Source organism: Globicephala melas, chromosome X (genome assembly GCF_963455315.2).
Source record: "Globicephala melas chromosome X, mGloMel1.2, whole genome shotgun sequence".
NCBI lineage: Eukaryota > Metazoa > Chordata > Mammalia > Artiodactyla > Delphinidae > Globicephala > Globicephala melas.
Window position 1 is genome coordinate 26,719,156 of NC_083335.1, and position 114,488 is coordinate 26,833,643.

General features: G+C 43.8%; 2 protein-coding genes across 3 annotated transcripts; one reads left to right on the forward strand and one right to left on the reverse strand.

Moving 5' to 3' along the window:
* Positions 1–5,448: 5,448 nt before the first annotated feature.
* TMEM255A (transmembrane protein 255A) lies at positions 5,449–52,886 on the forward strand. 2 transcript variants are annotated; one of them, XM_030844902.2, is made up of 10 exons: positions 5,449–5,671; positions 12,186–12,328; positions 20,923–20,985; positions 23,146–23,235; positions 28,388–28,456; positions 29,832–29,903; positions 30,312–30,400; positions 37,392–37,554; positions 43,911–44,054; positions 50,518–52,886. In XM_030844902.2, the coding sequence occupies exons 1-10, from the start codon at positions 5,614–5,616 to the stop codon at positions 50,674–50,676; spliced, it is 1,050 nt and encodes a 349-aa protein (XP_030700762.1). In that variant the 5' UTR covers positions 5,449–5,613; the 3' UTR covers positions 50,677–52,886. The 2 variants fall into 2 exon arrangements, with proteins under 2 accessions (XP_030700762.1, XP_030700763.1); XM_030844903.2 differs by lacking the exon at positions 29,832–29,903.
* An 887-nt stretch (positions 52,887–53,773) lies between these two features.
* ZBTB33 (zinc finger and BTB domain containing 33) lies at positions 53,774–68,998 on the reverse strand. Its single transcript, XM_030844896.3, has 4 exons — positions 68,687–68,998; positions 68,307–68,469; positions 61,487–61,852; positions 53,774–58,387 (listed from the first exon to the last, which is right to left on the reverse strand). The coding sequence occupies exon 4, from the start codon at positions 58,383–58,385 to the stop codon at positions 56,367–56,369; it is 2,019 nt and encodes a 672-aa protein (XP_030700756.1). The 5' UTR covers positions 58,386–58,387; positions 61,487–61,852; positions 68,307–68,469; positions 68,687–68,998; the 3' UTR covers positions 53,774–56,366.
* Between the last annotated feature and the right edge of the window lie 45,490 nt (positions 68,999–114,488).

Sequence of the window (114,488 nt, forward strand, 5' to 3'; positions counted from 1 at the left end):
GTTTACAGTATAAAATATGTTAATTTTATCACTGATCTCGCTCTAACCTTAACATTTTGTGATTATTAACCTGTCACATTTATTCTAAAATTCAAAAAAGCATGATCTAGCCTTTTTGAATATCCAGATTTCCCTAGTGTATTATTTCTGCATGCATTATTGTTCTCTGTTTTATGCCTTCAAATTAGGAAAATGTGAAATTCTGTGGGGAAAAAAACACTGATTTTAAAAAGAAACTACCTTCTTTCTGTAGGAAGAAACAGGTTGTTTGTTCTTCAGAACTTTCCTATCAAGAACTTACTAGAAGTATGTATACCTGTATCATTTTTTATGCTTTTGGTAATGTTTCCAAACCACGTACTTTGAAATCACAATCATTTCTTTATATTCATTTTCATATAATTCTCTTGATATTCTTCATCACACATTAGTGATCAGAAGCGAGATGTAATTTCCATTTCCTGCCCATAAGAGCTAAGTAGGTATTGTAATACAAGTTGAAGGGGGTTTTATTGTGCAAGGATGAACTACTGTTGGGTTTGACTGATTGAAGATGAACTTTGATGTGGCATATTGGAACGCTACTAAATGCAACTTACAATGCCTAACAAAAAATATATTATTTTATTATTGAGAAAATTTACTTTTTAAAAGGAGTATTTAACTCTCAAAACAAACAAAAGGAAAAGTATACATGGAGAACAAAACCAGGAAAGATGCACTCCAATCCGTAAATTGTTGTTATCTCTGGGGAGTAGAATTGTGGGGAGAGGGTAATTTGCTGCATCATGCATCTCTGCAGTTTGGAGAATATTTACAGTGTCATGTTTTATTTCAGTAAGCAGAAAAAAGCAATGGATAAAAATTGCCATATATTTAACAAGTATTTAAGTCCCTACTGTGTACCAGGCATAATTAAGTGATCACTATAGAAAGTTTGAAAGCTGCATAAAAAAGAAGACTTTGGGTATGTGCAACAGAGAGAAAGCAACTGAGCAGTTGACAGTTTCTAAGGTACTTGTGGACTGCCCTCCACCTCTGGCTCCTAGATCTGTGGTTCCCACTGGATGCCTAGCGCCCAGCTGAACTCCAAGCTGGCTTCTTGACTGGCCCTTCCGGTCGCTGATTGTAACCAGGTGTGTCGTAAGTGCTAAAACATCTCTTTTGCAAGGTAAAGCCTAGAGGGTGCGAGGCCCCAGGTACTTTCACATGCTGATGGTGGGAATGTACTTTGCTACAAATATTTTGGAGGACAATTTGGCAATATCTATTAAAAACCTTAAATATGTTCGGATGATAAAAATCAGAATACTGGTTACATCTAGGAGGGTTATTGGCTGGGAAGGGGCTCAAGGGAGCCATCTGGGATGTTGGGAAGGTTCAACATCTTGATCTGGGTGATGGTTACAGGAATATAGTTATGTAGAAGCTCATCGATATGTACACGTAAGGCCTGTGCACTTTACTTATGTTGATTAAAATGTTTTAATTGGGAAATATATTTGAAACGTTTGAACCAACAAGTCCACGGTAACGTCGTATCCTATGGAAATAAGGATGCAAATATTTAGTTCATTGTGTTATTTATAATGGTGAAAAATTAGAAACCTCTAAAATATCCCATACCAGGGAATGATAAATAAATGATGTTCCATCCGTTTAAAATCATGTTATTAAAAATTTTGTATCGGTATTGGAAAACACTTATTTATGATATAGTGTTTGGTAACTGAAGCAGGTCACAGAATAGGAAGAAAACAATAACAAGTAAAGACAAGTACCAGCTTTATTCCCTGATGCTGTGGCGATTTTCCTGGTACTCAAAAAAAATGCCCAGCTGACGATGGGAACTAGTCAAGCTTCGTGGGCAAAATAACACCACCAACCATGATTCTCCTCTGATTCAGCTGTTTGTGGTGCAGGCACTGGGTACTAGGCATTGACCTAAGGTAACCTGGTGGGCACAACTCCAGTCTCAATTAGGGATGTTTGGACTCTTTCAGGTTCTCCATTATTCTGAAGCTCCTTTCTATACTTGATCAACTCAAGTCTGCAGCTGAGAGGTAGGTGGTGGTAACCACCGTGGAGAGGGAATGGTTAGGATGTAAATAGGTATGTGTGTGTACACGTGTCTGTGCATTTGTGAATACTTGTGCAGCCACTATTTCAAATATGCATGAATGCTTGTATGTTTGTGTACACATGTAGATATGATCCCTCTAGTTTGCATCCCCATATTTGGAATCAGGAAGGTACTATGGTATTTTAAGCAGTCAAACTGATCATCAAAATAAGGGCGTGATGAAGTGCTATGACTATTCCCAGGGCGAACGTATTAGAGGCAGAGCGCCATCTGGCATTTTTCTAGTGGTCTGAAGGCTTCTGGGGAGCGCGCTCATCATTGGTTTGAAGAAGACGGAGAGAAGCAGGCTGCAGCCCCATTGGCAAACGTTTCCTCATGCTATAAAACAGTTTGCAACCTAGGGCAACACTGTATGCTTGATTAAGCTTGCAATGAAAAGGATTTATTTTAAGCCATTTTAATAATTTCTTTTTTATCAGAAGCTAACCAAGCAGTTTTATAGTAGCCTTCATTAGCATGAAAGACCCGTTTCTTCATCTAGGTGGCTTGACTATTGGTAAATTTTACTATGAGCTAATTTATGTATAAAACCCACAAGTGTTCTGACATGAAGGAAATCAGAATAGAGCCCATGAAAATTCGCCTCTTGCGTTTTAATTGTCCATCTCATTCAGAGTTAAAATAAACTTTCTTTTGGAGGAAGGGGGGTCTCTGTGCCAGGCTCAGTTGAAATGTGCTGTGGTTTTTTATCCCCAAGTTCCCCTTCTAGTTCCTCCCCTTATCCCAGATCCTCTGACCAAACAAGCACAGCATCTCTGGGGAGAAGACTGCTACTACTCTCTGAGCTGCCGCAGCTGCTGCTATTGCCACTGCTACTGGTCTCAAAGTCATTTTTAACTTGACTGAGAGCCTGCTGTGTTCCAAGTCCCATACGGTACCCCGAGAGACAGTAAGAAGGAAATATACAGTATGCAGTTCTTTGAAATAGCTAGCTCCTCTAGTATTTTTTAAAATAGTGTTTCATTTTCACGCCAGATTCAGGAATATGGATGTTGCAAAAAGCAAGGCTCACCTCCATTAAGGGCACCTCCCCAGTTTACGGCTTTGATTATAAAGGTCAGATTACATACGCTTTCTGTGTCAATTATCCCGTAACGTGCTTCTCTCTAAAGTGAAAAGTCCTCATTCTACGCATCGAAACCAGCATAGTAACAAGTTTCTATTTGGCTTCTTTAGGGATCTCTAGCTGTCTCGTTGCTATTGGGGGGCCCAAATCCCCGAAGAAGGTGTGAAGGTGTCTTTTGCAGCCTGTATAAAAACCTCTTCAAGGCTACTTTCACAGAAACAAAATCAGTTAATTATGAAGTACTCCTGAGAAATCAGTGCTGGTTGCAGGAGTTCTTCGCATTAAATATATGAGATATTTAGACTGGGGGAAGGAAGAGACTAGTAAACAGAACTGGAGACACACATGGCAAGAGTGTACATATGGGGTTTCTCTCTGCCTTTGTGGAGTTTATGGAGACTCTGATACATAAGCCAAACATGCTTAAGACACACACCCCTACAATAGTGGGCATCTTGTCTCTATCTAGGGCATGTATCACAGATTTCTAAACTGCATCTATAGTGTACAGCTGCTAATAATACCTGACATGGCCTTCAGCGTGGCCCCTGGGGTGCCCTGAGTTCTTTACAAAGGGCTTCCTTTTCAACCTTCAGGAAGCTTCTTTTCTTCCTTTGGAAGATGGGAAAGGGCAAGGGCCCTTGGTTCCATTTCCTGGATAAGGAAATGAAGCTTCGCAGTAGATTAGCAAGCCAGAGCTGGAAAGAACCAAGTACTCTCCTTCATCCCATCGACTCTCAGGAGTGTTTTATACTTGATTTGGGGATGTTTTGAGGGTGCACATGGAGAGAGGGTTGCAGCAGTCATCAGGGGGAGATGGTTGGAAGGAGACCTGGCAAGCAGAACTTGGGACCTCTCACTGGGGCAGAATGAGTGCCTTCAAACAGGTGAATTCCCTGCGATGCCAGGCCCACAGGGTTGAGTTTCCACAAGGAGCTGGAGCCCACTGCTCTCCCCTTCCTCACCTTCCTCCTCCCTTGGCCACCAGCCAGATATCTTGGGGCACTCCAAGGAGGCCTCATCCTGTTCAGCCCTTTTGGGGACATCAGAACCACCCTCTAGGCCAACAACGTAGTGATTCCAGCCCAATAGCCTAATGGGGTCTGGGAGGATGGGTTGGGGAAGGACTTGGTTGTTCTCCAAGATCAGGAACATTCCTACCACATCCCCAGTTTCCCTTAGCAATGCACAGTGGGTCTGTCAGCCATGACTTTCTCACTCTTTCCAAGGCTACTTGTGTTTTCATCCTATTTCACCTCTTGGGGCTAATGACTTCCTCAGGTTTTCAATATACTAGATAGAGTAGCGTTTCTCTACTAGCTGCCGTAGCAGGAAGAGCACTGAGCTGGGAGTCCAACAGATCTAGGTTCAAATCCCACCCCTGTCACGTACTAGCTGAGTGAGTACAGGAAATTTTCATCCCTTCTCTGAGACTCAGTTTCTTCAACTGTAAAATGGGGTTATCGATACCTCTTCTTCCTGCCTTGCATGGCTGCTGTGAGGAGAAAATGAGATCCTTAACATAAAAGCACCTTGAACAAAAGCACAAACTCGGGTGCTGATGCAGAGTCATATTTGCTTTAGCTGAATCTCCTTCTAGCTCTTAGGGGGCTATTGGTTCTAGAATTCTCAGATCTGGTGAATAAGGCTGTGTTCCCTTGCTCCATCTCTGCATAATTTTATACACTCTAGTCACATCCCTTCCTAGCCTTCATCTTTCTAGACTAAAGAGTCTGCATTTGTTTAATCTATCTTCATATGGCAGCCCCCTCCACCCTCCCCCATCCTCTTGATTATAGAGTGGCCCTTCTCTGGATCATCTCCAGCTCCATTATGTCATTCTGGAAGCACTAAGACCAAACCTGCACAAATGTGTGTGTGTCTGTGTCTGTGTCTGTGTGTGTGTTCTCAGCTCTGAACCTCTTACTCTGCCCCCTCCCCAATTATAAATCCTAGAACAGGGTGCTTGCCCAAGACCCTCTCTCCAAACTACAGAGAAGACCGGTCGGCCCCAGGTTGTAGCCTCCCCCTCTTTCTCTACGCAGTCCTGGCCCCAAGGGGCTAAAACGGCTCCCTGTCTGGCTTGGGAGGCTGGGAGGTGGATAACTAGGATGGGGGGGCCGAGGGGGAGGGAGGAGGGGGGTCTTGCGCAAGCGCACGTCGCTGCTCGGACCGCCAATGCTGCTGCCTCCCGGAGCAGAGGGAGGCAGGAGAGGAGGGAGGGAGAAGAGGGGAAGGGAGGAGGAGGCGGCACTTGGGCTGCAGCTCGCAACCAGAGGCAGTCTCTCTCAGCTCTCGGGAGGGACGGGGAGCGCAGCCGCGGAGTAGGATGCTCTGCGGGGCGCCCTGAGCCTGGGGCGCGTGAAGCAGCTTCGGGGGCCGGGGCCACAGGGCAGCTTTCACCATGCATCAGTCCCTGACTCAGCAGCGGTCCAGCGACATGTCCCTGCCGGATTCCATGGGTAAGTCTAGCCGCCCTGCCTAGGGGCGGCGGCGGCAAGGGGTGAGTGCGCTGCCCCCTGGACTGCGAGCGCCCCGGCTGCCCCGAGAGCCAGGGAGCGGGAAGCGGGGCGAGGGAGGGGGGTCCGCGCGCCCCAGCGTCAGGGTCCCGGACCCGAGCCCCAGGGGAGCGGCCCGGCGGAGGCGGGGACGACGCGCGGAGATGCGAGCGCCCAGCTTGCGTCGGAGTATCCCTGCCCCGGAGTGCGGGTGTGTGCGTGTTTGTGTGCGTGTGCCGACAGTCTTGCAGCCGGTGGTAAATCCCAGCTGTCTGGGGATCAAAACACTTCCCTGCAACCTGCGCCTTCGCTTTCCATTAGACGCTCCCTCTTTGCAAAGTCCCCGTCACTTCTAAGAGCTCACGACTAACGAGAATTAGAAGAAGCAGGGTCCTCGCCCCCTCCCAACTCTGTCGAAGCTGCCCTGAAATTCAGAGCTGCGGTGGGGGAGGCCTGACTTGCACCTCGCTGATGGGGGGGTTTGCGCAACCCTGGGGGATGGGCGGCGGGGGGTGGGGAGAAGAAAAGGGGGGCTGGCAGGAGGGGAATTCCTGAGGAATCACTCAAGACCGCCCAGCCCTGCCGTCTGCAGCGGCAGGATCAACATTCCTTGAATTCGATTCCTATTTTGCTCCAAATGCCCGGAATTGTGCGTGAGTGTGAAAAAAGAGGGGGGACGACGAGTGAGAGCGCGAGAAAGAAAGCGAGCGCGAACCCGCGCGTCTTCTGAAGTCGCGCTTTTCCTCTCAGGGTGGAAGGGAGAGGGAGGGGGGGGAACCCACTAGCCTGATTTGGTTCAACACCTTTCCTCATGAAAAGTGGGGGACAGCTGCCTCCAGGCACCAACCTGGCTGCCCCTAGAAGCTGCTTTTTGGTAGTTACAAACAAACAAAAACCCCAGTCCCACTCAGCGGTTAGGCACCTTCCCAAGTACTATGATTTCACTGGGCGGAGAAATTAATTTGGAGCCCAGGAGAGCGGGAGGGGATTGTCAAACCATGATCCCACCTAACCTTAAAATTCGCCTCGGATACACTTTAACCAAATCGAACTCTCTCTTTCCAACATACTTTACATTCTGCAAAATCCCTCCGTCCCGAATTCTTGCCATACAGTCGGCTCAGGTCTTCTCCGAAGAATTTGCGGGAACATCGAGGGGAGGGGGCGGGGAGGGGGCTGAAACCCCTACGTGAGCTCCCTACTGCCTGCAAAAGACCTCGTCTCAACAGAAGTCGTTCACCGGAGGGGCCCCAGAAAGTGTTATCTCCTGGATGGTGGAAAGATCCGTATTTCCAGTGGTTTTGCATATTCAGTATAAGAATTTGCTCTTTTTTTATTTTTAAGGGCGTAGTTATTTGCAACGTGGTACAAATGAGGCCAAGGACTCGGGTCCGAATCCAGAACCCAGCAGTACCAGCCCCCCCAGCTCTCTCTCCCCAACACACGCGCACACACACACACACACACACGCACACACGCGCACAAGCACACGCACACAGAATGCACTCCTCACCTTGGCCAGCTGTGGCGCCAACGCAGCCCTGGCTCCCCGACGCCAGGCCAGTGCGCGAGGGAGGGCTGGGTGGAAGAATGCGAGGTTTCGGCCGCGCGCATCCCCGCAGTGGGCCACAACCGCCTGCAAACCCGGCCGCCCGCGCCCGCCCGTCTACCCGTGCGGGAGTGGGCAGGTTAGGGACCCCGGGCGTAGAGCGTTGCTCCTTGGCACCCTGCTCTGTGGGTTGGGGAACGAGATGAAGAGAGCTCTTTCTTGGGCTCCCAGGGGCCCTCAGCCAATCATGCGTTTCCCGAAAGATCTGCGCAACAAGAAGATGAGTGGGTTTCGCCCAGCCCAGACTCGACACTGAGGGGAAAGAATCAGAGATCCCGTATGGACGCGCGAGCCCTCTCCACGCAGCCCGCTTCGTAAAGTGCGCAGACCGAGGGCACTAGCAAATTCCCCAGTCGAGTGGTAACCCTGGGTTTCCAGAGTTTGGACAGGGGAGTCTCCCCGGAGTTCCCTGGCGCTGGTCCCGCACAGCCCGGGCCTGAAACAGCGTCTAGGCTACTTAGGAGCTACGCCCACTTAACTCAGCCCTGGCAATGCCTCCTTCCCTTGCATGGGGGGGAAGGGAAGTGGAGGTGGGTGGGTTTAGTATTTCAGCCTCCAAGGGCAGCATTTCTGAGGGGATTCCCTCTACTGGCAGGACACAACCGCAGCCAAAACAATAAAATATAAAACACACGGACACACACTGCACCAAGGTGCCTGCACTCTACTCTTGCTGGCTGGCTGGGGCGGAGCAGGCGCGTGGCTGGTAATTTGACTCCGGCGCCCCTTCATCCCCTCCCAGCTACCCCCATCTCCCTTTTGGCAACACCGCCCCCAGGCGCTAAGGCACCTCTACTACAGCGGGGCTCTCCTTCCCTTGCAAATAACATATTTGTGATTCACCGGTGGCCTTGGATGTCTCCGGTCAAAGAATTGCCCAAAGGGGGGATTTCAGCACCTTTAAGGAAATGTTTGGGAGACTGGCAGAGCCTTGAGGCTCTTGTGTGGGCAGCCACCTGTTTCCACCGATGCTCAAGGCTGGGACTTCTGGGAGCCTCCCTGTATGGCAAAGCTGACTCAGGTAAGCAAATCCGAATCGGTTCAAAGATCAGCCCGAAGAATTAGCCAGTCAGCAACAACATAGTGCACAGGACAGGATACTGGGCCTCCATCCTTGCTGCACTCTGACGGAGATTACACGCCCTATAATCAAGGGGTGGAATCAAGAACAGGTACTAGGTGAAAAAACAAGTGAGCAGAGACAATCATCCTACCTTCTGGCAACCCACACCTTGGTTCCCGTCAGATACGTAATCCTGGAACTGGTGGACATCATATGGGTGGTGGACCAGACCCACAATTACAACTGTACTTGTAGCAGTTATAATTAATATACTTACTGAGTGACGTATCTAGGAACTCAGGGACATGAAATAATGAGTGATTAGAGTGAGCTTGATCAAGAAAAACTTCTCGGAGGAGGTTAATTTTGAGAAGGTTTCAGAAGAAGGGAGGGACACAGATTCAAAGACCGCAGTGCAGGTGGGGCTCTGACCAGGGAGGGGACTCGGAGGAGGGAGAAGCTGGCTGTACTGGGAAGGGTGGAGACAGCAAATAATTGGGCCCTTCTAGAGCAGAGCATCCTGGTCGTCACGAATCTGGGGTGGAGGAGGGGCACTGCAGAGAGGGAGGGCTGCAGTAGTTCTGCAGGGAGGCTGCTGGGGGCGGAGGGGGGCAGGCAGTGCCAGTAATGGGATTCAGACTCTCCCACTGCTGTTGGTTGCAGGGCTGGTTGTTTTTGTCTAAACAGAGAGATACTGGGCGCCAAGTAGACAGGCTAGTGAGAGCCACTGGGGTTGCGACACTAGTTGGCCAGAAAGCTTTTAGATCTGGGGAGCCCTTGGGTGTACCCTATTTTAAAAAACCAATTCTATGAGCGTAGCCCATATTTATTCTCACAGTTCCCCCCTACAGCCTTTTTGATTAGAAAGGAAGCTATTCTGAGATGTTGACTTTTGTTTATTCAACAAGTATTGACTGCTCACTAGGTATCAGACACTGTGATGGGCACTGTTTTCACATACCTGCTGCTTTATTGAAGTACCTTATGGTGTCTGAGGGTTTTTTTATATGTTGATTTACTAAACAAAATCGGAATAAGATGTTCCTGTGTTTACGGGAACATCTAAGGCAAGCCCCAAATTGTACCCTAATAAGAACAGAACTCTACTTCTCCCTTCTTAAATAGAACAACAGCCAGGAAAATGTCCTAAGTAGACACAAAGAGCTGCTTTTTTCCTTTAGAGGACAGGTGCGTCTTGCTCTAAGTAGATGTGACTTTTCAGTCAAATTGACACTAAAGATAAATGGAAGGGATGATTCTTCACTTTTCAAAGGGTTTCACCCTGGGGTTCCTTAAAATGGTCAACTCCCCAAGTGCAGCTAGAAGTAATTTCATTTTACACAATTTTAGTCCTTATAAGTGTAAAATAAGGGGTGACTTGGGGGAGGATGTGAGGGGACAGAGAATAGATATTCAACCTAGTGATGGGAGAGTTTTCTTAGGAATTTTATCCCAAACTAATCCTGTCTGGAGGCAAGGCCCCTGTGGAGCTGTAGGATCTCTGCCTGGGTTTCTCAACTGACTGGATTTTCAATTCAGGTTCCAAAGCAGGAAAAAAAAATAGATTTTTCAAATGACACCATGTGGTTTGCTGAGTCACTTTTCTGACCTGGCTCCTGTTCTTTTAAGAGTTAGAGTGATATTTGCAAAGGAGACCCAAGAGCTGTGAATAAGATCAAAAGCCAGTTGGCCGGGAAGGAGCAGGCGAGTGATACTCCGAATTTAGAAAGACTGTATACACACACACCCCCACATCTAGTCTCTAAGGTGACATGTTTCCCCTGTGAGGTGTTGAGACACTTTGGTGTGCCACAAAGATACCCTTGTTTCCAGATGTTCCCTCACTCTCTTTGGCCAGTTTGGGGTGGGGGGGGGAGGGCTAAGATGGTGTAGAAATGCAGACAGGGGTGGGGGGCGATGTTGGTAAGTTTATGTTATTTAGAGCCCCTCTGTGGAGCCAACTGGCAGATTCACTGAGAACTGGCTATCATCAAATGGACTTAGGGATCCTGGTTTGGAGGCTCATTTAAGGTCCCTCGAAATCTAGAGGAGGGGTAACTAACCTTCAGATAAACAGAAGAAATAAATCCCTGCTCTTCTCCCCCCGCACCCTTCGCAGTCTGTGTCTCCCCGCTCTGCTCCTCTGTTTACCAGCAGTCAGCTCTCCATCTGCATCCCAAATAGCCCTCTCACACAAAGGGCCCTGATGTCACAGGTGTCTCCAGCGGTCCCGTTGTTTTTCCCCCTGGAGGCTGGACTCAGGCCCCCCAGGAGAGGAGCCTCGTTTCCCAACTCACTTTACCTCTCCTCCCAGGGTGCGATATGGCGCTTTAGTCTGTGGGTGCCTCCAAACGCTCAAGCCACTTCTACATTTCGATGTAAAATGGTCTTGGAATAGTACCGTATTAGAAATGACCCTGATGAGTCACGGCCCTCACTTTCGAGGCTGACGTCAGGGGAGAGACCGCCAGCCCCTCCCACCTCCCTTGGAGCCTTGGGCAGGGACCGCACTGGGGGAGACGAGACGGATGGTGGGGCTCACCCAGGGTGGCACTTCTGACGCTCTTCTTCCCTCGAGGAGGGGGCATCTGCTGGGGGCTGCAGAGCCAGCCACAATGCCTCCCTCTCAGCACCATCAGGCCTCCTGGGTCTCCCTGGTTTTCTCGCCTCCCTCCCCCTTCCTTCATCCCCTCTCCCCTCCCTCCCAGTGGTGCAGTCTGGGCGGCTTCAAAGGCAGCTGCTTCCTGAGGCTGCAGCGAGGCCTCCCAGAATGGCGGGGTCCTGCGATCAGTCCCAAGTGGCCTCTTTAGGCCCATAAATGACAGCCAAGCCACCTGAGTGGGCAACCCTGTCATAAGGCTCCCCACTAGAGAACTGGACTCTCACAGCAAGTCCCCCAGTTGCTTATTTTTATGAGAACTCCTAGGTGTAACTCATCCCTGGTATTTCCTGTTGAGAACCCCCTCCAGAAAAAACGCACGCAGAGTGTTGAGCAGTGCTTCATTCCTTAGAAAAAAAAATTAAATTCAAAAGCGAGTCTAGATACCATTTTTCTATCTGACTTAATAAGCCTGTTTTCGAAAAAAAATATTGGTTTGCACTATCATGTCCGATAAGCACTGAGTAGAAGAACGGGTTTCTCATCATTTGTATTTATGTCACCCTCACATAAGCCTAAACGGTGTAAGTTATAATCCTCCCCATCTACCTCCCCCGATACATATCTTTGTGGACTAATGGCCTCCAAACACTTACTTTATTACACACATTTGTTATGTGGCAAATCTTGCCAACACACCATTTTTAAAGTTTATACATGAGGTGGCAAATGTCAGAAATAAATGAAAAAAAAATCCCAGTACCTGGCTTGGTTCTGATATTTACACTGAAAATGAAATTTCATATCTCCATCTTATGAAAAAACCCTCCTTAGTTGCATATTGGCCTTAAAATATTTTCATTTAATATCTCCACAGTACACTTTCCATCTATCATGTACCTTATAATTTGGCTTAAAAAAGAAACACTTCACTAAGTGGGTATGATACATCTTTTATCGAATGCGTTTACTTTTTATGTAACTGGTACAATTTCTTCCGTTGTTTATTTTCAAACTGGAAACATATATATATTATTGTAAACGTAACACCTGATGACTGCAAAAAACTAAAGCTCCATCTCTTCCCCATAATCCCACTCCCCAGAGATAACCCCGGTTACCAGTTGAAGTAGGAAAGGAAAACCTTCCTAGTGATTTGTTTCTGGAAGCCGAAATGAGCAATTTCAGTTTCTCTGTGTGCTTTCAGGAGCCTTTAATCGGAGGAAACGAAACTCCATCTATGTCACCGTGACTTTGCTTATCGTGTCCGTATTAATTCTCACGGTGGGCCTCGCCGCAACCACCAGGACCCAGAATGTGACTGTTGGAGGTTACTACCCGGGAGTTATTGTGAGTATCAAAGGCATAGGTAGGTCTCAGTAGCTTGCTGGCTACAGACATTTGGTTCTACTCTGATGGTTTTCAATTCTGTTTGAGTTTCTGTGTTTGCTCAGATTTCCTCTGGGCTGGTTTAGGAGAGCACTGAACTAAGACTCAGAAGAATCCCAGCGCCATCCCTAACTAGCAGTGTGATCCTGAGCAGGTCGTCTCACTCTTTAGGACTTTGGTTTTCTGGTCTAGGACATGTTACTAATGAGCAATGTTAACCTTAGGCTGAGGTCCTTTCCTCTCTGGGCATCTGCTTTCCTAGATATATAATAGGGGTCACCTGACCTTACCTGAAATCTGAGGACCCTTGCAGCTTGACGGTCTGTGACGCACAGCACTGATCTCCAAAGTCATCCTGCCCTCCTCTCAGGAAAAATATGTGGGATGCTTACTCCTCAAATATGTGTAATTATTCATTTACAAATTATATGCATATTCATAACACATACAAAAATGGAAGTTCAAAAATTAGATGAAAATGAAATACACTTTAATTTTTAATATCTTCATACTAACACTAGCTAAAATTTCAAGGAATGGTATGCACTTCGCATGAAATCTCATTAAAGATAGTGGCTGTAAGTCGTTATTTCAAATAGCTTACTAGATAATTTTGAATATTTTGTGCTTTCTTCTCAGATATGAACAGATTGTCATGAGCATCATTGTTTTTTTCATGTGATCTCACAGTGTGGCTGACAAAGAGCTCACCCTGAGAGTTCCAAGGGTCAGCTCTGTCATTTTCTCGCTGTGTTATATTATTAGGGTCATCTTCAACTCATGGTTTATCAACAGGAGTCTTTCCAAACTCCTTGTCCATTTTCTTGGGACTAGTTTAGTGAAGACTAGATAAGACTATCCGGGCACACGTGGTGGCTGCCCCACCACCAACCCTTTGCTGCTTGGAACCTGCCCTCCTCCAGAACGATAGCTCTCGCCTTGTCACCTGACATTCACACCGAGGGAGGGCGCCAGTGACAGTCTGTTCACTGAATATTTGTAACGCGTAATTTCTTTCTTATTCTTTTAGATAAACAAAAAATAGGAAACAAGAGTTCAAATCGTTTCTTTCCATACTTCAGTGGATTGTTTTACGGATCCCCGGGCTGCATGCAATCCACTCTGGAAAGCGCTGAACTCTTTGCATACAAAACCTCATTTTATATCAAATCATCATGTTGTATATGAAATGAAATGAAATATATACCATTTTGTCTGCCAATTATACCTCAATATAATTGAGGAAAAAAGAAAAGAAAAAGAAAACCAAACCAAAACCTCATTTGGATCTACACACACTGCTATCGAACCCTAAAACCTAACTCTAGAGGTTGGATCGTATTTTGAATATCAACGAAATGACTTCCCAATTGTAACTGCTAGAGAGCGGGAAGGAAGGTTAGGGTGGGTTTTTGTTGTTGTTGTTTACATTTTAGGTTATCAGGGAGGGCAGACGGCTTTGTTGCTGTTGTTTTGTTTCTTTTCTTTTTTACTCTTTTTTTGGAGTGGGGGGTGTTGGAAAGAGAAGCAAAGAAAGGGGAAGGGATTAAAGATGGATGCCTTTGACAAACCAGCGCCGGGAGTGACCAAGCCTGACGCCTGTTGCCTAGGTCACCGATTCCGCAGTCAGCCGTCTCAATAGCCCTAGCGGAGCCGGGGCCTGACACTGGGGCCCAGCTGCTGAAGGCCGCCCGCCCTTCCCGGGAAGTTCCTTCGCAGCTCTTGAGCCGAGCCGAGGGCAGGTGTCCCACAGACACCGTCTGGTGCCCTCTGCTAAGCATGTGATGTGAGAACTCACCCGGTCCACTTCCTGTGGTGAGGCAAGAAAACCAGTCATCAGCAGAATTGGGTTTTATTTTTAAACACAAGAGGGGCGGGGGACAGAGGAAGGGGGGGCTAAGATTGCATTTTGGTGGCTTGGGAAAGCAATTTATAGGGTCTACGTGACTTCGTGGGCTTCAGGTAGCTGCATTTAGTAAAAGGTTTCCGACTGATGAGCAAATGCTCAAGCCAAGATTCAGACTCTCCCTGGGTGAGAGGAAGGTATTTTCCATGTCATTTAAGAGTAGCAACTACTATTCATGAACGGTGCTTCTGAACCTTCTCTGTAGAATATCTGCCTGTGGGTGGCTGGGCTGGAATACATTAACAAAGGAAGGAGGGCGCGTGATTGTTGTTATTGGAGTACCTGACGTTCAGCTAGCACTGGAAGTTGAAGCAGTGGGGGCGTGTGTCTGTGCGTGTGCGTCTGGCTAAGAGCTAATATGGAAATCTTAATAGGAGAGCCAGCCCTAGCAGTGTGCCCTATGGTTTAATCTTAATTTTTTTTGCTTTTATAGTTCCTGTAGATTGTTTCTTTAAAATGGGTTTTAGTTATAGGAAGTGAAGGGGGGAAGACTGCAGATCGAAGAGCAGAAAAATCCATTTGAGTTGATAGGTCAGATCATGTTATAACAAATACAATAAACAACTCATACCTCTGAAACAATAAATGCCTGAGAATCCAGATTTATCCGGGACTGGGGTGCTTTCACTAATTGAATAGTTTGGTTATTAGAGAGGTATTATATAAACTCTAAGCCAGTGGTTTCCCCACCTTGGTGTGTATTTTAATAAACACCCCGGGGAGTCTAATTCAGGTGGATTGGCAACCACCTGGAGAACTGAAACACAATAAATAGAATGGATAAAGAAGATGTGGCACATATATACAATGGAATATTACTCAGCCATAAAAAGAAACGAAATTGAGTTATTTGTAATGAGGTGGATAGACCTAGAGTCTGTCATACAGAGTGAAGTAAGTCAGAAAGAGAAAGACAAATACCGTATGCAAACACATCTGTATGGAATCTTAAAAAAAAAATGTTTCTGAAGAACCTAGGGGCAGGAGAGGAATAAAGACACAGACGTTGAGAATGGACTTGAGGACATGGGGAAGGGGAAGGGTAAGCTGGGACGAAGTGAGAGAGTGACATGGACATATATACACTACCAAACGTAAAATAGATAGCTAGCGGGAAGCAGCAGCATAGCACAGGGAGATCAGCTCGGTGCTTTGTGACCACCTAGAGGGGTGGGATAGGGAGGGTGGGAGGGAGGGAGATGCGAGAGGGAAGAGAGATGGGAACATATGTATATGTATAACTGATTCACTTTGTTATAAAGCAGAAACTAGCACACCATTGTAAAGCAATTATACTCCAATAAAGATGTAAAAGAAAATACCCACAATAAACAAAGTATGCTTGCAATAAAACCAGAATGAGCAAAATGTGTCATTTTCAGATTCCACACTATCAAATTGGTCAGTTTGAATATAAAGATCATGGTATAGATTTGTGGGAAAATGTCAGGTTATTTGGAACTCTGCTGTTTTAGGACTCTGGTTAAATGTGCACATGAGAATTTAAAATTTTAAAACAAACAAATTAGGGAGCAGTTACTAGATTTAAAGACGACTTAAAGACTACTTACCATACAATTCATTTAAATATTGAGATCTCAGGCATTGAAAAATATAATCGCGTTTGCATAACTCTAAGTCATGCAAAACTTTTCTGAGCCATCTTTATTTTGCCAAACGAGATGCCCTTGTACAGTGAGGTGCATTATGATAGGGTGTTAGCTACTCTACCTGAGCTAGAATGTGGTATCATCATCCTAAGACATGTATGCAACAGGCATCTTTACAGATGTGCTCATCTGTACAGGCTAAAATGTAAAATTAAAAAAAAATTAAAACCAACACAGAAAGACAAACTGGCTTAGGATTTTTACTGTCCTCGAATGTTCAAGACATAGTCCGTTCCAGAAGCGTTCCAGTGAGCTTTCTACTCTGGAGGCCTAAAGAAAACCAAGAGCCTCGGTTGTATGAAGATGGAAAATGCAGGGGAGAGAGCCAGGTCCTTCTCTATAGCTCTCTAACCTTACATCCAGGAGAACAAGGCCTCTACATGTGTTTCCCATGCAACCCGCAAGATGGAGTTGGCCACCTGATCAGTGCTGAAAGCCTTTCACTCTAGAACCTTCTCCACCAGCTGTTATACTGCTAGGGCCCACACCAGCCTGGGTTTTCTTTTAGGAAAGAAACCAGGAGCTTCTGTCCCCTCTCCCAGGCGGGGGAAGGGGGGGGTGTCCAGTTAATTGAAAATTATATCAGAGTTGCCATGGGGTAGTAGGATACAGAGACAACAGGGATCATTCAAAACAGTCAGTAGGTCAGAAACCTCTAGGCCAGCGTGGCTTCAGCTTCACATGTGAAGACTCTTGATAAATCCAAGAAAGTTTTGACTAACTTGAATGTTCAGGAAGTAGAAGGAGGTCTGGATAGTGGGATTTTGTGGTTTATTGTGAATTAGGCAGAAATTTTTTCTACCTCCTGTTGAAAATGTTTCTAAGATACAAGATCATTCTAAGATAAAGTTCCTAGCTTAGTAAGTACATTTCAGAGATGACACTTGAGCCTTGATTTACTAGATAAGACTAACCTTCATTGGCTTCCTGTTGCCTCCTTAGCATTGTCATTCAAAGCTCTCTGAAGATGCCCTTGGCCTGGTCTCCCATACCTTTCTTTTACCAAAATTGTCAATTCACAGTCCCCTGAACATGACTTGGGCTGGAACGTCCTCCCTGTGCTCTCTCTCTCTCTGTTTATCCAAATGCTCTGTCCTATTCCAACTTAAAGACACAGCTGGGACATTTCTCAGCTACTGGGATCCACAGTGGTGTCTACCATCTTTGAACTCCCTACCGTAGATTCCTTCCACTCATAGTTCTTGGGAAATAGTCACATTCTGCTTTGTGGGATGTTGGGCTATATTCTCATTTAGCTTTGTTTATACAGGTCCACAATCCCTTATCTGAACCCTTGGGTGAGATGTGTTTGCAACTTTAGACTGTTTTGTTTTGTTTTTAATTTCAGAAAGATAATAGACTGCATATATCATATATTATCTAACATCCCAGTGGGGTCTTGAGATATACCCCATAATCAAGCACCTTCATCTTTCTACAATAAACTGTGAATTTTTACACTAAGTAGATAAACATTATAAAATAACCTCACGTCAGTTCAAGGTCAGGTTTTGCCACCAAGTTAGTTACCAAAAACCCTTTTGGTTTTAAGAGCTTTGTTGATTTCAGTATTACAGAAAGGGATTGTGGACCCATTATCTAATTACAGCTCCTCCAGGCCGAGTCTTGTTGGTCTTGGTATCATACCCCACCCCGCTTCCTGGCCTCCATATCACAGGTGTAGCACAGTGCCTGCCACAGAGTAGATGTCCAATTAATACTTGTTGAATGATTAATCCATTTGCACCTCAGTCCCAGTGGATGGGAATAGGCATAGATTATAGGGTGCAGCCTAGAAAGAGCTCTTGAAACTGAGTTCTCATGATTTGCCTTTTTTTCTTCTACAAGTGGAGGGCAGCCAAAACAAAGCAAACTGGTTATTTGTTCAGGTAATGGGGAGTCAAGATGGAGTTCCAAAGGTCTGAACATTCCATGATTCCGGGCAGTTCTCGAGCAAGGACCACAGAGCTTACCTTTCGGAGGCCTCAGGAGAGCAAACAGTTGATTAGAAGCAGCTGCCCATTTTTAGGAAATTCTGTTGATTTTTCCTTCTTTACTTTCACCCCCTCAGCTCTTCCTCAAATAGGACTTCTCACTCCATCCTTACAGGGAACTTCTTCCCTGGGGGGCAGAGGTGAAGGTCACTATTCTGCTAACACTGGCCACAAATACAGCAAAGTGTGGCTGGAAGAACACCAGCTGTTAGGGTGTTCTTGAGGGCTCGTCCTGGCCCTGCCGTGAACTTGCTGTAAGAGGGGATGAGCCCATACAATTCTCTAGGCCTCCGTTTTGCTATCTATCAAATGGGAATGATATGAGCTCCACCGAACTCCCTAACATGACTGTGACCAAGGCAAGCGCTTCTTTAAATTCAAATGCTCTTCAAATGTAAGGTAGTTTTAGTGATACTGGTGAGTTAGTTCATAAACCTGTCATCCAGATGAATGAATTCTTCCAGCCAGGACTCAATTGATATTAGTTCCCCACCTGGTGAACTCTACCTGTCTTTGACCCCATTTATCCCCTCTGTGAGATCTGAGAACGACCATGTATATGTATTTAGCAGCCTACCTTATGCAGGTCACGCTACGTACATACCTTATCTCATTTAATCCTCACAGCAGTCCTGTGTGGTCATGACCATTATGATTCCCATTTAATAGATGAGGAAAACGAAGCACAGAGTGGCTAAAGAACTAGCCCCAGGTCACACAGTTTATAAGTAGCAGAGCCAAGGATATAATACAAAATGAATTATTCTCTGCTCCTTCAGCACTTTGTTTCTACCTCGCCTGTGGTCCTTAAGCCACAGTCTGCCTCTCCCTCACTAGACTATGCACTCCTGCAGGGTAGGGGCCATGTCATCTTATTTATCTCCCAAAAGTACTCAGTGAGTGTTAGAAAATGGAATGAGTTGGAGTGGAATAGAAATAGAATGGAAGGAAAGGGGAGGGAACTGGATGAATTAACTGGTTGGCCTGGGATTTCCAGTCCCAGAGCACCTTGTCTTTCCGGCCAATTCCATGAGGCTTCAGGCCACCTCTTCCGGTCACTGCCATCAGAGAGTTATTTGAGAGTGTCAGGAAGAGCGAGTGTCTTTGCTTCCCGTCTTAAGGCAAAGACTGCTGTTGAGGCTCAGAACATTCAGTGAATATCTGTGGAAACTGATGAACCGCTCAGTGAAAGGACTTATTTTCCATGTAAGAAACTGCCCTCTGACTTTCTTTCAGTCTCCACAAATGGCCCAGAGTGTCATAAGCACAGGCTATTCATGGAATTCTTCCTGAAAAATAAAAGCTGTGCAACATATTGGGAGGGGAGATAAGACAGAATACAAAACTCTTATGAAATAGAGCAGATAATGATAGGATTTGCCAGCTCAAATCAGGTTAGAGCTGCCCCAAAGTTAGGTGTCTTTAAAAATAGTAATAATAATCACTAGAACAATAACTCGTATTTACTGAGAACTTACTGTGTGCCAGGCCCTGTGCAAAGTTCTTTGACTGTATTGTCCCGGATAATCCTTATAAAAATCCTATAAGACAGCTACTACTATGGTCCCCATTTTCCAGATAAGGAAACTGAGGTTTAGAGAGGTCAGTCAGTTTGTTCAAGTCGCACAGCCACAAGTGGAAGAGCTGGGGTTAGAAGCCAGGCTAGTCTGATGACCAGGTTTTAATCACTATACCTCATCACAACACATTTTAATTACATTTCAAATAAGACCAGGCGGGAGACAGGTATAGTTTAACCGTTGAGTGAGGATGTTCTCAGTAGAGTCTTGGACGGCATGGGTTACACCTTTATTCTCTTCAGCTTCTATTTCTCAAGAGGGGTTGCTGGCTGAGTGGCCCTGCAGAATGAGTCCTTGGAAATTTGTATTCATTCCTTCCATTCATTCTCTTCTTTCATGCTTAGGTTTCTGAGGCAAGCACCCAGTCCCCCTACACTGCCCCACCAGGCTCCTGCCCAGCCCTTGGGTCCATTAGATTTCCAAGACTTGGTGTAAGGCTTGGGGGCCTCAGACTGAAAGAGATGTCCCTGTGAGCCAAGGTAAGGCGGCAGATGGAAGGCCAGATCCTTAGTGAGGCTCAAGAGAAGTGTAACTACATTGCTGGACTTGTGTTAAGATTTATTGGTCCATTCCCACCACTTTTTACTTCTTCCACTTTCACCCCTGACAGCAGCCATCGGTTAGTGATCATTTTCAGCTGAGAATGGCAGACTCAATCCACTAATGGCAGAACTGAGAGCAAAGTGGAATCTGCTACCCCGAGCCATCATCCCAGGCGCTTAGGCAGGGAAATTGTTTTTCAGGGTTTTACACCGCCATTTCTATTCACCCTTTAATGAATGCTTTCTGTCCATAAATGAAGCAGAGATGGAAGAAGAGGTGAATAAGTGCTAACATAAATGGCAGTGGGTCAACCACAAATACAGGCTTTCAAAAAATAGTTCTTTTTTTTTTTTTAAGTCTAGGTTAAGGTGCTTGCTGATTTCTAAAGTACTTCCTGCGTTTGATTAGCGTGTCTGATGCATCAGAAATCGCTATTTCAAACCTTTATTTTGTAATTCGTGCATCAGGATAGAAGGTCTCTTTTCAAAGAAAAGATAAAGATCAGAATATAATGCGTGCTTTTCACCATTATCCATCTCTTACTGACTCACCAGTCACATGCTAGGTAATGGATATTGAAATTGAAATAAGCAGCCTCTGAAAAGCTATGGTTGACTTTTACTTTTAGCTCCTGGGCACACGAGTTTCTTTTTAGGTGTGATTCATATCTACGAGGAAAAATTGGCAAATGGTGGGAGAAATACTTTTCTTACTCATACTGTATTTGTGTAACAGCTGCACGGGTTTAGCATCTGTACCCCGGGTATTTTCTGTTATCCTGAATTGTATCCCAGGGGTGGAACGACCGTGCGGTCAGGCTAACCATCTTCCCACGTGCTATCTGTGCCATGTTGCTTTGCAGCTCGGCTTTGGATCATTCCTTGGAATCATCGGATCAAACCTCGTGGAGAACAAACGGCAAATGGTAAGTTTTCATCGTTATAGAATCAAATTCTTCACCTGAAAAAGGTCAACATTTCTGTGGATAAATGACACATTTCTTAAGGTTGCCCAAATTGGGCCACAAAAGAAACAGCTACTTTACTTTTCTCCTAAGCCTCCGGGGAACTTGTTTTAAAGTGACCCTGTGGTATGGGACTTGTTCTCACCCTGCCTGATGTTCCCTCAGTGGCCCAGCTAGTCTCCTTAAGTCACAGGGATGGAATAATCTGGATCTTGCCTTTTGCTTTTCTCCTCCTTCGCAAAGGAGTGTGCCAGCCTATCCAGTCAGGCCAGTTGTCCTCGCATCGGATGCCTTTGCGTCTTCGATTCCTGCTGCTGCAGTCCTGGCTCACTGGCGACCCTCACACCTTCCTCTCTGATGCATAATCTTGGAGAGGAGTTTTCGCAGAGGGTTCCTGCCTTTTAGGAGATTCCAATCTAGGGGACTTTAATTAACAGAACAAATATATTTAGGGCGCAAGAAGACGAAATGAAATTACGAAGCCAACCTCAAGTATTCCCATTACCCATACATAGTTCAAAGCTAAGTATGTGTAACGTTGAGAGGAAGGGTACGCATATAACAGGAGGTAAAACTCACAAAGTTCTATGTCCGAATGGGGGCCCGCAAGGGCAGACTGTTGTATTTTCTTGCTTCAGCCTGAGAAGGCTTCCTAGAGGGCAAGAGAAGACGGTACAGACCGAATTGCAAGCATATTGCAGTTTTATGGGCTTGTAAATCAAGATGCCTGGTGAGTTGTCAGATGGTGGACTGATTAGGCTTCCCCGTACAAGTCACTGTGGCATCTAGACTGATGCTAGGGTCTATTCAACAGCAAGTTTAATCAGATAACGTAATAGCTCCAGGGACAGGGAACTCTAACCGTGTGTTCTCCCCCCAGCAATGTAGGGAATCACCCTCAGAGGGGTTCTAATAGTTCTCTTCTTCCATTTCACCTGGGCTCTCCGCTGCCAGTTGTGTTTGCACTTTGGGTTTAAATTATTCAAAATGACAGGGGAGTTCTAATTGTAGAGCTGATCATAGCATAGCTGATAATGCCAATTTCATGACATCTTTCATCCATTATTTACCAACTCTCGGTAGTGCTGTGAAGCGAGATTTATGGGGCGACGTTTCTGAACAACTCCCAAATGAGATCAGTATTACCTTCTAGCCTGTGAGATGGGAGGACCTTAGGGTGGCCTTGACTGTGATTTCCTCCTTCTCCCTGGGGAGCAGCTTAATGCCATGCTATTTCTCTACTTTAGCCCCCAAACACCTCAAAGAGGGTGTTTTGAGGGTCAACACGGGCAGATGGTGGGCTTAGGCAGTACCTATCCCTGCCCCTGGTTACGCCTTGAAACACCTACCCCCACGTTGGGTTGTGGTATCGCCCTTGTAATGGAAGACAAATTACTAGGAAAATTTCTGTTATCTAACACGATCAGAGAATAGGGCAGTCTGCTTCCAGCAAACATTTCTCTTACTTGAACTTTTTTGTATGTACCACACAGAGTTGATCAATTTCAGAGACTTCAACCCTTGTAAAATGTCTTTGACACCTAAGCCATAATAAGTTGAGTGTTCTCTTTCTTCAGTGATGCAGGGCCATGTAGGGTTGCGCAGGGCCTCAGAATCATCCCTTCTTCATCATTGCCCACCATGAGGGGTTGGGAAGAACACTAGACTAGGAGTTGGTGGGCACAGGCTCTTCCATAGACTGGATAGTGACCTTGGACACACCACTTCCCCTCTCTGAGCCTCCAATTCCACAATAAATAAAATAGGGGGTGGGACTTCATGATGTCAAAGGTCCAACATTTTTCTGAGTCTGAGAATGGAAGAGCCATGCAGTCTAGTTCCTCAGCCTTCTCTTCCTTGGGCACTCATAGACTCCTGGAGTGAATTTCTTAGCTTGCCCTGAAAGTGTAAGAAGTGCTTCAATGGCCCCTTCTCCGCGTCGCCCTCCCCCGCTCCCACTCGTGCTGCGTGACTGAAAAGGGCATTCACTCTTCACACGGGCTGGCAGGCCAGAGTTCTGCTTTGGCTGGCGGTGTCTTGGGGATCGCCTTGTCTCCAGAAGCAGCAATAGTGGAGGGCTAACAGACACTTTTGCTTTGTCCCCCACCCCTACTCCCACAGCTGGTGGCTTCCATCGTCTTTATCAGCTTTGGTGTGATTGCAGCCTTTTGTTGTGCCATAGTCGACGGGGTCTTCGCTGCCAGACACATTGTGAGTATTTTTAGTCCTGGGTTAAAGTAAATGGGCAATACAACAAGGCTTCATCGAGTGTGTGTGTGCTGGGTGTGTGCTAAGGGCTGTGAGGGGTACAGGAGAGGGAGGTGACATCACCGGCCTCAAGGAGGTGACGTCAAAATGAGGACATCCCTGGACACACACGGGCATCTAGAGAAATTGGTCTAAGCTGGGCATATAAACTCTAAGTGCCCAAGTGGTTTACCTTGGATCAGAGCAGGCTTCCCCATGGTGGAGGGGTTGGAGCTAAGCCTTTGTTGACACGTGGGTGACATTTGGAAAAGTCAGAGACAAGGGCCAGGGGACTGGCTTGGAATTGGTGTTGGGAGTGAGCAGGTAGGGAGAGAGCCGCAGGAAGCCACATGACTTCCTGAGAGCCTTGGAGGTGGCAATAGCTGACCTCCCCCACCTCCAACAGTGACAAGAGCAGCCCATGAGGACAGACACCTTTTCTAGGATACCTGAACTTCGCTGTCTTCATGGTTGGAGAGGAGTGATGTGATTGGGATCCGGAGGAAGCCCCAGAGCTGGGAGTCTCCAAAACGAGCCCAGTTCTGGAGTAGAGGCGCCAAATGCTTCCTGTTCTGGAGAAGCTGTGCCTCGAGTAAGGCTACTTTACTCCTGAAACCCAAACCTGTGCTCCTTCTTGGAGAAGCCTGGGATTCGGGTCCTTCCCACAGGGCTCCCTGCAGGAGCCCTCACCCCTCGGTCGGCGCTTTCCATCTCTTACGATTCCAGATATCTGGCCTAGGGCCGCCTTCTCTGTTGGGCTCAGCAGACAACAGTGCCTGTGACCCACGGACTTTCAGGGTCCCAGAAAAATATGATCATTTCTTTTCAAATCAGAAGAAAAATGATGAACTTTTAGGCCAAAAAAAATGTTTTCACACATAATAGAAATTTGTCTTTATACCAATGCAGTCATAAGATATAATCAAAATAAATGAAATATCATTTTCAACAATTTTTAATGGAGGAAGCTGTCCACAAAAGGCAGAAGTCCCAGGGAGGTCATAGTATAGCCCTGATCTGGCCCACAAACCCAAATCGAGAGCAAACCAAGCAGCTTCCTGAGCTCCCACAAAAACCTCAGATACTCATTTTTTCCCCCAAGTGAACCAACATTGAAAATGAAAACATCCTATGAACTAGTTGGAATTATATGTTTTCTAAAACAATTGAATTAGAGAAAAATTGTATTATCAGAATATTGTGTGGATCCATCATATTTTATTCCGTTTCAATCGTTGGCTAATAGTGCAGGTCATCCTGAGGGAGTGTCCTGGGTATGGATGGATCTGGGAAAGGATGATTTGCATTATTAACATAATATTAACATTTGCATATGATTAACATTATTATTTCAATCCCAACTTGCTCTTGGACTCTCCTCCTAGACATAAGAGTCAGTCCCTCATTTGCCAAGATTAGTGGAATTCCTATGGTCAGTGCTGGCATGTCAGGAGATAATTACTGGGCAGGGGGAAAAGTATGGGATGGAAGAGAGAAGCTTTTAGCCCAGTTTTCTTTTGGGGTCAGGAATATGTCAGCCCCTACATCAGACTCATCCCTTTTGAGTTTAGCTGAGAGAGCCATCTTTTTCTTCATCTTTTTCTTTTTGAAAAGGCAAGTGACACAACAGGAACTTGTAACATCCACTATCCTACCACCCTAACATAGCAATTCTATTGCATATGCAATTTTTGCATATTACCCTCTGAGTATATACCTATTTTTGTAGCATGCTTGTAGACAATCATAGTACGTGTGCTATTTTGTTTCAACAGGCGCCATCTTAATAACAATAATTCCTTGTTTTTGTATAGTGAATTTAGTGTTTCAATGTGCCTTAACATCTATTATCTCATTTGAGACCCACAGCAATTCTGTGAGATATGTAGGGCAGGTGTTATTATCCCCATTTGACAAGTGCTCTTCACTCCGAGGCAGTCTCCATGGCAACATAGGCCTAGTGGCCAAGAAGCCTGCAGTAGATTTTCATGGCATCATGAGCTAAAATGGCTTCCTCCTTTTCCCTCCTCCTCCCACTCCTAATGTTTCTTTTTTTAAACATCTTTATTGAGATATAGTTCACGTCCCATATAATTTACCCATCTGAAGTATATAATTCAGTGGCTTTTAGTACATTCACGTGTATGTGCAAACTATCACGTCAATTCTAGAAGATTTTTATCATCCCCCAAGCAACCCCATACCCTTTAGCTATCACTTCCCTATTCCCCCTGCTCCCCCAAGTCCTAGGCAACCACTACTCTACTTTCTCTATAGATTTCCCTATATTAATTAACATTTCCTGTTAATGGCATCATATAATATGTAGTCTTTTGTAACCTGACTTTTTTTACTTAGTATAATGTTTTCCAGATTTATCCATATTGTAGCATGTATCATTGCTTCCTTTCTTTTTATGGTCTAATAATATTCCATTGTATTGATATACCACATTTTGGTTATCCATTCACAAGTTGATGGACATTTGGGTTGTTTCCACCTCTTGGCTGTTATCAATAATGCTGCTATAAACATTTGTGTTCAAATTTCTACGTGGACATATGTTTTCATTTCCTTTGAGTATATACCTATGATTGGAAGTACCGGGTCATATGGTAACTACGTTTAACCTTTCGATGAACTGCCAATTTTCCAAAGTGGCTGCACCGTTTTACATTCGCACTGGAAGTATCTGAGTGTGCCAGTCTCTGCACATCCTTGCCAACTCCCGTAATTATCCGACTTTTAAATTCTAGCTATCCTAGTAGGTATGAAGTGGTTTCTCATTGCGGTTTTGATTTGCATTTTCCCGACTCCTAAACTCCTAAAGGTTTTGATCACTGGCCTCAGCCAAAGGCAATGCGAGAAAAATCCAAATTATATTTATTGGAAGTTTCTTCCAGCTTCTGAGTCTAGGCCCTCTGTACCTCCTGCCGTTAGTGGCTTGCAGTAGAGCATTTGATTCGGGAGGTTGGAGTAAGGCTGGAGGAGTCTTTGAGAACAACTTTTTGCCTACATTGTACCTGTCCTAAGACATCTGCCAGTCCTCACTGGTACCCAGACAGTTTTGAGGGAGAAGGCTTTATTAATCTATGGTGATGTCTGTTGGCCAGTTTAAATGAAAGGCACGTTTGGACCCCAGCACCGCTCGGGTGGGTTAGAGCCAGCCTTTCCTGTTGTTGGAGCCCTTTAACCTCCTGGTGCCCTGTCCTTTGGCTTGGGGACATGTGCACTTCCCCTTAAGACCTACTTCCTGACCCCCCTCTAAATGTGTCTCATTCCTTCTCTCTCGTCTCCAGTTTCCTTCCTTTCCCCTCCCCGAATATAGCAATTAACTAGCTGGGAAAATCCCTTTCCCTCCTCATGCCCAGTCTCTCCTCTTCCACGTGGATGTGATAGTAACCTGGTTGCCTCTCAGGGTTAACATGAGGACGGTATGAAATAATGGGTGTGAACGCGCCCTGAGAGGGCCTCGCCCAGAGCACACTGACACTCAGCAAGAAGCAGTCTCGTGGCCAGCCCTCCACTCCGGAGTCGCTAGCCCTTCGGATGGAAAAGGCTGCGCGGCTAAGTGGCCTTTTCTTACTGGCCAGTCACATGGGCTTGTTCCTCCCCTGGGGCCTCAGTGCACAAGAGCACCCAGAGGCAGCATATGGGCGACCATCACACACACACGTCTGTCTTCATTTAGGCAGTTGGTGGCTGAATGCTCTTTGGAGAACCAGGAGGTCAGGAGGGCTCCGACCAGCACATCAAGCCTCCCCTTCGGCAGGATGATGATGACTTCTGCCATTGCCCAAAGTCGGAAAATAAACCCTGCTGGCAGTGACCATGAGAACCCTCATTCCTTTCCAGCCTGACTCCAGGCTGAGCCCACAGGGCAGTGTACTTTCAGAACACGGAGCGGTCAGGACATTCATGTGGAAGCAGCTGATGGAAGGTCCTAGGTCCTTGACGGGGCAGCAGGCAGGGAGGCAAGGAGGCACTTGGGTGTCTGGTGCAGGAGATGCTCAATCACATGTGTGGGGAAAAGCAGCCACCAGGATTATTGAAAACGGTGAGAGAAGTGGGTTTAGGGGGAAGGAGGGGCAATAGATAAACTCCCTCTGCCAAGGTGCTTTTGGCCGAGTTCCAAAGGTCAGTTTGCATAAACTGCTTGTCCTGTGCTAACCTGCTTTTGGTCGAAGCCCCCTACCAGTCAGGGGATGTTTACTGTCCCCCGGAAAGTGGGCAGCATCCCCTGACTGACAGTTTCCAGGTAGCACTGGATTGCATCTATCTGTTCCACCCCAGTCCCTGTGTCTGAGAGCTCCCTCACCAGGAAGCTGCCCAAGCCAGCAGGGTTAGTCAACTGTCCTTGAGCCCCATGTTAGTTTTCTGGGCTTCAGTGGTATTTTTGGAGTTCACTGTCTTTAATCTGTGTAATTGAGTGAAAATGGCTCATCATTCAGTTGAGTTAAAATCTACAGCAGGCTCCATGGCTACCCATCCCCCTGGGGCTTGCTTCCTGAGCTCTTCCTTCTGAAAAAGCTGTGGCAATGACAGCAGAGGGTGCGTGTCAGCCAGCCCTGGTCCTGTCCCCAGGTGATAATGAATCCTCATTGTTGGAGCTGTCCTCCCTCCGATTGGGAGTGTGATGTTACAATAACTTGGAGTTTTGACTTTTGTTCCCTGGGAACTCTTTGCAAAGAGACAAAGACTAGAAATAAAAGAAAACCAGAGTGGAAATTTCAAGAAACCCACTTCTCAGTCAATTTCCTAATTTCTCATTAACCAAGTGGCCCAATAGAAAGCAGTTATTAGAACATTTTTATCTGATCCTCACATTCTCAGGCTCCCTAGATGGGCAGCTTTCAGAAATCAACCCAACCCACTACCTGCTCTGGGGTGTGTGTGTGTGTGTGTGTGTGTGTGTGTGTGTGTGTGTGTGTGTGTGTGTGTGTGTGTGTGTGTGTGTGTGTGTGTGTGTGTGTGTGTGTGTGTGTGTGTGTGTGTGTGTGTGTGTGTGTGTGTGTGTGTGTGTGTGTGTGTGTATTCAAATCTTTTATTACCAATCAGAGCACTTGCTCTATTTTCCAAAGCCAAAACCTATTTGGTTTGGTGTTTCCGTTTCCAGGATCTGAAACCACTCTATGCTAACCGGTGCCACTATGTGCCCAAGACATCCCAGAAGGAAGCTGAGGAGGTAAGAGCCAGAAGGAGGCTGCACGTCTTACCTTTGGGGAAAGTCTCCTGTTCTGCCTGGAACCCCTTTTCTTTTACTCTTTTTCCCAGGCCTACAGCTTGCTACAAGGTATGTTTAGTTGATTTGTTCAGTGGGTCAGAGCACAGTGCTAATGGGGCCATGGTCATAGGTTAGAGCCTCATGAGGCCTAATCAGATTTACTTTGTTCTGTGGCCACAGGCTGCCCCTCTGACCCCAGCAGGCAGCCTCTCAGTGTGTGGCTTTGATCCCGAGAGGGACAGACGAAGAGTACAGAGGCCACAGGGTAGGTCCCTCCCCCATGTCCGTGGATGATGGTTCAGCTGCCTGGACTTGATGTCCAGCTGGAAGAAAAGTGGGAGCCCCACCAAGGCAGCAGGCCTGGACCGGGGAGGCAGAGTCTGAGTCCCACATATGGGAGGGGTCAGGAAGCCAAATGAGGGTCACTGAGAAGCCTTGTCCACTTTGAGGCTCTGGGGAGGCCTGTCACGACACGCCCGGAGGCCAGTCTGTTGCTGCTTGAGTGGACACGTGAGGGTGTGTCTCTCCTGCCCTGCATGGCTCTCCTTGGGTTCCTTGTTGCCTCACACAGAAGCAGAGGCAGTGGGCGGTGAGGTGAAGCTCGGCTCCAGGTCATTTTTGGAGAGCTTTCATTTCAGCTCACATTCACCTCTCTCCAATCCAGAGAGCCCTTTAATATAAAACTCTACCATGTGCTTCTAGCAACCTCGACCATTTGGTTCTCTATTAACTTCAAATTGAAAGTCAATGCCCCCCCCGCCCCTGAGAATAGTTAGAAAAATGGTAAACTTGTGACTGTTAGAAAAAGGTGGCAAGTGGATATAAAATGGTGACTGCATTGCATAACTTCAGGGGAAGCTGTTTTCCTTGACATACAGTGTGAACAGTGCCATCCACTTGCCCTATTTTCCTTCCCCAATCACCAGTTTACCATTTTTCTAACTATTCTCGGGTTAGAAAGGAGTAGAAAGATGTATGTGCCAACAGCTTATCAGAAAGGCATGAGCTTTTGGATGAAGGACCCAATATAGAAAAAAGTGCGCGTTTACCACCAACATTCTCTATAACACAGTGAAACAAATTTACAAGCACTTCATTGCATCCATATGGGGCGGGGGAGAGCCTGGAAGATTTCTCACAAATAAGAGATGATAAATGGAAGTTAATTTTTACATTTTTTTTGCAAACACGAGATGTGTAAAATATCATTGCTATTCTCTGGATTTCATCGTGTTCTCATTCTTGTGTTAACTTGGTGACTGTAAAAATGTTAATAATGACTTCCATAGGTTCACTTGTAACCCTGGTCCCCCTAACCCTATTTTTCCTATATAAGGTCATAAGTTCCTCAACCAAAAATTCTCCTTCTGCGAGGGTTATGAGGAACCTTACCCAGGCAGCTCGAGAGGTACTACTGTACTTCAAAGTGCATGTGATGGCCCCTCTGTCTTCCTTCCCATCTGGTCCCCTTTCCCCCATACCCTGATTTCCCGCCCCTTGTATCCTCATTTCCTACCATCCATTTGTTCTTCTGTCCGTCCTTCCATCCGTCCTTCCTCCTCTCCATCTCCACCCTTCAGGGATGGGGCCCTGAGGGCTGTGGACGAGGCTGCACGTGAGCCCAGCTCCACAGTGACTTGCCTCACACACGAGTTCAGCCTGCCACCTGCCCAGCCCCATCCTGCCCGTGCATTGGTGTATTCATTTCACAGCCATCCTTACCGTCTCCGTCAGTCACTAACTCACAGTGCCAATCCCAGAGGGTCCCGCCTCCCATCCAGTGCCAGCTCACCTACTCACTGTGGTGTGTCCCCAGGTGAACTGCCCTCACCTCAGCCGTGGATTCTGCACACCTCGCATCCGGGGCAACACCTGCTTCTGCTGTGACCTCTACAACTGCGGCAAGTGAGTGCCGAGCCCCTGATGGTTTGACCACAGTGGGCACGAGCAGGGCTAGGGTGGGGGAAGGGCGCACGGTAGGGATCAGAGAAGTAGAAGACATTGGTCCTCAAAGGATTTCAGCTGACATGCATTACCTGCCTTCTCTGTGCCAGGCATTATGCTAGGTGCTGTCAAGTATCTGATCTCATTTAATTCTTACCTATGATGTATGTAGAATTATTATCCCCATTTTACAGATGATAAGACTGAGGCTCAGAGGAAACAGACAGCTAGTTCAAGGTGACACAGAGTTCGAAAATGGTAGAGGTCGGGTTCACACTCAGTTCTGTCTAAGTCCAAGTTCAACAACATTCAACAAATAGCCTGACTGTGTTCCAGACGCTAGAGATTCAGCAGCAAACAAAACAAAATTCCTTGCCCTCACAGAACTTAGATTTTGGTGCTAGTTCTGTTACAACCACTCTGGCGCTCTGCCCTTCAATTGTTAAAACATCATTTATTCTCTTTCAAGACATATTTAGGTGCCAGGAATACAGAGAGTCCTGCGGAGAAACTCGCAGACTAGCAGGGATGACCGACCTGTGAGCCATTGATTGCAGTCTAGTGTGAGAAGTGCAGTGCGGATCTGGGGGCTGTACTGGAGACCCTCTCTATGCAAATGACTGGAAGTCAGAGTCACTGGGGGCAAAGGGGGGCGTGTCAAGGAGGAGGGTATGTGGGAGCTGAGATTTAAAGGATAAGGAGGGAGTTAGGAAACAAACCCAAGTGGGGTGGAGGTGAGGAGGGTCTTCCCAGAAGTTGTGGGGGAGGTGAGGGCAGAGCGCTGGTCACAGATCAGATCATGGAGGGCTCACTGGCCATAGGAATGCCTCTGGACTTGACCCTGTGAGCAACTGGGAGCCATTGAAGGGTATAGCGTGCAAGATGGATTTGAGTGGTTAGAGACTGGAGGCTACTAGGGGGCCACTGCAAGAGTCCAGGCCAAAGGGAACGGAGTCTAGATTAAGTTGGTTTGGGGATGGTGGAAAGCAAGGAGTACTTTTAAGAGCAATTTAGAAGGTGGAATAGACAGGAATGCGTGAGCAGGTGATGCAGAACATAAGTAAACGGCCCTGTACGTGGGGTGTGTCAGCCAGTGCCTGCCATGCACGTATTTTTTTTCAGCTATCAGTGCAGGGGTGCTGAGGAGGGGGAGGGTGGAAGGGAGGGAGGAGTTGGCAGAAGGGGCCCGGATGGAGCTAGGTCCAAAGAGGTCAGCAGGATGCACCCCTCCTCACTCACACTCCCTACTCATGGTTTTGGGGGGCTAGTGTCTCCGGTTTGAGGATTAAAGACCTGACAGACCAGAGGCAGTGGAGCGATGGGAGGAGAAGGGGGACTCTCGCCAGCCCTTTTACTTTCTTTGCTAGCACCGGTCTCATTTCGGTCTCATTTCATTAAAAGGTTTGGCGGTGGAGGAAGAGAAACTTAAAGACTCAAATGAGGTTTGGGGATTATCTGGGAGATTCAATTATTCATGTTGTAATAATAACTAACACTTGTAAAGGACTTCCCTCCCTAGCGGTGATGGAGAGCTGGCTATAATTGTACTTCCTGAGCCCATCCTTCCAAAAATGATCAAAGGAATGTAAAATAGGTCCTAGGGGAATTGGGGTTAGTTCGCTATCTTTCCTCTTGCCTCCCCTTGTCCATCCCCCTCCCCCTGCTCAGTCCTCCCCTCTGTTTTTACCCCCTCCCTCCTTTTGACACCCCTTCCTCTGGCCAGCTCTCCTCTCCTTTCCCTTTCCGTTCTGAGATCCCAGGAGGAGAGAGGAGGCCCGCTGAGAGGGCTGAGAAGTGATTCCTTATGGACACACCTTTCTCTCCACAATTAGGTGTGTTTCTGAAAAAGGTCTGAATAAACTAAATCCTACCTTAAATTCCATTTAGCTGAGCCCTTAGGTGAATTTTTTTAAGTGGAGACTCAAGCCCAATTTATCTTCCTGTCAATCTGAACTTCATAATAACTGACTTTCTTATAGCAAGTCGTGCCAGGATCGTCTTCAAGGCCCTAAAGGAATTTTATGAGGAGCTCTGCTAAACTCTGGGCTCCCTAAAGGCAGCGAACACAACTTCATCTTATCTTTATCCTCAGGCCCCGGCACAGGACCAGGCTTGAATGAAAGACCTGATGATAAGGGAGTGACATGTGTTAAAAAGGATCAAAAAGGAACACCCTTTTCCCCAGGAAAATAAACTATTGGACCAGACAACTAAGAGGGTTCATGGGGACACTGCCCCTAACGACCTTTGAGCTGGAAACGCTGTTCACCTACCTGATGCCTGGGGATCAGCCTCAGGCGGCGATCGAGGCCTTGCCCAGGTCTGTAGCGTTGAGATTCCAAGGGCAAAGCCACTAGAAAAGCACTTACTGAGCTTTTCATCAGGACACAGTCCCATGCGGTCAGAAAGCAAGGCGCGAGACTTAAGAGGTGATGATCCTACAATAGAAGGAAAAGATTTTCTTTGACCCGAGACTTTTTCCAGCCAGCTCGAAGGAGACCTAATCTCCAGGCCTAAATATAGCTAGCTGCAAGGATTCTGAGGCTCGGAGACTTTAATTTTGCCGAATGCGTATTTTTTTTTCCTCACACGAAGCCTATTTTTAATCAATTACCAGCTCCTCTAGTCCATTTCCTGGAAAGGAGGCCAAGAAAAAAACAAGTGGGAACAAAAACATCAGGCAGTCATTTGTCCAGCGCTACGGAAACAGAGTTTCTGCTGTCCCCTCGAAGCCACAGACCTTCTTTGACGTCAGGGGCAGCGAGGTTTTAATACCAAACATAGACGATTCCATTTCACCCTGTGCAGGAAGGTGGTTTCTCTAGGACGCAGCTCTGCAGCAGCTGCCTTTCAGCCTTCACTCAGCTTTGGAGAGGTCAAGTCAATATCACTGGTTTTCGGTGTGTAACCTAAAGGACGCGAAAGGAAATGGGCGTGGTTTGTGAACTGCCGCAGCTGACGATGAATAAAATGAAAGATGATAGCTCACTTTCATCCATTCCTCCCTTTGCCAAACTTTTACTGAGCTCCTACTGTGTGCCAGGGACTGTTCTAGAAGGATAGATATCCTTAAAATAACATTTTGCCCTTAAGGAACTCAATTTACCAGGGGGATTATGGGGAGGGGGGTTTAGACTGATACACAGAATACACGCAGTGAGAGAAAGGTGCACAGAGGCTGCCCATAGCCGCTGCCTGTCCACCAACAGTTGGTGAATAGTTCCAGGCCCTTGTGGAAGAGCAGAAGGATGCCCTTTGGCTTTCTCCAAGATCTGTTGCCTCCTACTCTGTTGAATGGGGACTGAAACACAGAGAGGTTATCTGTTTCTCCAGTCACACCCGGCAAGTTGGGAGCAAGGGGGTAAAAGCCCGCACTGGGTAATCAATCTTATGATCAATGCAATGATCCGTCTTTGAACTCAGTTACTCATTCACCAAGTATCTGTTGATGACCCATAACATTTCTACCACCCAGCTAGGAGGCAGTGAGGGAGACACAAAAGAAGTGTAAGAGATGACCTTGCCCTCCAGAGGTTAGAATTTAGACGGAGCCGTTGTGTCCACCTTGGCCTTGGTTGTGGTTTTAGCACCCAGCACGGTACTCAGCACTGGGTAGGCTCTCGGTAAATATCAGATGAAATGAATAGCTGAATTATTGACATATGCAACGTGCCAAACTGAGAAGGACAGACTGAGGCTGTGGGAGTCCAGGTACAAAGCTAATGAATAGGTGCTGGAGTCCTTGAAGAATGAGAAGTGTGTGTTGAAGCTTTGTGCAGCGGGAGAGATCAGGACAGGCAGAGAACAGAGCGCAGTACCTCCCACGCAGGGGGAGAAATCTGAGCAAAGGTCTGGAATAAGTACCCAGCATGGCCAGTTTGGTGCTTCTGAGGATTCCAGCCTGGCTGGAATGTGGATTCCATTTTGGAGTTGGATTATGGCAGACTGAGGAATTGGGATACTTTTTCCTGAAGGTAATGGGGAGCCAGGGAAGGCTTTTGATTAAATGAATGACTTAGTTTTACAAATGTGTTAGGAAGCTGAACCAGGCAGTGATGGGGTCCGGCAGGAGGGCGCTGCAGTCACGGAGGCTTGAGGGTGGGAGCAGTGAGAATCCAAACGATGGAATATCAGGCAAAGCTCTGCCCAGAGACTGAACCAAATGGAATCGTGAATCTCAAACAGAAACAAACCACATTAATTAGCTAAACCCTGAACCAGATCTAGTATTAATGTTCTTTTGCTTCACGGTTCAGTTAAAAAATCATTTTAGTAGCTGCTGAACCCACTCAAACTGAAACCAAATATATATTCTCTACAATTAGTGAATACTTTTAAATGAACTACTAACCTAGCCCCATGTTGTGATCTGTGCTTTTAAAGCGTCACTGCCTTTAAGAACATGATTCAAAGGTTTGAATCATTTTGCCAGAGGTTGGCTCTTAAAAGGGAAAAAACACAGCTACATGTTTTGGGGGGGGCCCTTACAATGTGCTAGAGTACTGCTTCCGTGCATTCGCTCATGAAATCCCCTGGGCTCAGAGAAGTTAAGAAAGTTGCTCAAGGTCAGACAGCAAATAAGTGACAGAGCCAGGGTTCAAATGCAGTCTGACTCCAGAGTCTGCTCTGCTGTACCACCCATCTGTATGTGCTACCAGCCCACCCTCGGTGTTTTAGGACATAAGCAAAGATACCTGGGGAGAGGTCAGAAGCTGATTCTCAAGCCTCCCCTGCACCCCTACAACCCCACACTCGCCCTTATACACAGGCCTGCCTTTTTCAGGGGAGAGTCCTTGTACAGCGGTGCCTTTTTGAGCGGTAAGTAATCTGTGTATCCTCCCTGCCCCATCCCCAGGCTCGAGTACCATGCCAGCTAATAGGAGACACTCAGTGTATGCTTCCAGGTGGTGTCCAGCTATGTTCCCGAAAAACCTGAAATCTAGCTCAAATTCTGATGAATTGAAACACCATTAAAATTTCACTATGGAAGCTTACTATTTAAGACAGCGGGTCTCAAATATCAATGAGCTCATTAACACAGATTCCAGAGCCTCACCCCAAGAGATTCTGCCAGATTTAGTAGGACTGTGGCTGGGCCTCAGAATCTGCATGTTTAACCATCTCTTTCTCAAAGATGCATGCACACACACACACACAGACACACAGAGACCCCCACAGGCACACACAAATAACACAGTGACATAGGCAGGCACATAGACACACAAACACAGATTTTGACGCAGGCTGTCCTGTAACCACACTGATTTCAATTCTTTAAAGAAGCACTGGTTTTAAAGAATTCTAAGATAATTCATCTGTAAAGTTTAAAAGTCTTCTGTGAATAATCTCTCCCTGATTCATTTTGGAGGTTAACGTTTAATTTTTTTTTCTTTTTCATTTTCTATATTCTTATAGCAGGGGAGTCACACATAACTATCCTGATGCCAGGGGGTTTGGTTCTAAGTTTAATTGTAAGAATCACAGTGTTTAAGATTCATTATTGATTCCAGTGGCCAAGTTGTAAACTAGTTTGCAACATCCAGGAAGACAGGAGCTTCCATTTAATTAATTTAACCAGTATTTATGTAGCACCAACCATGTGTCCAACACAGCAATGAACAAAACAAACCAAGTCCCTACCCTCATGGAGCTCACATTCAAGTTAGGGAGACAGACAGTAATGAAGCACACACATTAGTAAGGAGTAAGTGCTGCAGAGGATTTAGGGAAGGGAAATTAGCTTGGGCTGCCATAACAAAATACCATGGACTGGTTGGCTTAAACAACAAATCTTTATTTTCTCATAATTCTGGAGGCTGGAAGTCCGAGATCAGGCACCAGCATTGTCAGGTTCTGGTGAGGGCTCTCTTCCTGGCTTGCTGATGGCCACCTTCTTGTTGTGTCCTCTCGTGGTCTTTCCTCAGTGTGTGCATGCGTGTGGAGAGTTCTCTCTTCCTCTTTTTGTAAAGCCACCAATCCTATCAGATTAGGGCCCCACCCTTATGATCTCATCTAACCTTAATTACCTCCTAAGAGCCCTTCTCCAAATACAGTCACCTTGGGAGTTAGGGCTTCAATATATGAATTTTGGAAGGGAACACAATTCAGTTCATGGCAAGTAGTGGGCTAGAGAGTGACCAGGCTGGGTGGGGGTGGGGATGTCTTTGGACAGAGTGGTCAGGGAAGGCCTCTCTGAGGAGGTGATATTCAGATTTTGTGCAGGAACTCAGCTTTAGTACTTTATTGGGATGTTGTTTTTTTTTGTTGGTGTTTTGTTTTGGGAGAGGAAACACTGAAATCTTTGAAGCCTGAATTCAGATCCCAGCTCTACCGCTTACGACTTGAGGAAATTCCTAACCTCTCTGTGCTTCAGTTTCTTCATCTGTGAAACGGGAATGGTGGTAGTACTTACCTCACACAATATTGTAAGGATTTGCAGCGCAGCCTAATAGAACTTTCTGTGATGATGGAAATGCTGTAATCTGCTGTGTCCAGTACAGTAACCAGCCACTAGTGTGGCCCTTAAAATAGTGGCTGCTGAGCACTTAACATGTGCCTGGTGAGACTGAAGAACTGAATTTTTTACTTAATTTTAATAGTCACCTGTTGACTAGAAGCTGCCATATTAGCACAGATGTAATGAATTCATGTCTGTAAAATGCTTAGCCCCTTGCCGGGCACATAGCAGGTGTCGATAATTGCCACCTAGGATTAGCCTTAGCTGATGGTAACAAGTGTTTCTCTGGCAGGTAGGAGGGTTTCGGGGATAAACGGTAGTCACACTTTGATTGATTATCGTATCTTGCTCCCCGAGTGCATTGTTGGCTACGATGTCCCTTACGATAGCTCCCCACCTGCCCATCTGTCTTTTCACTGAGCCGCATGGTAGCCAAAGCCCTAGAGGGACAGCCTGCTCCCTGGAGACTGACTGGATGTGCTTCTCCCCGTCCAGCCGGGTGGAGATCACCGGTGGCTACTATGAGTACATTGACGTCAGCAGCTGCCAGGATATCATCCACCTCTACCACCTGCTCTGGTCCGCCACCATCCTCAACATCGTCGGCCTCTTCCTGGGCATCATCACTGCCGCTGTCCTGGGGGGCTTTAAGGACATGGTAAGGAAGGAAGTGACTTCCCATCCCACAGAGGCCCCTCCTCCTGTCAGGGCTGGAGCGAGGCAAGACGGTTGGGGGCAATGGGGACCCACGCTTTGAAGGGAGGAACAGAAACCGTTGGTTCAAGAATGTAGCTGCCTTTGGGACTTCCCTGGCGGTCCAGTGGTTAGGACTCCGTGTTTCCACTGCAGGGCGCCCGGGTTCGATCCCTGGTCGGGGAGCTAAGGTCCTACATGCCATGCAGTGGGGCCAAAAAAAAAAATGTAGCTGGTTTCAAACAGCTCAAGTCGAAGGAGCCAGGTGATGCCATCAGCCTGCAGGCATTTCTTGTTAACATGAGTTGCCTGTGTGTTTTTTTTTTTTTTTTTTTTTTTTTTGCGGTACGCGGGCCTCTCACTGTTGTGGCCTCTCCCTGTTGTGGCCTCTCCGATTGCGGAGCACAGGCTCCGGACGCGCAGGCTCAGCGGCCATGGCTCACGGGCCCAGCCGCTCCGCGGCATGTGGGATCTTTCCGGACCGCGGCACGAACCCGTGTCCCCTGCATCGGCAGGCGGACTCTCAACCACTGCGCCACCAGGGAAGCCCGCCTGTGTTTTTTGTGTTTTGTTTTTGTTTTTGTTTTTGCGGTACGTGGGCCTCTCACTGTTGTGGCCTCTCCCGTTGTGGAGCACAGGCTCCGGACGCGCAGGCTCAGCGGCCATGGCTCACGGGCCCAGCCGCTTCGCGGCATGTGGGATCCTCCCGGACCGGGGCACGAACCTGTGTTGCCTGCATGGGCAGGCGGACTCTCAACCACTGCACCACCAGGGAAGCCCTGCCTGTGTTTTTGAGGCACATTCTGGGGGCGGGTGGGGCTCATGCTAGTTATGTAAACATAGCCTTTAATTACCGCCCCCCACTCCCTCCACACACACACACACTTTTAGTAGAAACCTTTTTGGGTGGTATTTCCATTAACAGACTTTGGGAGAGCTGGAAGCAAAGACGTTTTTAGCTACAGGTAAGAGTACTGCTCGTCTCCCCCTCCCCAGGAATTTCCTCCTGGAGTTTCTCCAGAGAGAGCCTCCGGACTCTTTCTGCATGTGAAGGCCCAGCCCTAGGCTAAACTGCTGGTCAGGTCTTGTCCTCAACCTTAACCTCACTCTCAGTCTCCCTGCGTCCCCCGTGCTCCCTTTCAACTCTATTCCATGTTTGTGTGTATGTCTGAAAAGGCACCCCAGGACTCAGCGCCCAGTAGGTGCTCCATAATAGTGGGGTCCTTCCTTCTTTTGCTTTTAAAGCATTTCAAAGCATTTATTTGCTTATTTAATAAACCTTGATCTCTAATAATGGAGATAATAGCTTTAGAGCTATGGTTCTCAACCTGGCTTCAGATTAGAATGGAATCACCTGAGGTGCTCTAAAAATTCAGACTGCCCGGACTGCTCCTCCAGAGATGCCAATTTGATTGGTCTAAATTGAAGCCCAGGCATCAATACTTTTTAAAAGCCCCCCAGGTGACTCCAACTGTGGCCATGGTTGAGTATGGCTGCTTTAAAGAAATGTCCCACCCACGTCTAGGGAATCATTTTGTGCCTAAAAAGCGTTTTCCTTTGACCCCAGAAATGAGGCAGATAACCCCTAGGCCTTTGGCTGTTTCTGTCCCATTTGGGGGGTCACTGAGGAACAGGAAGCTGAAAGACAGTTTGTAGTTTGGCCCTGGACTGTCAAAAGGATGAGTAATGGAAAGTGAAAGGTGCGGTAGGACCAGGGAAGAGAAAAAACTGCAGTTTTGGGCACCAAGTCCCCAGGAGAACCGGGCTAACTGGAAGTATTGAGTGTTCCCGCTGGTGACCCTGCTCCTGCCCAGCCCGACCGTCCTTCTCTTTTTTCCCCTCCCTCTCTCATACGCGCATTTCTCATTCCCGGGCCCCTCCTCCCAGTCGGGAAAGCCCAAGCTCGGGGGAAGCCTCAAGGTAGGGGGGCCCCTTGGAGGGAGAAGGCTGTCCTGTAAGTTCGGGCCTGATGGAGCATTGGGGTGAGAAAGCTTCAGAAAAGCTGTTTCTGGGTTGGAGCTTCTTTGGAGAAAAGAATGCCCTTTGTTCTTGGAGACTTTCCCCAGGGGGCAGGTGAAAGCAGAGGCCTTGTGTAGAATCTGAGCCGCTCTGGCTGGAAACGAAGCTTCTGGTTGGGGCTGGCGAGTTGAGATGGGACATCAGGGTGAGTGTTAAGGCTTCTCTGAATTATCCCTCGAGCTCTCGGACATGGACAGCCAAGTGCCCTGATGTACAAATGGAGTGGCTGGCGGCCACTTGGTAGGCTCTGTGGGGCTCCTGCAAGGACTCTTGTCAAAACTCAGGTGACCATTGATGTTTAGGTTTATTTCTGAACTCTTTTTAATTGTTGAAGTATAGTTGACTTACAATAGCGTATTAGTTTCAGGTGTACAGTCTGCACTGTTAATTTCACTGTGACCTTGATCTCTAGGGGAATAGGGGTTTGTTGACAGGCTGTCCTGAGAGGTGCCAGTAATGGCCCCTTTACTCTCCTCTTTCTCTGCTTCTCACCACCACTAGTACCTCCTGAAGTAAATATTACTCCCCCCATTAACAGATGAGGAAACAGGCCAACAGAGGTCAAGTTACCTGCCCAGGGCTAAATAGCAGAGCTGGGAGTGGAACCCTTTCTGGTTTTACAAGTGTTTTAACAGATATTACCTCCTTTGTTTAGTTGCTTTCATTAAAAAAAATTAAAAGCAAGTTGTTTCCACCTGTTGGGAGCTTCTCTGAGAGGAAAGGAGGAGAGCGAGGGAAGACCTGAGCGTCATCAAATGCCAGGCCTGGGAACCCAATCAAGGGCCAGTGGGGAAAACGAAAGATAAGGCAAAGAGCAGGGGCAGGAGATTTGATTCATGACGGGAGAGAACAAGCGGGAGTTATAAGATGGGAGCACCAAGGAGGAACCATTGTTTCGATCACTTTATTAAAATGAGGCATGGTGTGGAAAATCCTGGAACATCAAGCAGGTAGGCCTACATAAAATCCTCGGCCTGGGTCCAAATGTGCTTGGTGACTCTTGGCTTGCCTCCGCCTTGAGTAGAATGCCTTGGGGGCTGCAGGGAGGCCCAAGGGTGCTGGCTGATGAAGGGCATTCCTGAGGAGGGAGGCCGGCAGCCCGAAGCTGTGAGCTGGCAGCCTTCAAAGAGATCAGCTCAGAGCATCGTTTCCAGAGTTGTGGGAACCTGAAAGGAAAAAAGACGTCTTCTTTCCCTGACCAGAGGGGCTTGGTGAAAAGGGTCTTGAACAAATGTTTGATGACCAAAGTGCTTGCTGCCCGCAGATATAAGAATTTGAGGTGAATCTTTAAAAGGTGATGATATCTTGCCACTTTCTCCTACTTGATGTCTCTGGTTTAGAGTAAAGTGAGGAGAAGTCAAAGCGGCCTTCTCTCCAAAAGTCCGCAATTGTTGTCTCAGAAGAGACTCAGTGTTGTCCAGGAGAGACGGCTTTGACCATTTCCTGTGCTACCTAGTAACTGTTTGTTTCACTGGAGCTCAGAATGCTACTGGTCAAAAAAGGGGCTCTCATAACTTAAGCCCCAGAATTATTGGTACAGAAATACACACACTCCTATATGCACACACAAGTAGAGATGGAGCCCAGCTTTATTGGAAAATCAGAATTACTGATTTAAAACATAACCAGACCATGGGACTTCCCTGGTGGTCTAGTGGGTAAGACTCCATGCTCCCAATACAGGGGGCCCGGGTTCGATCCCTGGTCAGGGAACTAGATCCCACATGCATGCTGCAACTAAGAAGCCCACTTGCCGCAAGTAAAGATCCCGCATGCCGCGACAAAGGATCCTGCATGCCGCAACTAAGACCAGGAGCAGCCAAAATAAGTAAATATTAAAAAGAACAACAACCATAACCAGACCATTATTTGGGGCCATCCCTTTTGCTTCTCCCCTGCCTGACTCCTGACTTCACCCCCCTTCACTCCCTCAACCTCTCTTGGTGCCCGTCCATTTTCTCTACGTCCTCTACACTTCTCTTCTGTGGCTTTCTTGTGCTTATTTAATCTTCCGCCTGTGTTTCTTTCTCTATAATAGTCAACTTCCTTTCAAAGATTATCCTGGACCCCCAGCCTCGCTGCACGCACAAAACCTTTTCTAGATAGAGTTTACATTGCATGATTGCTTCTCTATGGTTAGGCTTAGTTTATTTGCATAGAAGAACTGGTTTCGTTTTGCAAGAGCTGGAGGGTGTGTTTTTAACTGACACAAGGCCAACGGAACATGGTTTCTCGGACTTCCTCAGGGATGACATTTCTTTTTGGAATCCTTGTGGAGAGGTAAGGGCATTTCTGAGCACTCTTCTGTAACGCGAGCCAGCCCTTGGAATGGTCAAGATCTAAGTTCTCTCCCACACAAGAGAGAGGCTGAGAAACATTTCTCTGGTTGTCTGTGAGCAGCATCATAATGACTGAGGCTTGTAACTCTTCAAACCTCCTAGAGATGTAAACAGTAACCCACTCCAAGGAAGAGAGCAACAGACTGTGTTGAAACTTGCTATAAGGGAGTTTCCTCTGCCAACATCCCACCATGGTTGCCTGTGACATTGCCAAAGCCTGCCCACACATTTTCATCACTTGAGAGGAAGCTTCTGCTCTCCGTTAGTGCAAAGTCGATACATACCAGAAACAAGACATGTTGATTTTACAGACAGCTGTCGATTATCCACATGAATGGAGGGGGTGTCAATGGCATGGATGATGGAAAGAACATTTACCCACACCTTGACCCATGTGGCACTCATAAGGTACAGCGCACAGTCCTGCTTGGGAACTAATGAGCGGTGGTGGCTTCCTTGAGCAGTGTTTTGGCCTTGTTGAAGTCTGCAGCCCCATCCTGGATAAGATTAGCTTTAACCCTTGAAGGGCTACACATGTCACCGTGTTATGAGAATGGTATTAAATTCTTTCTGCATTGCTTTGTTTTCCCAAAAAGTGGGGGTGGAATCTGCAAGAATCCTTACAACTTTTATAAACCCTTTGTGATCGATCACATTTCTGTCACAGGAATAGCAATAGCCTTGTCCGTTTGGCATTTTGTATTTGGGGTCTCAATTTCTTCTTTTTCTTTTTTGTTTTTGAAAATCATACAAATGATTTCAACTTTTCTATAGGTTTGAATTTTTCAAAATAATAAGTTGTGGGGGAATGACACAAGTAATACATATTAATTGTGAAAACCTTGGCTATATAATTGAAAGTGAAGAGTCCCCATTTACTTCCTAGTACTGCTGCCCTCCCCAGAGACAACCATAGTTAACAGTCTGTTGTGACTCTTTCCAGATTAATTTCATTGACAAACACACATATGTGTATAATTGAGTCTTTATTTTTTACATAAACTGGGATTATGCTACATTAATGTAACATGGTGCCTTTTTTAAAAGATTTTATTTTTTAGAGCAGTTTTAGGTTCACAGCAAAATTGAGAGGAAGATAGAGAGATTTCCCATGTACCCCTTCCCCACACATGCATGGCCTCCCCCATTACCCACAGCCCCCACCAGAGGGGTGCATTTGTTACCAAGGATGAAGCTATATCGCCACATCAGAATCACCCAAAGTTCATAGTTTACCTTAGGGTTCACTCTTTTTTTAAAAAAATAAATTTATTTATTTATTTATTTTTGGCTGCCTTGGGTCTTCGTTGCTGCGCACAGGCTTTCTCTAGTTGCGGCGAGTGGGGGCTACTCTTCGTTGTGGTGCACGGGCTTCTCATTGCGGTGGCTTCTCTTGTTGTGGAGCACGGGCTCTAGGCGCGTGGGCTTCAGTAGTTGTGGCTCGCGGGCTCTAGAGCGCAGGCTCAGTAGTTGTGGCGCACAGGCTTAGTTGCTCCGTGGCATGTGGCATCTTCCCGGACCAGGGCTCGAACCCGTGTCCCCTGCATTGACAGGCGAATTCTTAACCACTGCGCCACCAGGGAAGCCCCAGGGTTCACTCTTGCTGTTGTAATTCTATGGGTTTGGACAAATGTATAATGACATGTATCCATCATTATGGTGGCAAACAGTATTTTCACTGTCCTAAAAATACTCTGGGCTCTGCCTATTCATTCCTCTCCCCAACCCCAACCCCTGGCAACCACTAATCTTTTTATTGTCTCCATAGTTTTGCCAATGGCTTGTTTTTGTTGTTTTAATTTAACAATATATCCTGGACAACTTCCCTGTCACTAAATATAGGTGCACATCATTGTTTATCAGTAGCTCCATAGTATTCTGTAGTACGAATGTACCATGGTTTATTTAACCATTCTCCTAGTGATGAACGTTTATGTTGTTTCTAATTTATGTTTTTCTGCAGAACCCAGCTCTCCCAGCACTGAACTGTTCTGTTGAAAATGCCCATCCGACTGTTTCTTACTACGCTCGTCCTCAAGTGGCATCCTATAATACCTACTACCATAGCCCTCCTCATCTGCCACCTTATTCTGCTTATGACTTTCAGGTATGTTTTGAGAGAAAAAGAACTCTCCATTACCCTTGCTCTCACTCATGCTGTCTCGTTCTCTCCTTAATTATGGACCCTTCCTAATATATATGACGTAGCCAGGCTCTCTATCCCTGAGGGCCTTTAGCAGCCTGTGGGTACCAGTGACTAGCTTAAGGACTGCATAGGCAGGCAATGATGGGAGAGATGGGGAGTGTGGGAAAGACACAAGAGGAGAAGAAACAGAATGAGGGAAGAAAAGGGGAGAGGAGATAGGATCCAGGTGTCCCAAGTTGCCTTGACCTACACTGAGGTACTCATGAGTATGTCACCACGGACCCCTGTCCAACAATGACCTTTTCCATTTCTCTGCCACTGGGAGAGGCCTGCCTCCTTAGCACAAGGGCATTCTGAGCCACACACGGGTTTGAATCAAATCTGTAATGAGGAAGAAGTCCCTTCTTTTTCTCCAGACTTCCTAACTGGGACTCTACAGAGAAAATATTTTTTATAACACCCTCCTCCCCTTCTTTTGCCTTGTTATCACGTGGGTCAGAAATAAGTGTTACCAAATTTGCCCTTTACCGTTTTCCTTTTGAGCTAAGACTAAGCACAGAAGAACAGAACCCAAAAGGCACTTAATTAAAAGGAATTCATTGTATGCAGAGCACTGAACTAGACACTTCAGGAAAACAAACAAAACAGTCTTTTAGGCATTTACAGTGACCCTAAACCCTGGACCACAGAAGGATGGGATTACACTCAAATCTGGTTAATTCAAAATTTGGGGACCAAGGAAATGCCTTTGAAAGGAGGGAAGCTCATAATGAATTTACTTCTATTGACCAAGAGCCCTGAATGCTCCAAGGGGACATAAAAGCATGACTGTTTGGGGGTGGTCCCAATTAACCAGCCAGTTGAGAAAAACAGAGCCCTTGGGCAACCTAATTTCCACTTCAGATTAACAAAATAATTGAAACTGAAAAACCCCCTATTTAGTTGAATAAAGTGTACTTTGGTTTGGTTTACATACTGTACAGGGAGGTCTGGGACTCTATATGGCAATAGGAATACGTATCTATAGTGTGAAGATGGATTTGTTTGCTGTCATAAAATATAGCACCAGCACAAGGAGGCATCCATTAAAGCTTGGGAAAAGATGTTAGAACTTGTTTTAAAGCCTACTGTATTCACAGGTAGACAACTCAGGGAACTTGTTCCCCAAATAGGCAATATAGACCGGAAAACACAAATAAGTTCTAAAAGGGCATAGGTAATTGCAGTAGTGACAGAGGCAAAGGAATCCTTTAAAAGAATGCAGGGATGTTGAACCTAGCACAGGAGGGTCACCATTCTTTGGGGACGCCCATAATAAAAACTCATCCTGGGACAGAGGGGCCATGCATGGCTCCCAAGAGGCTGCTTCCATTTTTTTATATCGAAGTAAATTATATTGACTATATTGATTTTAGGACTTTTCACTTTATAACGAACCCCTGAAGTAGTAACAATAACCTCCTTGGTGATGGCTGCTGCAAGCCCTGAGACAGGAAGCCCCTGTTTAGGGGATGGAGCCATCTCTCTGTCCATCATTCCTCATTCAAACACTACCCCAGGCATGAAAACAAGATTACCAATGCTAGTGGTGGCCCAGGCTGTTGGTTTCAGTTCAGTCAATGTTGACTCTGTGTTCCCATGTGCCAGGAACTGTGCCAGGAGCTATGGATGTAGAGATTGAATGAGACATAGGCCCTGCATTAAGAGACCAGTCTAGGGACCTGAAGGGGACTGGTTAGGGGACAGCAGTGGGGACAAAACAGTAAGTAGACTATTACCCAGAGTGCTATGGAAACCCAGACACAGGGTACCTAACTCAGAGAAGGGATCCAAATCTAGCCACCTAACCCAACCCTACGCCGTGGGCTCAAAGCAGGCACTTCAGGGATTTGTGGAAGCCTCTGCTTTTTAATGACAGCTCCTATTCAATGAGCACCTACTATGTACCAAGCACTGTGCTAAGTGCTTTACAGATATCATCTCATTTTTGTCGTTTGAGGGAAATAACTCTTGTCATTGCCATTTTTAAGTTGAGATGACTGAGTCATGGAGGAAGTAAGTAACCTCTCCACAGTCAGAGATGGTAAGTGGAGGACAAGAATATGTATCCAGGTCTGTCTGATGCCAGAGACTGGCTTGAGGGATTCTTTGGAGAAGCTATAAGTCTGAGTATAGCACTGATCTTTTCCCCAGTTAATTTTAGGATATTTACGCATTCTACTGGTTTAAATTATGGGCTTCCTAATCATGACTCAGAAAGGGTCTCTTTACTCTCTCTCTCTTTTTTCCATTTGGCTGTGCCATGCGGCTTGTGGAATCTTAGTTCCCTGACCAGGGATTGAACCCGTACCCTTGGCAGTGAAAGCGCGGAGTCCTAACCACTGGACCGCCAGGGAATTCCCTTTACTTTCTCTTAGTATGCTATTAAATTGCTCCCCACTCCAAGAACTTCTGGGACACTTCTTATACCTCTCCTGGTTCTTTCTGTAGGTTCAAGCCATCTTTTGTATTTCGTTTTTGGAGATTTTATAAATTTATGGGTTTTAAGGTGTATGTTTTTAAGTGATTTGTTTCCTTCTAGAACTTACAAAGTATTTCACTTTAGTATTTGAGTGGAGCTTTCTTTTGTTCACCAAGTTCCATTCCCTTATTGTTTCATAGGAGGAAATACCAGTCTTTCCCCAAGAAAGCCAAGAGGATGAAGGAACATCTGTTATGTTCCCAGATAAATAGAAAGTAGTCAGCAAAACGCACACCATCTCTGACAATAAAACCACCAGAAGCACAGACCTACCCAAAAAATAAAAAGCCAGAGCTCCCTTAGTCTCATCTCAGATTGTAAAAGGGCCCAAATCATAGCAGGAAAACTGACCTTTCTAGACTTTCTCCTGAATGACTTCCCCATTCTGGTCATTTCCAAATAGGACTATTTATGTCACTTTGCCTTTGAAGACTTCTCTTTCCTTTTTATCCCAAGGCTGATAGAAGGAAGAGGAGATTTATAGGGTTTTGTTTTCACCCCTCAAAGTCATGCTCTTATTGGGTAGCTGGTGCCTCCTTGCTCACCTCCCCAGCGCTCACTTCTCTTGCCCCTTGCACTCATTTCCCCATGGCCAAGCAGTCCATATCCTGTAGGGTATAAAGCATCCGTTTCTACTTCTGGGAAATTCAACCCAGTGTAGCTTTGGGGTAAATCCCTTAAGGCTTCCAGCCATACTCCCCAGTCTGGCCTACTGGGCCAGACCCGCTATTTCACTCTAGCCATTTGGTGAATCGCCAAGTTTAGCTTAAAACAAAAGCCTCTGCAAAATGCGAGCACCTCTGTTTATGCTCTTTATTAAATCACATGAAGGTACTCTAGGTTTCGTCGTAGCCACTGAACAGGACCCATTATAAATCGGGCCCCTTGAATGAGAGAGTCGCGCTAGTCCGGGGGGAGGCGGTAGATGGCGTAGGTTGCTGAGAGCCTTAGGAGGCCGCCGCTGCTGCCGCCACTCAACTTTTTATTTCCCCTCTCCTGCTGAGGTTCTCCTTGCCTCTCCTCCTTTCTCTTGTTTCTGATCCCTCCCTTTTTCTTCCTCTTCCTTTTCTCTACTCTTCTCTCCGTCTCCCCTGGCTTTGCTTTCTGGGTCAGAAGCAGAGGGGGAATGCAAAGAACCAAGAGACCCTGGATTTCACCCTTGGGACACAGCATCTTTTGCTGGTACCCTTTATCACCCGGCCAGTTCCGGGGCTCTTTTTGGAGTCACTGCCTCCCAGTGCTTCCGAAGAGAGAAGCACACGTGACAGAAACGCACAAGGGTCTTGCGGACTGTGGGTCTGCATGGGGCAGGGAGGGGCAGGCTAAGGCGGGAGAGAGAGCCCGCTCCCTCCTCTGTAGCTCCACCGCCCTAGGCCACCCCAGCCTCTAAGCAGCAGCTCGGGAAGCTCTAGCTGACCAGGCCCAGCAGTAGGCTATTTAGATGCTTTTCATGCTTTTCATGCTTTGTGGTGCGAAAGGATTCAAAGCTCTGTTCTTCTGAGCTGCCTGTCCCTAGTCAAGTCGACTCTTAGGCAGGAACCAAAATGCGCCGGGCCAGCTCTCCAGCTGCAACAAAGCCAGATCTTTCCCAAGGTGCCTGCCTGTTGCTAGGAAACTATGCACTGGTACGGTGGGCGACCCCCCCCCCCCGCCCGCAACAAATCCCAAGGGTGTGTGTGGACTGCAGCCAGTTAGCTCCCTAGCTCTGCCAGGAGCCCTTTGAGTTTATCCCTAAGACTCCCAGCATCCTCAAAGGGAAGTGAGAAGCATCCCACCCCCTTCCCCCTTAATACTTTCCCAAACATGAAACTGAGAAGTGAAAACCCAAGGCCGTTGTACCACCCCCTCTTATTATCAAAGTGTACAACTGCCACCCACGGCAGCTGCTACCCACGGCAGCCTTTTACTGCCTCTCAGGACGGAACGGCCTTTAGCTCCACCTTCAGAAACTTGCCCCTCCCTTCTGTGGCTGGGCCACAGAGAACTGGCCTCCTGGCTCTCACTATCCTGGAACGGGATTTAGAAGGGCAGAGTGGCACATCCCCGGCCACAGAGATCTTGTCCCTGGTGGGTTTTTGCTCTCCTCTCTGGTTTAAGAGGACAGCGTTCTTAGTTGAGGAAAGCAACAGAAGAGGGGGGAGAGAGAGGAGAGGGTTGTGCAGGGCGGAGTGGAAAACTAGGAAATCACGATTCCAGTGTCTTAGAAAGCATATCTCCTCCTGGAGGGAGGAGAAATTTTGAGATTTTTGGAAGGAATCTGGCTTGTCTCGAGTCCACTGCCTCAAGTTCTTTTGTCTTTAAAGGCTTTCTATGACCCTGTCATTCCTTCTCTCAGATCGAAAGGATGGATGTGATGGGGAAGGAGGGGATGTTGGCCGCTACGGCCTCTTCTCAGTCCTGACATTATGTGGTGGGAGATGGAGATTTCAGTGTCTCAAGCAAGACCTAGAAAGCAGGACAACGCTTTCTAAGGAGTGCAGAGGTCAGGACTGGTGCTAAGGAGAATCAGCCAACTGGTCTCGGGCTCCAGATACCTCATGGCAAGGCTGACTCTAGATTGCTCTAGGCCTGAAAATGACGTGATCTACTTAGACTCCGGCCAGCTGAACAAAGAAAAGGCATTGACCTCCCCAGACAGCACTTGAACTCTTGAGAAATTTTTTGATTTAAGTGGGTCTTTTTTTTTTTTAATATAGCAGTTCCTCCTAGAGCTAAGGCACAACAGAAAATTGCAGTTCTGCAGCCCCGTTCGTTGGCTTACGTTTCCTCTTCCTGAGAGCCTAAAACTGGCCTCCTGCCTCTTGCCATCCCTATAGACCCCTCCAGCCTTCAGGCCTCAGCCATGCTCCACCACTGGAGCAAGGCAACAGTACCCACAAGATGTGACCGTAGTCTTTGAAAATAGATTTTATTTAAAAAAAAATCATACCAAGTTCATCTTCTATGCTCCTGAAGTTAGAGTACCTCCTACTTGCCAAGCACTGTTCTGAGTTCTGGGGGAGAGAGCAGTGAACAAAACAGGCCAACTCTCCTTGAGCAGGAAAATCATTAGGGTCAAGGGTATATACATGGGCCAGGGAAAGAGAAGTGGCAGATGACTCCTAACACTCCAGTTCACTGGGTATTTTTTTTTAACCCATATCTCGCTCCCTTCCCAAAGACTACAAAAGTTAGACAGCACAAAGTAAGAGTCCTCAGTGTCCTTGCAACCTGGTAGATCGCTCCTCACTCTTACCTTTGTGATTCTTACCTCCACGCCTTTGTTCCTCTTTGCCCTCCGACATACCCTGCACTTTGGGGTGGTGGGCTACAGTTAAGATGAAATAGAAATGGTTGGACTTCAAGTTAGAAGACCCCAGATCCAAGAAAGCCATTTAACCTCTCTGACCTTAGTTTTTTGGTTTTGTTTTGTTTTGGTCTGTGAGATGGGCTCTGTGATGATATATTTTTGTAGCAAAGACTTTCCCAGGTATTAATGGCTTAACCTCAAATATTCTTAAGGCCCAAACTACCTTTTTGAAGACTAGTTGGGATGCTGTTGCCATGGCTCAGGGGGTAGTTGTTGGAGGCTTGAGTTATAAACGTGGTAAAGGGAGTGATGGATTCCAGAGACGACACAGAAGTAGGAGCAACAGGGTTCGGTAACTGACTGAATGAGGGGTCCAAAGGGAGGGGTGGGGGAGGATTCCAAGGCCTCTCTGCGTGAGCTCTGCAGCCTGAGTGACTGAGAGAAGGTGGGACCAGCTCAGTTTCGTGCCCCTCATTAACCCTGCGAGGTTTAGGAACTCTTGGTTGTTCCAAACAGAAACACACTGGGTCCGTATTCATTTTAAAATAATGACTGACATTGGAGAAATGCAACCTCGCTGCCTAAACTGATGTTGTTCTATTTTGATTACACAGCATTCCAGTGTCTTTCCATCCTCCCCACCCTCTGGACTTTCTGATGAGCCCCAGTCTGCCTCTCCTTCGCCCAGCTACATGTGGTCCTCGAGTGCTCCACCCCGATACTCTCCACCCTACTATCCGCCTTTTGAAAAGCCACCCCCTTACAGCCCCTAAAGAGGAATGTCTGCTGGCTATTGAGATTATTGTGGCTTTTATATTTCTGCTTTAGTGGAAGTGTGTAGGGTACAAACTTTAAAGTGTGATTCTTATGCATAAAGTTTTGCAATGGCCTGCCAGGCTAAGGAAAGATAGGGAAGAAGCTTATTTGTTATCAGTGCAGAGCAGGGGTGGCTAGACTGAGCCCAGCACTTCCAAGAAGGGCAGCGCAAGGCTGGAGAGCCATCCCAGCAAGCAGCTTGTCTTGTTTGGACCTGCATTACCCTATGGCCCCGCCTCTGTGTGCAGCAGAAGTGTGGTTGCCATCTGCTTCACTTTGTGTAAATGGAGTGTTGTCCTCCGGCCGTTGGCAGATCGCCACCCTAGCACCTTGGTTGAAGCGCCTGGCTTATAGGCCCTGTCTTTCCCTACCACTAAAGTCAGTCCCTAAGGAAAATTTCCCAGATGATGGGGCTACACGGTAGTTCCAATGCAGAGAGTTCTAAGATTTTGTTTGCTTGTGTCTGGATGCTGAAAAAAGCTGCCCATGTCTCTTACTCCTTTCTTCTCTGTATTGTAAAAATGGCTATTGTGATCATTCAGCTCAGCTTTTGTGATTGGTACCTCCCAAAGGGAAAAGTGCAATAGTCCTTTGAGTAGTGGGGAACAGGATTGATTGTTCAAGAAGCACTGAAATACACAGAACATGTGAGATGTTTTAAGTGGATCTCAGTTATACATCGGGTAACTTAGGAGACAGCGGTTCTACTACATGTTGCATTTGCTGCAGGAGATACAAATCTTACGGTTAAAATTGAGTTCAAAAATGCTAGATTAGGTTCTTGGGTCGTGTTATGATTGTTACTAATCTTTGTGACTGTTTATCTTCAAATATTGTGCTTCAATCCCAGCAAACCGCACGTATCCTGCACCCCACCCCAAAAGAATCATCTGTATTTTAATGCCACTGCTCTTATTGGTCCTTTTTTCTGTTGAGACCAATCATGACAGTGTTCAAGGTTATGAAAGTGTTACAATGCCGCTTTGTCTGCAATACCTCAAATGTAGCCAACTTGACAAATTCTTAAGTGTTATCGTAGATTTAAAATCCATCTGGCACATTGTGGTAGGTATTTGTACAGTTCTTTTAATTATACATAGCTTTAAACCTCAATCTGATGAATTTAACACTTCGGCACCATGCCTTCATTTCAGAATGAACACTTTCATTGTGATCTTATGTTAACCTGAGAATCGATTGATTTAAAGGAAGATTGATAATCCTATACTTGTACAACATAAAAATACAGGGCTATAGGAGGGTACCTAATTAGACAGTTCTGCAAACACAGAACACATACAGGAAAAATTTCCAGCCAATTTCGCTACCTCCCAACTTCATGGATTAGAGGTAGCAGGCAAATGCTGGTGCTCCCATCTACCTTGTAGACACCCAGCCATCAAGAGTTACCAAGGTACAACCAGTGTGCTCATTGTTCACAGTAAATGTTTGCAAAACATTCAGTTTAACTTTCGGCATCACGACTGATGTCTCATCTGGATTTCAAATCTGAACAACTATAATCCTTTTGCGTTATATAAAGTTACTATTATTTTCTACAGTTCTGAGCATATTAAAATTCTATTGGATTTCAAAAAGGGACTAATAACCAATTGACTTACTATACAAATATCAACTTGTAATACTCAATGAAATTTCTTGCTGTTTACACTTTACATTTTGCTTTAGTGAACGTGTATGGGTATTTAATTTTTTTAAAGGCACCATTACATAGTATATCCTACATTTATCACATTTCTTAAAGTGTCAAGATTCTATGACTCATTTCTATGTATTTTTCTTACTTTACAAAGTAACTTGAAACAGTATAGATTTTGTAACACTTAATTTGAGCAGCTTCTTTTTTTAATCACATTGAACTATAAAAAGTGCATGTTACCTTAGAAAAGTTAATATTTGCTGCTTTACTCTTTTGCAAAAACATTTGCTGTAATGAAGGAATTTGTATTTCCAAAATGTACCTTGACTGCATTTTGTAATATTTACTGCTTTATTCCTAATTCTGCTTTAAAGTATTGAACTGGGCATGAAACATTAAAATATTAATCCAGAACCTGTATAACTAACTGGATGTTGCTTAAAATCTGTATCACTGCCATGTTGGAAACCCAGACTGCTTTTGTGATGTTTCAAATTAATAAAACTATCCTCCTCCTTATCAACTTACATGTGTCTTCATGGAATCAACAGAAGTATCACAAACACTCTAAAGCAACTGACAGCAGCTGACCCACTTTTGACTATTATGGTTCAAGATACAATGGGCATGTGATTAACCAACATATAAAACCTAATGGGAAATTCTGTCATGCCGTCATCAGAAATACAGTTCCAGTCTCCTGCTACAAAAACTGAAAAACAACAGAACATAAGCTATGTAATTTCTGAAAGAACATCTTGTAAAAAATGCACTCAAAAATCAGAATTAAAACATTTTATTTTTGCCATAAGAAGCTCTACGAACTAATATCAGGTAACGGTTAATGAAAAGTAGAACTTAAAGTCATGACAGAGAAGAGTGAACAAGTATGAACATTACAGTATTGGATGGAAATGAACAAGGTTTCATATGATTGACAGAGATGAGAAAGCCAGTGCTGCTGAATTAGTATTTAATTCTTTAGAATATGCACGCCTTGACAATACAAAATACCTTCATCATTGTTACCATTTGTTTTATCTTTTTGGTACAATGGGAAAAACCCAGCATCAATTCCTCATAGCGGTTGTGTGTGTGGGATCATTACCACCAAAATGATAATCATTTAAGATTTATTCTAAAGTGAATCTTGCAAGATTGCTACAACATTTAAAAATCTTTGCTTAGGGGCTTCCCTGGTGGCTCAGTGGTTGAGAGTCCGCCTGCCGATGCAGGGGACACGGGTTCGTGCCCCGGTCCGGGAAGATCCCACATGCCGCGGAGCAGCTGGGCCCGTGAGCCATGGCCGCTGAGCCTGCGCGTCCGGAGCCTGTTGCTCCGCAACGGGAGAGGCCACAACAGTGAGAGGCCCGCGTACCGCAAAAAAAAAAAAAAAAAAAAAAAAAAAATCTTTGCTTTGTTTGAGCACTTTCATTTTGTCATCTTTTAACAAATTGCTATTTCAAAGTTCCTATCCAGAATATTTATAGGTAATTTAGCATAGGAGCAAATCTGAAGCCAACTTAAAAGGAAAAAAAGGAAGTTCAATTGCCAGAAAACTAAGTATAAAATAGGAACACCCCATGACAAGCTTTGAACAGCCTCTTGCCACAGATTTCCAACCCCATAAATATTGGGGGTGAATGGTTTTAATCCCAAAGGAGTATTCTGCATGAATTCTGAACTTTGTATATAGAGACTTGTAGAAAAACAGAAGACCCTGACATACATGCAAGTAAAAGTCTTCTGGCAAAAATACAATTTAAAGTGATTTTTCCAGTTTTCCTCCTCCCAAAAAACTCTAGAAGATACCTTCAGTAGGCCAAGTTGAAATTTCACCCTCAGAATTTACATAGAGCACAGCAGCAGCAAATAATTATATCCAGATAATTAAGAATGGATAGTTTTCCATTATAGAATTAACTCCTGGTTTGTCATAATGGCCTTGTAGAAACCACCAAGTTTTATTATGACAAACTAATTTACCTAGCAGTTTAGTCTGAAAGGACTGGAAGCTCTGCTGATATCAGTATCATTCACACTTGTAGAAGAATTATGTCTAACTGGTAAAACAGCATTAATGAAACAAACAAATTTCCACTGAAAAGATTTCAGAGTGTACCCTATAGTCAAAGAGTAATGTTATCAGTACCTACAAAGAAAGGAAACAGATATTGCAATTCCAGAGATCAGACTCTTAAGTTGTAAGGTAATTTAAAAATTTCCAAGGATTAGTTTACAAAATGGTCTTAAGGTCTCAACTCACAGAACAGAAAACGGAAAGATGCACATCATTCTAATCCTTGGTAAAGCAAAGGAGTATATTATTTTTCTTTCTTCTCATATTACTGCAAATACTGATGCCTGATACCCTCAGCTACCATCTTAAGAAACACTGAAACCATTATCTTCAAGTCTAGATTACTGTAAGAATGACGTATACATGAGAAATTATGATTAAAGCTTTAAGTTCAAAGTCAAGAAATAGACTATTTTCAAAAATACATGGTTAAGGAGAAAGAAAATATCTATGTTGAATTAAGAAATACTTAAGCAAGGTTACAAATGACTAATAACTATGCACAACAATCTTTTTCAATATCTATTAATTTTTTTCCTTTGCAAAAATTCATTTACAGAAGTTCGACAAGTCAATCCTGTTATAAATGCTAGGCTATATATTTGTTCCAACCTGCTTCCCTTTTAGTACTAGCACTTCAATAAGTTTTTACTTTATTTTCTAAGTGTTTAAATATGTGTCATTTTAAAAGGGAGAAAGGTGGTATTTATTGTTCTCAAGATAAATGGGAATCAACAAGCCTATTTAACTTCCATGTATAGCTTCTGAATGCTATAATACTGCAGCAATTTGCAGATGGAATGGAACTTATTTTAGAAGGAGTAAAAACCTAAAAGGTCTTGCTGAAAGGAAAATACTAGATCACTGACTCAACTATGTCAAATAAAAACTTCCTATTAGAGATTCTAAGTAATATGAACATTTAAAAATATATGCCAGTAGCCTCCCGCCCAAAATATACAGGCGTCTCATTTGTGAAATTTGTCATTTATAAAGATTTATACATAAAGATTAATTTGGTGGCTTTCAGATTCAAAATTTGAAAAATGTCATGGGAATATTTTTAACCATAACAAGCAAAAAGGAAATCTCCATTTACTTCCATTCTCTGTCGCTATCATATAAGAGTGCAGAATTCAAAACAAATGCGACAGATCATTTCACCTCTTCCTGTCTGCACTACAGAGATTTGTTTTCCTTTAGTATTTTTGCCCATGGAAACCACACTGCAAAGGTATATATACAGTAGTCCAGCCACAGGTCTTTTCCAGACTATGGCAATAAAAGCAAGGTTTAATTCTAATTAGCTAAAACTACTTCATTGTTCAAATGAGAGATTTGTCTGCACGGCCATTTTCATGAGGGGCAGGAGGTTGCTATCCATTTGGGTTAGCAGAATACACAACCAAGCAGAGATTTATTCTGAAAATTTCCAGGACAACTTTAGAAGTTCTTGTTTACTTTTTATGCCATATATAAGACACGACACATTTATAGTCTCAATAATAAGAAAATTGAGAATCATCAGTAAAGTGCTAACACGGAAGGGGAAAGTTGCAAGATATACTAGGGTATGCTAATAACTCCAGTTATTTTCAAAGAACATTCAGACTGCTTCAAATTCTATTCAGGAAACTATCTCTCCAAGCTTTTTTTTTCTTTTTGCCTCTTTTAAATGTGCTGAAAGCTAACTATAAAAATGGATACTTGGGGGGGAAAAACTTCTCAATCTCTATTCAAACTTTCAGAATAATTTGCTTCTAAAAAATTATCAACAAATAATCCAACTAGACTACCTTCAGATGACATGGCAGATCAAATCAACTTGTTTTCACCTTTGTTTTACAGGTCTTCTGAAAGCCCTGACCCTTAATCCAAACCAAAACTTTCTGATATTTCAAAGGAGTTCAATAAGATTCTGGTATTATAAATTCAAACTCAGTACTGCCATCTGTTACATTCTGTTTAAAAATTGAATCATTTTCCTGCTGAATAAAAATATCTTCCCAGGTCATTGGCTTGTTCTGAGGAGTAGATGTGGTCCCTACTGGAGGTTCTTTCCCAGCATCAACCTTATACCCAATACCATCATCCTTCATGACAGGCATGGTGCCTGACTTATCAGAAAGGTATGCATATTGTCTGATCTGTAAAGACCTGCATGGATGTAAACGATAAAGCTTTGAGTCTCCAGAAGGATCTTGACTATGAACTGACTTTATGTGTGAAGACATAAACTGATAGTTGATGAAAGACTTGCCACAGGCCAAACACTGATACCTTCTCTCCCCTGTGTGATGAATTTCATGCTTTGTGCGATATTCTGCAAGAGGAAATACCTTCTCACAGTAACGGCAAGGATACTTCTTCTCCCAAGAATGAATGTTAAAATGTCTCCGCAAGCTTGTCAGACAGACATACGACCTTTTGCATACAATACAGATATAATAGACCCTTCCATCTACTATTAACTCATAGTGATCATCATGTTTTACCTTCATACGTTTATTTGCCGTCTCACTGCTAGATGTTTTTGGTATCTCATTCTCAAGTCTGGCCTCCCCTTCGTCAGGGTCATCTTTGACAGGGATCACTATATCATAAGTATCTTCACCAATATTTGCATAAACCTTGCAACCCGTCGACAAGCCTTCAATTTCAGTAGCTGTATCTAAAGTAATAATCTTCTGACCCTCCATTAGATGTTTTGATCCTAAACCTGGATCATTAGTGTTTCTAGTAATTATATCTGAAATTTTTAAAGAATTAGAAAGTGGCTCTTGCAGAAGTGTAGGAATCTGCATCTTCTGTATCAACGATCCATCAAAAGCGGTATTTGGGGGGATCTCAGCCTGTGGGACCAAAGATGTATTACTGACCGCCGAGTCTGGACTGGAGCTAATAGTGTCATCATCATCATCTATAATTTCCTCCTCCTCCTCTTCATTGGCCTTGTTTCCTGTTAAAACAGCATTGTTTGGTGGCTGCTGATTCTGCACAAGTACATTGATTGAAGGAGACATATGATTTGGAAGTGAAGAACTGACATTTGGTGGTGTAGTAAGTGATGTCTGATTTAATAAAATGATGTTGGGAGTCAGATGTGTTGGGGCCGAGGATACCAATAATTTTTCACTTCCTTGTGTTTGGTTCAGAGTTGCCTGATTCACAGAAGTAGGAAGTTTCTGAGTAGGTGTGATATTTGTTAAAGGGGGAGAGCTATTGCTCGCACAAGGTGCAACATCTGAAATAGCAACAGAGCCTGGGTTAGGCTGGACCTCTGCCACTGTATTGGTACTTGGCAAAGTCTCCTTTGCAGGCAGAATCTCAGAGCAGAAAATGACGTCATCGTCGTCATCATCTGAATCGGTAACAATGATCTTTTTCATCTCATAATCTTCAGCAGATAAGGAAAAAGACTCTGTTATAATTGGCATTATAGTGGCCCCATTTTCTTGGGCTTCATCTTTTGATTTTTGTATTTCAAGGTTCTTGTCACTAGAACCAGGAGGTAAGGTTTCTGCATTACCATCCTGAGCTGTACCTGAGATGCTTTTAACCTGTGACAATGGGACACCAAGCTCTGCTATAAATTTAACTCCTAATAACTGCCCTGATTTAATTAACTCATCAAGTAAATCTGATCTAACACGAACAATTTTAGAACTATAGATATAATTGAGAATTTCTGCAAAGATCTCTGCTCTTATAAAGCTCAGTTCAACAACTTGCCCAGCAACTGAGAAGAGCTGATGGAAGTAAGTACTAGAAGCTGAAAGGATGTTCCTGTGGGCTCGGAATTTTCGGTCTTCCACAATAACGGTAACATCACAGAAGAGTCCATGGCCGCGTTGCTCATTCAAGGAGTTCAGCAGACTGCCAGAGTATTGAATGTCTGTAGCAGAAATCAGTTTTCTACTCTCCATGCCTGTAAGAGAAAGGGAGGGGGAGGATGGGAGATTAGGAAAGAAGGACAAAAGCACTTCATCATTCAGAATTTCAGCTACAGCATCATTAACTAGTTTACTGGAGATTTACCCGAAGTTTGATATAACTTTTTGGTTTTTATATAAATTATTCTTACAGGCTGGTTTTTGGACCACATGTCAAATCTCATGACTTTCCCCTGAGAAGAGACAAGCCAGTTTTAAATTGATCTACAGATTTGAACATTAATCTCTTCCTTTGAATCTTAGATTCATGCATCACCACTAGGCTAGTTTTAAAGACTAAAATTAATTTTCTTAGTTCCAATTTTGGATTTTCTCCTCAAGAAGAGTTAAGAGTTAATTTTTAACTGTCTTAAAACTTTAAGAAAAATCTTCATCATGAACACATAAAAGTTATTTCACCTGTAAATGAATGTTTTGAATGTCAGAAAAGCTTGGTGTGTGCAACACTGAGTCCAAAATATGTAGTCTTCCTAAATTTTAACTTATCTTTAAGAACATATTCAACAGCTATTCCCTGCAGCCAGTGACTAAATCAGAATTTATAAACACTGGCAATTATTACCTCTATTATTTTTCTATTCTTACTTTGATTGGGATGCCTCATCTGGATAAACTATGAAACACCTTTCTTACCCTCTCCTCTTTCTTCTTCCCCTTGCCACTTCCCCTCACCTGCCTACCCTTACAATCTCCAGAGATGGAATGTTAAACAGAGTGCCAAATGAAGTCAACAGATGCTGTTGTGAAAAAATAAAACAAAGGAAAAGAAAAGTTTACCATTTCTTAAAGCTCATTTGCATGAAAACACAAAACATTGAATTTTGTTGGTAAAGAATTATGAGCATTGATATGAGAACTTTCTTCACACCAAATGAACTAGTGAAAATTAAGATATAAACTTACTGGAATAGAGCAGACATCACTCTAGAAAAAAAGGGGAGGGGGACTGTCAATAAATAGTATTGCTGTGTACCACCCCCAAAACAATTTTTGGCACTTTGCAGAAGATATATCCAATAACAATGACACGGAATTTAAATAAATAAATAGATAAATAAATACATGTATATATAATTAAAAATTAGTTGACCTGAGAAAACCATAATTCAAAAAGAGTCATGTACCACAATGTTCACTGCAGCTCTATTTACAATAGCCAGGACATGGAAGCAACCTAAGTGTCCATCGACAGATGAATGGATTAAGAAGATGTGGCACATATATACAATGGAATATTACTCAGCCATAAAAAGAAACAAATTGAGTTATTTGTAATGAGGTGGATGGACCCAGAGTCTGTCATACAGAGTGAAGTAAGTCAGAAAGAGAAAAACAAATACCGTATGCTAACACATATATATGGAATCTTAAAAAAAAAATGGTTCTGATGAACCTAGGGGCAGGACAGGAATAAAGACGCAGACGTAGAGAATGGACTTGAGGACACGGGGAGAGGGAAGGTTAAGCTGGGATGAAGTGAGAGAGTGGCATGGACATATACACACTACCAAATGTAAAACAGATTGCTAGTGCGAAGCAGCCGCATAGCACAGGGAGATCAGCTCGGTGCTTTGTGACCACCTAGAGGGGTGCGATAGGGAGGGTGGGAGGGAGACGCAAGAGGGAGGGGATATGGGGATATATGTATATGTATAGCTGATTCACTTTGCTGTACAGCAGAAACTAAACATTGTAAAGCAATTATACTCCAATAAAGATGTTGAAAAATAATAAAATAAAATAAAATAGATAAGCGGGGGAAAAATTAGTTGATAAGTACTTTTGGTAAAGAAACACTTTTTATTGCTAATATTCTTTCTCTTTAGAGTTACCAAAGTAGTACCACTGTCACAGTTCTTAAGTTATATACACGTGGAAGACAGGGCGTCTCAAATATCTTCTAAATTTTTCAAAATAATAGCTTAAAAACAAAAAATAGGAGAAAAGTCTAGAAATCAAGGATTTAAAACATCATGTTATAAGGCATTGCTTGTTAACGGTACCAAGGAATTCCAGGTTACCATAAAGGCATTCATCAGAAAGGGTGACCTTTGGACAGCGAGCCAGCAACCTGGGCTACCGAAATATGGGGATTTCGACACAAGTCCCTTTTCAGTGGATAGATAGGTTTTCTGAATACGGTCCCACTATTTTTGTCGTTTGCACATGGGTGTTCCCAATGGGGGAATGATTTAAATGTACGTGTCCAGGTGACACCGGGACTTGGTTTCATTTTGTTGTTTAGGTTACCTCCTCTTCCCTGTTAAGGTGGACCCAGGAACAGCACAAATCGGTCTGAACCCACCCTAACCAAGATTTGCGACCCGACTGTGGAAAAGCCGTTCCTCATTCCTGTGAGACAAATCCTTGACCGAGGGCAGGTGAAGGTGGGAAAGAGAAACACCACCCGCGAGACTGAAACAACCGACACGCGGCTCCCTGCGGCAGCTGAACCCCATCTTCCTCCTTCCACCCCCTCTTCCCATTCGCACCCGGCCGGCTGCAACCGAGGTTTTTAACCCCCATTCACGCGGAAAAGCAGCTTCTCGCAAATACAGATGGAGGTCCAGCCAGCACAGTCAGGGCGGGGGTAGTAAGGCGAGGCGAGCCGGGGAAAGTAGAAGGTGGCGAACCGGAGGGTGGGGTGTTGGGAGGGGATGAGGCCAAGCAGGCGGCATTGTTATGCCCTGGGAAGGGGACGGAAGGGGAGGATGGGCCAGGCCGAAAAGCTCTAAATCAAAGGGCTAGGAGGGGAAAAGAGGCGCAAAAAAGGCAGGCAGAGGGGCGAGGAAAACGCCGAGCGGTTCTCCGCGGTGGGCTCCCCACGCTCCGGGCCTACCCCGGGCGCCGGCAGACCCTCGGCCCCTGACGGCGGAGGGGACCGCGCCGCGGCCCTCCCGGTTCGTCCCCTCCTTCGCTCCCGGGCCCACACAAAGAAAGGGCCGGAGGAGCGGAGCCTCCGTCTCCGCCGCTTCCTGGTTCAAGTGAGGAGAAAGCGAAGGCAGGCGCGGCCCAGGGACGGAGGAAGCAGGCGCGATCCCTCGCCCCCTCCCGGGTCGCGGCCGGCTCCTCACCTGCTTCCCGGCGCTGCAGCTTCTCGTCGTCGGGCCGCGCGGAAGGGTGGGAGTCCTCCAACAACCAGAAGCCGGACTCCGCGGCGACTCGGCTCCTTCTTTAAACGTCGCTCCAGTCTTGGTCGACGTCGACGCGGCTACCGCCTCCCGCCGCCACCACTGCCACAGCTGCCCCAAGCCGCCGACAGAGGGCACCGCGCGGGGGCGAGGCGCCAAAGGCAAAGGCGCCCTCCTCTTCCGAGTGCGGTTCGGCTCTTTCCGGAGGGGCCCGAGCGTTAGGCCGCGCCGCTTCGGCGTCCCACTCCGCCTTCGGCTCCTTCCGCAGGGGGCGGAGGAAGACTGGGAAGTACCGGGGGAGCTCGGCCCCTTCCGGAGGGCGAAAGGGTGGGAAAAAGGAAAGATGGGGTAATGCGGTCACAAACGGTTGGGATGCGAGGGAAGGTAGTCGCTTTCGTCTACGTTCCGTGTAAGCTTCTAGGGAGTAAAAACTGAGAGACTAGACGGGTTTCATTTCTTTTGAAAGTTTGAAACTGCTCTATTTAATAGCCTGTTAGATGATAAACCACCTTGAAATATAATCAGAATAAATATAATCAAACAATGTATCGACTCATTATGATTTATGATAATCCAAGTTCTAGGATAACACGATGACAACTGCATTATAATATATACTTTGAAGAAATAAATTCAGTTTTTGGACAAGTACTATCTTCTTAACTGAATACTAAATGATGCAACACTATGTTAATTCCTTCATTTCAACTATCGTTTTCTGACCACCTGTTTGATCTGTACCAAATCTTATGCTAGGTTCTGTGGAATACAAAAATGAATAAACCAAGGTCTCTACCTTTTCAAAGAGCTCAGTAGATAGGTACTCAAACATCGACAAAATATTTGTAAGGTACAGAACACAGAGAAAGGAGTAGCAAACTGAATTTGAGCTGCATCTTGAAAGATAAATAATATTAACACTTGCATTGTTAATTTATTATTCTTATTTACATAGCATTTCCTCCTCAGAGGGCTTTACTGTCTGACACATGGTAGGTGTTCAATAATTGTTTAGTGAATGAATATATGAATGAGTTGTGCTAATTTTAAAAACTCTTCTCGTAATACACTTCCGACTGAGTACCACGATGAATGGAGCAATGGGATGGGTGTTTGGAGAGCAAAATATTTCCCTTTAGGCTGGTTATTGATCATATTCAACTAAAGAACAAAATAGCAGCATTTTCTTCAACAACTAGAGCCATGCACTACCTTCATTTTCTTTTAAAAAATACGTATAGGATAATATTGCATCAGTTTCCAAAAACTTGAATTGGCACTTATTTACCATTCAGTTGGAATGTCCACCAGGCTACTCACTATCTCTAATTTTCTTCAACATAAAATCAGACAAAGATGTCATCATCTATCGATCTCTCATCTATTCTACATTCTCCTCAATAAAGTAAAGCCACATAGCATAACATCAAAGTAGTGTAATACAGCTGTATTTTCACATGGAGATAAGAAATCCAAATGAAATTCCTTAGGCGTTTCTCCAAGGTTTGGTATTGTGGGAAAACAATCTATGTGGGAATTACTGCATTATTAGTTTTTGATTATGCCTTAAAATTATGAAAGTTTTATTGTTTAATATAAAAACATTTCATGGAAAATAGGAGTGTGCTGTTGTAAAAGAAACGAAGACAGATGGTAGTATTTTCCTGGTAACTGAGCATTTAACAAAACTAGTTAGCAGATTAATGACCATTTTTCTGAGTCATCCTCCCCCAAAATTTAGTAGCAAAAAAAAAAAAAATTAGGAAATAAGACAAAGTACATTTTGAAAGTTTAGGATCTATTTATCTTTCAGTAGCTTAGTTGACTAAAACTAAAATGAGACATTTCTTTGAAATACAGATCACAGTGGCAGTAGCTGCCACTCTTGATATCAAATGTGTGTTGGTTACCTCTCAGTAAATTGTAAGATGCAATACATTTTCTTTTGCACCAGCACCAACAACACCAAGGCCCCCAACAGAATTGCCTTCCCTTTGTCCCTTTCCTGAAAGGGCTTTAAAAGTGTGGAGCCACAACTGAGGTATGATGAAGGCCTATTACTTCGAAGTGCAGGAAACTGTCTCTTCCCTTCTGTCCATGTCGCTCAGCCCCTAACTCAGCAAAAACTAAGCTAAAATTTAAAAGCTACCTATAACCCATGCACCTAAGGTCAATTAATCTATGACAAAAGAGGCAAGAATATACAATGGAGAAAGGACAGTCTCTTCAACAAGTGGTGTTGGGAAAGCTGGACAGCTACATGTAAATCAGTGAAATTAGAACACTCCCTCACACCATATACAAAAACAAACTCAAAATGGTTTACAAACCTAAATGTAAGACATGACACCATAAAACTCCTAGAAAGGTACATAGGTGAAACATTCTTTGACATAAATCGTAGCAATATTTTCTTAGCTCAGTCTCCCAAGGCAAAAGAAATAAAAGCAAAAATAAATGGGACCTAATCAAACTTAAAAGCTTATGCACAGCAAAGGAAACCATCAACAAAACTAAAAGAATGGGAGAAAATATTTTCAAACAATGCAACTGACAAGGAGTTAATATCCAAAATATAAAAACAACTCATACAACTCAATATCCAAAAAACAAACAACCCAATCAAAAACATGGGCAGAACACCTAAATAGACATTTTTCCAAAGAAGACATACAGATGGCCAATAGGCACAAAAAAAGATGCTCAACACCACTAATTATTAGAGAAATGCAAATCAAAACCACAATGAGATAACACCTCACACCATTCAGGATGGCTGTCATCAAAAAGTCTACAAATAATAAATGCTGGAGAAGGTGTGGAGAAAAGGGAATCCTTGTACACTGTTGGTGAGAACATAAATTGATGCAGCCACTATGGAAAACAGTATGGAGGTTCCTTAAAAAACTAAAAATAGAACTACTATGTGATCCAGCAATTCCACTTCTGGGTATATATCAGTAAAAAAACAAAAACTCTAATTCAAAAAGATACACGCACCCCAATGTTCATAGCAGCACTATTTACAAAAGCCAAGACATGGAAACAATCCAAATGCCCATCAACAGATGATTGGCTTAGAGATGTGGTACATATATATATACAATGGAATATTATTATTCAACCATAAAAAAGAAGGAAATATTGCCATTTGCAGCAACATGGATGGACCTAGAGAGTATTATGCTTAGTGAAATAAATCAAAGACAAATACTATATGATATCACTTATATATGGAATCTAAAAATAATACAGATGAATCTATATACGAAACAGAAACAGACTCACAGACATAGAAAACAAACTCATGGTTACCAAAGGGTAGAGGGAGAGGGGGAGGGACAAACTGGGAGTATGGGATTAATAGATGCACACTACCATGTATAAAGTATATAAGCAACAAGGATTTTCTGTATAACACAGGGAACAATACTCAATATCTCATAATAACCTATAATGGAAAATAATCTGAAAAAACTAATATATATATATAAATAACTGAATCACTTTGTTGTACACTTGAAACTAACACAATATTGTAAATCAACTATACTTCAAATTAAAAAAAATTTAAAAAGAAAAAAGTTACCTATAATTAAAGGGGATCCAATGATCAGGAAAGGAATTTTTTGGTAGGAAAAGCAGAGCAGACCAAGAAATCTGAGTGGCCTTAACAGCTGCTTTTGGGACAAGGTCTTTGGAAAGTTTCATTAATTTTCTGTTTCTCAACAAGTTATTTCACCTTTCACTTTCTTTTTATCTGAAGGCTTAACCCTACTTCAAACAACATAGTAGCTTTTAAAGACAAGAACCTTTATCAAATGGATTTGGAGGTATCAATTGTTTCACATTCTAAAAAGATTTTTGATTGGCTGATAATGGAATCAGGTTTTATAACCATGTGTCAGTTTGCTTGCCTTTGCCTTTTTTGAACTTGATTATGAATTCCATGAGGCCAGCAACTGTCCTCTCCTGTATTAAAATGTCAAGAATCTTGTGGATGCTTAATATATATTAATTGATGACAATAAAAGATAAAAAACCAGGACTTCCCTGGTGGCGCAGCGGTTAAGAATCTGCCTGCCAATGTAGGTGACACGGGTTCGAGCCCAGGTCCAGGAAGATCCCACGTGCCACGGAGCAACTAAGCCTGTGCACCACAACTACTGAGCCTGCGCTCCAGAGCCCGCGAGCCACAACTGCTGAGCACGCGTGCCACAACTACTGAAGCCCACGCGCCTAGAGCCCATGCTATACAACAAGAGAAGCCACCGCAATGAGAAGTCCGCGCACCGCAATGAAGAGTAGCCCCGGCTCGCCGCAACTAGAGAAAGCCCACGTGCAGCAACGAAGACCCAATGCAGCCAAAAATAAATAAATAAATAAATAAATTTTTAAAAAGATAAAAAACGGCATTCATTCAGTCCTAGAGCCCTTCCACTGAGTTATGCTTAGCTACACAGATTTAGTAAGGTCACTACACAAGTATAAAAAGAAACCACAGTAAGGTATAGTGGAAATAACAAAGACTTGGGCAGATGTGAGTGGGTTGGGATTCTGGTACTCCCACTTAGCTGTGTGACCTTGAGCCTGATTCTTCATATGTAAAATAGAGATAATAATACCTTCCCATAGAGTTGTTTTGAGGATTAAATGAGTTAACTACCGATAGTGTCAAACTGTGTACAGTTTCCAAAATATGACATGGTGTTTACTGCTTTCATGTCTGTGCCTGGAACCCTAAGCCTGTAATAACCATTCCTTTTGTATTCACACTGTGCCTCTCCTGTTGTTTGGCAAGTGCCTGGTCTTCAAGAAAGACACAACTCAAACACTAACATGTTTGTGAAGCCTGCCTTGATGGTAGATGATAGACAGATATGGTTACTTAATATTGAAGGAATGAGTGTCTGGAACCCAGTAAGTTCTAAATATATGTTTGCTTTTTCATCACTCTCCCCTTTTCTGCTTTATCCCAACAATTCTCTCTTTAAGTGACTTGTTTGATACAGTTGATTCTCCTTTTCTTCTAAAGTCAATTGGATAGGGATATATAACCCTCCTACTGAGAAAAAGGAAGTGGATATTGCCGACAATAATACAATCTACCCCCCAAAAGCAACAGGTAGCTTATTTCGAATATGAAAAAAGTTGAGAGAATATACTACAAATGTGTCCTTTGTGAAAAATTACTTGGCAATATGAAATCAAATCTGATAAGAAATGAGTCAAAATGAAGAATTAAGAATGGACATTTTGCAGTGCGCCAGTCTATGTAAATGGAGGACTAAGACCAAACAACAAGGTTATGAATATGTGATAGAATGAAACTATTATAAACCCTGACACAATAAAAATCCATTCATTCATTTGTTCATTAAATACATATCACTTAGTACCTACTCCGTGCCAGGCAATGCTCTACACACTGTGGATACAATCATCATCAAGATGAAGTCGCAGTCTTCATGAAACTTAGATTCTAATGGGAGAGACATACAGTAAACATATTATCTAAATATATAACATAATATCAGATAGTAATGAGTGCTATGAAGAAAAATAAATAGCATAAAGGGGGAGAGAATAATGAGGGTGCTATTGTAAATAGTGTGGTCAGGGACGACCTCTCTGAAAAGATGATGGATGAGCAAAGAACGGAATGAACTAAGGGAAAGAGCCATGCAAATATCTGGGGAAGAGCACTCTAGGCAGTGGAACATGTCAATGCCCTTCAACCAAAGACCATCAGGAACTTACTCATAGCTGACAAGTTGGGTTTATTATTCTTTGCAGGCAGGGAGAATGAACACCATAGGGAACCATGGGGTGTTTCAGTAAGAGAATGTTAGAAAGAACCTACTATAGTATTTGAGTGATTTACGGGAGGGTCTAAGGAAGTGGCAGTTCGCTCTAAATCAGATGCTGTCAGAAAGCAGGGGCAATTGTATGATTGGGCATCTCAATAACCTCATACATAGGGAGGGCAGACTAGGGCAAAGATAAAGCTGTAATTGATAAAGTAGCAGTCACCCATTTTGGCCAAGAGAGGGGGTGTTTGGTGTTTTCTGGGTGGCACAGTGACTTTTTTTTTGTCTGTGCTTAGACAAAATTATGAAGTGGTCTTATTTCGTCTCACGTTGTCAGTCATCTAGTGACCTTGTCTTAGATTGGTGTTCTGTGAGTTTACGTCCAACAGAAGAACATGGCCTGAGCGCTAGTCAGCTTCCAGATACCAGGGGCTGCTTCCCAATCCATTTTCTCTAACAACAAGTGAAAAGCCTTAGAATATAAGGAATAAATTTTAGAGGTGGTGGGAGAGGAGGGAGGAGGTATAATATTGGCTATCTCCTCATCTTTAGTAGAAAATAGTTAATAGTGCATTATTATTGTATGGGACATACTTATACTAAAACATTATTCATTGTTTAGCTGAAATTCAAATGTAAGCGAACCTACTGTATTTTTTTTCTTTTTGCTAAATCTGACAACACTAAAATAAAAACACTGTCAGCTGCATAGGAAATACTTTGAATACTTGGTGCTTTTTCTTCTCGTCCCACTTAGATTTTTATTTGAAATCAGGATAGACTCAAAAAAATATGTAATTCGATTTGAGCCATTCCTATATATTCTACATGTACATAGACGCCCACATCTGTGCATATATTGATATTATGTATATGTACGTATGTACATACATACACACACACGAGAAACAGTAAAAGCATCCAATAGTATAGACTATGTAACACACACGCACAGAAGGCACCTGGAACACAAGCAGAATTGACTGTGTTGGTGATACGGCCACTCAGTGAAATGTATCTTGTGGTCTGTCATCCTTCCTTTCGGTCATTTCAAGTACGAGGCTGAGAAAAACACGGTCTCCGATCCAACTTGGACCTGGCGCGCCTCCTGAGGAACTGGAAGGATGAGAGAAACCGATTGCAGCGGCGGTTTATTTACACGGATGCACACACCCCTTTCACGTCGGCGGGAGGCCACGTAGGCCTGGGGAAGGATTTTGCCGGCGTACCCGGAATGGTTTCCTCAGCGTTGGTTGGGCGGGGGAGGGTAGCGCAGCGGCGCGTTCTGGGAGCCGAAGAGACCGAGATCTTCCCGGGCTCTTGAGAGTGTTACCTCTTTCGCGGCAACAATGGCTCGAGTGTCTCGCTCGCGCGGCCCGGAGTGGGAAGCATCGCAGTTCGTCGAAGAGCCCCGAGCCCGCGGGGCAGCCGCTCTCGTTCGCACTCTTGCTCTCGGCCCGGGGACCGGAATGGCCTCAGCCATCAGCTGGGTGGCCTCAGCCGAGGCTCCCGAAACCAGCTCTGCGGCCCTGGCTTGCGGTGTCGTTCGCGAGAGCTGCCCTCGGCACCTCGGTGCTCCCCTTCCGCTTCTGCGTCCTCGTCCGCTGAGCGCTGCCGCCACTCGCGCCGCTGCGGGAGCGACGAGCCGGGACCCAGCCTCCTGGACCGGGAGGAGGTGAGTGATGCGGCCGCACCTTCGCTCTGAGGAGCCCACTTGCCTTCAGAGTTCGCTTCATCTCTCATCCCGCTTCTGAACGGTTCCAATTAAGCATTTTCTACCTTCTTTGCGCCCATTTCCATCTTTTGCTTCAGCCCACGACAGCTCCTTATTTGCCCTTTTTCTCCCTTAATTCTCACTCATCCTTGGGCTCCTTCATACGGTGCTGTGACCCCTCCACCCCCTTTCACCTCTGGTCTGGCAGAAGACATGGCCAAGGGTCCCAGACCTATTTACGTTGTGTTATCATTTGTGAGCAAGTTTTTATTCCCCACTAGACTGAGTTCGTGGAAAGGAGGAGCCCGATTTTACTCATCACAGAATTCGCAGTGCCTAGCACTTAGTAAGAGCTCAACCATTGTGTGTTGAATGAATGAACAGATTGGTTTGAGATGATAACAGGATGTGTAAGTGGAAATTCTTTGTAGGCAGTTGGGAAGGGTTGAGATTAAGGGTTTAAACTGGAGAAGAGAAAACCTTCCCCCACGACAGGATTGGATGAACGTAGGAAAAGCAATGTGCGTAACTGCAAATGGGGCTACCTTGAGAAAGGTCTTGTTAAATGGTCTCAATCTTGACCTTGAAGAATGAGGGAAGGGTGAGATCAATTTTCCTCTAATGAAAGTGAGTATTGGAGCGGAAAAATAGTTTAAGAAGGAAAAGTTCTAATTATTGCTGTGTAAGTAGTCATACCTCCCAAGTGCCTTGAATGTGTTAAAAATGAGAAATTTACAAACATTACAGGCATTGAGGGGCAGGTTGAAATTACAACAGTTGGGAGATGTCTTGATGATTTTTTTTCTTCCAGCAGTGGAAGGTAATAAAGCATAGTGAGGAGGAAGATAGTGGATGGATTCAGACTGCCTGAGTTTGAAGCCCTGCTTTGCCACTTAATACCTGTATAACTTTGGGTATTGAGAGTTTACCTGAGCTACTCTGTGGTGTTGCTGCCTCAGCGTCCATTTTGTTTGCAGGGTCTAGCCCTCTCCTGTAAGCACATGCCCTAGATAGCAACCCGTAAAATCACAAGCAAATGTAAGTTCCTGATATGACTTCCCTAACAGCCCCTGTGATCTGCAGTCTCCCCTGCCTCCCAGTGCCGGTATGCTGTATGGCCCCCTTAGAGAAGACCCTCGTGGGGCTTACCAAAACCCCCGCTCTTTTGGTTTAAATTGACCAAAATGTCCCTAGCCTGGGAACCCCAAAGCACTCCACCCACAGACTGTAATAAAAGCATGTGCCCCAGGTCCTGTCACTCTCTGCACCCTATCTTGACCTCCCCATGTAACCCCTCGAGGTGTGCTGGATACTTCCTACCGGACCTGTGAGTAATAAACTTCTCTATTTCAATTTCTCTTGTGGTCTGTTGTTGAACTTTGGCTCACCATCTGGCACCCTGTGCTCCACTTAACAAATGTTAATTTAAGGAAGTCAAAACATTGGGCAAATTACTTAACCTCTCCAAGGTACATTTCTTCACCTGTAAAAACAGGGATAAAAATAGTGCTGACATTTTTAGGGTTGTTGTAATGATTTAGTGCCTGGAACATAATACACATTATGTTTTAGCTATTAGGGTTTCACACCTGGGAGGAGGAACAGTAAAAATAGTCCTGAGTTATATTGGAGACCTACCTCTCCAAGTTATATGTTTCAGAAAGGTCACCCACAATCTGTGTCAATCAAAAAGCAAACAGGTTATTTTAGAATACCAACCAAAAGGTGTAGGAACAGCTTGGATGAAATTTGCATTTGTGCATGTAGAAGATAATTCATCTTGAGTCCAGATGAAACCAGGTAGCAGCAGGGACTGTTTTAATGGTCTCTTATTCACCCTGTTGGTGAGAGAGGTAATCCCTCCCTAGGGTTATGGGGCAGCTGAACATAGGACACCTGACACTGGACACATAAGATCCACTATGCAGGGATAATCTGGAACTGCACCTGTCCCTTTAATAAAGAGGGTTGTTTGGCTAGGGGACCTTTTCTGCAGGAGCAGAGTGGGAAGGGGAATTTGCAGTTAGGCCGTTGGAGGCCCTACTGGTTTCCCCAGATGTCAAAGCAGCACATAATATTGGGCCTTAATTTTAGGCCCTACACCACAAGGACTGTGTGTCTTTACAGTCTGGCAGGCATCATTGGCCCCTATACTTATATATTCCAAGGGCTATTATTTGTATGTTTACTTTTAGATTATCTGCTTCTGGAACTGGGTGACCCTCTGAGTCCAAATCTGCAGTTATAATACCTTTTCCTCTGAATAAAGAAGTAAAAAGTAATTTATTTAAGCAATGAGACCAAATATATTTATTTTGTAAGGATTAAAAAAAAAACAGAGACACAAGCAGCTAAACTTTGGAGAATTGAGCCTCTTGTTAGTTTTCTCCTTTTCTTTTTTTCAGTTTATGAGTAATAGTAAATACTAAACAGAAGAAATGACAAACATTATAATAAAACAAAAAAAATTTAATGTCCTCCAAAGAACAGATAGACAATGTACTCCTTTTCCAAAAAGGAACTAAAGGAAAAACAAAGAAAACAAACCCTGGATCTCATTGAATACAACTTCTGTCACATAGAACTTTTCAGAGCTCCCTTTATTTTCTACTTCTTGTAGTGCTTCATTTTTTTTCAAAATTGAAATATTTACTTGACAGAAAATTTTTGAATTTGGTAAAGAAATGGCAATAACTGGTACATACATTAATTCAAAATATTTCTACTAAGCACCAAATAGTTCCCAAATTTTTCACCAAGAACCTCTTCATCACTGAAAGAATGCCTAAAATGTAATCAGTTTAGTTAGGTTTTTAATCAAGAAATCTAAAGATGCCAATCAGTAGTGCTTCATTTTTAAAAGCTGTCTTTACTAGGTCCTGGGTTTCTGAAAACTAAAGTTTTAACCAAATTGGAACAGACTTCTTTTTCCTTTCATAAATATGCATAAACAAATGAAGTTATTTCCAAATGTAAAACTGTTTCTGTCACATATTGCAGAAGATGAAATGAGCAATTAGGAGCTCTGTCATGCATGCGGCAGAAGGGATGCGCTTGACAGCCTCCCAGGCTGCATTTCTAGCCTGGCTGTTCAGGCTGTCTGTAGTCTGTACCATTTGATGGTACTATCAGAACATCAGACCCTAAGTGTTAAGTTTACATTTATACCAAGTTTTTTATTAATTTAAAGTTTAAAACATAAAGGGAGAATAGAATAACTGGACTTGTTGAATTTGAATATATATAAAATTTATATATATATATATATTTATATATATATATATATATATAAAATGGAATTCAGCTTTTTTTTTTTTGCGGTACGCGGGCCTCTCACTGCTGTGGCCTCTCCCACTGCGGAGCACAGGCTCCGGACGTGCAGGCTCAGCAGCCATGGCTCATGGGCCCAGCCGCTCCATGGCATGCGGGATCCTCCCAGGCCGGGGCACGAACCCGCGTCCCCTGCATCGGCAGGCGGACTCTCAACCACTGCGCCACCAGGGAAGCCCGAATTCAGCTATTTTTAAATTTTTTTATTTCCATATTTAAATTTATATTTCATAACATTTCTACCTATTGAAATCCATGAGTTCACACCAGTACCTCAAATTCCAATCCATAGCACAGCATTCATTCTAGCTTTCCCCGTTTTTCTAGAATTCACCTATTGAGTTATAATTTACATGCCTATATCTTCTGGAAAATTAAGTGAGATAGGATTAGAGAATTGGGAGCTCCTGAAGTATGAGGACTTTCTGCAAAGAATCCTTGTTTTAGACTGAATTGTGTGCCCCCAAAATTCATATGTTGAAGCCCTAACCCTCGAAGTGACTGTAATTGGCAATAGGGCTTTTAAGGAGGTAATTAAGTTTAAATAAGCTCATAAGGATGAGACCCTAATTCAGTAGGACTGGTGTCCTTATAAGAAGAAGAGACACCAGAGATCTCGGTCAATCAGTATCTCTCTGTCTCTCTCTCTCTCTCCTTCTATCTCCCCCTTATCCTCCTCTCTCCCTCTACTCTTCCTCTCTCCCTCTCTCCCCACTCCCACCTCTCCTGACCTGAGCACAGAGGACACAGAGAAGAGGCCAAGCAAGAAGGTGGCATTCTACAAGCCAGGAACAGAGGTCTCACCAGAAACCAACACTGATGTCACCTTGATCTTGCATTTCTTTTTTTTTAAATTTTATTTAATTTTATTTATTTTTTTAAACAGCAGGTTATTAGTTATCCATTTTATACATATTAGTGTATATATGGCAATCCCAATCTCCCAATTCATCCCACAACCACCACCACCCCCCGCCACTTTCCCCCCTTGGTTTCCATATGTTTGTTCTGTACATCAGTGTCTCAATTTCTGCTCTGCAAACTGGTTCATCTGTACCATTTTTCTAGGTTCCACGTATATGCGTTAGTATACGATATTTGTTTTTCTCTTTCTCACTTACTTCACTCTGTATGACAGTCTCTAGATCCATCCACGTCTCTACAGATGACTCCATTTCTTTCCTTTTTATGGCTAATATTCCATTGTATATATGCACCACACCTTCTTCATTCATTCGTCTGTCAATGGGCATTTAGGTTGCTTCCACATCCTGGCTATTGTAAATATTGCTGCAATGAACATTGGGTGCATGTGACTTTTTGAATTACAGTTTTCTCTGGGTATATGCCCAGTAGTGGGATTGCTGGGTCATATGGTAATTCTATTTTTAGTTTTTTAAGGAACCTCCATACTGTTCTCCATAGTGGCTGTATCAATTTACATTCCCACCAACAGTACAAGAGGGTTCCCTTTTCTCCACACCCTCTCCAGCATTTATTGTTTCTAGATATTTTTATGATGGCCATTCTGACTGGTGTGAGGTGATATCTCATTGTAGTTTTGGTTTGCATTTCTCTGATAATTAGTGATGTTGAGCATCCTTTCATGTGTTTGTTGGCAATCTGTATATCTTCTTTGGAGAAATGTCTATTTAGGTCTTCTGCCCATTTTTGAATTGGGTTGTTTGTTTTCTTGATATTGAGCTGCTTGTAAATTTTGGAGATTAATCCTTTGTCACTTGCTTCATTTGCAAATATTTTCTCCCATTCTGAGGGTTGTCTTTTGGTCTTGTTTATGGTTTCCTTTGCTGTGCAAAAGCTTTTAAGTTTCATTAGGTTCCATTTGTTTATTTTTGTTTTTATTTTCATTACTCTAGGAGGTGGAACAAAAAAGATCTTGCTGCAATTTATCTCAAAGAGTATTCTTCCTGTGTTTTCCTCTAAGAGTTTTATAGTGTCCAGTCTTACATTTAAACTCTAATCTATTTTGAGTTTATATTTGTGTATGGTGTTAGGGAGTGTTCTAATTACATTCTTTTACATGTAGCTGTCCACTTTGCCCACCACCACTTATTGAAGAGGCTGTCTTTTCTCCATTATATATCCTTGCCTCCTTTGTCATAGATTAGTTGACCATGGGTGTGTGGGTTTATCTCTGGGCTTTCTATCCTGTTCCATTGATCTATGTTCCTATTTTTGTGCCAGTACCATATTGTCTTGATTACTGTAGCTTTGTAGTATAGCTAAAGTCAGGGAGTCTGATTCCTCCAGCTCCGTTTTTTTCCCTCAAGACTGCTTTGACTATTCGGGGTCTTTTGTGTCTCCATACAAATTTTAAGATTTTTTGTTCTAGTTCTGTAAAACATGCCATTGGTAATTTGATAGAGATTGCATTGAATCTGTAGATTGCTTTGGGTAGTATAGTCATTTTCACAATATTGATTCTTCCAATCCAAGAACATGTTATATCTCCCATCATGTTTGTATCATCTTTAATTTCTTTCATCAGTGTCTTATAATTTTCTGCATACAGGTCTTTTGTGTCTCTAGGTAGGTTTATTCCTAGGTATTTTATTCTTTTTGTTGCAGTGGTAAATGGGAGTGTTTCCTTAATTTCTCTTTCATATTTTTCATCACTAATGTATAGGAATGCAAGAAATTTCTGTGCATTAATTTTGTATCCTGCAACTTTACCAAGTTCATTGATTAGCTCTAGTAGTTTTCTGGTGGCATCTTTAGGATTCTCTATGTATAGTATCATGTCATCTGCAAACAGTGACAGTTTTACTTCTTCTATTCCAATTTGTATTCCTTTTATTTCTTTTTCTTCTCTGATTGCCATGGCTAGGACTTCCAAAGCTATGTTGAATGGTAGTGGTGAGAGTGGACATCCTTGTCTTGTTCCTGATCTTAGAAGAAATGATTTCAGTTTTTCACCATTGAGAATGATGTTTGCTGTGGGTTTGTTGTATATGGGCTTTGTTATGTTGAGGTAGGTTCACTCTATGCCCACTTTCTGGAGAGTTTTTATTATAAATGCGTGTTGAATTTTGGCAACAGCTTTTTCTGCATCTATTGAGATGATCATATGGTTTTTCTTCTTCAATTTGTTAATATGGTGTATCACATTGATTGATTTGTGTATATTGAAGAATCCTTGCATCCCTGGGATAAAACCCACTTGATCATGGTGTCTGATCCTTTTAATGTGTTGTTGGATTCTGTTTGCTAGTATTTTGTTGAGGATTTTTGCATCTATATTCATCAGTGATATTGGTCTGTAATTTTCTTTTTTTGTAGTATCTTTGTTTGGCTTTGGTATCCGGGTGATGGTGGCCTCGTAGAATGAGTTTGGGAGTGTTCCTTCCTCTACAATTTTTTGGAAGAGTTTGAGAAGGATGGTTGTTAGCTCTTCTCTAAATGTTTGATAGATTTCACCTGTGAAGCCATCTGGTCCTGGACTTTTGTTTGTTGGAAGATTTTTAATCACAGTTTCAATTTCATTACTTGTGATTGGTCTGTTCATATTTTCTATTTCTTCCTGGTTCAGTCTTGGAAGGTTATACCTTTCTAAGAATTTGTCCATTTCTTCCAGGTTATCCATTTTATTTCCATAGAGTTGCTTGTAGTAATCTCTCATGATCCTTTGTATTTCTATGGTGTCCATTGTAACTTCTCCTTTTTCATCTCTAATTTTATTGATCTGCGTTCTCTCCCTCTTTTTCTTGATGAGTCTGGCTAAAGGTTTATCAATTTTGTTTATCTTCTCAAAGAACCAGCTTTTAGTTTTATTGATCTTTGCTATTGTCTTCTTTGTTTGTATTTCATTTATTTCTGCTCTGACCTTTATGATTTCTTTCCTTCTACTAACTTTGGGTTTTGTTTGTTCTTCTTTCTCTACTTCCTTTAGGTGTAAGGTTAGGTTGTTTATTTGAGCTGTTTGTTGTTTCTTGAGGTAGGATTGTATTGCTGTAAACTTCCCTCTTAGAACTGCTTTTGCTGCATCCCCTAGGTTTTAGATCGTTGTGTTTTCATTGTCATTTGTCTCTAGGTATTTTTTGATTTCCTCTTTAATTTCTTCAGTGATCTCTTGGTTATTTAGTAGTGTATTGTTTAGCCTCCATGTGTTTGTGTTTTTTACGTTTTTTTCCCTGTAATTGATTTCTAATCCCATAGCATTATGGTCGGAAAAGATGCTTAATATGATTTCAATTTTCTTAAATTTACTGAGGCTTGATTTGTGACCCAAGATGCGATCTATCCTGGAGAATGTTCCGTGCGCAATTGAGAAGAAAGTGTAATCTGCTGTTTTTGGATGGAATGTCCTATAAATATCAGTTAAATCTGTCTGGTCTATTGTGTCATTTAAAGCTTGTGTTTCTCTATTTATTTTCTGTCTGGATGATCTGTCCATTGGTGTAAGTGAGGTGTTAAAAGTCCCCCACTATTATTGTGTTACTGTTGATTTCCTCTTTTATAGCTGTTAGCAGTTGCCTTATGTATTGAGGTGCTCCTATGTTGGGTGCATATATATTTATAATTCTTATATCTTCTTCCTGGATTGATCATTATGTAATGTCCTTCCTTGTCTCTTGCAACATTCTTTATTTTAAAGTCTATTTTACCTGATATGAGTATTGCTACTCCAGCTTTCTTTTGATTTCCATTTGCATGGAATATCTTTTTCCATCCCCTCACTTTCAGTCTGTATGTGTCCCTGGGTCTGAAGTGGGTCTCTTGTAGACAGCATATATATGGGTCTTGTTTTTGTATCCATTCAGCGAGCCTGTGTCTTTTGGTTGGAGCATTTAATCCATTCATGTTTAAGGTAATTATTGATATGTATGTTCCTATGACCATTTTCTTAATTGTTTTGGGTTTGTTTTTGTAGGTCCTTTTCTTCTCTTGTGTTTCCCACTTAGAGACGTTCCTTTAGCATTTGTTGTAGAGCTGGTTTGGTGGTGCTGAATTCTCTTAGCGTTTGCTTGTCTGTAAAGCTTTTGATTTCTCCTTCAAATCTGAATGAGATCCTTTCTGGGTAGAGTAATCTTGGTTGTAGGTTCTTCCCTTTCATCACTTTAAGTATATCATGCCACTCCCTTCTGGCTTGTAGAGTTTCTGCTGAGAAATCAGCTGTTAACCTTATGGCAGTTCCCTTGTATGTTATTTGTCATTTTTTCCCTTGCTGCTTACAATAATTTGTCTTTAATTTTTGCCAATTTGATTACTATGTGTCTTGGCGTGTTTCTCCTTGGGTTTATCCTGTATGGGACTCTCTGCTTCCTGGACTGGGTGGCTATTTCCTTTCCCATGTTAGGGAAGTTTTGAACTATAATCTCTTCAAGTATTTTCTCAGGTCCTTTCTCTCTCTCTTCTCCTTTTGAGACCCCTATAATGTGAATGTTGTTGTGTTTAATGTTGTCCCAGAGGTCTCTTAGACTGTCTTCATTTCTTTTCATTCTTTTTTCTATATTCTGTACCGCAGCAGTGAATTCCACCATTCTGTCTTCCAGGTCACTTATCCGTTCTTCTGCCTCATTTATTCTGCTATTGATTCCTTCTAGGAATTTGTATTTTTCATTTCAGTTATTGTACTGTTCATCTTTGTTTGTTTGTTCTTTAATTCTTCTAGGTCTTTGTTAAACATTTCTTGCATCTTCTTGATCTTTGCCTCCATTCTTTCTCCGAGGTCCTGGATCATCTTCACTCTCATTATTCTGAATTCTTTTTCTGGAAGGTTGCGTATCTCCGCTTCATTTAGTTGTTTTTTGGGGGTTTTATCTTGTTCCTTCATCTGGTACGTAGCCCTCTGCCTTTTCATCTTGTCTCTCTGTGAATGTGGTTTTTGTTACACAGGCTGCAGGACTGTAGTTCTTTTTGCCTCTGCTGTCTGCCCTCTGGTGGATGAGGCTATCTAAGAGGCTTGTGGAAGTTTCCTGATGGGAGGGACTGGTGGTGGGTAGAGATGGCTGTTGCTTGGTGGGCAGAGCTCAGTAAAACTTTAATCAGCCTGTCTGCTGGTGGGTGGGGCTGGGTTCCCTCCCTGTTGGTTGTTTGGCCTTAGGCGACCCAACACTGGAGCCTACCTGGGCTCTTTGGTGGGGCTAATGGCAGACTCTGGGAGGGCTCACACCAAGGAGGACTTCCCAGAACTTCTGCTGCCAGTGTCCTTGTCCCTGTGGTGAGCCACAACTGCCCCCCGCCTCTGCAGGAGACCTTCCAACACTAGCAGGTAGATCTGGTTCAGTCTCCTAGGGAATCACTCCTCCTTCCCCTGGGTCGTGATGTGCACACTACTTTGTGTGTGCCCTCCAAGAATGGAGTCTATGTTTCCCCCAGTTCAGTCAGAGTCCTGCAATTGATTCCCACTAGCCTTTAAAGTCTGATTCTCTAGGAATTCCTCCTCCCGTTGCCAGATCCCCAGGTTGGGAAGCCTGACGTGGGGCTCAGAACCTTCACTCCAGTGGGTGGACTTCTGTGGTATAAGCATTCTCCAGTTTGTGAGTCACCTGCCTAGCAGTTATGGGATTTGATTTTATCGTGATTGCACCCCTCCTACCGTCTCATTGTGGCTTCTCCTTTGTCTTTGGATGTGGGGTATCTTTTTTGGTGAGTTCCAGTGTCTTCCTGTCGATGATTGTTCAGCAGTTAGTTGTGATTACAGTGCTCTCACAAGAGGGAGTGAGAGCACGTCCTTCTGCTCCGCCATCTTGAACCAATCCTCGATCTTGGATTTCTAACCTCCAGAACAGTGAGAAAATAAATTTCTGTTGTTTAAGCCACCCAGTCTATGGTATTTTGTTATGGCAGCCCTAGCTGACTAATACAATACTGAACCACAGTAAGTCTTTTAAAAATGTATTTTTAAAATATGTTATAACATTTATTAAATCCAGTGCCTATTTTAAATTTTTTAATTAAGTGAGGAACTTTAAGTGCGTCTCACATATTTCTTCTTTCTTGTGATTTATCCTTTTATGTCCCTTAAGTTTTAAAAATATGGAACATACCTAAGAATTAAAACATGTTGCCAGTGGATTTTAGCATGCTAATTGTTCTTTTTAAATTATAATTCATGGGGTGCTAATTTCCTATTCATAGAAGGGTTCAGTGTTAAGACAAATAATGCATTTATGTTATTTTGAATTTTTTTTTTCTTCAACTAACCCAATAACAGATTGCATGCCAGATTTTAGCATTACAAAGGGATTTTAAAGATGAACATGCCAGTATGGTTTTGTTTAGTTAATTTTCCTATATACAATACTATCTGAAGGTTTAATGCTTCTTCTTTTTCCTTGTTTCTTTTCTCTTTGGTGCTCTTTATTAGCTGCTGCTTCCCTCTCCTCTATTTCCGTGTCTACTTTAGGTTGAGTTGAGACAATGTGCTTCACAGATAAACTTCTAATTTGTGACTAGTTGATAAAGCATTATTATTAGAAACTTGTACTTACAGATATCCGTATAAGAACATGAAATCAGAGAATTAGAGTTGGAAGGTGCCCTAAAAATAATTTTCTAGGCAATACCTAAATTATTCCAGATGTGATGTTAAGAGGAAAAGACTGTGATACAGAAATGCCCTTTTTAAGCTATTGTAGAAGGCTAATAATACTCATTTTCAGAATTCTCTTACAACAGGATGAAATCTCTATACTGTAGTGTGTTAGGTTCTTACTCTGGGGAGACACAACAATTGCTACTGTACCGTATGTCTGTTCCACATGTAGAATGAAATTATGAAGTCTTCCCTCAGCCTTCTTATGTCCAGTTTCTTTCATCTTTCCTTATGATTCCTATTTCCCTGCATTTGCCCTGTGGTTTCTTCTGAAAATATAAATCCTTCATGCTGCTTTCAGTGTGAATAGCATTTTGTTAACTCGAAAGCATTATGCAAATGTAAATGATTATTCTACTATTTTGAAGGTGGTTGGCCAATAAGCTGTACTGTTACAAAAGCAGTCAGATGCTGGCTTTGAATGGTTCTTGGACAATCAGTTTGTTACTGAAAATTTTTAAGTGTATATTTTTATACTCTGTGGTCCATATTTTATCACTTTTCTGATTCTTACTACAGTTTTCTTTAAATTCAGCTCTGATGAACATACAGCAGTACAGGACAAAGAGCCAAAGAAAAGCACCACTTTAGCTTCTACTTCAGAAGGTATTTTTTAAATATAGGACTTTTTTATTGAGAAGTTTAAAAAATACATTTATAAATAGTTGAATATTAGACTTTACTCAAATCGCCTGTCATCAATTCCTTTTCAGTATTTTTTTTTTTTTTTTTTGCGGTACACAGGCCTCTCACTGTTGTGGCCTCTCCCGTTGCGGAGCACAGGCTCCAGACGCTCAGGCTCAGCGGCCATGGCTCACGAGCCCAGCCGCTTCCCGGACCGGGACCTGAACCAGTGTCCCCTGCATCGGCAGGCGGACTCTCAACCACTGCGCCACCAGGGAAGCCCATCTTTTCAGTATTTTTAATACAATAAAATTGATGCTCAGAAATACTTCTTTAGAAGTTAGTTTTTTATTTGTATTTTATGTAGAAGAAAAGAAGAAGAAGAAGTCTAGTCATTCAAAAGAAAGGTCCAAGAAAAAGAGGAAGAAAAAATCATCTAAAAGAAAACACAAGAAGTATTCTGATGATAGTGACAGTGACTCTGATTCTGAAACAGACGCCAGTGGTAAGAAAGCCAACATCCTTCTGTGAGCCTTACTTCAAAACTAGTTGTACTTCTTGAAAGCTTATTTTAGAAGCAGGTTCTTAAAAACAATAATAGCCAAGAGTTTTGAACACTCACTGACTTTGTGTTGGGCACCCTGCTAAGTGCTTGATATGCATTATTGCTATTTAATCCACACAGTCACTGTAGGACACATCTTAGAGATGGAGAAATGGAGGCCCAGAGCAGGTTATAAGTACCGCACCCAAGGCCACACAGTTGGGATTCAAACCTAAGCCGTGTGACTCCAGATTGGTTGTGTGTAGCTGTACAAGGCATGTGGCACCGAACCATGTTGGGGTTAGTCTGTGAGACGTGTGGTGCTAAACCAAGCCACAGGGGGCTGCCTCAGCCCAGTGGAGCAGCTCTTTTGTGAGATTCTCACACTTAGTGGGCACCTTTGTGCAATTTTCAAAAAGGTACACCATAGGGGACTCCCTCTGGCCAGCAGCTGATTTATGTATCACACTTCCTGTGGGGCGGCACATTACAAAAAAGTCACCTTTTTGTGCCCTCTCCTGGCTGATGACTGACAGAGGGTGCCTCCTCTGGGGACACGTTACACTAAGGCACCCCTTCCTCTGATGTCACCTGGGTTTCCTGGCCCTCACTGTCACCTTTCTTCCTCACTGCTAGAAGCCTGAGCTTTCTTGAAGCGCAGATCTGAGCATGGCGGTCCCTACTTAAAATCCTTCCACAGTTCTCCATGGCCTTCAGGGTAAAGTCAGATCCCAATTGTAGAGGAATAACTGAGGACATGGAAAGGAGACGTGACCCATGAACCCCTCGGCAGACCGAGGGTTAGCGAGTAAGCCAGAACTGCAGGCAGTCCTGGATACTTTGGGCGCTGATCCATGAAATGACCTCAGTATAATCAGAATGATGGGAACACAAGGAGATGTCCTTGTGCTGCTTGTGAGCTCAAGGATGAAGCACGGCATGTCTTCAAGAAAGCCCACTGTTGCTTGTCTAATCAATACAAGCATATATTGCTGCTTTGGCATTTCTGGAATGTTAAAATTTTAAGTCTTAAGATGTAAACATAGATAATGCTTAAATAAAAGTCACCACAGCAGGATGAGACGGCGCTGTATTGCCTGAGCGAGCAGCAGCCCTCTACTGCTGTGCTTCTGCACAATTCATCTCGTGTGATGAGCTTACTTTCAGCCCTGTCATAAGAAAACTGCAACACCAATTGATCTCTCGCATCACGTACCCTGTGGCTCTCCTGCAGCGTCCTCTTTGGCCTAAGGATGACTTTCCATCTCCTTGATACTGCATGTCCTTTCTCTTGACTCTGTCGCTTGATACAGAGAGTCTGTCTGCCTACAATGCCGGTCTCTCCCTGCATGCGGCTTGGCTTACTCATTGCTATGATGGGCATGCATTACGTTTGTAATGAAACTGATTTTAAAAATAACTAGCTTAAGAGTCACCTTTTCCTGGTCAACCATTCCTCAACCACTATCCCCAAATCAGCCTGATTTTGAGACTCCTCTGTATGCCCAGAGCACCCCATGCTTCCCTCTCACTCAGATTCTAGTTGCCTCTTTCCCTGTGTCTCCTCCACTAGAATGTGCTCCTGGAAAGCAAACCCTCAAACACACACATCATGAAAATACTCAAACATTGAGAAAAGTAAAGGGAGTAGTAGTATTAATGCCATGTACAGTACTTGTCACTCAGGTTTAACATTTGTTAGCATTTTGACATACTTGCTTCAGATAGGGATTTTTTTGTTGAGATAGTCAAGGTAAAATACACTAAATATTTCTGTCTGCAACGCTTTAAAAAATGACATTTTCCTACTTAACTACAATACCATTATCTTACCAGTAAGTTAATAATTCCTTATATCATCTAATACCTAGTGTGACTTTAATTTCTATGCTTCCAGTGCCTAGCACGGTTCGTGACACAAGCGTTTGAATTTCTCTGATATAACAAATGGGACAGGAAAAGCATATTTATCTTGTCAAAGGTATTAACATGGGGACTTCTCTGGTGGCACAGTGGTTAGGAGTCCGCCTGCCAATGCAGGGGACTTGGGTTCGAGCTCTGGTCCAGGAAGATCCCATATGCCACAGAGCAACTAAGCCCGTGTGCCACAACTACTGGGCCTGTGCTCTAGAGCCTGCAAGCCACAACTACTGAGCCCACGTGCCACAACTACAGAAGCCTGCACGCCTAGAGCCTGTGCTCTGCAACAAGAGAAGCCACTGCAATGAGAAGCCTGTGTGGCACAACGAAGAGTAGCCCCAGCACGCTGCAACTAAAGAAAGCCCGCACGCAGCAACGAAGACCGAACACAGCCATAAATAAATAAATAAATCATAAATAAATTTATAAAAAGGTATTAATGTTTAGAGGTAAACTTTTTTTCAATTTTAATGTGTTTTAATTTTCAGATGAAGATACAAAGGAAAGCAAAAAAAAAGCCCAGCAAAAGAAAAAGAAGAAACACAGATGATCAGGTTTTTTAATTTAATTTTTGTTATGGAAAAGGTCAAATATATATACAAGTATAGAGAATAGTGTAATGATCTCCCATGTACATATCACCCACTTGAACAATTATCAACTTGTGAGAAGTTGCCACCACCTCCCAATTATTTTGAAACAAATCCCAGATATCATTTCATTTATAAACAATTCAGCATGCTTCTCTAAAAGAGAGACATTCTTTTTTAAACATAACCACATTACCATTACTATGCCTAAAAATTTAACAGTAATTCCTCAGTTTTTTATCACACTTCATTTGTATTTTGTTTTCTAGCCTGGCAGTTTCACATGAGGAAGACAGCATGAAGAAAGCCAAGGTCTGACCACTTCTTTTCAGTGATCTATTAATCTGGAATATTAATCAGGGCCTCCCTCTTGCTTCCAGCAGCAGTAAACCAAAATGTTCCCTTTTAGTGTTTAATCGTCAGATCTAGCGTCCTTTCAAGGACGCTGAATGAGACAAAATACATTTGAAGGGATAATTGTCACTTCTGAGCCGGGGAAGACACAACAATATGGCTCCTGTGGTGGGGGGAGGGGTGAAAAGGGAGAAGAGCCTCTTTCTGGCCTCAATGGAGGCACCTCTTGTGTTCCCTTTGAAGCAGCAGTTCCTTTGGGCCAGAATGGTTTGTTCCCCTATATCCTTCACAAAAAGGGAGGGTAGTGAACAGAATCTGGAGCATCTAGAACAAAACTAGGTGAATATTTGGATGCTACCTTCCCATAAAGCCCTATGAATAGTAATTTCTTAGGAAGCTTCCTTTAGAGTCCAGGCTTGTGCCTGAGCTCCTCATCATGAATGGAGCTTGGTCCCATTTTGCAGCACACTGTTCTCTCACTAGGGACTTTTCCCACCTTATCTTACATGTGTATGTATCTGAGAAGTGCAGGGTCTAGTGATAGTGCTTAGGGACGTCACCTCATGAAAAGAGACCTTCTTGACATTCCTTAGCAATTCTTACCCATATCATACTAACCCCATTTGGCACATAAAAACAAGTATACAAGAGAATTCACATCTTTACTGAAAATACAAAAAATATGCCCTATTAAAAACACAGTGCACTGTTTTCATTTATTCAGTTCATTTATTAGGCATTTGGTGAACTGCTCTTGAGGTGCTATGAAAAATTTCAATCTGGCAAAAAAATACTTTGGAAAAACTCATAGAAAACATGTCTTACAAGATAGGGACTAGAAAATGAATGCTGATGACAGGGACCCATGCCAGGCCAAGCAAAGCTAAGCCAAAGGAAGACATAGGTGGAGGAGGCAAGGGCAGACAAGGCAAGGATGGCATGGGTGGCCCAGGTATTTGGGGCTGCAGTGGCACCAGAGGAACCCAACTCCAGTTGGGTTGCAGAATAAATATGGCATTATAGGGTCCATCCAGGATTATGATGACAGGGTGACCCATGGCCAAAGGGGATGTATTTCTGAGAATTAAGCCCCTCTGATATCTCCAACACTTGGCCCTCCCATTCTTAAACCAAAACTTTAATCAGAGGGAAAAAAGGTATTGGTTTAGTATATTGAACAGTTAATGTCTTAATAGAAAAACACAATATGCAAATCTATGTGCTATTGATGAAATGGAAGAAACTATTTCATTATTGCTCAAATATCTTAGGAAAATTAATACTGCACCCCTCCCTTCAGCCCAACCTTAGTGATCGTAGGCTATACATGCCAAGCTCTGGTCTAGGCTTATTGCTTTGTTCCTGTCCTCCCACTTTTAGTATTCTTTAACTATTTTCCATGTCCTACATGCAAACCAGCTAGTGAATTGCACTGTGTCCTTGCTGTTAATGCTTTGCCTGGTAACAGGGTAAAGACATGTTAGTGTTCTGACAGCAGTCGAGCTGCCCTGCCCCTCCTCACTAGAGACAATGTCACCCTGGTGTTGGGGGGAGCTGAACATGGTAAAAATTCAACCCCTTTCAAAGTCATACTGAGGGAGGCAGCCCCTATTTTAAAACCCCATCTTCAGTCTGAAGTAAATAATTAATAGGAAGGAACATGTTGGATTTTTAGACAGAAGCCTTCCTTCAAGGATGACTAAGGAGTCATTCACCCTCTGAAACATCTTAAAAGTTAGAAAGGTGGTCTGGAAAGAGGGGCCCAGTGGGGTTTTGACTTGTCTTACTGGGACGTGAGAGTAGCTGAAGATCTGGTCACTGCCTTGATATCTTAGTCTTTAATGCTAAGGAAAGTTCAACCTAACTAGGTTCAACTCCATTCAAACCCAGTTTCTGCCCAGCCAATAATTCGGAGGGAAAGAGGCAGACCACTGTCAATTCTGCATGTGCCAACCTGCCCCCACCCTCCAGTCTTCATGGGCTCAGGACACTGTCAGCTAACCCGGTTCTACCTCCAGGTTCAGGATTCTGGATGGAAGGTGATGTTGCCAGAGTAGGTCCTGCCAGCCCTACTCCTCAACTAGGAGATCCCAACACCAACAAGAGTTCTAAGGCAGGAGAGTGGAACTAGGCATTTTAGAACAAGGTCAGCAACAGTGTGGCACCCCCGTGTTCACTGCAGCATTATTTGCGATAGATAAGGAAACAACCCAATTGTCTATCTACGGATGAATGAATAAAGAAAATGTGTATACAGGCACATCTCAGAGATATTGTTGGTGTGGTTCCAGACCACTGCAACAAAGTGAATATCGCAATAAAGTGAGCCACATGGATTTTTTGGTTTCCTAATACATGTAAAAGTTATTTTTACACTATACTGTAGTCTATTAAAGTATGCAATAGCATTATGTCTTAAGAAACAACATAAAGGGCTTCCCTGGTGGCCCAGTGGTTAAGAACCCGCCTGCCAATGCAGGGGACATGGGTTCGAGCCTTGGTCTGGGAAGATTCCACATGCCATGGAGCAACTACGCCCGTGTGCCACAACTACAGAGCCTGCACTCTACAGCCCACATGCCATAACTACTGAGCCTGCGAACCACAAATACTAAAGCCCGTGCACCTAGAGCCCATGTACCGCAACAAGAGAAGCCACTGCAATGAGAAACCCGGGCAACAAAGAGTAGCCCCCACTCGCTGCAACTAGAGAAAGCCCGTGTGCAGCAACGAAGACCCAATGCAGCCAAAAAATAAATAAATATTTTTTTAAAAACCCACAACGTAAATACCTTAAAAATACTTTATTGATGGGCTTCCCTGGTGGCGCAGTGATTGAGAGTCTGCCTGTCGATGAAGGGGACATGGGTTCGTGCCCCAGTCCGGGCAGATCCCACATGCCGCGGAGCGGCTAGGCCCATGAGCCATGGCCACTGAGCCTGTGCGTCCGGAGCCTGTGCTCCGCAATGGGAGAGGCCACAACAGTGAGAGGCCTGCGTACCGCAAAAAAAAAAAAAAAAAACTTTATTGGCGAGGAGCTTCAAGATGGCAGAAGAGTAAGACGCAGAGATCACCTTCCTCCCCACAAATACATCAGAAATCTACATGTGGTACAACTCCTACAGAACACCTGCTGAACGCTGGCAGAAGACCTCAGACCTCCCTCCCAAAAGGCAAGAAACTCTCCATGTACCTGGGTAGGGCAAAAGAAAAGACAAAAGAATAGGGACGGGACCTGCACCAGTGGGAGGGAGCTGTGAAGGAGGAGAGGTTTCCACATACTAGGAAGCCCCTTCGTGGGCTGAGACTGCGGGTGGCGGAGCGGGGAAGCCTTGGAGCCATGGAGGAAAATGCAGCAACAGAGGTGCGGAGGGCAAAGCGGGGAGATTCCCGCACAGAGGAACGGTGCCGACCAGCACTCACCAGCCTGAGAGGCTTGTCTGCTCACCTGCTGGGTTGAGCGGGGGTCTGGGAGCTGAGGCTCAGGCTTCGGAGGTCAGATCCCAGGGAGAGGACTGGGGTTGGCTGAGTGAACACAGCCTGAAGGGGGCCAGTGTGCCACAGCTAGCCAGGAGGGAGTCCGGGAAAAAGTCTGGAGCTGCTGAAGAGGCAAGACACTTTTTCTTGCCTCTTTGTTTCCTGGTACACGAGGAGAGGGGATTAAGAGCGCAGCTTAAAGGAGCTCCAGAGACGGGTGCGAGACGCAGCCATCAGTGCGGACCCCAGAGATGGGCATGAGACGCTAAGGCTTCTGCTAGAGCCAACAAGAAGCCTGTGTGCAAGCACAGGTCACCGCCCCTGCTGGGAGCCTGTGCATCCCACCACTGCCAGGGTCCTATGATCCAGGGACAACTTCCCCGGGAGAACGCACGGCACGCCTCAGGCTGGTGCAATGTCATGCCGGCCTCTGCACCTGCAGGCTCGCCCCACATCCATACCCCTGCCTTCCCCCGGCCTGAGCGAGCCAGAGCCCCCGAATCAGCTGCTCTTTTAACCCCATCCTGTCTGAGCGAAGAACAGACGCCCTCCGGCGACCTACACGCAGAGGCGGGTCCAAATCCACAGCTAAACCCGAGGAGCTGTGCGAACAAAGAAGAGAAAGGAAAATCACTCCCAGCAGCCTAAGGAGCAGCGGATTAAATCTCCACAATCAACTTGATGTACCCTGCATCTGTGGAATACCTGAATAGACAACAAATCATCCCAAATTGAGGAGGTGGACTTTGGGAGCAATGATATATATATTGTTTTCCCTTTTTCTCTTTTTGTGACTGTGTATGTATATGCTTCTGTGTGTGATTTTGTCTGTATAGCTTTGCTTTTACCATTTGTCCTAGGGTTCTCTCCGTTTCTTTTTAATTTTATTAAAAAAATTTTTTTTCGTAATAATTTTTATTTTAATAACGTTATTTTATTTTATTTTATCTTCTTCTTTCTTTCTTTCCTTTCTTCCTCCCTTTTATTCTGAGCCATGTGGAGGAGAGGCTCTTGGTGCTCCAGCCAGGCGTCAGGGCTGTGCCACTGAGGTGGGAGAGCCACGTTCAGGACACTGGTCCACAAGAGGCCTCCCATCTCCACGTAATATCAAACGGCGAAAATCTCCCAGAGATCTCCATCTCAACGCCAAGATCCAGCTCCACTCAACAACCAGCAAGGTACAGTGCTGGACACCCAATGCCAAACAACTAGCAAGACAGGAACCCAACCCCATCCATTAGCACAGAGGATTCCTAAAATCACAGTAAGCCCACAGACACTCCAAAACACCACCAAACATGGACCTGCCCACCAGAAGGACAAGATCCAGCCTCATCCACCAGAATAGGTACTAGTCCCCTCCACCAGGAAGCCTACACAACCCACTGAACCAACCTTAGCCACTGGGGACAGACACCAAAAACAATGGGAACTATGAACCTGCAGCCTGCGAAAAGGAGACCCCAAACACAGTAAGTTAAGCAAAATGAGAAGACAGAGAAAGACACAGCAGCTCAAGGAGCAAGGCAAAAACCCACCAGACCTAACAAATGAAGAGGAAATAGGCAGTCTACCTGAAAAAGAATTCAGAATAATGATAGTAAAGATGATCCAAAATCTTGGAAATAGAATGGAGAAAATACAAGAAACGTTTAAAAAGGACTTAGAAGACCTAAAGAGCAAACAAACAGTGATGAACAACACAATAAATGAAATTAAAAATTCTCTAGAAGGGATCAATAGCAGAATAACTGAGGCAGAAGAACGCGTAAGTGACCTGGAAGACAAAATAGTGGAAATAACTACTGCAGAGCAGAAAAAAGAAAAAAGAATGTGAAGAACTGAGGACAGTCTCAGAGACTTCTGGGACAACATTAAATGCACTAGCATTCGAATTATAGAGGTCGCAGAAGAAGAAGAGAAAAAGAAAGGGACTGAGAAAATATTTGCAGAGATTATAGTTGAAAACTTCCCTAATATGAGAAAGGAAATAGTTAATTAAGTCCAGGAAGCGCAGAGAGTCCCATACAGGATAAATCCAAGGAGAAACACGCCAACACACATACTAAACTATCAAAAATTAAATACAAAGAAAACATATTGAAAGCAGCAAGGGAAAAACAACAAATAACACACAAGGGAATCCCCATGAGGTTAACAGCTGATCTTTCAGCAGAAACTCTGCAAGCCAATAGGGAGTGGCAGGACATATTTAAAGTGATGAAGGAGAAAAACCTACAACCAAGATTACTCTACCCAGCAAGGATCTCATTCAGATTTGACAGAGAAATTAAAACCTTTACAGACAAGTGAAAGCTGAGAGAGTTCAGCACCACCAAACCAGCTTTACAACAAATGCTAAAGGAACTTCTCCAGGCAGGAAACACAAGAGAAGGAAAAGACCTACAATAATAAACCCCAAACAATTAAGAAAATGGGAATAGGAACATACATACCGATAATTACCTTAAATGTAAATGGATTAAATGCTCCAACCAAAAGACATAGATTGACTGAATGGATAAAATAACAAGACCCATATATATGCTGTCTACAGAGACCCACTTCAGACCTAGGGACACATACAGACTGAAAGTGAGGGGATGGAAAAAGATATTCCATGCAAATGGAATCAAAAGAAAGCTGGAGTAGCTATTCTCATATCAGACAAAATAGACTTTAAAGACTATTACAAGAGACAAAGAAGGACACTACATAATGATCAAGGGATCAATCCAAGAAGAAGATATAACAATTGTAAATATTTATGCACCCAACATAGGAGCACCTCAATACATAAGGCAAATACTAACAGCCATAAAAGGGGAAATCGACGGTAACACAATCATAGTAGGGGACTTTAACACCCCACTTTCACCAATGGACACATCATCCAAAATGAAAATAAATAAGGAAACAAACTTTAAATGATACATTACACAAGATGTACTTAATTGATATTTACGGACATTCTATCCAAAAACAACAGAATACACATTCTTCGCAAGTGCTCATGGAACATTCTCCAGGATAGATCATATCTTGGGTCACAAATCAAGCCTCAGTAAATTTAAGAAAATTGAAATCTTACCAAGTATCTTTTCCGACCACAACGCCGTGAGACTAGATATCAATTATAGGAAAAAATATGTAAGAAACACAAACACGTGGAGGCTAAATAACACACTACTTAATAACCAAGAGATCGCTGAAGAAATCAAAGAGGAAATCAAAAAATACCTAGAATCAAATAACACTGAAAACACGACGACCCAAAAGCTATGGGATGCAGCAAAAGCAGTTCTAAGAGGGAAGTTTATAGCAATACAATCCTACCTTAAGAAACAAGAAACATCTCAAATAAACAACCTAACCTTACACCTAAAGCAGTTAGAGAAAGAAAAACAAAAAACCCCAAAATTAGCCAAAGGAAAGAAATCATAAAGATCAGATCAGAAATAAATGAAAAAGAAATGAAGGAAACGATAGTAAAGATCAATAAAACTAAAAGCTGGTGTGTTGAGAAGATAAACAAAATTGATAAACCATTAGCCAGACTCATCAAGAAAAAAGGGAGAAGACTCAAATCAGTAGAATTAGAAATGGAAAAGGAGAAGTAACAACTGACACTGCAGAAATACACAGCAACATGAGCGATTACTACAAGCAACTATATGTCAATAAAATGGACAACCTGGAAGAAATGGACAAATTCTTAGAAATGCACAACCTTCCAAGACTGAACCACGAAGAAATAGAAAATATGAACAGACCAATCACAAGCACTGAAATTGAAACTATGATTAAAAATCTTCCAACAAACAAAAGCCCAGTACCAGATGGCTTTACAGGTGAATTCTATCAAACATTTAGAGAAGAGCTAACACCTATCCTTCTCAAACTCTTCCAAAATATAGCAGAGGGAGGAACACTCCCAAACTCATTCTACGAGGCCACCATCACTCTGATACCAAACCAGACAAAGATGTCACAAAGAAAGAGAACTACAGGCCAATATCACTGATGAACATAGATGCAAAAATCCTCAACAAAATACTAGCAAGCAGAATCCAACAGCACATTAAAAGGATCATACACTATGATCAAGTGGGATTTATCCCAGGAATGCAAGGATTCTTCAATATATGCAAATCAATCAACGTGATACACCATATTAGCAAATTGAAGGGGAAAAACCATATGATCATCTCAATAGATGCAGAGAAAGCTTTTGACAAAATTCAACACCCATTTATGATAAAAACCCTCCAGATAGTAGGCATAGAGGGAACTTTCGTCAACATAATAAAGGCTATATATGAGAAACCCACAGCCAACATTGTCCTCAATGGTGAAAAACTGAAACCATTTCCACTAAGTTCAGGAACAAGACAAGGTTGCCCACTCTCACCACTGTTATTCAACATAGTTTTGGAAGTTTTAGCCACAGCAATCAGAGAAGAAAAAGAAATTAAAGGAATCCATATTGGAAAAGAAGAAGTAACGCTGTCACTGTTTGCAGGTGACATGATACTATACATAGAGAATCCTAAAGATGTTACCAGAAAACTACTAGAGCTAGTCAGTGAATGTGGTAAAGTTGCAGGATACAAAATTAATGCACAGAAATCTCTTGCATTTCTATACACTAATGATGAAGAATATGAAAGGGAAATTAAGAAAACACTCCCATTACCCATTGCAACAAAAAGAATAAAATATCTAGGAATAAACCTACCTAAGGAGACAAAAGACCTGTATGCAGAAAATTATAAGACACTGATGAAAGAAATTAAAGATGATACAAATAGTTGGAGAGATATACCATTTTCTTGGATTGGAAGATTCAACTTTGTGAAAATGACTCTACTACCCAAAGCAATCTACAGATTCAATGCAATCCCTATCAAACTACCACTGGCATTTCCCCCAGAACTAGAACAAAAAGTTTCACAATTTGTATGGAAACACAAAAGACCCTGAATAGCCAGAGCAATCTTGAGAAAGAAAAACGGGGCTGGAGGAATCAGACTCCCTGACATCAGACTATACTACAAAGCTACAGTAATCAAGACAGTATGGTACTGGCACAGAAACCGAAATATAGATCAGTGGAACAGGATAGAAAACCCAGAAATAAACCCATGCACATATGGTCACCTTATCTTTGATAAAGGAGGCAAGAATATACAGTGGAGAAAAGACAGCCTCTTCAATAAGTGGTGCTGGGAGAACTGGACAGCTCCATGTAAAAGAATGAAATTAGAACACTCCCTAACACCATACACAAAAATAAACTCAAAATGGATTAAAGACCTAAGTGTAAGGCCAGACACCATCAAACTCTTAGAGGAAAACATAGGCAGAACAGTCTATGACATATATCACAGCAAGATCCTTTCTGACCCACCTCCTAGAGAAATGGAAATAAAAACAAAAATAAACAAATGGGACCTAATGAAACTTAAAAGCTTTTGCACAGCAAAGGAAACCATAAACAAGACAAAAAAACAACCCTCAGAATGGGAGAAAATATTTGTAAATGAAGCAACTGACAAAGGATTAATCTCCAAAATTTACAGGCAGCTCAATATTGAAAAAATAAACAACCCAATCCACAAATGGGCAGAAGACCTAAATAGACATTTCTCCAAAGAAGATATACAGATTGCCTAACAGACACATGAAAGAATGCTCAACATCATTAATCATTAGCGAAATACAAATCAAAACTACAATGAGATATCATCTCACACCGGTCAGAATGGGCATCATCAAAAAATCTACAAACAATAAATGCTGGAGGGGGTGTGGAGAAAAGGGAACCCTCTTGCACTGTTGGTGGGAATGTAAATTGATACAGCCACTATGGAGAACAGTATGGAGGTTCCTTAAGAAACTAAAAATAGAACTGCCATACGACCCAGCAATCCCACTAGTGGGCATATACCCTGAGAAAACCATAATTCAAAAAGAGTCATGTACCACAATGTTCACTGCACCTCTATTTACAATAGCCGGGACATGGAAGCAGCCTAAGTGTCCATTGACAGATGAATGGATAAAGAAGATGTGGCATATATATACAATGGAATATTACTCAGCCATAAAAAGGAATGAAACTGAGTTATTTGTAGTGAGGTGGATGAAGTAAGTCAGAAAGAGAAAAACAAATACCATATGCTAACACATATATATGGAATCTTAAAATGGTCATGGAGAACCTAGGGGCAAGATGGGAATAAAGATGCATACCTACTAGAGAATGGACTTGAGGATACGGGGAGGGGGAAGGGTAAGCTGGGACAAAGTGAGAAAGTGACATGGACATATATATACACTACCAAAAGTAAAATAGATAGCTAGTGGGAAGCAGCCACATAGCACAGGGAGATCAGCTCGGTGCTTTGTGACCACTTAGCGGGGTGGGATAGGGAGGGTTGGAGGGAGGGAGATGCAAGGGGGAAGAGATATGGGGACATATGTATATGTATAACCAATTCACTTTGTTATAAAGCAGAAATTAACACATCAATGTAAAGCAATTATACTCCAATAAAGATGTTAAAAAAATAATAAAAAATAAATAAATTTCTGTTGTTTAAGCCATGAAAAATAAAAAATACTTTATTGCTAAAAATGCTAACCACCATCTTGGGCCTTCAGCAAATTGTAATATTTCTGCAATAGAAACAGAGATCACTGATCACAGATCACTATAACAAATATAATAATGATGAAAAAGTCTGAAATATCACCAGAATTTCGAAAATGTGACACAGAGACAAGAAGTGAGCAAATGCTGTTGGAAAAATGGCACCAGTGGACTTGCTTGATTCAGGGTGGCCGTAAATCTTCAATTTGTTTAAGAAAAAGAAAAAACGGCAATATCTGCAAAGTGCAATAAAGTGAAGCACAATAAATGAGGTGTGCCTGTATATACAGTGGAATATTTTTCAGCCACAAAAAAGAATGAAATCTTACACTTGCTACAACATGGATGGACCTTGAGTGCATCATGCTAAGTGAAATAAATCAGAAAGACAGATAATGTGTGATCTCACTTTTACATGGAGGAATCTAAAAGCAACAAACAACAACCCCCCGTCAATTAAAGAAAACAAGCTCATAGGGGCTTCCCTGGTGGCGCAGTGGTTGAGAGTCCACCTGCCGATGCAGGCAGGGGACACGGGTTCGTGCCCCGGTCCGGGAAGGTCCCACATGCCGCGGAGCGGCTAGGCCCGTGAGCCATGGCTGCTGAGCCTGCGCGTCTGGAGCCTGTGCTCCGCAACGGGAGAGGCCACAACAGTGAGAGGCCCGCGTACCGCAAAAAACAAAAAAGAAAAGAAAAGAAAACAAGCTCATAGAACAGATTGGTGGTTGCCAGAGGAGGGAGGTAGGAGAAATGGGTGAAGGGGGTCAAAGGTACAAACTTAAGTCATGGGGAGTGTAATGTACAGTATGCTGACTACAGTTAATAGTACTATTGAAAGTACTAATAGTACTAATTTGAAAGTTGCTAAGAGAGTAGATCTTAAAAATTATCATAAGAAAAAAAATTTGGGTGTGGTGACGGATGTTAACTAGACTTATTGTGGTGATCATTTTGCAATATTTACAAATATCAAATAATTATGTTGTACACCTGAAACTAATATAATGTATATCAATTATACCTCAATTTTAAAAAAAGAGAGAAAAGGAGGTTCTTTGGGGTTCATGCTGTAGTTTGGAAATAGATGAGAACATTCTTTTTCCTTATTTTTTTCTTGTGGTTCCTTTTCCCTTCAGAACTCCATTAAGAGACCACTACGTAAACCTAGGAGAAGCAAGCCACCAAAACTTCAGTTTCTCTTTTCCTCTGAGCTTGCTTTGCCTGCTTGAGAAAGCAGAGGCCTGCGCCTCCCAAGCCCTGGCCAGACCTGACTGTGAGCCCAGCCCGTGGCCTTAGGCCGCCAGCACTGCTTTCCAAACCCCACCACCAGCTCTGCAGCCCGTGTCCATCACTGCCCTCACACACGCTCTCTGCAGCAAAGCTAATAATAAGCTCATCCTGATTTTTCCTCCTACCAATACTTCCTTGATGCAACCTAAGGTTTTCTGTGATCTTAAGTAGTCACCTCTTGATTCCATGACCTAGAAATAAGTCATCCCTGCTTGAGGAAATGAAAAGGTACTTCAGATTAACACAGGTCCAACTCTACCCTGAATTGACAGCCACCCCACCAGCACCAAAAAGTTCCACAAAACCCACTTGTTCCTAATTGTACCACCAAAAGGGAAAAAAGTCCTTAGATGAGAAGTTCCTCAAGAGAATATTCATTTATGCATTTGGTAGTTTCATAACATTGATTTTGTGTGATATCTCCAAGGCATATTTTGACAATATATTAGAATTCTCATTTTCACCCTTTTTGGGTCAGTGGAATTTTATCCATAATTGTTCTTTTTTGTTTTTGTTTTTTTAGACAACTTTAGGGCTACCACTCCCTACCTTGCTTTACCAAATGCTGAAAAACAACAGCAGGAGGACTTGAACTTTAAGCTCTCAACCCCATCCGTCTCATTGCAACTAAACAGATGCTAGTTACTCCTATAGTGTGCTCTCTGGACCAATTACTCCCTTGCACCAGTGCTGAAATGTTTACAGAATCACTCATTTTACCTCAGAGTTTATGCTTGGTTTTGAATATTTTAAATAATTTAGCACTGTTGAACCCTCTTATAACCCAGCTCCTCAGTGTATCAATGTAAATACTTCCAGGTCAGATTGAGTCCCAACATGACTGCATGGAAGATAGAAGTATTGCTTTAAGGAGGGCTAACATTCTCCCTAAAGGATACTTGTGTTAGGAGGACTTGAATTTTATTGGAAAAAACACATATCTATATATATTCAGATGGATAGATACCACAGGTGTAGGAAAAGTGGCTCTGTTCTATTTTTTCTTCTTTGGGAATGATGGGCAGTTTCCATAAACTGGAATTTACTGATCCCATTTACTACCCCTTAAAGTCCCCAAAGTTCAAAAACTTATTTTCCAATCATGGAAAAGGCAATAAAAACAAACCAACGTGAGAATGTCCATGACAAAGATGTCCAAGTCCCAAAGCAGGTTTTAGGATGGCTGCCCTGCCAGGTTGTTTTTTTCAGGTTTACTCACCTGCACCTTGGCTTCAGTATCATCCATGTGTCTTGCAAGCGAGAAGAAAATCACAAATGTTCAGTATTCTGAGATGTGGATGAAATTAAATATATGGATGTTATTTCATTCTTGTTTTAAATTTTCTATCCCCTTCATGCCCCCCACCACAGTACACTTTTCTGTAATACCCAGCTCCAGGCTCGCCTTAGCAGGTGGTTTTCCCTCCCACGCAAAATTTAATGGGACACCAAAAAAATCAGTAATCAAGATAAATAATGTTTTAGTGTAGTATTTAACAAATACCAAAATTAGTGCAAAAATAGCCCATGATGAAAATATTACCAAAATTTAAACATAGGTAGAATCTGACCCTGCACTTGCTCCACGGTGCCTCATGCACGGTTCCAACAAAACGTTATTTACAAAACGGGCCTCCGGCCAAAGTTTCCCTACTTGATGGATTTAAATACCGCATGAAAATATTTACCTTGATGCCCGGTAGGTATTGCCCTCACCCCAGAGTCCTGGGGGAGGGGGCCCTGGTGGCCTTGGGCCCTCTAGGTGGCTTTTGGCTCAGACTCCGGAAGAGAGCCAGAGACACCCAGAGACAACCGAGCCCCCTGGAGAGCTAGGCACCTCCAGGGCTAGCCGCGTACATGGGGAACACGGCGGGGTATCCAGTGCGGTGTAAAAGGCTCTCCATCCGTAGCTGCAAAGGGGTGAATGTGATGCGGTAGAAGCGCCGCTACCTGTCCCCAGGCTTCCGCCCCTCAGGGACCTGGGGAGGTCAGCTCCTGCTGCTGCTGCTTTGTGGGCTCCTGGCCACCGCCTCCTCGTCCTCCCCCGCCCCAGTTCGGACCACACTGCCTCCTCTTCACCTCCCGCTACCATCCATCGCTGAGATCACGGAGGGCTTCATATCTGAAAAGGGGGAAAGGCAAAGAGAGAGCCTATAGGGAGGCGAAGGGCCGTCACTGAGCCGCAGCAGCGTCCTGTCCACTCGCCTCTCCCAGGGAAAGGGCATTTCCTGGGCTTCGCCAAAGCACCTGTCCCGGTCCGGGCACTGGCCTTGTGGTTCTTCCCGGTCCTCACCGACTCAGGCTGTGATAGCCAGTATCATCAAGGCTACTCCACTGCCCCGCCCCCACACGAGCCGAGGCTCCACGTCTTGAGTGCTGTGGATAAAGCTGCGCTGGGATCTGTGGGGATGCCCTCGTCGGGGATAGAGCTAGGGCCAGTGGCCGGGTCAGGTCCTCTTTTTGGCGCCTGGTCCCGGTTATAGCGTGTCTGTCGCAGGTGCAGTGCGTACCCGCTCATGGTTAGGTGCCCGTCCCCACCTGGCCTGCGGTGGGTAGGACCCGCTGAGGCGTGCACGAGGCCAGGGAGTGACCGTAGAGGGGTGCCAACTTGAGGCGGGGGAGGGGCATGGGAATGAGACCTCACTCGCCCCTGGGGCCCGGGAAAAATGTTGGGAGAACATCTCTCGGCCTGGCCCCTCCATGGGCGCAGGCTCGTTGCCCTTAGTTACCCCGGAGCAAGAGACACAGAGGTGGGGCTGGAGAAAGCACGCGGGGCCCCAGCAGCCCCAGCCCGGTCACCACCCCTTGTCGTGTGGGCTCTGAGCACGACTCTCCCCCTAACCGCCCGAAAGTCGGTAACTAATGGATGGGACTCTGGTTCTGTTCCATTCGCCCGCAAAGTCCACGAATTGGGCTAGTGGTTCATATGAAATGATCACGGAGCTGCTTGCTCTGGCTCCCTGGGGCGCATTATAGTGGGAGCTTGGGGCTGTGTTTGCAGAGCACTCTGTGTGCTCAGATGCCTGCTGCAAGAAACCCAACCTGTCCCTTGCCGAATGCAACAAGTGCTCCAGATTTGTACTAACCCACGTCAGAGTGCAAGTGTAGAACCCTGCCAGTGATCAGTGCTCCCAAGAACGTTTACAGTGCAAGGGGCCCTTCCTTCGACTTTGGACGTAACTGTGGAGCTATGCATCGTCCGCTGGACTCTGCTCCACACCTCTGGCTGCAGGTGCCCTACATAGGTGCATGTTTGCCCTTTACTTGGGCCTGTATTGTAGACCAGGGAGAGTTTCCATCTTCCCCATGCCGCCCTTTTCTCCTGCACCCCATCTCCCACCCCACCCCTCCCACTCTGTCTCTCCTCTAACTTCCGGAATTCCTTTTTTTTTTTTTGGTAGCTCTCTCCTCTTTTTTTTTAATTTAATTTTATTTTAACATCTTTATTGGAGTATAATTGCTTTACAATGGTGTGTTAGTTTCTGCTTTATAACAAAGTGAATCAGTTATACATATACATATGTTCCCATATCTCTTCCCTCTTGCGTCTCCCTCCCTCCCACCCTCCCTATCCCACCCCTCTAGGTGGTCACAAAGCACCGAGCTGATCTCCCTGTGCTATGCGGCTGCTTCCCACTAGCTATCTATTTTACGTTTGATAGTGTATATATGTCCATGTCACTCTCTCGCCTTGTCACAGCTTACCCTTCCCCCTCCCCATATCCTCAAGTCCATTCTCTAGTAGGTCTGTGTCTTTATTCCTGTCTTGCCCCTAGGTTCTTCATGACCTTTTTTTTTTTTCTTAGATTCCATATATATGTGTTAGCATACAGTATTTGTTTTTCTCTTTCTGACTTACTTCACTCTGTATGACAGACTCTAGGTCCATCCGCCTCACTACAAATAACCCAGTTTCGTTCCCTTTTATGGCTGAGTAATATTCCATTGTATATATGTGCCACATCTTCTTTATCCATTCATCTGTCGATGGACACTTAGGTTGCTTCCATGTCCTGGCTATTGTAAATAGAGCTGCAATGAACATTTTGGTACATGACTCTTTTTGAATTATGGTTTTCTCAGGGTATATGCCCAGTAGTGGGATTGCTGGGTCGTATGGCAGTTCTATTTTTAGTTTTTTAAGGAACCTCCATACTGTTCTCCATATTGGAATTCTTGTTCCCCACCAAGAAGGGCCAAATGAAAGCCAGGCCAGATTGAGGGTTTTATGGTTCTTCAAGAGGTGTTTACAGGTCCCCAGGGGCGTGTTAATATCCTGAATATTAAGAATAGCTTCTAACCATGGGTCCTGTGCTTGACATTGTACATGACTTATCCTATTTCTACCTTCACAATCATCATTATCATCATCCCCTTTTTAAAAGAAATTACACCAGGGTGGAATGGCTCAACCTCACTCATAGACAAGCCCTGCCCTGCCCTGATGATGAAGTGGTTCCACTCACTGCACTTTCAGATGTGGCCCCTCGTCCACCAGTGAGTTGGAACAGAGAAGGAGGAGCTGATAGACAGAGCCTGGGCTGCTGTGTCAGCCAACCTGCCTTTGAGGGGACAAGGGGATTTGATTAAGCAGCCTCTTAGGTACCTTTACCCTGGAGGACATTAATCATTTTTTGTCATTAATTAATTCCATTTATAAATTCTTTAAATGTCTCATTCTTAATGACAATTTAGTGCAGGTGTGGAGGAGAAGAGGTGACGTGAGATTTGTGCACGCATCACTGATGTGCTCTTTGGAAGCTTGTCTTTGGGAGCAGCGGTTACTTACATCATGGGCAGTAACACTTTGGGATTGAATATTTCTAATAAAACTTTACAGATGACCACACCACACTGCTTTATATTCACCACTTCAGTCACTTTCTATTTATTTATGTATTCATGAGGGTCTGTAAGAGGGGAGATGGTTATCCTCTGGTGGTTCTCAACGAGGACAGGATGTTTTCCTGTGAAAATAATGTCCCTCCTGCCGCTTTCTGTACCTGTGAGCATCAGTCAGTAAGCCTATGTCAGCTGCTGGTATACAGGGCCCTGTGCCAGGCGATGTGGGGAATGTCACAATGCCTGACCCAGCCATCGTGCTGTGGGTTCTCAGTCTCGAGAGGCAGATCGGCCCACACCAGAGAAGGAAGCCACAAATTATGGAGGCAGATTGCCCAGCCCCACCATTTACTCACTCTGTGACCCTGGGCAAGGCTGACCTCCCTCTGTGCCTCAATTGCCACATCTGTAGAATGGATATCATGATGGTACCTGCCTTACGGTGTTGTGAGGTTTAAATAACGTAATAAAGATAAGGCCCATGGGCTTCCTTGGTGGCGCAGTGGTTGAGAGTCCGCCTGCCGATTCAGGGGACACGGGTTTGTGCCCCTATCCGGGAAGGTCCCACATGCCGCGGAGCGGCTGGGCCCGTGGGCTGTGGTCGCTGAGGCTGCGCATCCGGAGCCTGTGCTCCGCAACGGGAGAGGCCACAACAGTGAGAGGCCCGCGTACCGGAAAAAAAAAAAAAAAAAAAAAAGATAAGGCCCATGGTGAGCACTCAACCAACATCAGCTGACGCTCAAGTAAAGGGATCAAGAGTGAGGTCAGTCTGTATCCACGTCCGCACTGACATGAAGATGTCAGGTGAGGAGTTATTGGGAAGAACACAAGAATGTATACATGTAAAACATGTAGAACAGTGCCTGGCACAGTAGGTAAGTACTTGAGCCATGAGAGCTATTGCTATTATATGTATTGTTATTTTCATGTTATTGATGAAAACTACCTCTGATTCAGAGATTCTTACCCAATTCACTAGCTAGGAGTGAGAATTGAGCCTGGATAGAGAGGATGGTTAGGAATTCAATATAGTACAGAGCCCAAGCAGAAAAGACTTGAGCCAAGGCCCTAGGCTGGGAGCAGGCAGGTATGTCCAGGGATCCATAGACTGTGCATGCTGGGAGATTGGAGTATCGTAGGACATGAGGTTGAAAGGGAAGGAATCAAGATGTGGCTGTGCTGTGCAAAACTGGCAGGTATTTATTATATATGTAAGGGGGAACCAGGAGATATTTCCAGCAAAGAAGTTACATAAACCCATGCCTATTTTGGGAAAGTAACACAGGCTGCAGGGGGTAGGAAAGGAGATAGGTGGAAGCTAAAGTTAGGAATCAAGTAGGAGTTTGTTGTAATAGTAAGTTGTAAAAGTAAGCCCAAATGAGGGCCTGGCAAGGGGAACTGGACGAAGGGGAGAGTCAGAGCACTCATGGACTTGAAGATGATTAGAGGGAAGAGTGTTGAACAGCTCTGAAGTTTTGAGCAGGACGACTGAAGGACAGTGATGCCATTATGCAATTTAGGGAACACTGACTTGTGGTGGTAAACAAATAGTGGGGGTTACACACGTTGAATCTGAGATTCATGTGCAACTCAATGAACGCTTAGAAACATGATCCTGGCATTCAGGAGAGACAGCAGAGATAAAGACATAGATTTGTAAATCATGAGTGTGAAGGGATGATGGTTGAATCCATGAGAGTAGAGGAGATCATAAAGGGATAAAGGGTAAAGTGAGAATTCAAGAGTGCTAAGAACTGGGCTTTGGGCAACAACTACACCTTGAGGAGTGGGGAGAAGAAAAGTCAGCAAACAAGACAGAGAAGGAGCAGTTGGAGAGAGGAGAAAATCCCAAAGACTGCAGATTACAGAAACCAAGAGAGGAGAGAAATTCAAGAAAAAGAAAGCAGCCAACTGTGTAAAGAAGTACGAAGAAGAAATAAAGAAGACTGAGACCTGGATGTGCTGTTTGGTAAGTCCCTACTGAAGTAAAAAAGTGTTTTGTAAGGGAGGAGTCATATTCAAGGGATTGTAGAGAAAATGGGAGGAAGAAAAATAAAATAAGTTGGCCATAAACGTAGAGTACAATTTAAAGGAGTTTGACATCAAAACGAAAGCAAGGGTAATAGATGGTTAGTTAACTGTCACGTACAAATCTTTTTTTTTTCTTTTGAAAAATCAAAGCTTCTTTTGTCAGGCACAGTAATCAAAACACCATGGTGCTGGCACAAAAACAGACACATAGATCAATGGAACAGAATGGAGAGCCCAGAAATAAACCCACACACCTATGGCCAATTAATATATGACAAAGGAGGCAAGAATATACAATGGAGAAAAGACAGTCTCTTCAACAAGTGATGTTGGGAAAGCTGGACAGCCACATGTAAATCAATGAAATTAGAACACTCCCTTACACCGTATACAAAAATAAACTCAAAATCGTTTAAAAACCTAAATGTAAAACATGACACCATAAAACTCCTAGAAAAAAACATAGGCGAAACATTCTTTGACATAAATTGTAGTAATATATTCTTAGATCAGTCTCCCAAGGCAAAAGAAATATAAGCAAAAATAAACAAATGGGACCTAATCAAACTTAAAAGCTTATGCACAGCAATGGAAACCATCAACAAAACAAAAAGACAACCTACTGAATGGGAGAAAATATTTTCAAACAATGCAACCAACGAGGGGTTAATATCCAAAATATACAAACAGCCAAGACATGGAAACAATCCAAGTGCCCATCAACAGATGATTGGCTTAAAAGGATGTGATATATATATATATATATATATATATATATATATATATATATGTGTGTGTGTGTGTGTGTGTATATGAATATTACTCAGCCATAAAATAGAATGAAATATTGTCATTTGCAGCAACATGGATGGACCTAGAGAATATTATGCTTAGTGAAATAAGTCAGACAGAAAAAGACAAATACTGCATGATATCACTTGTGTGGAATCTAAAAAATAATACAAATGAATCTATATACAAAACAAAAACAGACTCAACAGACATAGAAAACAAACGTACGGTTACCAAAGCGGAGAGGGAGAGGGTGAAGGACAAATTAGGAATATGGGATTAACAGATACACTCTACTATACATAAAATAGATAAGCAACAAGGGTTTACTGTATAGCACAGGGAATTATATCCAATACCTTGTAATATAATAACCTATAATAGAATATAATCTGCAAACAAAAAACTGAATCACTATGCTGCACACCTCAATCTAACACAATATTGTAAATCAACCATACTTCAGTTTTAAAAATTCTCGGGCTTCCCTGGCGGTCCAGTGGTTAAGACTCTGCACTTCCAATGCAGGGGGCGTGGGTTCAATCCCTGGTCGGGGAACTAAGATCCCACATGCCGCACAGCGCGGCCAAAAAACAAAGAAACCATTCTTTTGTCATGTCTGTAATCCTGTATCTGACTTTCAAATTTGGGTATAAAATAAGACTCACCTAAACACAGTTGTAGGGTTTGATCAGAGAAGCGGAGTGAAAGGCAATGAGGGAATTTATTATAGGGATTAGATCTCATGCAGTTGTGGGAGCTGAGGAAGAAGTCTATGAAAGGCTATTGCCTCTGCATTTGACGGTGGCCTGAAGTCAATGCACATATTCAAGGCCAATAGTTGGGCAGATAAGTGCATGTGAAATGGGGGAGAGCAAAGACCAACTGGAATCTGCAAGGATTCCCTTGAACCCATGAGGACAAACTAAAACCCATGAAGACACAAAACTTTGTGGACCTTATAACTGCCTCTTACTGTCTCCAATCTAGAGAAGGAACTGCCATCCTTTGCCACGGAGCTGCACACGCACCCGGCCCAGGATCTGGAGACGTTGGAGGAGATCTTGTGGGTGGAGTCGCTGCGGGCCCCACTGCTGTCCCACGCCAAAAAGATATGCCAGAGGGTCAGTGCCAACGTGCACAAGTGGCAATAGCACCTGGTCTTATACCAAATTTCAGAACATAATGGCTGTGGCTTCACTTCTACCTCCCAAATCTTGCCCCAATTTTTCTTCCAGCCAACCCTAATTCAGGACAGGGAAGGCAATCCCGGGAAAGTTCTAGCCTAGCTAAATTGTCAAAGCCACTACAACAAGCGTGAGACACTATAATAGAGTATAACTGGTCATTACTGGAAAGAAGGATGGCACACCATGGCAAAAGACACACGGGAGGTCATTCCGGGCCTCAGTTATAGGCAAGGATTTCCCAGCATTTGCTGCTCAGATTCCACAAGAGCTGTGTCCAGGAAGGACTCATTTAACCACCACATTTACTCCACCGATCCTGTTGAGTGTCTCTGTTCACAGTGTCAGTGGAGCAGAAGAGGAAGGAACCGTAAGTAAGCACAGAGTTACTGGCAGCATTTTGGAAATCTTCTGGCCACCATGAATTTTGGTCACTGACTGCTGACTTCTGAGATAGGCCATCAAACTCTGAACATTCCATCCAGCTTCTCAAAGAGGGTGAGTGGTCCTGGGTATATATCTGAAAACAAACTGAAAACACTAATTCGAAAAGATACATGCACCACAGTGTTCATTGCAGCATTATTTACAATAGCCAAGATATGGAAGCAACCCAAGTGTCCATCAACAGAGGAATGGATAAAGAAGATGTGGTATCTATATATACAATGGAATATTATTCAGCCATAAAAAGGAAAATTTGGCATTTGCAGCAACATGGATGGACTTAGAGAGTATTATGCTTAGTGAAATAAGTCAGAGAGACAAATACTATATGATATCACTTATATGTGGGATCTAAAAAATAAAACAAACTAGTGAATATGCCAGAAAAGAAACAGACTCACAGATATGTAACCGAGAAAGACCCTATGAGGCCTTCCCAGAATAGACCCCTACCCATGTCCTCCGCCTGCCTTTTGTTTGTAGAAAAACTTTAGTCAGAGAATAAATTAAGGGACTTCCCTGGTGGTGCAGTGGTTAAGAAGCCGCCTGCTAATGCAGGGGACACGGGTTCAAGCTCTGATCTGGGAAGATCCCACATGCCGCGGAGCAACTAAGCCCATGTGCCACAACTACTGAGCCTGCTCTCTAGAGCCCATGAGCCACAACTGCTGAGCCTGCATGCCACAACTACTGACGCCCATGCGCCTAGAGCCCATGCTCTGCAACAAGAGAAGCCACCTCAATAAGAAGCCCGTGCACTGCAACGAAGAGTAGCCCCTGTTCGCCACAACTAGAGAAAGCCCATGGGCAGCAACGAAGACCCAACAACGAAGACCCAATGAAGCCAAAAATAAATAAATAAATATTTTTAAAAAGAATAAATTAAATCAGAGAAGTGAGAAAATGCAGAAAGGAAAACAGTCAAGCAAGACAAAATAGTAATACTTTAGCCATTAAACAAAGTCAAAGACCTTTAGTTCCTCCTCAAGGACTATAGATAATATTGAGCCATCTCCTTTGAGCTGTTTTGCAGAGACTGAAACTCCCACCAGGTGGAAGAAGTTAACTGTATGCTGCCCACAAGCACGGAGACCCCAGACCGGTTGGAACCAGAAGGTTGATGATGCTGAGTCCTGATGACCTCACCACCAACCAATCAGAAGAATCTGATCACCCCCTGCTCCTTGAACACTATAAGACTCCTCACTACCCCCTCCAGGGTAGGTCACACAGTCTTGAGGGCATTAGCCTGCTGTGGCCCCCTTTGTCTGGCAAAGCGATAAAGCTGTTTTTCCTACTTCACCCAAAACTCTCTCCACATTTCTATTCAGCACCTGTGAACAAAGGCCGAATTTTGGCAACAGATATAGAAAACAAACTAGTGGTTACCAGTGGAAGAGACGCAGTAGGGAGGGACAAGATAGAAGAAGGGGATTAAGAGACTCAAACTACTATGCATAACATAAATAAGCTACAAAGATATATTGTACAGCACAGGAAATATAGTCAATATTTTATAATAACTATAAATGTACTATAACCTTTAAAAATTGTGAATCACTATGTTGTACACTTGAAACTTATTGTACATCAACTATACCTGAATTAAAAATATACAAATCAATCAATCAATAAAACAGAGTGAGTGTTTCCTTATTTTTTGACAGCCCTTGGAGAAATAAGGGTAACACAGGCTTGGGTTAACTGTATAGGCTTTGGTAGGAATAGTGACTAGTTTCCAAAGTTTCAGATGGGAATATGAACCTGAAATCTGTCCCAGTGTGACTCATGGTGTCTTCCCATATTAAAAGCAAAGTTTCAGAGGCAACAACTTCTGCTTCTGTGCTCTCTCCCACACCTATTAAGAATAAGAAATAGTGGGCCCATGGATACAAGAGAAAATCAGAAGAGAATAGCTTGAAGGCACTGGGAAGCTGCATAGGTGATAGCATAGATATTCTGCTGTTTTTTTGGGATAAGCTGTGCTTTGAGGATTTTCCACAGAAGAAAGAATCAGGGGTGGTTTTATTTGTCACAAAACAGTTGATTTTTACATAAGAACCTCCAATGAAAAGCTATCATTTCCTGGTTTGACTGACAATAAACCTATTATAACTAGAACATGGTTAAGTAGCTCTACAGCCCACACTTTATTATTTATCCTCTGGATAAATGAAGTTAGAAATAGGAAATATTCATTTAACTACTAAAGTTTTACACCTAAAAACTTCTTCATGAAATTCTGATTACTCTCTTTTAAAGAGTAATAGAAACTATGGGAGTCATTTTGAAGAAACAGCCTTCTTCAGGGGTCATGGTGGTAATAATAATAATAATAATAATAATGGCTAATATTGATTGAGGATTTGCTATGTGCTAGGCACTAACCAATTATTTTACGTGTATTATCTCATTTAATCCTCCCAATAGCTGTAGGCAATCAGTAGTCTGATTGCTTCCACTTAAAGATGAGGAAACTGGAGCCTAGAAAGGCTGTGATTTGTGCAAAGACACACAGTAAATTCCAGAGCTGGAGTTCAAACCCAGCCTATACCGTTGCACTACATTCCTACAAAAATTCAAGCTGAACAATAGGCAGACATCACTTCAGCAAAAGATGTACAAACAGGAATGTTTAGTGCAGCATCTTTTATAAGAGTTTAACATTAGAAAAAGCTTATATGTTTATCATAAGGGACTGATTAAATTAATAAAAGTCCCTCCATCCAACAGAATAGTTATGCATCTGTTAGGAATTATATTGCAAAGAAGTATGGATAGAATGATCCAATTTTAGTAAATACAGCATTTTTACCAGTATTTGCATACATGAAGAAGTCTGGAATATTATACAGCAGAAATACAATGAGCATTTCGAAGTGGTAGGACTCTAGGTAAATTCAAACGTTAACTTCTCCCAACTTTTCCTACAATAATTACTTAATAAAGAATAAAATCCTTAAACATCATACTACTGTCCTTTCCCTGAGAGATACTGCTTCCCACTTGAGCTCCAGACTGGAAATCAGCCCTGACTGCACACAGGTGTTCCGCGACTTTGACCGACACTTATCCTCTCTGGGCCTTCTGTTCCACATATATAATAATGAGAAGGTGGTTTAATTTCGAAAATTCCTTCCAGGTCTAATGTTCTTTGACTTGGTCAATTTCATTCCTAGAGAAGTTCTTTATTTAAAAAAAAATACAAAAAGGGCGTGTGGGGGTTTAAATGTCAATAAACGGTCTCCTCACACCTTATCTGTTTTCCTCGGCATATGAAGTTGTTGTTCCCATTATCCCCTTCCCATCAGTTTTTTGTGAAGGGAATGTTAATGCATTTCTCCAGAAATGTGTCAAATCACTCTAGAAGAATCAGTCTTTTCCCAGAAAGACAATTTTTAAAATTCATTTTTATTGCAGTATAGTTGATTTACAATGTTGTGTTAGTTTCAGGTGTACAGCAAAGTGATTCAGTTATACATGTACATATATCCACTCTTTTTTAGATTCTTTTCCCATGTAGGTCATTACAGAGTACTGAGTAGAGTTCCCTGTGCTATACAGTGGGTCCTTATTAGTGATGTATTTTATATATAGTAGCGTATATATGTCAATCTCAATCTCCCCACAAAGACAATTTTTAACCTATACCTTAAGAAACAGACAAACAAAAAACACTATATGCCGAAATAGCACACCCTGCAACCCAAACCACAAAAGAAACAAAAGCAAACTACCCAAACACAATCTGCACTTCAGTTCTTATTCCATAGACTCTTGGCTTCTTTCTTAAGATCACCTGTTACCGATACATGTGATAAATGATAATAATAATAGCAATTAACCTTTATTTTGCAGCTATCCATAGGGCCATTCAAAGTAGCGAACTCACTGCGGAGCCTCGGAAGTCGGGAAGAGTCTGTTTCTTAGAAGGGCGTGGCTGGCGGCCTTGGCTTACTACCTGCCTGCGAGCTACCCGGCATGGAGGCGGCCCCTGCGCGCGAGCGTCCGGCGGGCCGGCGCTGCGAGGCTCTCCGGCGCCCTCTGCTGTGGAGTCGGCTCCACGCCGCCGCTGAGCGCGGACTCCCCACAGCCGTGCCTTCCCTGCAAGCTTCTCGCCATTCGTGGGTTGATGTGAGACTGCTAGGTGACGTGGGGTGAAGTGGGGCTCGCGGAGGGCTGCGGTGGGGGGTGTGTGGAGTCTGAGAAGTAAGGTGCAGGCCGGCTGGGGGTGTCGTGGAAGGGAGTCTTTGCGGCGGGGAGGGATGTGCAGCCTGTGGGGCGCCATGCCACCAAGATCCACTTTCCCCTGCGCGAGTGTGGTCCTGGCGCCACCCGTGCCCACACATCTCCTACGCCCCTCAGCCCTTTACTTGCTTAGGGAAATGGTAGAAAGCTGGGGGCGGTTTCCCTGTCGCCTTTTAAACCTGCCTCCTTCCCATAAATCGGAAAATCTGTCCTTAGAAGAAGGATAATTTTCTATTATCCTTCCCAGCCAGGGTGAAAACAGAAGATAATTTTCAACATGTAAAATGCTGAACATATGTGTTGCAGGTTCTCCCCTCCCCCTCCCCCGGGGACCATTTCCCTGAGAGTGACTGGTCTGGAATCGTCCAAATTGCCTTGCTCCACACCCCACTCCTCCCCCACCCCTACTTTCCATCCCCTTAGCAAATACTTTCCTAGATGGTGTGTTCACCTAAGAACTGTAATTCTGAGATCGCACCCATTTATGTCCACTTGCTAGCTGTGTGGCAGTCACTAAACTACTCTGAGGTAATGGCATCAACCTCACAGAGTGGATGAATAAACCTCCTTTATTCACTCATTCCACATGTGTCAACTGAGCACCTACCTACTCCAGTTGGGCCCTGGGCTAGGTGCTGGGAGTACATCAGGGAGCAAGACAGATGCTTTCCTTACTGTCATGAAATTTACCTCCCTACTAGGGACTCAGACAATAAACTAATAAATACACGAATGGTGGTAAGTGTGTCCATGTAAGGAACATGGTACAAGGACAGAGAATACAATGGATTCTGATTTAGGTTGTGAGGGCAAGGAAGGCCACTCCAGGAAGGGACACGAAAGCTTAATCTGAAAGATAAATAAGCCAGATGAAAGGTGTTGGGCAAAAATCCTGAATTGGGAAAGTTTCATATGTTCTATGAAAGGCCGTGTGACTGGATATCAGGAGTGAGGAGGAGAGATGCTCCAAAGGAGTTTGGAGAATGAACCAGGGGACTATTGGTGTTATGCATTCTGTGGATTTGGACAAATGTATTATGACATGTATCCATCACTATAGTATCAAACAGAATATTTTCACTGCCCTAAAAATCCTCTGTGCTCTGCCTACTCATCCCTTCCCCGACCCCCGACCCCTGACAGCCACTGGTCTTTTTTTCTGTCTCCATAGTTTTACCTTTTCCACAATGGCATATAATTGGAATCATACAATATGTAGCCTTTTTAATTTTTTTTAAACATTTATTTATTTGGTTGTGCCAGGTCTTAGTTGTGGCAGGCAGGCTCCTTAGTTGCAGCACATGGGCTCCTTAGTTGCGGCATGTGAACTCTTAGTTGCAGCATACATGTGGGATCTAGTTCCCCGACCAAGGATCGAACCCAGCCCCCTGCATTGGGAGTGCGGAGTCTTAACCACTGCACCACCAGGGAAGTCCCAGTATGTAGCCTTTTTGAGTTGGCTTTGTTCATTTAGTAATAATGCATTTAAGGTTCTTCCATGCCTTTTCATGGACTTTTATCAGATATTTTAATATGTCCAAAGAGCTAAAGAAAACAATGTCTAAAATCTAAAGGAAAGATTCCACTCCAATAAGTAAAGAACTTGCAACTTATTCCCACCCTCACAAGAAAAAATATGAACAGATTAAAGATCAATGACTAGAGATTGGTTCAAGATGGCAGAGTAGAAGGATGTGCTCTCACTCCCTCTTGCGAGAGCACTGGGGTCATGGCTAACTGCTGAACAGTCATCAACAGGAGGACACTGGAACTCACCAAAAAGGACACCCCACATCCAAAGACAAAGGAGAAGCCACAATGAGATGGTAGGAGGGGCACAATCACAATAAAATCCAATCCCATAACCTCTGGGTGGGTGACTCACAAACTGGAGAACACTTACACCACAGAAGTCCACCCACTGGAGTGAAGGTTCTGAGCCCCACGTCAGGCTTCCCAACCTGGGAGTCCGACAACGGGAGGAGGAATTCCTAGAGAATCAGACTTTAAAGGCTAGTGGGAATCGATTGCAGGACTTTGACTGAACTGGGGGAAACAGAGACTCCACTCTTGGAGGGCACACACAAAGTAGTGTGCACATCAGGACTCAGGGGAAGGAGAAGTGACCCCATAGGAGACTGAACCAGACCTACTGGCAAGTGTTGGAGGGTCTCCTGCAGAGGCGGGGGTGGGGGGCTGTGTCTCACCATGAGGACAAGGACACTGGCAGGAGAAGTTCTGGGAATTCCTCCTTGTAGAGACGTGGATGGATCTAGAGACTGTCATACAGAGTGAAGTAAGTCAGAAAGAGAAAAACAAATATTGTATATTAACGCATATATGTGGAACCTAGAAAAATCATACAGATGAACCGGCTTGCAGGGCAGAAATTGAGACACAGATGTAGAGAACAAACGTATGGACGCCAAGGGGGGAAAGTGCTGGGGCGGGGGGCAGGGTGGTGGTGGGATGAACTGGGAGCTTGCGATTGACATGTATACACTAATATGTATCAAATGGATAACTAATAAGAACCTGCTGTATAAAAAAATAAATAAAATGAAATTCAAAAATTGAAAAAAGGGCTTCCCTGGTGGCGCAGTGGTTGAGAGTCCGCCTGCCAATGCAGGGGACACGGGTTCGTGCCCCGGTCCGGGAAGATCCCACATGCCGCGGAGAGGCTGGGCCCGTGAGCCATGGCCGCTGAGCCTGCGCGTCCGGAGCCTGTGCTCCGCAACGGGAGAGGCCACAGCAGTGAGAGGCCCACGTACCGCAAAAAAAATTTTAAAAATTAAAAAAAAATCAATGACTATTCTTGGCCACATCAGAGAATTGAGGTCATGGGACAAATTGCAACCACCAAACTGGAGAAACAGGTGACGCTAGAGATTACAGATTATAGTGAACACAGATCAACACACCTGAGGCAGAAACTGCTGGAATCTGTAAAACTGGGACTTAAATGGTAGCTTCAATGAATTGCTGGTGACTGAGTGTGGACTAACTTGAGAATTAAAACTCCTGGGGGCCTAATCTAAGCACCCCCCCATCCCCGACAATCATGGTGTTTACCCTTTGGATCCTCGACAGGTTTTCTTGGTAAATATCAGAGAAAAATTGCCTGCTGTTTGGCCAGGGAGAGGGGAGAAGTAACCATTTTGAAATAAGCCAAGAGCATTTTCCATACAATGGCCTACCCAGCAAGGGAGAAGACTTCACCAGAGCCTTCTTGGACTTGGGGTAAGGGAAATTACTAAACTTCAGACCCTCTGGCCATCCGCCTTCACATAAGGGAAGAAAAAACCTGAGAAGTACTTGTGAAGGTCACAGCCCGGGGGACAGGCATACTAAACGACCGAGACCAAATCATAGGATTACAGAACGTGTCTCCTCAACACAGACCTGATGAAACTTCAGTAAGGGCTCCTTACTCTTTCAGCTGTGACAGTGGGTCACAGCTGGAAAGAAATGAAGGCTCAGACTCAATGGGGTTTGTAGGGGAAACAAAAGATGCCAGCAGACAAAATCAAAGATGCTTGTGGAAATTGAATCCTCTGATACTACAGATACAGAAAACAGTAAACACAGCATATCTCCTGGCCAAATAAAAGTAAGATGTCATACAAAGTTCTGTCTATGTCCTAATACCTGACAATTCATGATTGGCTTTCAACAAAAAAATTACATGGCATGATAAAAGGAAAGAGTCTGAAGAGAAAAAGCAAGTGTCAGAACCAGATTCAGGTATAGCAGAGATTATGAAATTATCAGACTGAGAATTAAAAATAAATGATTAATATGCTAAGGGCTCTAGTGGAAAAGGTGGACAACATGCAAGAACAGATGGATAATGTAAACAGAGATAGAAACCCTTAGAAAGAATATAAAGGAAATACTAGAATAAAAAACACTGTAAAGAAATAAAGAATACATTTGATGGACCCATCAGATGATTGGAAAGGGCTGGGATTAGAATCAGAGAGTTTGAATATATATCAGTAGAAACTTCCCAAACTTAAATGTAAAGAGAAAAACATTAAAAATGGAATAGAATATCTCCAATCATTGTGGGACAATTACAAAAAGTATAACACATGTATAATGGGACTACCAAAAGCAGAAGAAAGAAAAGAAACATGAAATATTTGAAGTAATAATGGCTGGGATTTTTGTAAGATTAATGATAGAAATCAAACCACACATCTAGGAAGTTCAGAGAACACCAAGCAGGATAAGTGCCAAAAAAAACACCCCAAACCCGCCTAGGCATATCATATTCAAATTGCAGAAAACCAAACACAAAGAGAAAATCTTGAAAAAAAAGTCAGAGAATAAAAACACCTTACCTAAAGAGGAACACAGATTGTTTCCACAGGGAGGCTTGTTCTGTATGCCAGTCTGAGTCTTGCCAGAAGGCTGACCAAATGGCAAGGCCATTAGCCACATCCATGAGTCAGTGAAGATACAGAAAGCCTTCTTTGCTGAAGCGACCTGGACAGACATCCCCACTGCATGAAGCTCTGCCCATTGTGCTGAGCATCCCTTACCATGCTCGGTAAGGGAAAGGTCGTTCTCAGGTTGGATGGCAGCTGCGCCCTATTCCTGCTCGTTAGTAGTTAACCGGGAGGAGCCATCAGGTGTGCTGATCAGGCCCATTTATGGTCCAGGGAGGTCTTTGTCTCTGCACCCTCATAGGGCCAGTGGAGGCACTGGCTCTTCGGGCAGTATGCCAGACAGCCAAAGGGACATTCCTGAGAACTTTCAGGGAGTTCTGAGACCCCATCTGGGCCGAGTTTTGCACATTCCTATATGTACCATTTACATAGAAGATTCCTGAGCCACCTCCACGAGGTGACTTGAGACATCTGCTTGTATCCATGACATGATTGGAACTTATGGTCTTAAGATTACTTCACAGCCATGAATCATGTGCTCAATATCCACCAAGACCCAATAACAGGCCAATAACTGTGTCCGAAGCTAAGACAGTGGAGCTCTCTCATTCATCTTCAGACTCACCAAGAAAGGCAAAGGGCTATCACCATGCAGCCTCTCCAGGTAATCTGGTACCTGGCCCCGAGTTCCTAAATGGGGAGCCCATCAATCTCCTTTGAGGCCCCATTATTGAGTGACCAGATCCAGAGACGTCTTTGGGAAAGCCCTTGCCCAGATTGTCCAGAAGAGGGCGCGTGAACACCATTTTTACATTATTCTTTTCGTTGGTCAAGTTTTGCTATTTTTGCAGTAAATTTTTTTTTTTCCTGTGCCCAGAAACAGGGCAGAGCTATGGTTTGGGGCCTGCTGTGGCACTAGAAGGATCATAGCAGTTAGTCTTATGGGCTTTGTGGGATTCAGACAAGTGAGCAGAGCTGAGGCCAGTCCCCAGCAGCAGCAGCAGTATTCATAGCTCTGCAGCTTGTGTGCTCATCAATGAGTGTCCATACAAATCCTTCTTCCTTGGCTGCTGGGCATAGACCCTAATGAGTGACAGCTCAAGACACATCTGTCCCTGTAGTACTGAGAAAATTCTCC

Bases quoted from the DNA above. Each gene is read 5' to 3' on its own strand.
- TMEM255A (XM_030844902.2), top strand. From the start codon at position 5,614: ATGCATCAGTCCCTGACTCAGCAGCGGTCCAGCGACATGTCCCTGCCG. The intron at 12,329-20,922 runs GTGAGTATCAAA...GTTGCTTTGCAG, and splicing joins GTTACTACCCGGGAGTTATT to CTCGGCTTTGGATCATTCCT. The intron at 37,555-43,910 runs GTAAGGAAGGAA...GTTTTTCTGCAG, and splicing joins TGGGGGGCTTTAAGGACATG to AACCCAGCTCTCCCAGCACT.
- ZBTB33 (XM_030844896.3), bottom strand. From the start codon at position 58,385: ATGGAGAGTAGAAAACTGATTTCTGCTACAGACATTCAATACTCTGGC.